The sequence below is a fragment of the Pseudonaja textilis genome, chromosome 13 (assembly GCF_049901715.1).
Source record: "Pseudonaja textilis isolate UNSWEBS1 chromosome 13, rPseTex1.2, whole genome shotgun sequence".
NCBI lineage: Eukaryota > Metazoa > Chordata > Lepidosauria > Squamata > Elapidae > Pseudonaja > Pseudonaja textilis.
This window is the reverse complement of record NC_142002.1, coordinates 16,164,808-16,274,478: the sequence shown is the minus strand read 5'-3', so window position 1 is coordinate 16,274,478 and position 109,671 is coordinate 16,164,808. Positions and strand designations below refer to the sequence as shown.

At 42.6% G+C, this 109,671-nt stretch overlaps 3 protein-coding genes across 5 annotated transcripts; 1 reads left to right on the top strand and 2 right to left on the bottom strand.

The window, feature by feature from the left end:
* Positions 1 to 1,026: 1,026 nt before the first annotated feature.
* DUOXA2 (dual oxidase maturation factor 2) lies at positions 1,027 to 12,642 on the bottom strand. Its single transcript, XM_087941483.1, has 7 exons — positions 12,592 to 12,642; positions 10,613 to 10,772; positions 8,895 to 8,952; positions 8,067 to 8,201; positions 6,274 to 6,487; positions 2,799 to 3,010; positions 1,027 to 1,922 (listed from the first exon to the last, which is right to left on the bottom strand). The coding sequence occupies exons 2-7, from the start codon at positions 10,757 to 10,759 to the stop codon at positions 1,720 to 1,722; spliced, it is 969 nt and encodes a 322-aa protein (XP_087797609.1). The 5' UTR covers positions 10,760 to 10,772; positions 12,592 to 12,642; the 3' UTR covers positions 1,027 to 1,719.
* Positions 12,643 to 20,317: 7,675 nt separating this feature from the next.
* DUOX2 (dual oxidase 2) lies at positions 20,318 to 66,513 on the top strand. Its single transcript, XM_087941480.1, has 34 exons — positions 20,318 to 20,500; positions 23,816 to 23,923; positions 24,992 to 25,075; positions 25,379 to 25,543; positions 27,473 to 27,660; positions 29,250 to 29,451; positions 30,450 to 30,616; positions 30,707 to 30,770; positions 31,725 to 31,824; positions 32,632 to 32,719; positions 33,857 to 33,959; positions 34,851 to 35,011; positions 37,558 to 37,724; positions 38,640 to 38,752; positions 41,691 to 41,828; positions 42,458 to 42,571; positions 43,814 to 44,016; positions 44,460 to 44,645; positions 45,118 to 45,343; positions 46,191 to 46,284; positions 47,092 to 47,267; positions 47,785 to 47,854; positions 49,167 to 49,262; positions 52,903 to 53,081; positions 54,527 to 54,757; positions 56,265 to 56,364; positions 56,769 to 56,818; positions 58,049 to 58,176; positions 58,469 to 58,622; positions 59,342 to 59,574; positions 59,833 to 59,991; positions 61,285 to 61,440; positions 63,729 to 63,857; positions 64,943 to 66,513. The coding sequence occupies exons 2-34, from the start codon at positions 23,848 to 23,850 to the stop codon at positions 65,063 to 65,065; spliced, it is 4,623 nt and encodes a 1,540-aa protein (XP_087797606.1). The 5' UTR covers positions 20,318 to 20,500; positions 23,816 to 23,847; the 3' UTR covers positions 65,066 to 66,513.
* Positions 66,514 to 77,425: 10,912 nt separating this feature from the next.
* Positions 77,426 to 103,345, bottom strand: SORD (sorbitol dehydrogenase). Of its 3 annotated transcripts, XM_087941468.1 has the most exons (10): positions 100,084 to 100,255; positions 99,128 to 99,173; positions 95,255 to 95,288; positions 91,098 to 91,262; positions 90,040 to 90,199; positions 86,409 to 86,527; positions 84,531 to 84,596; positions 81,169 to 81,344; positions 78,367 to 78,488; positions 77,426 to 77,822 (listed from the first exon to the last, which is right to left on the bottom strand). In XM_087941468.1, exons 4-10 carry the CDS (start codon positions 91,246 to 91,248, stop codon positions 77,657 to 77,659), a joined length of 960 nt encoding a protein of 319 aa, XP_087797594.1. In that variant the 5' UTR covers positions 91,249 to 91,262; positions 95,255 to 95,288; positions 99,128 to 99,173; positions 100,084 to 100,255; the 3' UTR covers positions 77,426 to 77,656. The 3 variants fall into 3 exon arrangements, with proteins under 3 accessions (XP_087797594.1, XP_087797595.1, XP_087797593.1); XM_087941469.1 differs by lacking the exons at positions 99,128 to 99,173; positions 100,084 to 100,255 and adding an exon at positions 102,891 to 103,345; XM_087941467.1 differs by lacking the exon at positions 99,128 to 99,173.
* Between the last annotated feature and the right edge of the window lie 6,326 nt (positions 103,346 to 109,671).

The window sequence follows — 109,671 nt, the reverse complement described above, 5'->3', positions numbered from 1 at the left end:
CCAGTCCCCTCATCATCGTAGTTGCTCTTCTCTGCACTTTTTCTAGAGTCTCAACATCTTTTTTATAGTGTGCTGACCAAAATTGGATGCAGTATTCTAGGTGTGGTTTTACTAAGGCTTTATTAAATGGTTTTGGAGACATGACATGAGTGCATGAGGCATGATTCAAACTCTCTAACCAAGAGATAAGTCAAAGATAAGTCAGTAAAGATAGCAGCCTTCATTCCCCGAACCCATAAGTCATCAAAGACATCAATCATTTCCAGAATTTTATTAATAAATAATACATCTACAGTACAATGCTGTCGGCAAAATACAACAAGAGCTACAACCAGGTCATTGATAAAATTGGCTAAGGCACCTTTACTGCTTCCTATGTGCTCCCTAGGAGAGCTGTACTCAGCCCAGAAGTACACAAAGGTAGCTACAACAACCAGGGAGGTACTTAGTTACCCCACAAGTAGCTTAAGAAACCCACTTCTGACTGAGAGCCAGGCCACTCTGCTTGGAGGCACTATAAGGACTTTTAGCAGAATGAAACAGGGACCATGGTCAAGCATGATATTCCTCCAAAGGTACATTTTGCTACGGCTTTGAGACGAATATTTAACCTTGCCCCCAACTCCAGATCTTCTATTGGTGGCTAGAATTCTTAGCCCCTAAGGAAGAGGGGGAGGACTTTCCTCCAACGTGTATGTGGTGTCCACTCCATCTGCTAAGCCAGATACCAAAAAGAAAAACCTGAAATCTAGGCTAAGGTGATTTGCGGATGTACAGGTATGACTCTTTTGTTGGGCATGAGATCAAGCCAAGCTTTGATTTCTTTCTCTTCTACATCTATGGTGCCTTCAACCAACATGAAGCCGATTGACAAAGACCTTTGGCTGGAGACAACTTTGTAGAGATGAAGTAGCTACCTTCCATTAAACCTTTCTGCTCCTTCCCCGCATGACTCTACGCCCTGTATTTGGGGAGCCTTGATGTGTGCTTGTAGAACAACAAAGCGGAGTGCTTTTTTTAAAAAAAAAATGCTTATTGATGTGTTGGTTGTGTATGCTCCAAAGCGTCTCTGAGTCAGCTGGAGTCAGGCAGTGCCTAACTCAAATAAAGTAAATATTCAGTTGGGCCCATGACATGAGAAAGGATCTCCATTCAACGGAACCAGCCCAAGTAGTCTGTTGTGTGATGCAAAGGACATGTCCGCTGGCTATAGAAGCTCCTTGGTAAGTTGGACCATAGTCTGTTGGGACAGGACACCATCTTCCAGAGCTTCTGAGTGCACCAAGCCAAGGGCAGGCTGCAGACCATACATGACACCCATATTTTCCTCCTTCTTTCGCTATCTGGGGGGCGGGAGGGGGAAGATGGTGGCTATAGAGGAACCCTAGCAAACAGAGTACCACCACTACCCGCAACGGGGTCTGCTGTGTGTACTCCCCTCCTGCTAACATTAGGACCACCTCTCTTACTGGCACCACTCTTTTCCTGGCATGGCTGGCATTGGCTCCAGACCCTTCGAGAGAAGCGTTCCATGATTCTTCTTCGGACCCAAACCATGCGTTCACGTGGTTGACTTACCAAAGCCTATGATGACACCAAGAGCCAGTTTGTAAGAGTGCATCCTTACTTGGCAGTGGCTTGCTTGGCCGGGGCATCGCAGTGTCCATGTCCCTTTTTGTGAAAGTCCCCTTTCCAGCAAGTCCCGGGCCAAGTTTAGTTTTAGGTGTTCTTGATGGTCAATTTGAAATCGGGCTGGGAAGAAAGCGTCTGGGTCTGGTGGAAGTAGGGGTTGACGTACACCTCGCCCAGGGTGCCTTCATCGTCCTCTTCATCCTCAGCCAAGTCAAAGAACGCTTTCAGAAGGTCCGGCTGGATAAAGTGCAGGGCAATCACCACTATGCCAACAAGGAAGCAGAAGAGCCCTAGAAGAGAAGGAGATGGGCAGCATGAAACAGGGGCACACATACACCCCCCAAAAAACCACCCCTCAGCTTTGCTTTCCGACACGTGTGCTGTACCCATGCACGATAACAGTCCAGGGAAAAGGTTAACTAGCATATTTGCACCACTTGCTGACTCTGGTTAAATTATAAACTGTCAACTCCTAAAATATTTCTATGGTCTTTTTAAAGTTGCCAACTGAAGGGGAATAGGGCAGCAGATTGCATTCCATAAATGTTTTCAAAGATAGTTCCTAGGTGACCGAAGTTTTTGCCGTGAAAAATTCTAACTGGGGAATATGAATTATGATACACCCAAGGGGTGGGCGGAAAACCAGGGTCAAGGGTGACAATGAATGATGTGTCTCAGAGTTGGCTACACTCAGATAGCGCTGGTATGTTTACTCTTCATAAATAATCTTGTAAGTTTTGGAAGTTTGGCTAGAGACTCATGATTTAATTGGGGGTAACTGCCAGAGCCCTGACATAAACCTTACTTAGAATCATGAGGTTGGCTTGCTTTTGGGATTAGTGAGTTGTGTGCACCCAGCCTGGTTGTGATGCAAGTAAAAAAATGAGCAGCACTTGGATCGCACCATTGTTGCAGACCCTATGACTTCCTTAACCACAACCTGTAGGGACACCCCTGATCCAGGTAGATAAGCCCACCCAGAGGAGGGGAAGACCCTCCCAAGGAGGACCGATTGTCTACTCAAGTCTACTCAAGGTGAACCTCAAGAAACAACTATGGCTGGGAGCTCCATGGATGAAATAACGACCTGCAGAGGAATGGCCAGGACTGAAATTTCTTCGCTTCCAGAAAGAAAGAAAGAAAAAAAAACCCTTTGGGATGCTCACCTGTGGCCAGAGTGAGCCAGAACGATGCCCCATAGGCCAGCTTCAGGGATGCCAGCCCAAACTGGATGGCACACCAGGCGTTCCTCCCTGTGGAGAAGGACAGGAGCGCAAAGATGAGGAAGGCTCCTGTGACAAGAAGCATGAAGCCGCCATAAACTGGGACCGGCATGGAGAAAAGCATGTTGGAGATGAGCCACGCACAGAAGGCCACCCTGCAGTTGCAAAGAAGAAAGACACAAGGGTTAGGTGGGGGGAGGGGGCAGAGGAGGTCTGGGGTTTAGGTGGGCATCTGCTGGAAATAGGGTTAGCATCGGGGAGAATTCCCTGCGCCGCTCAATTCTCGGCCAATTAAGTTTCAAATTCCCCCAACATCATCAAGGGGTGTTGAAAATGCAAGGGAGTTTATTGTTTCCTTTGGAGTTCTGTTGTGTCCCTGACCTGAGCCCAAAGCCCAAGAGGCACCAGGGAGAAGAAGGGGGTTTTCCCCACCAGCCTTGCAAAGAACCCCTCCTTTTCTTTTCTTTTCCTTTTTCTTTTTATAATTTTATTCATAAATATCTTTGAATACAGAGTTTTGTCTGAGTATACCATTTACAACAAACCAAAACTACGACTAATGCTATAATAGAGATCAACACATTCATTAATACTAATGCTAATAATGGAATAACACATAAATTAATAGCACTAATAATACTATGATAACTCCCATATAGTAAAAAATATCATCAAAATTTTTAAATAGATTTCTTTTTTTATATTTAACTCATTCATATTTTTAGTACTTATGGTTTCTATGCTCGTGGCAGAAATTAAAATCCTGCTCTGGAAGATAGATAGATAGATAGATAGATAGATAGATAGATAGATAGATAGATAGATAGATAGATAGATAGATAGAGAGAGATAGATAGATAGATAAATATAGATATATAGGTATAAATATAGATAGATAGATATAGAGGTATATAGAGATAGACAGACAGACAGACATAGAGATAGAGATAGAGATATATAGATTAGATAGACATAAATATATATAGATATGTGTGTGCGTATGTATATGTATGTGTGTATGTATATGTATGTATGTATGTATGTATATAGTAAAAAAATTATTTTATTTTTTATATACAAAAATCCATTTCATTTCAATTGTGCATCGATTAGGTACATATTTCAAATTGCTTAGTCATTATTAATAATATTCTTCTTATCCAACTTAACAACATAACAATAATCACATTCCTATATATATATATATATATATATATATATATATATATATATATATATATATATGGATCTTTGGTTGTTCGGGTTTTCTCCGCGTAAGATTCAAGTATCTAGGCAACGTTTCGATGAAGTCTCATTCATCATCTTCAGGCTTCTGTCTCCGGCTACACACTCTCACCAACGTACTTGCAGCCAATGGATTCCAAAGAAAGAAGATTACCCACCTAATCCAAAAGGAAACCCCAACCAAAATCCAAGACAGAGAACAAGAAAACGGCAAAGCCTTCCTCCCATATATAAAAGGCACTACAGACAAAATTAGCAAGATCCTCCAAAAACACAACATCAAAACAGCATTCTGCACAAACAGAAAAATATCCACCATCCTAAGAAACCCCAAAGACAAAATCGAATTAGAAAACCAAGGAGTATATGAAATCCCCTGCACTGCCTGCCCTACCACATACATTGGACAAACTAACAGAAGAATAAGTGCACGCATTGAAGAACATAAGAACTCAATCAAAAAAGAAGAAACGACCTCTTCCCTGGTCCAACACCTCAAAGCCACAGGACATGAAATTGATTTTAAAAATACCAGAACTATCGCCAAAACCGAACACTTCAACAGCAGAATAATCAGAAGCCATAGAGATAGAAAAACGCCCACACAGCATGAACAAACGAGATGACACCTCCCGCCTTCCAGCCATTTGGAAACCCGCCCTCATGAACAGGCGAGTACCTAACATGAAGAAGGACACCAGACCCACACCCATGAGAGCCACACAAGATGCCACCACCACACTTCCATGTAGAAAACAGACTCCCACCCACTCAGAAGATGAGACACGACCATGGACCAGAAGCTGCACGGCAGCTGCATCACTACCCACTTCAAACCCCTCCGAGCCATACATGAAGCAAACCGACACCCACTATGAAGATGCAGAAGGACCACGAACTCGAAGCCAAACAGCAAGATCACAACTCACCAGCTCAAATCCCCCAGCAACTAAGACTAACCTGAGCACAACCAAGCCCCCACCTGAACAGAACACGCTCCAACCAATCAGAACACGGCTAACCCCCAACCAATCAGAACACAGCCAAACCCCTACCAATGAGAACACACCCCCACCCAATCAGAACACAGCCAAGCCCCCACCCAATCAAGTCCCACCCCCACTGGCAGTTAAAAGGAGGAAGCAGCTGCAATCTCATATTACTCTGAGAAGCACAGAGCCGGAGACAGAAGCCTGAAGATGATGAATGAGACTTCATCGAAACGTTGCCTAGATACTTCGAATCTTACGCGGGAGAAAACCCGAACAACCAAAGATCCACATACAAATACCCTGAGAACCTCAGAAAACATATATATATATATATATATATATATATATATATATATATATATATATATATATATATGTATATGTATGTATATATATAATAAACAAAATCCAGTATACCTAATACATTAATTCCTCTTATTACTCTATGAATACATCTAATCCCTTTTAGTTTATTCTATTTTCTATCCATTTGTAAAACAAATCCCATACCATATGATATTCAGATTCTTTAATTTCTAGTGTCAATCTATTCACTTCTGCACATTCAGATATTTTTTTCCAATCATATTCCCTTCTATCGGTATCTTATCACTTCCAGTTTTAGGAAAGGAAAGGAAGCATTGCTGAGCATTGGGACAGGGCCTTGGTAGGACAGAGACTGGCAGTGGGGCCTGACCCCCCATGAAGCGGGACCCTCCCATCTGGGGCTTCTCGGTCAGAAAGGATCAGAAAGCTGAGGATCTTGTTTTCATTCAGGCCGGCAGAATCAGCCACTTGGCCTCAAGGAGTTCTCTGTTGTGCATTTTCCCCACTTTGACTTCCGTGGCTCCAGACCAGTGGAGGAGAAAACCCGACTGGTGTCAGATGAAGCGGAAAGAACTGGACTTGGGATTTGGGGGGTGGGGGCTTCAGCCCCAGGGAAACCCAGAGGCCCTTTAAAAACCTAATGAAGAATTTTATGGGGTGGGAAGAGGAGGCGCTCCTAACTCCAAGGGCCGTCCAACAGAGAAACCACGGATGGGCTTTGAAAGGTGGTGAGATTTCTTTCAGCTGAGGTTGGATGGTCAGAAATATCCAGGCCCCCAAACTCCTCCCTCTTTCTAGTTTCTGCCTGGATGAATCCCCTCCCCCCCTTCTTTGAGAAGCACGAGGCCCCTTACCAGAGGGTTGCAGAGGCGTAGTGGCCCGCCATGCGGTAGACATTGCTCAAGCCACAGGGACTGTGGTCAGTGAACTTCTCTGCCACGTACAGGATGGGCCTGGGTAAGCCCCGTTGCAGCCCCTTTTCGAACTCTTTGTTGTAGTCGCTCCCAAACCACCAGGAGAACTCTTCGTTGTAATTGATGGTTTCGTTGAGCTGCTCCACGGGTTTTCCTGCAAAAAAACGCAAGTTGGTGGTGAGCCTCTAAATAGGAAGAGCAGAGGTCCGAGTCTTCCGGTTTGAAGGGCTTCGGCGACAGACAGAAATCCGCAATCGTGCGTGGTTTCTGCCTGGGCTCGCCGCTGGAGTGCCCCGAGCCGGCTGGTTTCGGGGCTAAGCCACCCCCGTAGAGGTGGTGAAGAAGGGGGAGACCGCCAGCGGGGTCGAGGAGAGCCGCATCTCTCCTCCTCAGCTGGTCAAACTCCCTTTCCCAAAGGCGGTAGGAGCGGTGGTCAGAAATGGCCACCTCAAAGAAGTACTCAACCGAAGTCCACAAGTCTTAAAGCGGCCAAGTTTGGAGACCTCTGAGGAAGAGGATTGAGAACTGGGAAGGGCTAGAAATACTCCAGAGGCCCACATGTCAACTTTCTTCCCATTGTGGCTTCGGGGTGGTTTATCTCCACCAAGCTACAGTTATCAGGCTCAAATAATGGCGGAAGCTGTTGTTTCTCTAATCCCCCACAAGGACTGGATCCTCCAGCAGTGGAGCGCTTAGATATCCTGATCTCTCTTGGGACCAGAAAAAAAGATGGGCCCCTGACCGCTTTGGCTACATTTCCTTCTACTCCGTTTCAAAAGCTCTTGGTCCAAATCTCTGAAGACCCTGCTAAGCAATTGAATCAGGCTTTTGGAAAGAAGAGCAGGGAGGGAGGGAGGAAGGACAAGGGAGATAGGAGGGGAGGGAGGACAAGGGAGAGAGAAGAGATGGAAGAAAGGAAGAAAAGAAGGAAGGAAGGAAGGAAGGAAGGAAGGAAGGAAGGAAGGAAGGAAGAAAGAAAGAAAGAAAGAAAGAAAGAAAGAAAGAAAGAAAGAAAGAAAGAAAGAAAGAAAGAAAGAAAGAAAGAAAGAAAAGGGAGAGAGGAAAGATGGAGGGAAGGAAGGAAAGATAGACAAGGGAGAGAGGAGAGAAGAAAAGATAGACAAGGAAGAGAAGAGAGAAGGAAGGAGGGAAGAAAGGGAAATTCTTTTTAGCTTCCAAAGGAAGGGAGGGAGGGAGGGAGGGAGGGAGGAAGGAAGGAAGGAAGGACAATGAAGAGAGGAGAGGAGAGAGGAAGGGAGGGAGGGAGGACAAGGGGAGAGAAGAGATGGAAGAAAGGAAAGAAGGAAAGAAAGAAAGAAAGAAAGAAAGAAAGAAAGAAAGAAAGAAAGAAAGAAAGAAAGAAAGAAAGAAAGAAAAGAAAGACAAGGGGGAGAGGAGGGAGGGAAAGAAGGAAGGAAAGAGGCATAAAGGAAGAATGTTCATTCTCTTCTTCCCTCTCTATAACCCCCGCATGCTTCAGCCTCTCTGTCCCTTCTCAGACTTCAGCATCCAACAGACTTCCCACAAGAAAAGGCCAGCATTACCCCCCAACTCCCCACCCCCACCCCGGGCTTGCTTGCCCTTGCAAAGACCATAGTCCAAGGTTGTCCAACGTGAAGGTCTCCCTTCCGTCTCCCAAGATGATGGCCACTGGCCCTCGCAGCGTCCAACTTCCCCTCCCCATCTCTAACCCTGGCTCGGAGCTCCTTCTCTTGGTGGCCCTGCAAACTCACCAACCAGGGTGATGTTGACTCCCGACAAGCCAATGTGGAGCCCGATGTCCGCATGGACCATGGCGGAGCTGAACGACTTGTAGGTGGTGTTGGCTGCCACCGTTCCGCTCACCCAGTCCGAGGAGAAGTGAACAGCTGCAAGAGAGAGAAACCGCTCCGTGAATCTCCGGAAGGGAGTAGCTAAGAAGGACAGGATTCCTAAGACTAGTCTTACTCCATCTTCCCACCTCCCAAAAATTCTACTGTGGGAAGCAAATGCTTGGAACTGAGTTGTCCATCCAGAAGACTCATCCAGATCAGAATAAAAGAGTTGGAAGGGTCCTTGGAGGTCTTCTAGTCCAACCCCCTGTCTAGGCAGGAAAACCCTACACCACTTCGGACAAAGGGCTATCCAAGCTCTTCTTCTAAACCTCCAGTGGTGGAGTAATTCACAACTTCTGGAGACAAGTTGTTCCATTGATTAATTGTTCTAACAGTCAGGAAATTCCTCCTTAGTTCTAAGTTGCTTCTCTCCTTGATTAGTTTCCACCTGTTGCTTCTTGTCCTGCCTTTAAGGTGCTTTGGAGAATAGCTTGACTCCCTCTTCTTTGTGGAAGCTCCTGAGATATTGGAAGACTGCTATCATGCCACCCCTAGTCCTTCTTTTCTCTAGACTAACCAACCGTGCCCAGTTTCTTCATATGTTTGAGCCTCCAGTCCCCTAACCATCTTTGCTGTTCTTCTCCGTGCTCTTTCTAGGGTCTCAACGTCTTTTTTGTAGCATGGTGCCCAAATTAAGATCAAAATTAAGATAGATAGATAGATAAAAAGAAGGAAACCAGGACTTACCAACAATCACTCCTCCAATAAACAGGCTTGAGATGACCCGAACAAGCCAATAGAGCCTCTGTTGACAACAAGATCAGGGTTCAAAGGTCGTGAAAACTACAAAACCCATAGTCAACTCTTCGCTCGCTCATGGGGGAGTTGAAGCCAGTCACTCTTTCCCAGACCAACCTACCGCACAGGGCTGTTGTTTTGGGAGGTGGGGTGGAGTGAGAAGAGAGCCTGCGATACACATTTCTAAGCTCTCCAAGTGGGATAAAAATGCAATAAATCTAGTTTTGGAAACGCTGGCCGCAGCAAAGACAATCTCAATCTATGTTTGATCTCCCAAGATCCCACTTAGGAACGGAGTCCAACAGATCCTGGTTTGTCTATCAATATGTAACAAGAGCTTCCCTCCCTCTCTCCACTTTTCCAAAAGAGAAAAAAATTATTATTACCTTTATCGTCAGAGTACAACGTATGTATAATGAGATTGGCTGAACCTCCCTTCGTGCAACACCCCCACTTCCCAACACAACTCACAGTGAAGATAGAGGTCCCTAACCCAACCCCAATCTTATTACACTATGTGATCTAGTTGCACAATGCCCTATAAATCTATCATACTATGTTGACATGAAGTTATTTTCCTTTCAGAAGTCTGACAGCCCACGGTTAGAAACTGTTCTTCAGCCTTGTCGGTGAGGCTGACTATGCTTCTATATCTGGGAGCGCCATCATTTGAGACTTTCAAGAAGAGACTGGACTGCCATTTGTCAGAAATGGTGATGACCTATAAGGTCCCTTCCAACTCTGATTATCTGTTATCTGAGACTGGACTGCCATTTGTCAGAACTGGTGTAGGGTCTCCCGCTTGGGCGGGGAGGGTTGGACTAGATGACCTATCAGGTTCCTTCCAACTCTGATTACCTGTTATCTCCTACCCAATGGTAGGAGAGCGAAGAAGTGTTGACATCTTCCTTTTTACTTCTTCAAGCTAAGCCCTTGTTCTCCCTTTCTTCATCTACAGCCCAGTCCCTTATTTCACTCTCTCTTCATGGAATTCCTTGCGCATTTTTCTCACCCCGATCCCGCCAATTATAACTGTTGTGTCGCTTTAATCTGCTGCATTAAAGATCACTTGGGTGGGTGGGGGGCGTGGGAAAAACTTGGAAGAATTCTACATTTTATGTTAAAGCAAGCAGTGAAGTGGCTTTTTAAGAGAAAGCCAAACCCGCAAAAAGAAAGACACGTGTTTCTCTTAAAATAAACATAAAATAAAAATTCTTGCTGGAAAAACACATCCATCCATTCGCCCCCCCTTTAAATTATAGTGCAGATTGTTCTACGGAAAGCAAATTACGCTTGGCCTGTGAAGTTTCATACTTGTTTTATTTCATTTATTTACCACATTTAAAAACAGCCCCCTCTTTCTCAAATGTCCTCCTTGCCAGTTCTGTGCACACCCACCCACACCGCATTTGCAACGGCCCGTTTAATCTCTTCCTGAATTCACCCGCCTTTTGGGGTCCACTCAATGCCCTGAACCCCGCATCCAACAACCGATTGGCCACATTTGCACGACTTATATAGGCTAAACTGCCCTCCCGCTGAATCCAGGTGAACTTTTCAAGAGCTGAGCGTGCGACTCTTCGCTCCTGCGGGTCGGGCAGACTCAAACGTGGTCTCGGACGCTTCGTCCCCCGGTTCGAACCCGGCCTGGGGAATCGGTTACTCACCGCTCTGCCTCGAATTCCGGGCAGGATAAGCAAAAAGCTGAAGGCGATGACCAGAAAGACGATGATGACAATGATGAGGTCCACATCAAAGACGAAGGGCTTCTTGGACTGGGGGTAGAAGGGGTAGATGCCGTCAAACAAGGTCATGTTTGCTGCGGGTCTGGAAAAGAGACGACAAGGGGGTTAGCGAAAAGATTCTCGGTCGTGTGGATGCGAGGAAGGCCATCAGAACCCGGGCGACAGGGAGTCAGGGGTCCCGGGCAAAGGACTGGGAGGCACTCGACTTCTTGGAAGTTTCTTTTTGGGTGGGGGGTGTTAGATGAAGTCTTTCTGCGGCTGGGAAAGTCAGGGAGATAGAGGGAGGGAGGGAGGGAGGGAGAGAAGGAGGGAGGGAGGGAGGGAGGGGAAGGAAGGAAGGAAGGAAGGAAGGAAGGAAGGAAGGGAAGGAAGGAAGGAAGGAAGGAAGGAAGGAAGGAAGAAAGAAAGAAAGAAAGAAAGAAAGAAAGAAAGAAAGAAAGAAAGAAAGAAAGAAAGAAAGGAAAGGAGGGAGGGAGGGAAGGAAGGAAGGAGGAGGGAGGGAGGGAGGAAGGAAGGAAGGAAAGAGGGAGGGAAGGAAGGAAGGAAGGAAGGAAAGAAAGAAAGAAAGAAAGAAAGAAAGAAAGAAAGAAAGAAAGAAAGAAAGAAAGAAAGAAAGAAAGAAAGAAAGAAAGAAGGAGGGAGGGAAGGAAGGAAGGAAGGAGGAAGGGAGGGAGGAAGGAAGGAAGGAAAGAGGGAGGAAGGAAGGAAGGAAGGAAAGAAAAGAAAGAAAAGGGGAGGAGGAGGAAGGAAGGAAGGAAGGAAGGAAGGAAGGACAATGAAGAGGGGAGAGGAAGGGAGGAAGGACCCAACTCTCCTCCGTCTAGTCTCCAGGCGTTCCGCAGGCGCTGCTATATAGCCAAGGGAACTCTTTTCCCACCAAGCTGGCTCCCCCCACCCCGCCCCCCCGAAGCGAGAGGAGCCGAGGGAGAAGGGAATCTGAAGCGAAAAGAGCTCCACGGGACCGGCTCTCTTTCTGAATGCTTCTCCCCCACCCACCCACCACCACCACCACCACACACACACACGCGCCTGCCGATGGGAACCGTGAGGAGCTCCCCGAGATCATCGGGTGGGACCCTTCGCTACGGCTGTCCATCCGCAGCAGCCTCAGCCCAGCTGGGTTTTTTGAAAAGAAGAGATCCGGCCGGGGATCGAGGCTGCGGAGATGGTGGCTGGCAGAGGATAGAAGCACTCTTCACGTGCCCAGGGGCACGCGACTCTCTTTCTCCGTCTTTCCCCTACTTCTTTCCCCTCCTTTCTATCCTTTTCTCTTTCTCTCTCTTTTCTTTCTCTCTTTCCATCTTTATCTTTTTTCTTCCCATTTCTCTCTCTCTTTCTCCTTCTTTATCTCTTTTCATCTTTCTGTCTCTTTTCTCTCTTTTCATCTTCTATCTCTTTCTTTCCATCTCTTTTTCTTCCCATCTTCTCTTTCTCTCTCTCTCTCCTTCTTTCTCTCTTTTCATCTTTCTATCTCTTTCTCTTTCTGTCCATCTCTTTTTCTTCCCATCTCTCTCTTTCTCTCCTTTCTTTCCGTCTTTTTTCATCTTTCTGTCTCTTTCCTCTCTCTTTTCATCTTTCTATCTCTTTCTCTTTCTTTCCATCTCTTTTTCTTCCCATCTCTCTCTTTCTCTCTCCTTCTTTCTCTCTTTTCATCTTTTTTCCTCTCTCTTTTCATCTTTCCATCTCTTTTTCTTTCCATCTCTCTCTGTCTCTCCCTTTCCTTCTTTCTCTCTTTTCATCTTTCTGTCTCTTTCTTTCCATCTTTTCTCTGCCTTTCTCTCTCTGGGACTAGGTGGCCGGAGACAAGGAAAAAGTGCTCTGGTCATCAGACCCCAAAAGGTTTTGGGTTCAAGCAGCCTGACTCCAGCCTCCTCCCGGCAACGGCCAGCGGGCATCCTTACCTCGCGAGGTTTCCCCTGCGCCTTCCAAGGAGCTCGAAGCGCAATGCCGGCGCCCAGAGCCGCGCTCGGCCCTTATACAGCCGGAGCGGGGAGGGGGGGGTCGCGCGCAGGTGGCATGCAAATGAGGGAGGTCCCCGGCCACGCCCCCCCGTCCCCACCCCACAGCTGGCTCCTCGGACAGCGGCGGAGGCGGCAGTCCAGGGCGGCTGGAGCAGCGGCGGCAGTACCGCGAGCGGCAGCGGCGGGATCGCACCTGACCAGGTGAGCAGGCGGCTTTCCCGGGACGGATCTCGAGCAGACAAGCCGGGAGGGCGGCCTCCAAAGCCCCGTGTGAGGGGTGGAGGAGGTCGGGGTGGTGGTGGAGGCTTTCCTGCCAGAGGCAGCCCTGCGTTTCCACGCTGCCCACCGCCCCAAAGCTTGGTCAACCCGCGCTTGGGTTTGGTGCGCACCGGCTCCTCTCCGCCTCTTTCCCGGGAGCGCCTTCAGACGCAGAGACGCGTGTCGGGCTCTCCCTCCGGCCGGCCGGGGTCCCAGCCCTGAGGCGGGGTCCCAGACCGGTCCTGCCTGCCCTGCTTGGAGGCAGCCTCGCCTTCCCAAACCAAAGCCGGCCCCCTTGGGATTTGGCAGCGGGCTTTCGATTTCGCAGCTTCTTTGGCGTGGTGGAGGGAAGAGAAGGGCAGAAACAATCTTTTCCCGTCTCGGAGTTGAATTCGGGGCTGAACTGCGGACGGTGGGGGAGCCAAGAGCCCCATTCGGGACCCCATCTCCGTCCTCATTTCATCCTCCGCTCCCTCCAAGGTCACCTGCGGAGTCTGCATTCCCCAGCGGGAAGAAGCGAATGCATCCACCCATCCGTGGGTCTGGCGCTTGCCCTACCGTTTAAGGCAGAAAAAAATAAATAAATCCCCATTTCCCATTTCTGGGACCCGCCAGAGGTTGGACCAGGGGTGTTCCCCCCCCCCAAACTTGGCAACTTTAAGTCCAACAAAGTTGCCAAGTTTGGGGGAACCCCCCTGGTTTGGACCCTTGAGTCTTGTGGGAACTCCGCAGACCGGGATTTTGAAAAGTGCCAGGCGGGATGATCGGGCCATAAAGCGGGAATTGGCTGCCCGCGCGGCTGTTGTGTTCAACGCCTCCCAAAGTGGATCGGAGCCATTTCATTAACCACTTTGCCTTAAATCGGGACTGGCCGGGAGTTTATGGACCCAAAACAATTTGGAGTCAGCTGCAAAATAATCAAGAAACTTGTTCACCTTTTCCAGCCCAGTTGCTCTCTGTCTGTTTCCTAGCTGGGGATGATGGCTAGTGTAGTCTTGACACACCTGGAAGGCGACAGCGGCCGAAGAAAGGCTGTTTGTTGGGTAGATCAGCCTAAAAGTCTTAAATCGTGTGATTTACTCCTGCCGTGTCATTGGCAGCTAACCTGAGACTCGGCTTAACCTGTGCCAAGTAATTGCGGGTTTAATTTTGATTGTCAATTCCTTGGCTGGAGGTGATGGGAAAAAGAGTCGCTTGTCCTAGGTAGAACGACTCACCCAAACTCAGAATTACTCAGCCCTGCCTTGGCTTTCTGACTGCGGCCACAACCACCTGCAGCAGCAGGTAAGAGCGATGAAAAAAATATTAATAAAAATAAGAAATGGCAAGAAAAAGGGAGAGGCTGGAGATTCCCAAGGTCGTTTTTAAAAGACGTAGGAGCAAAATTCCCTGTTTGTGGGACATCGCCAAACTGTCAAAGTGGAGAAGCGGCTTCTTACAGGAAGTAGATTCTTTGGCATAAGAGAAGGGGGGTCCTTTTGGATTGGTGTAGATTATGTGTAGAAATATACAACTTCCCCTTCAAGAGAAGAGACCCCTGTTTGGAGGGAAATCACAGCTAGTAAATGGAAGAAGGGAAGAGGGGGTGCCCTCCCTGTTCTTTCTTCAAAGCCCCCCCAAATCTTTAGCTTTCGGCTCCAAGAAAATGCCATTCCTCCCCATTTCCCCCAACAAAACAACAAAACAACAAAGCAACCCTATTCGCTGGATTTCAGAACAGAAGCCCAAAATTTAGTGGTTGCAATACAGGTCATTCTCGACTTACAACAGTTCATTTAGTGACCAACATTACAGTGGGGCATGTGCACAGAGCTGCTAGAAGGCGAGAGCAGCTGAAACAAAAGGGGCGACTCGGGAGTAAGGCTGGGAGATGATTGCCCCTCCCATAAGGGATAAAAGTCAGGGCAAGATGATGAAACCTTTGCAGGAAGCAAAGTAGCTCCATTGGTTCCGAGTTCTCCTTGAAGCTTCGGTTGGGTTTTTTTGGTCCTTTGGTTGGTTTCTCTTCTAGTTCATTTGATTCTTCAGTTTTTGGCAGCACTTCACAGAACTGAAGGGTGGGTGCTTATCTTGGGGGACTGTTTGAGATGAATTCCAGCTGGGAATGAAAACAATTCCCAGTGCTGCAATAAAATAGGTTTTGTTTTTCAAACAAGTTTGTGAATAATTACAGTTTACGAAGCCTGGGTCAGAACAGCGTGCAAAATCAAGGGCTGAAGCCAGACTCGCTTAATGACCGGGTGACTGTCGCGTATTAACCATTGCAACGACTCACTTAACAAAGCGGCAAGAAAAATTGCAAAATGGGGCAAACTTAGCAGCATACATTTTTGGCCTCCATTGTGGTCGTAAACCCAGGGTTGCCTGTATTCTAACTTCAGACAAGCCTCCATCCCAGGCCAGGAATGTGAGAAAAAGTCCCAAGGTCTTGAATGAGGCGAGACATGTTCTTAGGACCACAACTTAAGTGTTGTACCTGATGATTCTTGACTCTTGACGAATGTATCTTTTCTTTTATGTACACTGAGAGCATCTGCACCAAGACAAATTCCTTGTGTGTCCAATCCCACTTGGCCAATAAACCTATTCTATTCTGTTCTGTTCTGTTCTGTTCTGTTCTGTTCTGTTCTACTCTACTCTATTCTATTCTATTCTATTCTTAGTGTTGTACCTTATGATTCTTGACTCTGACGAATGTATCTTTTCTTTTACGTACACTGAGAGCATTTGCGCCAAGACAAATTCCTTGTGCTTGGCCATCATACTTGGCCAATAAAGAATTCTATTCTATTCTATGCAACTGAGGGCGTTTTCAAACCAACATGACGAACAGGTGCGCCATATCTGTCTTCTGGTGCAGAAACTGGGAGAATCTTGTTGTCCCTGTGGGAGAGTTCACCTGGTTAAAAAAAAAAAAATCCAGATTGCATTAGGTACAAAATGACGTGAGGCCTCAGGCAAGACCTCTGACCCTAAGAAGTAAAATTGACAATCAGATCTGGTGACAGCCATCCAGGAATGTTCCCAATGCTGGGAAATTTCTTCCTCTGTAACAACAACAACGTAGGTTTATCTCGGCGTGATTCATACCCTGGTTTGCTTTTTGCAATTATTACTTTCAGATGTATTTATCAAACACAAACAGACTGCCGGCGTTTTTCTTCCCTGTACCGTACACTCTTTCTGGATTGCCTTGTGTATGTTCAGGGTGTGTTGTGTGTGTGTGTGTGTGTGTTTGTGCCCAGCCAGGAGAAGTGAACGCAACGTGCAAAAGAGACCTGGGGACAAAGCAGACCGAGAAATCCAAAGTCTTGCCGAGAGGCTTAGGGGAAAAGGAAGTGATTTTTAACCTGCTGTTTGATCTTGTGGATTGAGAAGCTGCAAACCTGGCATGTCGGTGCTTGTGTAGCCAAACCAATGTCATTAACCACCGGGGGAAGACTGGCAAGAGTTGTGGGTGCAGAGAAATTTAAACCACCTCATTAAAACTATTGAGAACCTGTTTGGGCTAGTTTAGTAGTTAAAGGCATCAGGTTAAAAAAAACTGGGAGGTCATGAGTTCTAGTCCTGCCTTAGGGATAATGACAGTTGGGTGGCTTTGGGCTAGTTCCTCCTTCTTGGGCCAAAAGTTGAAATGGTGTTGAGGTGGGCAAAAATGCTGGATTAGAAGCTTAGTAATGACTTAGCATGAAGCCAGATGAGTAACTACCTCTCTGTTTTAGGAAGAGAAAAAGGACCACAGGGAGACGTGATAGCACTGTCCCAATCTTTGAGGAGCTCCTACAAAAATGAGCGAGGGTCACAGCACCAGAAGGCGAGACAAGAAACAATGGGCGGAAACTAATCAAGGAGAGAAGCAACCTAGAAATAAGGAGAAATGTCCTAATTGTTAGGACCTTTCAATTGCCTCCAGAAGTTATGGGTGCTTCATCAGTGGAGACTTCTAAGAAGAGACTGGACAGTCACTTGTCTGAGGCAGGGTTTCCTGCTTGTGCAGGGGTTGGATTAGAGGACCTCTAAGGTCCCTTCCAATTCTGTTATTCTGTTATTTAAGATGGGATGGAGTAACTTGGCAGGGGGCAAAGGAGGCTGTCTGGAACTCTGGAAGGACAGTTTAGGCTGCAATATTTCTTTGCAACATTTGAGGCCGGTCTCGCATTAAGTTTGAACATGATCTCTCTCTCTCTCTCTCTCTCTCTCTCTCTCTCTCTCTCTCTTTCTTTTAACCCATTAATATACAGAAGAGAAGAGAAATAAGCACAAATAAGCACAAATAACATCCAAAACTCAATTTCCACATTTAGTTGCTAATTATTTGCTTGAGGTTTGGGAGAGAGAGAGCAAGCGGAGGCAAGTGAAAATGTGCCCAGGGCAGAAGGAGTTTGTGGTCAGTGTGATTGGCAAAAACCATCTTTCTTAGTCCAATGACAATATTGGATGGCTAAAGCAAAACAACCGAGACTTTGGTCGTAGGAGCTGGATGAAAAAAGAGAGTTGAGTTAGGAAGAAGCACACAGATTTAGAGTCTAAATTTTAGACGCTTAAACAAAAGTTATGAAAAATGCTTTTTTTCATAATTCTGAAAACTGAAAAGTCTGACTCAACTTGGTTTGAATTCTTTGAACATTTTGAGGTGGCGAGGACACACACACACACACACACAAAAAGATCAGATTTTGTAGTTCGATTTCAACCTTACGACATTAATCTTTAACTCCCCATCCCCCGATGAATCCTACGAGAGAAACGGCCAGTTCTCCGTGTGTGACGCAAGGCAAGTTTAAAGCACAGAGTTGAGAAAGAAAGAAAAAAAAAGTCTCTAGATCTTGTAAAATGATAGGATGAATCAGTGCTTTTTAAAGCAGACTTTAGGAAATTCTCAGACTCCAGTTATGGAGAAAAATCACCTTTTTGATGAGTTGACGGCAAGCAAAGTTTACCATTTTTAAAACGAGGGAATTTTCTTTTCATATCTAGATCGAGGTGGGGAGATTGCAGGTGCTTGCACCATATTTACCCCTCCCAAAAGAGAGAGAGGGAGGGAAGGAGAGAGAAGAGGGAGAGAGGGGTTTTATTAGGACTTCATTTTAGTTTTCCTTTCCTTTCCTATTTTTTTAAACGGCGGACAACCGCTCAGGCAGAGAGAATGTTTACAGACTTTAGACATTCTTGGTAGAAAATGTTTTATTTTCAAGAGCTTGTTTGCATCACAGCTCAAGTTTAAAAGATGTGGGGCAATTCAGCCGAACTGTTTGCTTGCAAAGAGGAAAACTTTCTTCTTGGACTATGTTCCACTTGCACTTAACAATGCAAAGATGCCCCTGGCTGCATCTTATCTTCTTCTGGGTCTCCCTGACTTGTTGACTTCATTCCATGAGTAAGAGAAGCTTAAGGCAAATTTGAGTTGTTCCAAGGTTAAGGAACGATTTTCTCCTTTATTCCAGCAAGAATGCAAGGCGAAACCTCAAAGGTATTAGAGTTAGGCTTTGCCAGGGTTTTCTCTTGGGAAATTAAGGAACTGAGGTTACTGGCAATAGAGAGAACACGGGAAAAGGAGAAATTGGCATCGAGATCAGCCAACGTCATCTCGGTTTAGGTTTTGGCCCATTCAAGAAGGGATGGAGAGCTCTTGAAGTCAACGGTGGGGAAAGATCCTTCAAGGGGTTTTGACTTGCCTCTTTGCCATGGTTGGAAGGCAAGAGCTGCTCACTTATTAAATCTTGTTAACCATTAGCACTGATGATGCTACTTAGTTTGTGTAATGAAAGGTCTGCAAGAAAACAGCCAAGCTCAGGAAGCATCAAGGACTCCTGATTTAGCGCTGGTTAGTATATTTCTAAATTCTGTTCCCATGACTGAAAGGTCCAGTTTCTAGCTGCACAATGGCCTGAATGCTCCCTTCATCTGCTCCCTTCCAAACAGGACAGACCACCCCTGTCCCCTAAAATATAGGTTTCATCCATTTTTCAACACTCTTCCCCGCCCCCACCCTCTACAAACCTTCCTGCCTTCTGAAATTCAGTGCAATCCCAATCCTCCAAAGATGGTCCTTCGCCAGACAGCATCCACATGAGAGATATTGGCTGCAGGTTAAGACAACGTCTTGGGCAAGAGTCTCCAGCCTTGTCAACTTTATAAGACTTGTGGATTTCAACTCCCAGAATTCCCCAGGCAGCATGTGGGAGTTGAAGTTCACAAGTCTTAAAGTTGCCAAGGCTGGAGACCCCCCCTAGACCAGTCTAGGGTAGATCCTGATCTAGGGCAGAGTTGGAAACACTTCTCAATTGAGAAACGTTCTTGGAGGAAGCCATGTTAACACCAAGGCTGTTCCAAGAAGAAGGTCTACAGTTTGCTGACTCATTTCCCCTTAACATCCTCTGGGAACATCTTTCTACCTGGAGTAGAAATACCCTGTGTGGCTTCCCAGTAGTGGAAGTAATCATGTTGGGGAGCTGTTGAGCCTCCTGAATTGTACGGGAGCCTACTCCCATATCTGGACTTGATTCGAAAGGCCGTCTTGTCTTGTCTTATTTCCCTCCCTCCACCATTTAGAGGGGTTCAGACCTTGCCTCAGTTTCCCCTTTCCGTTTTCTGGGTTCAAGGCTCCTCTCCACCACTCAGCTACCCCTCAGAGCATCTGTTTCTTGAACAATTAATCGGCGGGACATCTTGCCTCCAAGAAGTCGTGAGTGCTCCAACGGTCGAGGTTTGAAAGAAGACGTAAACATTTGTCTGGAATCCTATAAGGGTTTCCTGCTGGAGCGGAAGGTTGGACTAGAAGACCTCCAAGGTGCCCTTCCAACTCTATTATTCTGTTATTGAAGGTAAACGTCGCTCTCAGGGGCCGCCCCAAAGAAGAAGGTGTCAAGCTATTCTCCAGAGCACCTGAAGGCAGGACAAGTAACGACGGGTGGAAACTAACCGAGGAGAGAAGCCACTTAGAAACAAGGAGAAACTTCCAAACAGTTAGAACAATTGACCTGTGGAACAATTGACCTCCAGAAGCTGTGAATGCTCCAACACTGGAGGTTTTTAAGAAAAGATTGGATAACCATTGGTCGAAAGGGGTATAGGGTTTCCTTCCTATACAAGACCTCCCAAGTCCCTTTCAGCTATGTTATTCTATTCTATTCATGTCTTGGTTGTTGGGTCTCTGCAGTTGTCAAGGAACCAACTCCCCCATTGCCAAATCGGTTGGCCGATCCTGCGTGGTTTTTCCCCCTTCCTTTCTTCCCCTGCTTGCAAATATTACAGCATCCAAATACCTTTAGACTCCAGCTCCTATCTTTAGCAAACGGGGGAAACCCCTGTATATTCTCTAAACCTCCCTTCTTCCTCCTCTAGCAGAAACCAGTTTTTCCTCTTTCCCCTTCGTTTTGTCTTCCTATTTCTCCATTATTATTCTTTTTTTTTTTGCGCTCTCTACCTGTTTCTTTTTACGGGTAATCAGGTAGCTTCTGTTCCGTAATCCACTTCCATCACCATCAAAGAGGAACCCTATTTCCCCGAACGTGGTTGATACAAGGAAGATCGGTTCCGGATACAGTAGCCGCGGTGCAGGATTTCAGTGGGGTAAAGATTTCTTTTTGAGGTAAGGATGGGCTTTTCCTTGCTCGCTCCTTCCGGGCAGTGTGTCCGAGCAACGCCTTGTGAAATAATGTGACCCAACTGTTTCCCACATGTGCGGTGTATTCGTATGTGAGGTGGCAAACTGTGGCCAGAGGAAGGGGGTGTGTGAGATGATGTGGACTTGCTCACAGCAAGCTTTGTGGGTTTTAAAATGTGTCTTTAACAGATTTAACAGATAATCAGAGTTGGGAGGGACTTTGTAGGTCATCTAGTCAACCCCACCCCATCCAAGCAGGAGACCCTACACCATTTCCGACAGATGGCAGTCCAATCTCTTCTTGAAAGTCTCAAGTGATGGCGCTCCAACAAACTTCCGAGGGCAACTTCTGTTCCATGGGTTGATTGTTCTCACTGTCAGAAAGTTTCTCCTTATTTCCAGGTTGAATCTCTCCTTGTTCAGTTTCCATCCATTATTCCTTGTCTGGCCTTCAGGTGCCTTGGAAAACAGCTTGACCCCTTCCTCCTCCTCTCTGTGGCAGCCCCTCACATACTGGAAAGCTGATCTCCTGTCTCCCCTGGTCCTTCTCTTCACCAGACAAGCCAGGCCCAGTTCCTGCAACTATTCTTCATATGTTTTAGCCTCCAGTCCCCTCATCATCCTGGTTGCTCTTCTCTGCACTTTTTCTAGAGCCTCAACATCTTTTTTATAGTGTGGTGACCAAAACTAGATGCAGTGTTCTAGGTGTGGTCTTATTAAGGCTTTATAGAATGGTATCAGTACCTCACTTGATCTCAATTGTATCCCTCTGTTAATGCAATTTAGGATTGCCTTAGCTTTTTTGGCTGCTGGTCTTTGGGCCAAGCATTTTCATTTGCTGATAGGGCACAGAAAATATTCGATTTATTGAAGGAAATCCAGGTCTGGCTTTTCCACCGAAGGGTGGAAGGGGAATGGTCTCCAAGGGGCAGGGCTGGAACCAGACGTGGGTGGGGCTATGGAAAAGACGAATTAAACATAAACTCCACCACTTGCAAAAAGTCACATGCCTGGCCGTGGGTTTTACAAGACTGGGCAATGGTTCTGAATGCCTTCGACACATTCCCCCTAGTGCAAAATTAGAGGTAGCCCTTGATTATACTACAAGAATTGGGTGCAGAATTTCTGTTGCTAAGCAAGGTGGGATTTAAGCGATTAAGCGTGCTCAGTTTTATGACTTTCTTGCTACATTTAAGTGTATATAAAGATAAAGGTTCTCCTCGTACCTATATGCTAGTCGTTTCTGGCTCTAGGGGGCGCTGCTCATCTCCGTTACAAAGCCGAAGAAGAGCCAGCGCTGTCCGAAGACGTCTCCGTGGTCCTATGACTGGCAGGATTAAATGCCGAAGGCGCACGGAACGCTGTTCCCTTCCCACTAAAGGGGTCCCTATTTGCCTGCTTGCACTTTTTTTAACTTGCTTTCGAACTGCTAGGTTGGCAGAAGCTGGGACAAGTAACGGGAGCTCACTCCGTTACGCGGCGTTAGGGATCCGAACCACTGAACTGCCGACCTTTCTGATCGACAAGCTCAGCGTTTTAGCCACTCAGCCACCACTTCCCTTATTTAAGTGTATCTTAGTCATTAAATGAATCATGCAGTCGTTAAACAAATCCATCTCTCCCCTTTGACTCCTCCCATTGACTTTGCTTGTCAGAAGTCACAACTGGCGATCACCTGACCCTAACCCTCCATTTCCCTCGGACGTTGCAACCCTTGTAAATACCTGCCGGTTGCCAAACGGCCAAATTTTGATTATGTGACTGTAGGGAGGCTCGCGTTCATAAGTGTGAGGGCTGGTTGTAAGTCACCTTTTCCCCCAAGTGTTGTTGTAGCTTTGAATGGTTACTAAATGAATCATCCTAAGCTGGGGACTACCTGCCATTTGCATCACAATCCACAAATATCTCCACCGTTTCCACAATTATAGAATTGTGCTTTATGGTTTCCACAATTATAGAATATTTGTATTTATTTATTAAGCCTATACGACCACCCATCTTACAAGATTAGACTCCGATCCTCCCCCCTCCAAAATTAAGCAGGTTACAACTGTTGTCATTTGTTGCCTCCGAATTCTTCCCCCAGTTCTTCTTTCCCTGATGGGTTAACCATGTTGAACGAACCACGTTGTCAGCAACTTCTCCGTTCCCACTAAAGGCCTACAATTTGGATACGTCTCTTTATCTCCGTGAGCATTTAAAACATTCCAGATTCTTAATGATGGCATGTTGTCTTCCTGACCTCTTTTGGCAGAGAGAACAAAGAAAACCATCTCCTTCAATCGCTTTTTTAATTTATTTTTTATTTATTTATTTTTGTCAATTGTTTACAAGTTAATAGGTATAAGTAAAAACATAGTTATGAATACATGGATACATATAAGAAAAATACAAAAAATATAAAAGAAACAATAGGACAGGGACGGTAGGCACCTTGGTGCGCTTATGCACGCCCCCTACAGACCTCTTAGGAAAGGGGTGAGGTCAATAGTAGACAGTCTAAGGTTAAAGTTTTTGGGGTTTGGGGAAGAAACCACAGAGTCAGGTAGAGTCAGGTAGAGCTTTCTCCACCCCAATTTTCTAAAGTGGGTTTAAAAAGAACCACATACTCTCTAGGCCAAGGTGAACAATCAGCCAACCACTTCATCTCCACTCAAGTACCCATTGCTATTATTATTATTTTAAAGTCAACATGCTACTGCTTGTTCTTTCTACTCAATTCTTTCTAAACACTTCTGGAAAAGGTTGAACCAAACATGTGTACCTAAATATGGAGCAAAACGTTTTATGTCTACCGCGTAGAAGTGGGCCAAACTGGAAGGTGGTATGACTCACAACTCCCGTTACAAGAATTCCTAAGGATTGTAGAACGGAAGACCAACTTCATTGTTTCTTTGTGCAGCTTTGAAAGCTAGGACTTGCAAGATAAACCATATCTGAACATTTGTGGTATCTCTGATAAAAATGAGAAAACATCCTTGGATGGGGTATCAAAAGTCCATGGAGAAATGTGACCATCCCTTCCTTGGCCATTTTCCTCCTTCTAATATAGCTCTAGATTTGTAAGAGTTGGTAGCCAATTGGCAATTGGTTGCAACCATATTTTTACAACCATCGGCATGTATCATGACGCAGATCCAGGAGATGGAAAAACAAATTTTCGAATCATTTCTTTGGAAAATGGTGACCTGCTCTGGGGTGTGAGAAGGTGCAGAGTTGTGAAGTCAATGACCTGATGTCCCTTATTTTATTTAATATCAAAGTGGTCACACATGCAAATCTTTTTCTTTTTACTTTCAGGAAGACATCTAGCTTGTCCCCCATCTCAAGACATGGGGACAATTGGTAAAATCCCAGGTCTTCTTATCGGCCTTTTGTTGGCTTTGACACATTCATGGCACAATGCAGGTGAGTTCATTTTTCCACCATCTCCAGAAGGGCCAGCGCCATCATCCACCGAAGGTGTTGCTGAGAACGCTATAGGAGATGTGTGGGAGAAGTTGGACCATCACTTTAGCACAATGTTCCCACTGATGTTATCCACATTCTTTTGAAAAATCCCACACAGAATTTGGGAATAGTTGTTCTCCTCCATTTTTCTCTCAGCCTCCAATGTTAGAGGGACTGACATGGCTACCAGTCACTGAGGAAGATTAACCAGTCCAGATTGAAAACTGTATAAATTCCTTGCCACCTTCCATGCATATATATTGAAATATAGGGTCCAAATTTCATACAGAATCTGAAAAATCCATTGTTTCATTTTGTACTTACATGACAAAGTTTATAATCAACATTCCTAATATTCCCACCATTCAATTGCCAGGTTTTTTTTCTGCATCTTTTAATATATTCTTTGCTTTAGTTTCTCTTTCCACCCACTTCATCTTTTTTTTTAAAAAATGTGATTATTAAATAGTCCTAAGGATTTGAGCCTTCCCTTCTAGGGAAGGAGAGGGGAAGGCTAACAAACCTAGGATTTTTAATAATTATTATATTTTTAAAGGAAAAGGATGCTTACTTCCATCCCATAAACATTTTATTTGCCTTTTTGGAAGACCTAAACTGGAGATCAAATGACCAACTTTATCTGAATAGAAATCTCTTAACATTTGTCTGTGCATGTCTTGGCCTGGGTTCTATTTAATTAGATGGAGAATCAAATAGTATGGCACGGACAGATAGTATGGCATGGACAAGCAGGGGAGATATATAACCTTGTTAAAAATAGGCTTGCTTCTTTCAAGAGGCATTATGGTTGAATTTTGGTCATCCCCACTGAATGCAGCTGGAAAGATATTCACTTGAAGTAATGATCCAGGAGCCAAATCTAGTTTTTCAACAGAAGGAATCATTGTTAGGTTTTCAATGTTGATTCCACGGTAAGAACTGGCCCCAATTTTCAATGGAATTCAACGTTGTTCCCAACCACCTTATTTTCCAAAATGTGTTCTTCCTTGCCTGCTTTATTTCCAGGTGCCCAGGAAAACATCCACTGGGAAATTCAACGTTATGACGGCTGGTACAACAACCTCATGTATCATAGACACAACTCAGCAGGTGAGCAAGATGCAGCTGACCTTCTAAATGTCCAGCCTAGAGGAATCCTTGGGTTATTTAAGGCTGAAGTTCTCAACTTGAGTCTTATTGATCTTAGTGGGCGTTATCTTCTCCAGACAGCTGGTTCCTTGGCTAAAGTAAGATCACTTGAGCCTGGTGATTTGTGCCTTGAGTGAGAAGAAGGTCCAATGATCCATCAATTTGTTTTCTTCTCTGTCTAAAGTATTATCGAGAAACCTCTCGTGTTCCTTCTGCCATATTTTGCCCCATTCCCACCTCATGTTGACATTTCTTCGCCCATAGGTTCACGGATGTCACGTCTACTCCCTGCCAATTATGCAGATGGGGTGTTCAAGGCCCTGCAGGAACCTCATGTGCCCAATGCCCGCAGACTTAGCAACGTGGTGGCCCAAGGAGAATCAGGTCTTCCTTCTCAGAAGAACAGAACAGTGCTTGGTGTTTTCTTCGGTAAGAGGCAGTCTTGTCATGCCCCTGGTGGAGACGGACTCTGAGGGAGAGGAGGAACAGCCAACAGGGAGTGGAAGTGTGGCTCTGGAGGTTGTAGAGGAGGCTGGGGAAGGGCAGAGGCTGGCTGAGCAGTCAGAGGAGGACCCAGGCCCATCCCCTATCCATCCTAGGGCATGCAGGGAGGAGAGGATAAGGGAGAGATGTGGTCTACTTGGGAGGAGGGGGCCTTGATCCTCTTCATGGGCTTCAGCTGTGACAACTGAATAAGAGGATAGGTCTGCATATGGGCGAATGCTGGAAACAAAACATGGAAATATCTCTAGTTTATGGTTCCTCTCTGAGTTTGGCCTCCTTCCAAGTATGTGTTATCTGTGGATGTCCTCCAGCCCTTATCTTGCCTGGTTTGTGTTGCTTTTTCCCTTCTTCTTGTAACTGTTTGTGAGGGAGTTTTTTGTCTTCCGTCAAGGATATTTGGAGCTTGGAAGCAAAGTGAAGGAATAAAAGGGGCTTCACCTGTTTTCTGTGACTGTGTTTGTTTTGTATCCCACCCTGGGTCATCACAAGTCTTTTGATTCAGATGTTCCTTCATGTCTTTGATCCTTTCTGGAGCAGAAAGCATTTGCTAAGGGTGTTTCCACCCAAGTGAAACTTAAATTATGATCTTGGACCTTAGAAGAAGGTCACACGTGCTGGTGGATTTCTTGGGAATTCTTTCTGATAGAGAAAGAGGAAAGAGATAAAATCAATTCAGCCTGTGACTTTTCTCTAACTGTATTGATTCAAATTATTTTCCACCTGAAGTTCTGGAGAAATCCTTAAGGTTTAAAAAAAAAAAAGTAGCTTGAAAAGGGTCACAACTGGCATAATTTCAAGCAAATGATACACAAATATAAAAATAATTTGGTGCAACAAAATCCTGTTTGAAAAGAGGTCCTGAAGAATCCAAAGCGATGGACTACATAGGGCAGAAATACAGTGCAGAACGGAACTGAATTCTGCACCGGAAACCAGATAAAACTAAAATCTGTTCCCTCCGGATTTACCCAAAAGTCAACCGCTTCCCTCAGCATTAGTTTGCAAATCTATACAGTCTCTAAATCTATATACTGTTAGTTTCATTTCTCAATTCTGATTTTCAGACCAGAAGTGAGATGACTTTTAGACTTTGTTGTTGATACTTTTCTTCTGTTTTGGTTTCAGCCCATAGAGTCACTGTTGTGAGAGGGGAAGTTGTATACATTGTTAGATAAGCAAAGGATGCCATGGGCTGGCTCAGCACAAGAAGCTGAGCACGACAAAGCCCAGTCAAGATTAAATTAGCCAACTTTTGAATGTTTACAGACACATCCAATAGATTTCACAATAGACCTGGTTAAATTGTTGCATGTAGTAGGTATACTAGTATGTACACACACACATAAACACACACACATACACACACAAATACACACACACACACACTTATTTAGAACACTGGTCTAATATTTGTTTTCTTGATGCTTACTAAAAAAAATTGCTTTTCTGGGCTTTCCTTCCTTCCTTCCTTTTCCTTCCTTCCTTCCTTTCCTTCTTTCTTTCTCCCTTCTTTTTCCTTCCTTCCTTCCCTTCTTTCTTTCTCCCTTCCTTTTCCTTCCTTCCTTCCTTCCCTTCTTTCTTTCTCCCTTCCTTTTCCTTCCTTCCTTCCTTCCTTCCCTTCTTTCTTTCTCCCTTCCTTTTCCTTCCTTCCCTTCTTTCTTTCTCTCTCTCCCCTCCCTCCTTTCTTTCTTTCTTTCTTTCTTTCTTTCCTTCCTTCCTTCCTTCCTTCCTTCCTTCCTTCCTTCCTTCCTTCCTTCCTTCCTTCCTTCCTTCCTTCCTTCCTTTCTCTTATTGCAATTCATTTCTCCATTGCAATTCATTTCTCTAACCTTCCTGGTTTGGGGGATCTGGCAGGTTTCCACGTGTTGGCCGAGATTTCAGAAGCCAACAATCCGGGCTGCCCGGCTGAATTCCTCAACCTGGAGATCCCTCAAGGAGACCACGTCTTTGACCCCAGCAACTCTCAAAAGGTTGTCCTGCCCTTCCAGCGGATGAGTTGGGTTGCAGGAACAGGACGAAGCCCCAACAATCCCCGAGAGATGGTAAAAATGCCCTTTGATATCTGTGCCACGTCCATTCCTCCCTCTGCAGGTAGAATTCCAGCAAAAAGGACAGGAACGGAATGAGGTAGAAGCTACCTAGGAGGGCATTTCCTAGGCATTTCAGCCAAATTCTGTCCAAAAGGTGGAAAGCTCAGGATTTATTTGTTTGGATGCTTTCTCCAGAGTATATATATATATATTTAAAACTATGACTCAAGGACTACACCTACAATTAATAGAAATAGAAAAGCCAGATGAAGTTAAGGGCCTGAAAAGAGTTGAACAGTCACTATAGCAATTTTTGCAGTCTGCTATTTTCCGGATCTGCATTTCTCAACTTTGGCAGCTTTAAGATGTGTGGATTTCAACTCTCAGAACTTTTAAGTATGTTGTCATCTAACAGGAGCCATTGTAAGGAGACGTGCGAGGTGATCCTCAGCTTATTACCATTTGTTTAGTGATTGGCTGAAGTTACAATGACACTGGGGGGGGGAGGGATTTATCACTGGTCCATGCACTAACAACCATTGCACCATCCTCACCATCACTCAGTCAAATTTGGGCACTTGGAGACTGACATGTATTCATGACAGTTGCATGATTACCGTTTGCAACTTTCCCAACTGGTTTCTGACAAGCAAAGCCAACAGGGAGCCAGGATTAGCTTCATGATGACACGATTCCTTTAACAATTGCAGTGAATTGCTTAACAACGATGGAAAAAAATGCATCCTAAAATCGGCCCCAATTCACTGAACATCTTACTTACTTAGCAATGGAAATTCTAGTCCCTGTTAAAGAATGGAGTAGGTGTGTATAAGCCCAGAGATAGATATTTCAGCATCAAAGGTGCTTTTCCTTTTTAAATTGATTTTATTGGTTTTCTATTAAATATATTTCTTAGTGCTTAATAAACATCATGTTCTTTGCATATTTCATTTGCTTAACAATACAAATCATATTCTAAGTCTCCACTTCCTTTTTTTCCAACCATTAGTAAAATAAATTCCATGTTTGATAATATTCTACATTCTCCTTCTGCTTAATTTTCAATGTCAATCTATCCATTTCTGCTCAATCTAGTATCTTCTTGACTATCTCTTCATCTTGTGGTATGCCTTCATTTTTTTTTCAATATTGTGCAAAAATAATGCTCACTGCTATTAAGACCTGTAATATTAAATGCATACTTTAATGATATTAGACCTAACCAAAGGTGTTTTTTCCAAAAAGCTTCCTTGGGGTTTTGTGTTTTTTTTCTTTGAAAACCTTTGGCTTCTCATTCAGGAAGCTTCTTCAGTTCTAACCAGGTAGAACCGAAGAAGCTTCTTGGATGAGAAGCCAAAGGTTTTCAAGGGAAAAACAACAACAAAAAAGCACAGTTGCCTTTTGGAAAAGCATTTTTGGGATAACCATGACCTGGAGGATTGAGGATCTGCATAGACATGAGGTCCAAATTTACTGAGCTTGGACTACCCAGTGTGAAGTTGCTACCTTCAGACGTCTTATCAATTCATCCAATCCAAGCAGTCAGAGACTGAACAGGAGTTAACTCTTTCCATCCCATCTTCCTTTCTCTTCTCCAACAGGTAAATGGGGTGACTGGCTGGTTAGATGGAAGTGCTATCTATGGCTCCTCGCATGCCTGGAGTGATTCTCTAAGGAGTTTCTCCCAAGGAAAGCTACTTTCTGGAAAGAAACGTGGCTTTCCAAAGGAGGCGGAAGAGAACAGCTTAATGTGGAAGGCTCTCGATCCAGCTACAGGGAAGGGTGGAACCCAAGGCATCTTTGGTAAGCAGGTCTGGGGTCATCAGCTGCTTTTCAAGAGGCTAAAAGAAGAAGAGAGATGAATGGTACCTGAGAGCATTTCTTTTCAGGCCTTCATTCAGTTCTCTGTAATAATAATAATAATAATTATCATAATTATTATCATCTGGGAACATCAGGTTGAGAAGGTTCTGGAGAATGAAAAAGTCAAGAAATTGTAGGACTTCAGAATTCAGACTGACAGGCACTTGGCCCACAACATACCTGACATAACAGTAGTTGGGAAGGAAAAGGTTTGGTTCATTGACATTGCAATACCTGGTGATGCGCGAATTGAGGACACGCAGCAAGAAACAAAAAATCACAAAGTATCGGGACTTACAAATTGAAGTTGAGAGACTTTGGAAAAAAGAAATTGTGCGTTCTCCCAATGCTACCTGAACAGTTTCTAGGTCCTTGGTTAGGACTCAAGCTGTTGAGCTATCAACCAGCCCCAAAGGCTGTGAATCTCACTAAAGATTTAATAATAATAATAATAATAATAATAATAATAATAATAATAATAATAATAATAATAATAAGTAGTAGTAGTAGTAGTAGTAGTAGTAGCAGCAGCAGCAGCAGCAGCAGCAGTAGTGTGTACATTTCAGGATTCTAGAACTTTTGGAGGTCACTAACAACTCAACTATTTTGTGCTAGAGCTTTCTTAATAGAGGATGAGCACATTCTTCCATTAACTTTACTGTCTTATCCTTTCATGAAGGGAAGAAATTTGGAGGTCAGCACAAAACATAGTGATTGTTTTTCCCATTTGCATCTATGCAGAATGTTCATCATTCTTATCATGTCTTCTCTGATATCTAGCCATTACGATTTTTACAGCTCTCTTGGGTTCTTTTTAATGATCCCTTCTCCTTCTCCTTCTCCTCCTTCTCCTCTCCTTCTCCTTCTCCTTTTCCTCTCCTTCTCTTCTCTTCTCCTTCCTTCCTTCCTTCCTTCCTTCCTTCCTTCCTTCCTCCCAGACTTTGGAAATGCCAAAGGAAATGAAAACGTTTTCCTGCAAGCCATGAGTATCGTGTGGTTCCGCTATCACAACTACTGGGCAGAAGAACTGGCCAAGCAGAACACAAGCTGGTCAGATGAGGATTTATTCCAACATGCACGCAAGAGAGTAATTGCAATTTACCAGGTAGGTGGAAGTCTGGAAGAGACAGAAAAAACAGGGAATCATATTCATTTCCTTTGACACTGTTTCATTATCTTCTCATTGTTCTCCTAGAATATTGTGTTTTATGAGTGGCTGCCAAACATTTTGGAGAAGACAAGCATGAAACGTTATGAAGGTGAGCGACATCAACAGAACAGAATAGACGTCAAATGGAAAAGGACAAAAGATTTTCAGTGGCTGCCTACTGGAGAAGGAAGATAAGGGGAGTTCTTGTGGGTCTAAAGATCTGCCTTAGCCACATTTCTCTCGATTTTATAATTTTATGTAGAGAAGGCTGGAATCCATTATCATTTTCCAGCCTATCTGTACTGGCATTCCCTTTAGAGAGGAATGCTAAATTGCATTTGCGTTCTAAGTTCTTCCATTTAAAACTCAAAAGATCACAGGGAATTTCAAGGCCCTCCCTTCTCTACATCATCTCAGCTTCAGTAAAATCCAGTAAAAAAAACCCACATAGCATATTGGACATCAATACAATCGAGAGAGTCCAGGGATACTTCACGAGAAGGGTTCTCCGCTCCTCTTCTAGCAACAGAATAACTTGTACCACCAGACTTGAAATTTTAGGCTTAGATAACTTAGAACTACACTGGCTTCCATCCAACTTAAGCATAGTACATAACATTATCCATTGCGATGTCCGTCAATGACTACTTCAACTTCGATCACAACAATACCCAAGCACACAATAGATACAAACTCAAAGTCAACCGCACCAAATTCGATTGCAGGAAATACGACTTCAGCAACAGAGGGGTCGATGTCTGGAATACTCTACCTGACTCTGTGGCTTCTTCCCCAAACCCCAAAAACTTTAACCTTAGACTGTCTACTGTTGACCTGACCCCATTCCTAAGAGGTCTGAAGGGGCGTGCATAAGCGCACCAATGTGCCTACCATCCCTGTCCTAATGTTTCCTTTTATTCTTATCCATTTCATGTATTAATAATCATGTTTATACTTATAATTGTTATCTAATACATGCACAACAAATAAAAAATAAATAAATAAATAGAATCCTTCTGTGAAATACCTCTTGTCATCTGTTGCATTACTCTCTGTGTTGTAGGTTACAAGCAGCATGTCGATTCTCGGATCTCTCCAGAATTCCTTGTGGCTTCTGCACTCTTCCTTGGCACTAAAGTCCCACCTGGGGTCTATATGAGGAAAAAAAAAAAAGCAGGGTTTAAAAAAAATAACGAAGCCAGTATTAAATACGCCTAGAATTGCAGTATTGAAGAGAAAGGGAGGGAGGGAGGGAAGGAAGGAAGGAAGGAGGGAGGGAAGGAGAGGAAGGAGGGAGGGAGGAAGGAGGGAGGGAGGGAAGGAGGGAGGAAGGAAGGAGAGAAGGAGGGAGAGAGGGAGGGAAAGAAGGAAGGGAGGAAGGAAGGGAGGAAGGAGGGAGGGAGGGAGGGAGGGAAGGAAGGAAGGAAGGAGGGAAGGAAGGAAGGAAGGAAGGAAGGAAGGAAGGAAGGAAGGAAGGAAGGAAGGAATCCAGACAAACTGTGTCTAGCATAGCAGCTCAAGATAGAAGATCTGTTGGTTGCAGGGCAGAGAACGGCAAGACCATGAAAGCTCCAAGTCAGCTATTTTTTTCTCTCCAGCAAATAATATGGCTGGGTTCACACAATGAGGTATCCAACGTGGTTTGTTTAGTTCTCACTTAAAGTATTGTGGGAATCCGACCATTTGAATTCACAACGTGTCAAACCAGCAAACTATGGATTATTCAGCCAAACTTGGTGAACCAATGTAAGCTAAGAACTCAACCGGATCAATAAATATCCCAGCTGCATCTTGGAAAATCCAAGTGTGGGGTGGCATGTCAATAGGCTGCCTTTACAAATGGAGCAACATCTGCCCAGTTGTCTCTTCCCTTTTTGCTTTCATTTGCCAACAGGGGTTCCATGCATTCTACTGGTCCACCGCAGAGAACCCTAATCTCATTTATTTTTTAAATATATTCTTTTTAGGAATTCAAATTGTTCTTTCCGAAACGTGACTGATGTAGATGGACATTCCTCTCCAGCCCTCCGCCTATGCAACAACTACTGGAGTCGGCAGGTAGGGAGCGTCAGAGCAACTAAACATATATTTCTAGTTGAAGGCACTGGGGAGATGGGGATTGCAAGAAAATGTCTTGAGGGTGTGGCTTCATGGTGAAATAGCAGGTGTGGGCTCCTGGAGGCTCACAGAGCCCCTAGCTAGGACTCTACGGGGCTCGGAGAGCCCCCAATACCCTCAGAAAGACAAGCAGCAAGGGAAAGCTCTCAATAGGCTTAACTGAACTTCTGGGCATTCAGCCAAGAGCATTTCACACCTCGTAAAAGTGTTGCAAGCTAGATAAACAACCCATTCAGCGCTTGCTAGGGACAGCCATTGAGAAAATCCGATAACATAGCCACTAGCCGCCAAGGGGATTAATTCCCAAATAATAAGAATCACGCAACTCACCAGAAGCTCCACTAAGACTCCAAGATCCCTCTCACAGTCACTGCTATTAAGCCTGGTTTCACCCAGTCTTTTATTTATATATTAAATGCACGAATTAATAAACAAGTTTTTGGTATATATCCTTTTTTAGGTAATTAGGGCAAAGAAGCAATGTTGAGTTGGCCACACCCACCCAGTCACATGACCACCTAGCCCCGATCACATGACCACCCGATCACATGACCACCTAGCCATGTCCACCCAGCCAGTCATTAGGGCAGAGAGCCCTTGCTAAAAAATTTGAAGCTCACCCCTGTGAAATAGTCATGTTGTGTGAAAAAATATATAATTCTATATATATATAGAATTATTATTATTATTATTATTATTATTATTATTATTATTATTATTATTTTATAGAATCTATATATATATAGAACTATTATTATTCTTATATATATAATATATAAGTGTAGTCAGGTAGAGCACTTGGGTTGCATGCCACAATCCCATGTTTCAATCTTCGGCATCTCCAGGTAGATCTGAGTAGATCATCTGCCCAAAGTCTCGGACAGCCTTCATCAATGTAGAAAGTATTAGAATAGGTTATTAAATGTCCTCCTTCATTGCAAGACACCTTGTATCTATAAGTAAGCTGGTGATTTTACAAAACTAGGGACTGGATTGGATTTAGTGCCTCTTTGAACTGAGCAGGTAAACTTTGCAATCACCTTGTAGCTCATGCTAAAAGTTTTCTGTCTTGGTCAGAATCCTAACCTCCAGACAGCTGAAGACGTAAATGATCTTCTTCTGGGAATGAGTTCTCAAATCGCCGAGAAGGAAGACAACGTTGTGGTCGAAGATCTCCGAGGTAGATCTTTTCATCCATTTATTGGCTCTCTCTTTTGATGGCTCTCCCCAGAATTGCAGGTTTCATTCCTTTGGCAAAGCTAAGGGTGGGGAAAGGTACTGTAGCCTTAATTTTGGGGGGTGATCTTTCTTTGCTTCCTGCTTTGGTGGGGGGAGGGATTTTCAGTTAATTGTTGCTCTTAAGCAAGGGTGGGATTCAAATTTCTTAACAACCGGTTCTGTGGTCATGGGCTAATTTGTGGGCATGGCTTAGTGGTCATGTGACTGGGTGGGCATGGCTTGCTGACTGGGTGTGGCTTGGTGGTCACGTGACTGGCTGGGTGTGGCTTGTATGTAAATATTGTAAATAAATATTTGTTTTTTTATTTAAGAAAAGAGCAACTTTTACCCCAAAAACAGGCAAAGCAGGCAGGCAGATTGAGTTGCTCACAGAATCACAGATTCACTTAGAGATCTATCTATCTGCAATCTGCTACCCGAGTCTCCACCGAAAAACAGAAGCTTCAGTCCTAAGGAAGGTTCAGTTCTGCTTTTAGATTAGTTAAAAATCAAGAAATCCTAAGATTTCCTGCTTTCTAGCTAATCTAAATCTCCCGACACAGCAGAACAGCTGAATGGTTGGGGGAGGGGAAGGAAAAACAGCAACTTAGCAGTCAGGTTTGATGGCGCGCATGCCAGGTAAGGAGTGAGTGGGTGGGGAGGGGTGGGGCCAGCCAGTAGTGCATTTTGCCGGTTCTCCAAACTGGGTAAAATCATAGCAACCAGTTCTATTGAACTGGTCTGACCAGGTAAAATCTCACCCCTGCCCTTATATGTCATGATTCCTTTGTTGCTTATGTGAACATCCTTTCGTTTTGCTCCATTACGGATGTTCTGTCTTGTTCTTCTTAAGATTACTGGTATGGGACAGTGAAGTTCTCCCGAATGGATTTCGTGGCGAGTTGGATCCAGCGAGGAAGAGATATCGGACTATCTACCTATAACAAAGTCAGAGAGTTCTTTGGACTTCCGCCTGCTAAGAAATGGACGGATATTAACCAGAAGAATCAAACGGTACTGTGTCATGGGAGCTAAAATGGACCTGAGATGGGGTGGAAGGCAGACCGGAAGCAAGCAGAATCTTGTCCGTTGGTAGCAAGTTTACTATAACTTCCCTTTAAAGCTTAAACAAATGTGGAAGCTCAAAAGGAGAAGCCTTATTTTACAAATGAGAACAATGAGACTGAGCTCTGTGTAGCATCTGCCACTCCACGTAGGAAAAAATAAATGCCTATTGTGCTACTGCATGTTGATCGTTAAACCAATTGTGGGAAGACGGTGATGCACAATTGATATATCATCACAGAAGAGAATATTTGTTGGGTTGAGCTGTACGGTCCTTGATGCTCTCTGAAATATTTTCTTGAATATTTGAATACCCACCTAGGTAATGTCATAGCACTGATGATATTACCTAGTTGGGTAATGAAATGTCTGGCAGAAATCTGCCAAGCTCAGAGAGCAGCAAGAACCCCCACAATGGACATATGAAAAACTTTGACCTAACACCACATATATCTTGATCCTTTTTCATCCCTCTTCAGTTTCGCTCAGTCTCCTCCTATTTTGAGCTCAGGCAGATGCATCTATAACTCTTGAACTGATGAAACTCTTCCAATTGATACAGACTTCAGGAGAAAAGAGTTCTCACTCTTATTTAGAATGGAATAGAATGGAATGGAATGGAATGGAATGGAATGGAATAGAATAGAATAGAATAGAATAGAATAGAATAGAATAGAATAGAATAGAATAGAATAGAATAGAATAGAATAGAATAGAATAGAATAGAATTCTTTATTGGCCAAGTGTGCTTGGACACACAAGGAATTTGTCTTTGGTGCAAATGCTCTCAGTGTACATCAAAGGAAAAGATACATTCGTCAAGAGTCAAGAATCATCAGGTACAACACTTATGTTAGTCATAGGGTACAATAAGAGTAGAATAGAATAGAAAATAGAATAGAATCTAATTGAAAATAGAATTAGAATTGGAATTGGAAATAGAATTAGAATAGAATAAGAATAGAATAGAATAGAATAGAATAGAATAGAATAGAATAGAATAGAATAGAATAGAATAGAATAGAATAGAATAGAATAGAATAGAATACTTTTTTGGCCAGGTGTGGTTGGGCACACAAGGAATTTGTCTTGGTGCAAATGCTCTCAGTGTACATAAAAGAAAAGATACATTCATCAAGAGTCAAGAATCATCAGGTACAACACTTAATGATAGTCATAGGGTACAATAAGGATAGAATAGAATAGAAAATGGAATGGAATAGAATAGAATAGAATAGAATAGAATAGAATAGAATAGAATAGAATAGAATAGAATAGAATAGAATTCTTTATTGGCCAAGTGTGTTTGGACACACAAGGAATTTGTCTTTGGTGCAAATGCTCTCAGTGTACACAAAAGAAAAGATACATTCATCAAGAGTCACGAGGTACAACATTTAATCATAGTCATCGGGTACAATAAGCAATCAAATCATACTAGGAAACAGTCCATATAAATCGTAAGGATGCAAGCGACCAAGTTCAGTCATACAATCACAAGAGGGAGGAGATGGGTGATAAGGAATGATGAAATTAATAGTGATAGTAGTGCAGAGTTTGTAAATAGTTGAACAGTGTTGAGGGAATTATTTACCAGAGTGATGGCGTTCAGGGAAAAAAACTGTCCTTGTGTCTAGTTGTTCTGGTGTGCAGGGGTCTTTAAGAGTCGTTTTGAGGGCAGGAGTTGAAACAATTTATGTCCAGGATGTGAGGGGTCTGTAGATATTTTCACAGCCCTCTTTTTGACTCGTGCAGTGGACAGGTCCTCGAATGAAGGCAGGTTGGTAGTAATTGTTTTTTCTGCAGTCCTAATTATCCTCTGAAGTCTGTGTCCGTCTTGTTGGGTTGCAGAGCCAAACCAGACAGTTATAGAGGTGCAGTTGACAGACTCAATCATTCCTCTGTACACATAATTATATTTTTTTTAAAATTCTCAGTAGTTAGAAAATAGGAGCTAATGCAGGTTGCTTCTCTTTGCTGTCTTCTGTTGATAGGGATGGAAGGTTTGTTCCAGTTCAAACGGCAAAAGCAGTGGGGATAATTTGAACCAGATCAAAGCTCTGGAATCTACTATTTAGCAATAGCAATTGCATTTAGATGTATATACCTCCCCAGGCCATTTTACTGCACGCTCTGATTGCACCAGTGCCAACATTATTTGCGTATTGCCCCAATCATCTGGGCCTTCGTTTTACCAGCCTTTAAAGGATGGAAGGCTGAGTCAACCTTGAGCTGGTCAGGATCGAACTCCAAGCTGTGGGCAAAGTTTGCCGGCAACTTTGCACTTTAACCACTGCACCACCATGGCTCCCATTCACTCTTGAAAAATGCATTTACTACCTAACTGTACTTATTTTATTCTGGCCGCAAGGCCCTCTTCCCATTTTATACCTGGCACCAAACCAAAAAAAGGGGACAAAAATCTCCCCATTTCTTTTAACTATTCAAGCCCACCTTCATTCAGCCTTCAAACCCAATGGTCTCTTTGCTCCTAGATCCTTGAATCGACTAAGGAACTCTATGGTGACAGGCTTGAAAGCCTGGAGCTGCTTCTTGGAGGGATGTTGGAAGAGAATGAGGCCCTTTTCCGAGCCATCCTTGAGGACCAGTTTGTCCGCCTACGAGATGGAGACCGATTCTGGTTTGAAAACCCCAAGAATGGGTAAGTCATCCCATCAGAACATCATTTAATTCCATCTTTCCGATTCTATCCTTCCGTTTCTTTTCTCTGATACAGTGAGATGTATGGTTCTCTTTGCCTTCTTTTTATTCTCACGACGACTTGACAAGGCAGGTGGGGCTGAGAAATTGTGACTGTTGCCAAACCCACACCAAATATTTCATAGTTGAGACCCAACAGAAAGCTCACCAGGGGTGATGGAAATCCAGTAGATCTAGAAGAGAGAAGGTTGGCAGACATTGGGATAAACAAGTCAAGGTGGTACTTGGATCCTTCTCACCATCTAAAGTTGGGGTGTTCCTCCAGAAATAGAAAACAACTTGCCTTGAAGTCCTGAAAGGAAGAATTCTCATCCCATCTGTTAAAAAAGAAACCAAATACAGGGTCTTTGATAGAAGATATTTGTAGCTCAAGGTTGAATTCTGAGGTCCTTGGTGCTGTCTGAGCTTGCTTGTATACTTGATTGTTGGTCTTAGTTAAGTTAACCTTGAAGTTAATCTATGCTGTTCTGAGTGTCGATTACTGATGGAGAGGGGCTGGAGTCTTTTTGTTCTCTTTGGGGCTGGTTGATTGTCTCTTTTGCATAGTCTACACATGTTGTTAATGTCCATGTGTCTATTGATGGCTGATTTTTCAGAGTGCTAGGCTTCTAAAAATTCCCTGACATTTTTGGATATGGCTTGTTCTGGGAGGGTCACATTTTTCCCAATTGAAACTAGGGTTAAGTCTATCTGTATGTTGTAAAATTAAAGAATTTCCTTCATGTCTTCTGATGGCCAGTTTGAATGAGGTTTTGAACTTCCCAGTTCTAAGAAGGCATTCGAATCCCAACCTTACGACTGTATTTATGCTTAATGCATTCAAGATCCCACTGACTCTTGTTTATCCCTTTTGTAGACTATTCACTTCCGAGGAGATTGTGGCCATTAAAAACACGACCTTCAGTCATGTTCTTGATGCTGTCATGAACACAACAAATATCCAAAAAGATGTGTTCACCTGGAAAAATGGTGAGTAATGGCTCATATTTTTGGGAGGTGAATGGGATGAGACCCCCAATCAAGGCAAAACACCATAATCACTGGCACCCATTTCCATCCCTGATTAAAATGCCATCACAAACAAGTTCTACCCTTGCATGCTTCCATTGCAGTGTTGCCCATAAGTATCCAAGGAACGGAGCTTCTATTATGAAGCATAATTATGTTTCATTCTCCCACTTCCCCCTTGCTATCATCGCTGTGCGTGCCTATGAACAAATCCATGGTTTTTTAACCCATATTAGAAATATTACAAATCTTTCAACAAAGAGAAAGGAGGCAGGCTGTATCTCAAGAGGTGAATAACCCCTGGTACATGCAGAAAATTCTGGATTCATGATCGAAAGAGGGGATAGGGGTGGAAGGAATGAACCTAAGAGCGTTGGACAAAGCACCAAACAATTGTTTAGGATTACACATAAATAAGAACATTGTTTTTCTTTTTTTTAAAAAAAAATTTTTAACAATAAAACAACATAGACATACCACATAAAATATAAAAATATCATCCTTCTTCATAAATTTACAAACAGTGCATCGGTTGGTTTACCACTTTTTTTTGTGCATCCATTTCCTAGTCACTAGTATAATTATATTACATAATAGCTCATATTATCAATCAATAATTGTATAACCTAATATCATCACTAAAAACATCATTTATCTATAATTTTGTTAATTCATATTTTAACGAGATAACTATAGTTTACTTAGTTTATTTTGCAATAAATCATAAGATCATACCAAATCTATCTTGATAATGTTTTATAAAGATAATATCAAAAAAAAAAGGGGGAAAAATTTTTTTATGCTAAATCTGAATATTCTATTATTATGTTTTATTATCTAACCATTGATAAAAAAGATCCCAAACTTCATAAAATTGTTTATCTTCTTGTTCTCTAATTTCAAATGTCAATTTACTCATTTCAGCACAATCCAATATTTTCTTAAAAGAACATTGTTTTTCATTAGACAGAACTTCACAGTATGAAGCTGGATTTATTTGTTTATTTTTCAATATTGGCATCTCCTAGTCTTTTGAATGCAGGGAGTTGCATAAATTGGAGGCTCACAGCCTGTCTGGAGCGATAGTCCCTGGTTCCCGAATGGCAGGTGATTTATACCTGTCTGCAATGCACATTAAAGAGAAGTGGGGCGTCCATCCCATGGTTGCACCTGCCATTTTTGAAGCCAGGGACTGTCACTGTTTTAGATAGAGAATATATGGACCACGTGAGTTTTGTGTAGCATCCGGGTTAACATGCGGCCTTGTCCTGCCTTGCAAGTTTGACCTGTAAACATTTTTATAACATTCCTCTAGGTCTTGGTGCAAGAACTTTTTTATTAGCTCTGGTGTTGAATGCCTGAATCTCCCCAGTTTGTTATTACAGCTTGGAGAAATGTCCAGAGTTACGACATACCATCCTCATATCCAAAGCTTGTTAATCCAGCTCACCATATCTGCTTATTGCAGACGGGGGTGTCAGCCTTGGAAACCATTTTTTGCTTGGAAGCTTCAGGGCTGCCACATTTAGCGCCTGGGAGTGACTAGAGGGGGGATTTCATAGAGAGGGAAGATTAGATCAACAACATTCTTTCTTGGAAAGTCAAGGACAAGTCACCCTGCACTTGGAGAGGAGTGCCTGGAGGGATGTCTCCAGTTAGGACAAAGATTTGATTGGGCCACGTGATGGGATGGTGGGTGCAGGGATGGATCTTTGAATTTCTCTTTGGGGAAGGGAAAACCCCGAACTTTCAGATTCGGGTTTTCCCAGATGTGCTAAAATGACAACTCTCATAAAATGGAACTTTGAGGAAATGCTTGTCTTGGAGTTTATTGGTTTGGAGTTGTTTAGTTGGACCATGCTGACAAGGGGAATTAGAAGCAATAAATTCACCTATGCTCATGTGGGCATTGTAGCATTTGGATGGAGCTCTGGTCCAATTTTTATTTTACCCCGATGGGCAGAGAAAGCGAACCAAACTGTTTTTACAAGAGGTGGATCTGTCTTCAAACCACAGCAGAGAAGGAAAATACAAGTAGACTTACGATCAGCATTGAGCCCAGAAATACGGTCGTAACTCATGATGTTCATTAAGCAGGTTCCCACATGACCGCTCCCAATTTTACAACCTTTATTGCAGTGGTCATTAAGTAAATGCTCCGGTTGTTAAACGAGTCCATTTTTCCCCAATGGGCCTTTTCTGTCAGAAAATGGACATAAATGCCAGAAAGCAGGGAAAAGTGCAGAAAATTAAGATGCCATGACCACACTGTCAGGGCTCCAACATGCACCCCCATTCAAATCACAAGTCTCTAGCCAAATTTCTCAGAGTAAAAAAGATTGATTTATTAGGAATTGACATGTCAGCATTTCCTGGTTGCAGTCGACTCTGATACATCATTCATTTCACCCTTGACCCTGGTCTTCCCCCCACCCCCTGGATGTATATTCTCCAATGAGACACATCTATAGCCAAGAGTCATCAATCATGCTCTGCAGTAATAATCTTGCGCACCAACAGCTTTGGCTGCCAAGTGATTATCTGAGGCATTTAAGGAATGCACTGCTTTCCCCCACTCCAACTAAAAAGACCAAAGGAGTATTTTTTTTTTAGTTGACACACAAGATACTCAGCGAAGGCCATAAATACGAGCTTGTTGCTAGGCACCTAAAACATGATCACATGACTGCAAAGGGGTGTGGCCATCGGAACTTTGAAAACAGGCTGTAAGTAGCCCTGGGGAGGTCCATCGTAATTTTGAACAGTGGCTAAGCAACCAGTTATAAAGCACGGGCCACTGTATCTGTGTTGAGTGTCTTAAGAAACTTTGGTGGAGGGAGGAACAAAAAGAATGAAATGGAATAGAGTTCAGAGTCTCATTGCATTCTCCACCCATCAGGTGATCCATGCCTCCAACCCAGGCAGATGAACTTGGAGGGCCTTCCTCTGTGCAAACAGATGACCGTCATAGATTACTTCCAAGGAAGTCCTGCCGGTTTTGGAATCCTCATCGCTGCCCTGTGCTGCTTGCCTTTAGGTTTGTATTCCATCCAGGTTTGAAGTTTTCCTTTATACTCCAGCATAGAGTTCAACTGTTGAAATGTCCTGGGGGTGGTGGTGTAGAAAACTGGAATAAAGCATCTCTATAAGTACTGTCCGACGTTTGTGTTTGCTCACTTCCTCCCCACCCAAAAATAATCAGTCGTTCAACCTTGGTGGGACAAAAATTGGAGATCTGTGGTTTATTAGGCGATGCAGCCTGCATCTTTCCAACAATGCTTAAATGCTGCCTCTGAACAAAGTAAAGACTGAGAGACTGAGTGTATGGACCTGCAATCTTGGGATCTCCTTAATTTTAGCTCCTTTGGGTTCCACTATGCCCTCTGACTTTTAAGACGATCAGTAGAAGGCTGTGGCGCCAGAGGTGATTGAGATATGCAGGTAGCAGGACCATTGTCCATGGTGGTGAAGAAAACCATGATTTGTTATCTCAATAGCTTTGAAGGACATCAACTTGAAGAAAAGTAGCATGAAGTTATCAATGTGATGAGCTAAGAGGAAGAATTTGTTGGTTTGTAACTATCCTCAATGCTCAAGATTGGTATTTGTGAACAACTCCAGCTGTTGTAACATCAGCTAATGCTTTTCATGCTGGTTTTTCTGCAGTGAGTCTCTTCATTGCCTGGATTGTTGCTTTTTTCCGGAGGAGGTCTTTCCGTAAGTTGCAGAAGAGGCAAAATCCCACCACTCATCCAGACGTATCTGCTGAAGGAACCCAAGGTGAGGAGCAATTCTGTCCGAGCGTCCACTACGCAAAGATTCCATTCAAACACAGTATGAATCAAATGGAGAATTCCTGAAGAATTGTTATCCTGGTTGCTAATCAAAAACAATTGCGCACTCTTGTGTTGTATTCATTGGGGTTATACTATTGGGTTTACATTCCTGGAGATGGGAGAGTGATGGAGAAAAGCAACGAAAACTTGGACATGGGTTATATTGGTGTAAATGGATGCATGAACGATAACAGCCTAGGTGTCTTCAAAAAGGATAAAAGAGTCTTTGAGGAAGGGAACCTTGAGTGTTTGAAAATGCAAGGCTAATATAAAGTCTGTTCTATGTTATAATATGTTGAGACTCTAGAAAAACTGCAGAGAAGAGCAACCAGAATGACTAGGGAACTGGAGATTAAAACATATGGTGAACCGTTTGCAGGAACTGGGCATGGCTAGTCTAGTGAAGAGAAGGATCAGGGGAGTCATGACAGCAGTCTTCCAATATTTGAGGGACTGCCACAGAGAGGAAGGGGGTCAAACTATTTTCCAAGGCACCTGAAGGCCAGACAAGGAATAATGGATGGAAATTGAACAAGGAGAGATTCAACCTGGAAACAAGGAGGAATTTTCTGACAGTGAGAACAATCAACCCATGGAACAGAAGTTGTGGGGGCTTCATCACTGGAGGCTTTCAAGAAGAGACTGGACTGTCATTTGTCAGAAATGGTGTAGGGTCTCCTGCTTGGGCTGGGTGAAGGGCGGGCGGGGTTGGACTAGATAACCTACAATAGAATAGAATAGAATTCTTTATCGGCCAAGTGTGATGGGACACACAAGGAATGTCTTGGTGTAAATGCTCTCAGTGTACATAAAAGAAAAAATAAATTCGTCAGAGTCAAGAATCATAAGGTTCAACACTTAATGATAGTCACAGGTTACAATAAGCAATAAAATCATACTAAGAAATAGTCAATAAAAATTGTAAGAATTCAAGCAACAAAGTTACAGTCATACAGTCACAAGTGGGAAGGATGGGTGATCAGGAGTCATGAGAAGATTAAAAGTAATAGTAGTGCAGACTTTGTAAATAGTTGGACAGTGTTGAGGGAATGATTTGTTTAGTAGAGTGATGGCGTTAGGGGAAAAAAACTGTCCTTGTGTCTAGTTGTTCTGGTGTGCAGTTGGAAGGTCCCTTCCAACTCCATTAATTGGTAATCAGTAACGTAGGAGTTTTCTCCCCGCCCAGCACTTGAATGGCACGGCTTCAAGATAGATACTTCCCTTGTCTACATCCAACTGAAGGAAGACAAAGTGATCAAAGTGCTTGATTGCAAGTTGGCTGTGGTTCGCAACATAACCCTCAGAAGCCAGCAGAAAGTGGAGACCATCATGTCCAACAACCGAGGCAACAAGACCATACTTCTGAAGATTCCTAAAGAATATGACCTGGTATGTACCAGGGAGGATGACAATCAACTTTGTATGTTCTCGTTTATATACTGGAAAGGTTCCCCTCTTGCCTTTCTGTCTTCTTTTCAACCCCAGGAACCTTAGGACTAACTAAAGTAGCAACCAGGATTATTTCCATAAATCCTATAATATTATGCCAATTGTTTAATAGCAATAGGTATATGGCGGAAAAGCTATCCATGGTCTATGTCGCCATGGAGAAGATCCTATTGTAAATAACTAGGCCATTGATGAAATCGCAAACCTCTAAAGTATTCTGAATATATTAAGCAATGCCTTGAAAATTAAAATATGAAAGAGTGGCATAGAACAAGGGGGACTTTTAGGTGCTGGAGTTACATTATGAACAAGAGAGCATTTTCAGTTGTCTAAAGATTCTCACCCTCGACTGTGAAGCTCTCTCATCTCGCTGTTGTTCTCAGGTGTTGCAATTTAAGGTAGAAGCAGAATGCAGGGACTTCCTCGGACATCTGAAAACCTACTTGGAGAGGAATGAATTGACGCTCCAAGTGTTCATGATGAGCGAACAGCAGCTGCTGAAAAAGGCAGTAACCAAGGAGCAGAGAAAAGAAATCCTGGAAATTTTTTTCCGGCATTCATTTGCTCAGGTAAGTGGGGAGCTCTTGCTTCTTCTCCTTCTCCTCTCCTTTTCCTCCTCTTCCTCTTCCTCTTCCTCCTCCTCCTCTTCTACTTTCTCCCCCTCTACCTCTTCCTACATCTCTTTCCCCTTCCCCTATTTAACTTGTACCATTTAAATGGTTGTTTCTTTCTCTCACTTGTTGGAAAACATTGTATTTCTTTTCTATTGATTTCTGGTCTATTAGAACATTGAATACGTATGTTGCTGAACAAGAAATAACACCATCTACACAATGTTGCCTAACTGAATGATTTTATTACCAATTAAAATGACTAAAATCTAAAACCTCCTCTTGTCACTTCATGTTACATCATCACTACATGGTAGGACAGCAAGTGCAAGAACTATCCGAGTTTTGTTTAGAGTGCCTTGTCTTTCTGGTGGAAAGTGAGTGGACTTCCTTCCTGGTGGGAATGTGATTGGTGGTCTTACTCTTTTAGGTTCTAAACATTGACAGATTAGATGCTGGAGAACTCAATTTGGAAACATCTCAGAAAGCCAAGGAAGCCTTAAAGTGTGAACTGAGCCGGGCCGAGTTCGCGGATGCTCTGGGTCTCAAATCCCAATCCGTATTTGTGGAGTCCATGTTCTCACTCGCCGACAAAGACGGGAATGGATATCTCTCCTTTCGGGAATTCCTGGACATCTTGGTGGTCTTTATGAAAGGTGAAATTTGAAATTACTCAACTGCAAGGGGTGGGAAAAACTAACCACAGTCAAGACCTCAAGAGTTTGGCCCCAAACTATTTGGGTTAGAATACACTTTACTAAATCAAGTTGATTTGAAGCTGCATTTTTTTTGTAACCAGTTAAGCTTAGTGCTTAGTGTTACATCAGATTTCTATTCTATTCTATTCTATACTATTCTATTCTATTCTATTTTTTTATGATTCAGTGTCTTGGGTGACCTAAGAAGATTGATTGAGTCAATAATGCAACAAGTCAAGCATGTTGTGTGTAGGCAACCCTAATATTTGATACCCAACGGAATTATGAATACCCAATGGAATATTATACCCATTTATCCATCCATCGATGATGAAGGGGATGGAAGATGATAGAGGTCTTCCCCTTCAGTTCCAGGAGCAAGTAGATGGAGTTGGTGAAAGGAGGCAGGATCCTTTGCCCTCTTCCTGGAAAACCTAAGGATTGCAAGAAGATGCCACTATTATAGCAGAGACCTGTAGTAGAGTCTTAATCTTGACCCATTGGAAGTGTGAGAATTGTGTTAAACTTTCAGCCAACACGATGAGCTTTAGAGTAGTGAGATTTTTGGGGGTATCTATCAGCACAATCCATGAACTTTTGAGTTGCTATAATATCATCTGTTCTATTTTATTTATTTTAAGTATTCCTTGAATACTCGACACACTGATCATCTCAGAACTAAGTGTTTCCTTCCTTTCTGATTGTCAGCAAAAATCAAGAAATGGGCTTTAAGGATCTTTCCAAATATTGGGGGCTGAGTTGTGCTGATGAGTCATGTTTTGTGTTCTCTCTCTCTCTCAACCAGGAACCCCCCAGGAGAAGTCCAAGCTGATGTTTGCCATGTACGATATTGACGGAAATGGCTTTCTTTCGAAAGGAGAATTTTTTCGGATGCTGAGGTATCTTCTGCCGGTTTGCTGGCTTTGGTTATTGTAAGAAATTCTTGGTGGAGAGATGCTAGAATTTCCATTTGCTAGAATGCTAACTTGTACCTCTGGTTGGTTCCTCACCTGAAATTCAGCTTGTGTACATCTGGGGGAACGTTGACACCAACAATAAAGCACAACCTCACAATGCACAGCCCAGCTGTCAGCCCTGAAGTTGAGCTGATCAAAGCCATCTTGACAACTTCCGTGTTGCCACACTGGAGCTGAGGGATAGGGAGGGAGGATTTGAGATAGCTGGGATTGTGTAGCCAAAACACAATACTTTCTCTTGGGAACCAAGGACATTCTCACACCTGGTCAGAGGAAGGAGGAGCAATGTCACTAGGCAACCAGATTGTGATTGGACCATCTGATTGTTTTGAGAAAGTGACAAACTTTTAATTAGGTGAAAGTCGCAAGAACCTTCAGAGTTGGTTTTCACCAGATCTGTGCCAATATATTTCCAACAAAGCTATTCTTTGAGGAATCTACCTGCCTCAGAGTTTTGCTTCATTATGGGTCTATTACCAACATTTTGGAAGAGGTGAAGCTCCATGGAAAATAATTCCCTAGATTTGCAGAGTAGGACTGGTCTTATTGTAGACCAAGCTCAGCCAGTGTCTCCATCCAACCCACAGTTTTTGTAAGTTAATCTGAGTCGTGAGTTAAACTGATGTGCTATCAACCACCTTCTTCGATTCAAGCAAGCCTTTGCCATAGCCTCTTCAGTTACCCAGTTTTGAGACTTATTAGCTCAAAATTTCTTATTTCCTCCTCTAGATCCTTCATTGAGATCTCTAACAACTGTCTCTCCCGGGATCAGACCGAACAGGTTATTGAATCCTTGTTCAAAGAAGCAGGATTTCAGGATAAGGAAGAGCTCACTTGGGAGGATTTTCACTACATGTTGAGGGATCATGACAATGCACTCCAGCGCACTCAACTTTGCATTAAAGGTCAGCAGAATCCAGAACATAAAGTTCACACAAAGCCTTCTGGTTGGGTAAGAGTTAGGAAGCCATACTTCTGGCTCAAGATCTTCAGGAAGTAGAGATTCTCATTCTTATTATATTGTGCCACCTTTTCTTCTGGGTCAATATATGAAATGGAACGGAATGAGGAAGTGGATCCCCAGGAGGGAAGGGTGTATTCCGGATAAATAAGAGGCAACTCAGCCCAGATATCACATATAAAAGAAAGAGGGTGGACATGGCTTCTCCCTAATAGTTGTCAAAGTATATTGTAGGTGCAAATAGTAGAGTCTTCACACCAGCAACATTCCGTCTCTAGGTGTGAACCCTTAAAAGAACTCAACTTGGAAGACTCTTCATGCTTTATTCATGGTTTTGGACCTGACACTACAGGAAAGAAACCAACAGAATGCCCATAACGTCAACTATTATCCTTCTTTTTCATTCTCTACTAAGTCCTTGGTGGTCACCTATTGAACTTTCTTTTCTACCTTCCTCCCAGGCGTTCCTGAGAAACTCAAACAAAATGTAATCAATCGTGTGTCCTTCATTAACAAGGATCAAGATAACAAGTAAGCCATCTCCCAGTTACTCACTTTCTCATGCAGCCTGCCTAAACCTGCATGTGGATTTCAGATGTGACCCAGATCCCACTTTGCCCTCAACCACAAATCACAGTTTCTTTGCAAAGATTTGTGGCATGTTTACAGTTCCCATACTCTGCCCAATCCTTGTGAACCCCAAGTAGCCAGTAATGCAAAGGAAATAAATATTCATACAATGGGGATCAATATGTATTATTAATGAACATAGAAAACCGTGAGGGCTAAATGAAAGTTTCATTTTTGAAACTTGGATATTGTCCTGCTTGCAAAAAAAAAAAATAGATAACAAGCTGAATTGCACCAACTGGAGGCTGTAAAAATGGCATTAGAAGAAGCTTAAGTGTAAAAAGGTTTAAATATCATAGTAGTTCACTAAGACTTTAAACATTAAGGGAGCTTAGAAGTTCCCATGTGATAACCTGAAAGTTTTTCCGCTTTTTCAACAAATCCATCAAGTTCTTCTGCATTTTAATTGTGAAAGGCATCCAATTCTGAAAACCTCATGAAGAACCTCTTGTGAAGTCTTACAATTGTTACTTCCACAGACAGAAACAAGAGATCAGAAGGGATGCTTTAATAGCCATATCTTCTCTTCTGGGGGGGTTTCTTTTTTTCCTAGAGAATAACATTTAAACTTAGGGAAATCTACTTTCAGCCAGCTCTATCACTGGGTTGAAAAAAATAGGTGGTTCAGGTAGATGATTGTGACATGCAAAGACAGGATTTAGAAATTCTCCATTTGTCTTGCCAGAGAAGAGAAGAAGTGCCTCCGATGCCAAAATATCTTGCCTGGGCTTGGATATTCTACTTGGTGGATATGTGCCATAATCTTTAGATGGCTTGATGTAACTTGAAATTGCGCCGTAATTCAAAACAATTTGCAGTAAATCAGATTTTAATAGGATACACACAGTCCCAAATGCAAGATGCTACAATGAGATTAAAATGAATGATGTGTCATTTAGGACTGGCCCCGCCTTTAAAATAACCCAGATAGAGTTTGGGTGGGGGAAAAAAATCATTCCCTATTCCCTAGGTTGTTTTGTCTTTTTTCCTGCTGGAATGTAGACAGCAAAGTCAAATTGGTGCTCCACCAATTTAAAAAGCAATCCCAGAGAAAATGTAAAGCTAAAATGTGTGGGAAAAAAAGGATTGGCTGGCATTTTTCGTGGTGATTTTAAAGTTAAAAAGTATGATCAAACCGTCAGGGCACCTTGCTTGCTTCCAGCATCCTAGACCGAGTATCCTCTTTAAAAGCTGATGATCTGCTCCCTTACAGTTTTCTCCTAACCCGAAAGAATCCCCTGATCCTGGATTCAGACTGGCTACCTGGCGAAGGAATAGGACAGGACTTACGGAAAAGGCAAGGGAAAAAGTAAGTAGGTGATGAAAGGTGTAATGGACCAAAGAAAGTCATTCTAAAGTGGGACAATGAACTGCCCATCTTAACCCTACCACCTTCTCCAAACGCAAGAGACATTGATGAGAGACCAAAGAAGGGTTGGAGGCTCCGAGGAACTAGTGAATCTTGTTGGGCACACAAAAATAGAAACGAAATAATACCTGTGTAGAGTTTAGATTGGGATGGCGCCATTTTTTAAGCAGAAGCCATGCTGGATCAGAGCCAAGACATTTATGCTAATTGACGATAGATATTTCTGAGAAACTCAAGGGCAGGTCACAGGTAATCCCGTTTTTTTGGCCAATTCATCTCTGTTCCTGTAAAAGTATCTGTCAATCCTGAAGTGAACCTGGCTGAGGCCATCTTTACGGCTTCAGGGTTGCCGCTGGATGGGAGGAGGGGGGAAGGAAAAAAGATAACTGAGGGGGGGGGGGTTGTAGCCAAAACAAAACGTTTCCTGTGAGAACCAAGGACATTTCAACCAGTGGCGAGGAGGAGGAGGAGGAGGAGGAGGAGGAGGAGGAGGAGGAGGAGGAGGAGGAGGAGGAGGAGGAGCAGGAGGAGGAGGAGGAGGAGGAATGTAACCAAGCAACGAGTCAACACTTCTATCGGACAATGTAATGGATGACTTGTGGGAAAGGAGGAGCTTTCCCTTTAAACTGGTGAAAGCTGCAGGAACTTTCAGAGTTGGTTTTCATCCGTTGTGCCAATAAGATGTATCCAATAAATTGGTCTTTGGGGAATCTACCTCCCTCAGAGTTCTGCTTTCTAGGGGGTACATTACTTAGAATGCTGACAACATCTATATAACTAGATTTTTATTTTATTTATTTAGTTGAATGTGTCAAGCATGTCTGAGAAAACAAGTATAAGTATGAACATAACGTATAAACATATAAGTATAAACGGGTATAAGTAGATACATAATAAATGAGTATGAATAAATGGGAACAGGAGAACAGGGATGGTAGGCACGCTGGTGCATTTATGCACGCTCCCTTACAGACATCTTAGGAATGGAGTGAGGTCCATGATAGACAGTTAGTCCATGAAGGTTAAAGCTTTGGGGGTTTGAGGATGTAACAACAGAGTCAGGTAGTGAGTTCCAGGCGTTGACCATGCTGTTGCTGAAGTCGTATTTACCACAATCAAGTTTGGAGCGGTTTACTTTGAGTTTGTATCTGTTGTTTGTCCATGTGTTATTGTGGTTGAAGTTGAAGTAGTCATTGACAGGTAGGACGTTGTAGCAGGCAATTTTGTGTACTAAGCTTAGGTCAGACCATTAGATGAGCAGTTACGTAGGACGAATAGTATTCATTAGGAGTTCATCATATTTGTGAAGATCTGTGGTCATCACCTTCTCTTCCTGCAAGTTATTCATCACCATAGCAGACATTGTTTAAGTGGGGTCTTGTCTCTACCCACCCACCCTCAGTATGACTCTGGTGCTCCTCAACTAAATATCCACCACATTGTGTCCAAACGTCCATCAAGAGCTTACACTGGCCCAATGTCTGATTTTATTTTTAACATAGACCATCCTGTCCTTGAATGGATGGATGGATTGGACGTTAACATTTGAAACTACTGTAAGGCCATGTATTTGCCATACGCTAAATAAATAAATACCATAGTAGAATCAGACACTTCAGAAGGAAACTGAGCTAGAAGCTACAAGAAATTCAGAAGTCTGGAGAACTTCAAAATTTCTCTCTATTGCCTAGTTAATCTCCATAATCCAACTCCAGTGTACACATTCAAAATGTAAACAACTGTCAGTTCCATAAAAGTGTAAACACCCTTCAACTAGCTATCTTTGCAGTTTACTCTTGTATGATTTTATGGATTGATTGATTATTAAATGTCTACGCCACCCATCTCACTATCAAGTGACCCTGGGTGCCAATGATGGCAATTATCAGCATCCACCTCACCCAACCTTCATTATTTCCAATGTATGCATTATAAATAGCCCATTCTGTTGTTGGCTTGTTTATATGTGGTTAGTTTCTAGGCAACATAGCAAGAACAAGCTCTCAAACAAATCCAAGCATCACTGCTGTCTTTATAGCAGCAAAGACCAATAGCAATGCCATTGGCATGAGAGCAGTGGAGATGCAGGCTTCCAGGATGACTTCAGGAGGCTTAAACACCTCTGGATATTCCACCCCAAATTAAGAACCAGTGTAGAATACTAGGGTAGAAGCAATGGGGTTGGCTTTTCCAGACCAACTCAAGTTGCTATGAGGAAAGAAATTATCAATGTATAACAGAAAAACAGAGTTGGGAGGGACTTTGAAGGTCATCTAGTCCAATCCCCTGCCCACGCAGGAGATGCTATACTATTCCAGTCCAGTGGCTGTCCAGTTTCTTCTTAAAAGCTCCCCATGATGAAGCACCCACATCTCCTAGAGGCCAATCGTTCCATTGATGAACTGCTCAATTTGTCGGGAAATTTCTTCTTAGTTCTAGTTGGCTTCTCTCCTTGATGAGTTCCCACCCATGGCTTCTTGTCCACGCCCTCTTCCAACAAATCAAACACAATCCAAAGGGAATAGAAACCTTGTAATGCTTCTGCAAAATGATGAACTGTGATAAGCACAAGCCTTGCCAAACTGTGCGAGACTTGCCAAAAGATAACAGACAAGAAATAATTTGCAATACAAGAATCTTCAAATGCAAATTCAGCATACTGGAATGTCCACGAGGCTGGAGTTTCAAAACGTCTTTGCCTTCTGCAAAGAACTTTTGTTTCACAGCTGGCTTTTATCTTCTTGAAGGAGGACACATTACCTTGCAGCTTTACTCCCGAGTCACCCATGCTGTTGTAGCTGCTCTTTCCTATGAGCAATCCTGCGCTTAGGTGCCCTTGGCACAGGCTCCTCGGGAACCTCCTCCTCATTGCTGCCAGCCCCCACAATCTCTGAAGGCAGCAGTCCACTCCCTAATGGTCCTGGCCCCTCATCTGAGTCCTCGCTCTCCTCAGCCGTCCACACCTGCTGCCAGCTAACCACAACACCTGCCTTCAGGTGCTTTGGAGAATAGGTTGACTCCCCACTTCTTTGTGGCAGCCACTTAGATATTGGAACACTGCTTTCGCGTCACCCCAGTCCTTCTTTTCATTAAACTAGACACACCCAATTCCTGCTATCGTTCTTCATATATCAGGAAAGCCTTTATGGGAGGAAAATGAAACCAAGTTGGCAAATCCTTAGGTTTTGTGTGTGCTTTAAAATGCTCTTGTTCCCTTGTAAAGGTACCTCTGGGGGATATTTTAAGATCAGGAGGCTGGTTGCAGAGATCTAACAAAAAACAAAGTAGATCCCCATTTACCTAAAGCTGGCTCACTCACTGAAACATTGTGGATTCTGTTTTAGGATGTTGTAGAGCAGGGGTCTCCAACCTTGGCAACTTTAAGACTCGTGGACTTCAACTCCCAGAATTCCTCAGCCAGCAGCTGGCTGAGGAATTCTGGGAGTTGAAGTCCACGAGTCTTAAAGTTGCCAAGGTTGGAGACCCCTGTTGTAGAGCAGATTTTTCTTTTCGTGGTCTTCAGATCAAAATTTGCCCTGCCAGTCAAGATGTTCCTGAGCTATGATTTCCCATTTTCCAGATTGGTCTTCCCAGAACCTCATCTCTACACGGAGGCGCGGAGGGAGCGGTACCAGAGGAACAAAATCCACCAGAAGATCCAGCAGTTCAAGAGGTTCATTGAGAACTTCCGGCGCCACATTATCTGCGTGGTGATATTCTCGGCCATCTCCGCCGGCGTCTTTGTAGAAAGGGCATACTGTGAGTTACCAGCCTACTTAGCACCACCGAACCGGCTGCTCAGCTCAAGAGTTGAGGCGGCTAATTTGATTCAGAACTCCGCATCCTCGTGCCATGAGGCAGGAGAGATGCCCGTCTCCATGCAGCCACCACTAAGCATACCACGTACGTATCTCCTTGCAGCCCAGACTAACGCAGGTGTAAAGCAAGACACTCCCGCTGCAAGTAGAGCTGCATTAATGGTTAACAAGGGAGGTTTGTTGGCAAACTTCCTGGTATGGCTTTTATAGTGGCTGTTTTAGTGGCTCAGATCTGCAGGAGATGGTTCATAACATTCCTGGCTGCGGTTGAACCATTGAAGACCTGAGTATTCTCCTTGCAATCTTACCATAACCTAACCCCACCCACCCGCACCCATTGGACACATAGGTAGAGATCTGGAGAGGAGCTCCAAATCTGTACACATCACTATGTGCTCCCTTATCCCTTGGATCTCTTTGATGTTGCATTGCCATGCCTCGTATGGGGCATGCAAGCACGTTTATCATCTGAGCATGTTGGAGATGAAATGCACTTACGGAAAGGCAGGTGTATCTTGAGGCTTCAGACCTGTGGTGGACTTCCTCCAAAGTTTTTCCCAAGGGCTCCCAGAGTTTCTCCCAAAGTATCTTTTGGATGGTCATTTTTATTGGATAGATGGTGGTGAACATGGAGGAATCCTACGAATGGTGCCTCCTCCATTTAATTTCCCAATCCTCACATTGAAACAGAAGTAGCGTTGAATCCAGTTGGGTTGTAACCTGCTCCCACTCAGTTTATTCCGAGTCTACCCTCCTTTTGGGGGCACGACTTGATCTGCAGAAGGCCACCACCAGATCTCAGCCAGGGGTGGGATTCTACCAGTTCTCACCTATTAGCTAGAACCGGATGTTAACATTCTAAGCAGTTTGGAGAACCGGTTGTTAGAAGAAATTACTGGTCTAATCCTGTAAGGAAGGCAGGAAGGAAACATTTTGGAGTTGCTTACAGAAACTGCCTCTCCGTTAACCCTTATTACATTCTTGGCAGGACTAGACTTCCTGTCTCTGGAACATCTCTGGAGTTTTTTTCCCCTCCTTTGCTGGTACTTTGCTTGTGTGGAGTGACCATTCAAAGTTACAATGGCACTGAACAAAGTGATTTATGACCATTTTTCACACTTACGACTGCTGCAGCATCCCCACAGTCATGAGAGGAGATGTGTGCCTCGATGTGAGCGAATTGAGTTGGCCATGCCCAGCCAATAACTTGACAACCAAGCCATGTTCATCCAGTCACATGACCACCAAGCCATGCTCACCACCTAAACCACGCCCACAGAACCGGTTGTTTAAAAGTTTGAATCCCACCCCTGGTCGTTTTGGGTAGAGTAGCCCAAAATGAAGGGTTTCGTCACAATCTCAGCACTCAATCCGTTTGCTTTGCAGATTATGGATTTGCATCACCGCCCACCGGAATTGCCGACACGACCTTTGTGGGCATCTTGATCTCTCGGGGGGCTGGTGCCAGCATCTCCTTCATGTACTCCTTCATCTTACTCACCATGTGCCGGAACCTCATCACCTTCCTGCGAGAAACATTCTTCAATCGCTACATCCCGTTTGATTCTGCTGTGGATTTCCACCGATGGATCGCCACCGCAGCCTTGGTCTTCTCAGGTAGACCCGAACAGACAGAAACCGGTCGCATCTTTGACTAGGCGAACGTTGAGATCCTTTGAAACGGTTTGTGGCACAAGCAGGCAATTACAGATAACAGATCATCAGAGTTAGAAAGGGACCTTGTAGGTCATCTGCCCATGCAGGAGACCCTACACCATTTCTGGCAGATGGGAGTCCAGTCTCTTCTTGAAAGTCTCATGTGATGATGCTCCCATAACTTCCGAAGGCAACTTCTGTTCGATTGTTCTGCCAGAAAATTTCTCCTTATTTCTTATAGGTTGAATCTCTATTTGATCAGTTTCCAGCCATTGTTCCTTGTCTGGCCTTCAGGTGCCTTGGAAAACAACTTGACCCCCTCCTCTCTGTAGCAGCCCCTGAGATATTGGAAGACTGCTATCATGTCTCCCCTGGTCCTTCTCTTCCTTAGACTAGCCAGGCCCAGTTCCTGCAACTGTTCATCGTATGTTTTAGCCTCCAGTCCCTTAATTATCCTGGTTGCTCTTCTCTGCACTTTTTCTAGAGTCTCAACATCTTTTTTATAGTGTGGTGACCAAAACTGGATGCAGTACTCTAGCTGTGGCCTTACTAAGGCTTTATAGAGTGGTATTAGTACCTCCCTTGATCTCGATTGTATCCCTCGGTTAATGCAATTTAGGATTGCCTTAGCTTTTTTGGCTGTTGCTACACACAGCTGGTCAGCGTGTTGGAGACAAAACTTTTTTAAAAACCCAAATCATCTCCGATTTCTCACTGCTGCAACTGCATGAATTTTGGCAATGCACAACCCAGAAAATGTGCAAGGAAAATAATTTAACAGATTGAATAGATTAACAGAGTTGGAAGGGGCCTTGTAGGTCATCTAGTCCAACCCCCCCACCCCCCCCAAGCAGGAGACCCTACACCATTTCTGACAGATGGCAGTCCAATCTCTTCTTGAAAGCCTCCGGTGATGAAGTTCCCCCAACTTCCGAAGGCAACTTCTGTTCCATGGGTTGATCGTCCTCACTGTCAGAAAATTTCTCCTTATTTCCAGGTTGAATCTCCTCTGGATTAGTTTCAACCTTGCCTGGCCTTGACAACAGTAGTGGAAATCAACTCCAGAAAAATCTGGTTTTTCAACTTAGGGGGTTTTCTAGCAATCCGGACCAAAAAGAAACTGCCAAACACTTCCTCTTGCCAATCAAGGTTGATCAATCTAATAAAACCTGACATCAAGGAAATTACAAATGTAACACAAACACCAAAAATAGGCGTGGAATATTTGTATTTTTATAACTCTTGAACTTTGCCCAGTTCAAAGGTGGATGTTTACAGCTTGGGTTCTCACCACTACGTCACACTGCTATTTATGTGTTCACTGTTTGGTGACATTGTTTTTTTATAGCCCTATATTGCCCATAGTTCTATGACAGGAAATGGTTATACTGTCGTTATAAGAGATTCGAAATTGCAATTAAACCTGGTGACACGGATACCTAACCTCATTGTCTTGTGTTTCCTGCAGTTTTGCATACTTTGGGCCATGTTGTGAATGTCTACATCTTTTCGGTGACCCCACTCAGCATTTTGTCGTGTCTTTTCTCACACGTATTTATGAATGATGGGTGAGTAGAGAGTTTTCCCTTTACGAACGTAAGAATGCAAAGAACTACCTCTTAGCCTCCAGGTGTCTGGAGAAAGAATGGAAACTAGAGAAAGAACTCTTAATTTAGAGGGAACTCCATGTAGTTTGAAAGTAGTGTAGCAATTGTACAGGCAGCGGTGGGTTGGACAAACGGAGCCACTTTATATTACTCAGAAACCCAGCATCCAACCAACTATGGCTTAACACAGGAGTCTCCAAACTCAGCAACTTTAAACCTTGTGGACTTCAACTCACAGAATTCCCCAGCTAGCAGAAATCCACAAGTCTTAAAGTTGCCATGTTTGGAGATGCCCTGGCTTAGCACAATGTATGAACCAGGTTACACTGTGGGTTGTTTTACTGAGAATTGTTTTTTCTTTACAGATCACAATTTCCTCCCAAATACTACTGGTGGTTTTTTGAGACAGTACCAGGTAAAATTCAAATATCAAAGGCTTTGGGTGATCTGACTGCAGTTAACATTTGGGGGGGGCTGAGTAGATGACGACCTGGGAAATAATACAAGTGGCCAGATGGGAATCATTCATGTGGTCTGAACTCTGAAGGTGATGGGGGGAGAAACTGCGTGCTTGGTTTGTTGGTTTAATGCAAGGGTCTTGAAACTTGGCAAGTTTAAGACATGTGGACTTCAGCTCCCAGAATTCCTGAGCTAACATGACTGGAGGAGGAATTCTGGGAGTTGGGTGTCCACAAGTCTTAAAGCTGTCAAGTTGAAGAGGCCTGGTGTAGGGTCTCTGACTTGGGCAGGGGGGTTGGACTAGAACAGGGGTCTCCAACCGTGGCAACTTTAAGACATGTGGACTTCAACTCCCAGAATTCCTGAGCTAACATAGCTGGAGGAGGAATTCTGGGAGCTGGATGTCCACAAGTCTTAAAGCTGTCAAGTTGAAGACACCTGGTCTGGTGTGGTGTCCATCTTGGTGCTTGCTGATCTCCAAACAAGGAAGTGTTTTGGTCTTTTTCTTTCCTTTTTAGCTTTTTTGGACTGTCCTTTTTGAACCATCAATGCCTCTCTTTTGGAAGCTCTATAATATAAACAGAAAGCAAACGTAACATTGAAGATGTTACCTAGTTGTGTAATAAAATGTCTGAAAGAAAACAGTCATGCTCAGAGGAGACCAGGAACCCAAAAGTTCAAGTCTAAGCTACCGATATTCTCTTTTATTTGGCACTACTTGGACCAAGAGTCTTCAAACCTGGCAAATTTTAAGGCTTGTGGATTTCAACTCCCAGAATTCCTGAGTGGAACATGACTGGAGAAGGAATTCTGGGAGTTGAAGTCCACAAGTCTTAAAGCTGTCAAGTTTAAAGACCCCTGGTTTAGTGCATTTAGAGTTTACATTAGCCTTTGAGTGCACCCTCAGCTCGGTTCTAAAGAAGTGACTTTGGGTAGAATGGAACGTTGGAACTTCAAGCATTGGCATCTATTAAAAGCTGTGTTTGTGTCATAATGATGACCTCAGTATCAGGACATTGTGGCCCAAATGACGCAAAGTATTTTGTGCTCTGCTGTGTCATCACTTGACCCATATCGAAAGCTTCAGGTTGTCCACCTCTGAAGTAGAAGGAAAATAAGGCAAGACAACATCGTGTGTTCCTATACGTCAATTGACATTCCCTTGTTTTCTCCTGGTCTTCTGCAGGCATGACTGGAGTGCTATTACTGGTCATCCTTGCGATCATGTATGTATTTGCCACTCATTATTTCCGACGAATCAGCTTTCAAGGATTCTGGATCACCCATCATCTCTATGTGGTTCTCTACATTCTGGTAAGTGACAGTTAAAGCCTATGATAATTCAGAAATACAAATCGTCCATAGATGGAGGATGGTGCATACCATTCATATATACCAGGCAACTCCTAATTTGGCAACTTTAAGACTTGTGGAGTTCAAGTCCCAGGACTCCTCAGCAGGCCAGCAAAATTGAAGCAAATTTATGGGATCCTGAGGACTTCCAAACTATCTTTAGATACTTTCACTCTTTATGAGTCTATCAGAGAATAATTTCCTCCTTTCCGTTCATTATCATGGATTAAAATGATGTGTAATCTATTTCCAGGTGATCATTCATGGCAGCTACGCTCTGATCCAGCAGCCTCGCTTTCATATTTACTTCATTATCCCAGCGCTCATCTATGTAGCAGATAAACTTATCAGCCTTAGCAGAAAAAAGGTGGAAATCAGCGTCATTAAGGCTGAGCTGCTCCCTTCAGGTAATGTTTCTGTCCTGCATCCTCCTTCCTCCTCAACTCTACATGAAAGAGAGCATCTTCTACCCAGGAGTGGGATTCTACCAGTTCGCACCTATTCACTAGAACCGGTGGTTAACATTCTAAGCAGTTCGGAGAAACGGTTGTTAGAAGAAATTACTGGCCTAATCCTGTAAGGAAGGCAGGAAGGAAACATTCTGGTGTTGCTGACAGAAACTGTCTCTCCGTTAACCCTTATTACATTCTTGGCAGGACTAGACTTCCTGTCTCTGGAACTTCTCTGGAGTTTTTTTCCCCTCTTTTCTTCTACTTTGCTTGTGTGGTGTATGGGTATTTCTCTTTAAGACCAGGGATGGGTTCTAACCCTTTAAGAGGTGTTTATATAAAGGCAGTCATTAGATGATATCCTCTCTCCTTGTGTCCGGTATTTATTGCAGAGTTCTCGACATAGAGAAGAAGTTTGATTGCTTGTAAGGTATTTTTCCTACCATGTATATGTCTGTATATAACTGTTGTATATAAACAAATGTCTAAGTCTCTGTGTGTTGTGTTTTGCTCCTGGGTTGTCTCATAACAGAAGTCACACTGCAAATGCTCTCACACTCTCTAGTTTAGGTCTGCCTTATGTGTAACTTGCTTGTACCCGGATCGTTGTAGCTAGCATTGTTGACTTGACCTTTCATAGCAAATACTTAGGAATTCTTTTTTTTTTCTTGATTCAGGGGTCACCAACCTGCAATTCCAGAGACCCCAAGACTTTGACTACAGGTCTGGACAATGGGTACGGATTGCATGTTTGTCTCTGGGGACCAATGAGTACCATCCTTTCACTCTGACATCTGCTCCCCATGAAGACCTGCTAAGCCTACACATCCGAGCAGCTGGACCTTGGACAACTCGCCTGCGGGAACTCTACTCGCAAGAAAGCATTGCGGAAATTGGCAAATATCCCAAGGTAAAACTAGGTTTTCTTTTGCCTTGCTTTTCTCCTAGTGTCGATTTTAGTAGAGGATACACGGCCAACAAATATGGCTGATCAACATGAACCAAAACTTTTCTGGTTCCAACACAACTAACATTACTCTTCTTCCAACCTCCCCCTCCTGTAAATAGTTTGTAAAATAATATAGAATCCAATCCTTGCTGTACTCAACCCTCTGAACTCCATTGTCCAAGCCAACAAACTTCATTCTTTACCCCCATTTCTTTGTAGCTCTATCTTGATGGCCCATTTGGAGAGGGACACCAGGAATGGAACAAATTTGAAGTGTCAGTCCTAGTGGGCGGTGGTATTGGAGTGACCCCCTTTGCCTCCATCCTTAAAGACCTTGTCTTCAAGTCTTCTGTTGGCTCCAGGATCCTATGTAAGAAGGTGAGACTGAACAAACAGAGGTGTGGTTGGCCTGCTGTACGCCACTCACCTGCGATGGTGTCAGTGTCAATGTTTGTAAGCTGCATTAACAGAGGGATACAATCAAGATCAAGGGAGATACTAATACCACTCTATAAAGCCTTAGTAAGACCACACCTAGAATTACTGCATCCAGTGTTGGTCACCACACTATAAAAAAGATGTTGAGACTCTAGAAAGAGTACAGAGAAGAGCAACCAGGATGATTAGGGGACTGGAGACTAAAACATATGAAGAACGGTTGCAGGAACTGGGCCTGGTTAGTCTAGGGAAGAGAAGGACCAGGGGAGACATGAGAACAGTCTTCTAATATTTGAGGGGCTGCTGCAGAGAGGAAGGGCTCAAGCTATTTTCTAAAGTGCCTGTAGGCCAGACAAGGAATAATGGATGGAAACTGAACAAGGAGAGATTCAACCTGGAAATAAGGAGAAACTTTCTGACAGTGAGAACAATCAACCAATGGAACAGAAGTTGCCTTCTATGGGAGCTTCATCACTTGAGACTTTCAAGAAAAGATTGGACTGCCATTTGTCTGAAATGGTGTAAGGTTCACTGCTTGGGTGGAGCGTTGGACTAGATGACCTACAAAGTCCCTTCCAACTCTGATTGCCTGTTATCAGTTTGTGTCAACATTGGGTGGTAGGACTTTTTTAAATGAGGAATTGCATTACTTAAAGCAAATAGTGGAGTTGTAGACTTTGCTATATATACATTTCCTGACACTTACAGTTGGCTCATACAGCTGAATTAAAATTTACTTATGTTGTATTTCCACTTTTTGATAATTCTTCAGTTTCGGGGGGCGGGGGAATACAAAAGAGCAAACCCTGGAATGGTGTCTCTCAAATCTTGGCAACTTTAAGAAGGCTGGACATCAACTCCTAGAATTCCCCAATCAGCATGGTTGGCTTGGGAATTCTGGGAGTTGAAGTCCACCCATCTAAAAGCTGCCAAACACCTGCATTAGAGGAAAGAGCACAACCTAAAATAAGGTTTAATCATGTTAAACTAACCTGCAGAACTTATATTGGAGACAATTGTTTACAAACATAGACAATTTGGGCAAAAGGATATACACTGAGGGATATATTAGGCATGTTGTACATGGAAATGAGTATACATTTTCATGGAATTTTTTATTTTTTTTTGAAAATAGAATTCACATTTTGATACAAAACATGGGCAGAACAATTCCACTATTGATAAATTATGGGCATTATAAGCAGCTTTCGGCCTTTTTCTTGTTCTTCCCAGATCTACTTCATTTGGGTCACCCGGACACAGCGGCAGTTTGAGTGGGTGGCCGACATTATCCGGGAAGTGGAGGAGAACGATCAACGTGACCTGGTCTCCGTCCACATCTACATCACCCAACTGGCCGAGAAGTTCGACCTGCGCACCACCATGCTAGTAAGTCTCTCCCCTCCACCATGCAATTTACTTGGGGTTCTATATCTAGGTGCCTTCAAGAAATAAAAAGTCAGAAAGTCAAGTTCTCATTTTTTTAATAAAGTTTTATTTGGGTTTTCACACACAAAATACAAGTAAAACATCTTTTTTGAAAATAGCATGGTCCCGGGTTGAACTTCTTTATACAGACACAAAACTCAATTTCATGCTCCTTTTTGTATTCTATTCCCTATCTTATACTATTTTACATTTTCTATATAGTTTTTCCCCTCTTTTGATTTTCTCAATTTTATTTTGATTATCTCATCTCAATTCAAATCATTATATTTATACTTTTGTCTGTTCTGTTATCATATTATCTTTTCTCATTAAACAAATTTTCTCCTGTAGTTACTAATTGGAGTATAACACCTTTATATCTTTTAATTACATCCATTCAACTCTTATTTAAACTTCAATATATACCTTAAGTTTATGACCTTCATTATTACACATAATACATAACTTCCAATCGAATTCTGCTTGGCACATTCTTATAACACACACTATATTCTTTAAAAAAAAAGATTGTAAATATATGTAACTGTAAACCCTCATTCCATTCCAGTTCTATCATTAATAATCATTAAAATCTTAACATCTTTAACACTTCTTTTCAATTAAATATCATACTTCCTTAAAAACACATTAAATCTCCATAATTAATTTTTCCCTTATTTCTCTTCACATATGTTTTATAAATCATTAAATATACCTTTTGTTACATTTATTTATTGACAAGCATTCCACTGAATTATGATAGCTATTTTATCAGACATTTTAATCATACATAGTTTCATATTTTCTAAAATTATTTCTGCTTCTAATATAACCATACTATCTTATGTACCTTTGCAGAATCCCTTTTTCCATTATGTTTTCACCCATTATCTCTAAATAGGCCCTGTTTCTCTATATTTTGCTTCTGTCCTTTATCACTTCTTTTCCTTTCTTTCTTCCCTCTCATCTTCTCCCTTCCCCTTTGCATTTCCCTCTTCTGTTGCTTTCTGATTTTATACTTATTTTTCACTCTATTTTTTTTGAGTTGTTTTTCCCAATCTTAACTTTCCATTCTCTTTCCCACCTTTCCTTTTTTCCCCCATCTAAGATTACTTGTTCATAAAAGGTGGCTTCTTCTTTGTCACAATCTTCTTGTTCTGCAGGCATTTCTTGTTGTTTCTCATAATTCCAAATCTCCATTTCTAAAAACTGAAATATGAAGCCAAAAGAACCTCTCCCTTCTTGTGCATCTTCTTTGTACTTCTTAAGTTCCATTTTCAGTTATTCTAAAAGTGGAGCCATTTTAAATAGTTTTAAACAACCACCCAATTGATTTTAGTCATTCAAAACAATAATCAAGAATCCAGAAATCATCAAGTAATCCAGATAGTCCCGGGTTATATCTTATAATCCTATGTAGCTTCTTCTCTGGTAATATCACACTACTAACTAGAGCATACAAAACATTTGCTAGACCAATACTTGAATACAGCTCATCAGTCAGAACCCATATCATGTATCTGATATTAACAAAATTGAGAAAGTCCAGAAATATTTCACAAGAGTTCTCTACTCCTCTACTCATTGCAGAATACCTTATGCCACCAGACTTGAAACTCTAGACCTACAAAACCTAGAACTACAACGCCTTCGGTCTGATCTAAGTATAGTACATAAAATTATATATTGCAATGTCCTATCTGTCAATGAACACTTCAGCTTCAATCGTAACAATACACAGGCACATAATAGATACAAAATTAAGGTTAACCGCTCCAAACTTGATTGCAGGAAATATAACTTCAGCAACCGAGTGGTCAATGTCTGAAATACTCTACCTGACTCTGTGGTTTCTTCCCCAACCCCCAAAAACTTTAACCTTAGACTGTCTACTATTGACCTCACCCCTTTCTTAAGAGGTCTGTAGGGAGCATGCATAAGAGCACCAATGTGCCTACTGTCCCTGTCTTATTGTTTATTTTTATTTTTCTTATATGTATCCATCTCATATATTCAAAACTATGTTCATACTTATACCTGTTATCTGGTAAGCAATTGACAAATCAATAAAATAAAATAAAATAAAATAAAATAATAAAATAAAATAATAAAATAAAATAGGTTAGCCACCACTGGCCTAGTTCCACATTGAGAATCAATAACTTCATGGTGACCGGATTAGTGGTTGGTCCGGCAATAGAACAGAGGCCCGACTGCTCTGTTCTAATGATTGGTTGATCTCTTTCCAGTACATCTGTGAACGTCACTTCCAGAAGGTCCTCAATCGAAGCTTGTTCACCGGCCTGCGTTCCATCACCCACTTTGGACGGCCACCATTTGTGCCCTTTTTCTGCTCCTTGCAAGAGGTCCACCCAGAGGTCAGTAAATATTTAATTTTTTTATTTAAAAAAGAGCAACTTTTACCCCAAAACAGACAAAGCAGGCAGGCAGATTGAGTTGCTCACAGAATCACAGATTCACTTAGACATCTATCTTTCTGCAATCTGCTACCTGAGTCTCCACCGAAAAATAGAAACTTCAGTCCTAAGGAAGGTTCAGTTCTGCTTTTAGATTAGTTAAAAATCAAGAAAGCCTAAGATGTCCTGCTTTCTAGCTAATCTAAATCTCCCGGCACAGCAGAACAGCTGATGGTCAGGGGAACAAAAAAGGAAAAATAGCAACTTAGCTGGCAAGTTTGATGGCGCACATACCAAGTAAAGAGTGAGTGAGTTGGGAGGGGCGGGACAGGGCAGGGCCAGCCAGTGGTACAATTTGCCAGTTCTCCAAACTGGGTAGAATCATAACAACTGGTTCTATAGAACTGGTCCGACCAGGTAGAATCCCACCCCTGGATCTCGCCCATGGGGCCACCCTGGAAACAGCAAGGGACTGGCCCACAGTGCCTCTGCCAGAGAAAAGGGAGTTCAGGAAGGCTACCCGTGGCCCTCCAAAACTCTGTTTTCGCTGGCAGATGGTTGCAGGAGGCCGTTGCGGCTAAAAACGGAGCTTGGGAGCCCGCTTTCACTGATAAAGCACTCGAGCCACCACAGGTGCCCCCGAAAAGAGTGATGTCGAGCTGGCCACACCTACCCTGGCCACGCCCACCCCCAGACCCCTCCCTCAGGTCAAACACAACCCTGATGTGGCCCTCAATGAAATCAAGTTTGACACCCCTGCTCTACTCGATCACTGTTTTTTCAAACTTGGCAACTTTAATATAAGTGGACTTCATCTCCCAGAATTCCCCATCCATCACATTGGCCGAGGGATTCTGGTGCTTCAACATGATGGCTGAGGAATTCTGGGAGCTGAAGTCCACTTATATTAAAGTTGTGCCAAATTTGAAAAACACTGGTCTGGATGTCAACGCAGGGGGAAAATTTTAATTATTTCCCTCACTTATTTTATTTTGCATCTCTGTGATTCTGACCCCCCCTTTTTTTTTTTTCCTTTTTGTTTTCAGGTACGGAAAATTGGTGTTTTCAGCTGTGGCCCACCTGGCATGACCAAGAACGTGGAGAAGGCATGTCAGAAAATCAACAAGCGGGATCAAGCTCACTTTATACATCACTATGAGAATTTTTAGTTATTCTCTTTCGAAGACTCGGTTGTGCTTTGCAAGTGTATAGTTAGAGGTCACTGCTGGCTACGTTCCTTCCTTTCTCTCAACGGGGAAAGGAGGAAGAAACTGCCTTATTTTCAACAAAGTCTTGGATGATATCTTTTAGATGTTCACAAAGCCATACATTTTGTCTTGTCCAGAACTTTAATTCGGGTCTCACAGTTGACAATTATAATCAAGAGCCCATGCTTGGATTATTCTGCTGGAAGAATAATCTGAACCACTACAAAACAGAGTGATATGATATTATTAACACTAAGGCAGCCCTTTTGTTACAAGTGCAGACTGGTTCAGAATTAACAGGTGACTAAACAGCCTAGATTACACCTTTGTTACACTCCCTGTCAATTATTTATTCAACAATCCTTAATTCACTCCAACAATTATAGTCCCTAAATTGGACAGAGATGAGTTATTCTTCCCTTAACCCAATTTAACCTCGCTGTTTATCATGGTAAGCTTCAACAGTGTCTTGTACCTTGAGTTCAAGTAACATGTGTGGACCTGTTGGATTTAACTCAGATTTTACAGGTGACATTGGCCACAGAGAAGTAGCCATGATAGATAATTATAAACATAGAGTGGAAAATCTTATATAGAAGCTAGATCAAATAAACGATACCCAGCATGCTGGCTGGGGAATTCTAGGAGTTGCGATCCACATATCTTAAAAGTCTATGGAGATTCTCAGTCATCCAGGTCACAATTGTCCCAAGAGGCAAATGGACTTTCTTTGTTTTTCTTTGAAGACAATTTGCTTCTTATCCAAGGAGCTTCTTCAGTTCTTCTGAAGAAGAAACTTCTTAGATGAGAAGTGGAACATCTTCAAGTAAAAACAAAGAAAGTCCAGTTGCCTCTTGAAAAAAACACCTTTGGCACATCTTAGTGTTTGAGGTTGAAAAACATTACTCCAGGTGATTGTTTCTTCAAGTCTACAGATTCCCACTCACATACCAACCAAGTTTAACCCTGCTTAGATCAAACGATACAGTAGATCTAATTTTTCTCTTTCTCTCTCTTCTACCTTTCCGAAAGGTTCTTTTTGTAAAAGGAGGGAAAAAAAAATGAGGAAGTTGCATGCGTTGTATCGCCACCCTATAAAACGCTGAGGATGCAGTAGGGGTTTATATACACTGAAGTTTAATGCAGACACCCACTCAGAAAACGTAGCTACTAATACAGATTAGAACTTGACCGCTGTCATGCTATATCGCTGAAGGTGGTAGAAATTAAAACATCAGAGAATCCTTTATGGAGCAAACTCTTCGTGGAGCAAGTTCTTGGTGGGTTTTTCTAAACCTTGGTTGATTCCCTTAAGATTTGTTTCGCTCACTTTGGTTTAGCTGACAGAGCGCATTAATTGTATGTATGTTTGTATGCAGGGCTTATATTAAAGATTTGTTTCGACTGAAGCGTATCTTCTCTTGAATCCATTTTTGTTAGTTTAACAAAGGATTCCAGGAGTCTCCATTCATTTTGTACAATCTACTAGCCATTTTGGGGTTTTTTTTTTCAACTGTTGGGAATGAATGAGATTCTCCCCAGTGTTTGAATTTCACCCACTCTACTGGTGTTCCAAAGAATCATGAAGATCCGGTTCTTTGTCCAGCCCTTGGCAAGTATGCTGGTCAAGGAACTCTGGGAAGTCCTGCCAAGACTGAGAAATGCTGGACTATACTGAAGATTAAAAGTTTCCAGGGGGAAAATGATATATCTATATACTGAATATAAAAGTGAAATTATCACTCACGCATCATCACATAATCTTCAGAACTGTAAAGCCTACAGACTTGAAATCTGGCACGTATGTTCCTCTTGGCTTCTAGGGGCTCACTAAGAAAGGATTTTTCAAAATGACCATCAGAGCATTTAGTATTTCCTGTATTAATATTATTAACACGCTCTGATGCTAAGGATTTCTACTCCCACTCCCCACCTGAAAAGAAATCCGTGCTAAATGCAAAACACAACCAGAGGAGAGGAGTTTCGGTTTTAGTTTCACAGCACCAAGCAGCTTTAGTGCAGAACAGTTGAGCTAAGCCACGCCAAGGCTCCTTGCTCACACAGCAAATACTGTTTCAGTTTCCAAACAGCCCTCAATTACTGAACTCCTCAGCTCTCTCCTCAAATGTCATGCAAAGATACACATGTTTAAATTAGTTATGAGAACCTGTCTGCTGTAGAGGTTAAAGGCCTGGACTAGAAATACTCCTCTCCTGTCTCCATGCATCTGGGCTGGAAAAAACCAGGCCATCTTACCACTCATCTATTCTACCCAAGAGCAAGGAAATAGTAAACATTCTCCAACATTCTTCCTTTGAAACCCCTTGCAAGACCTGCCTCAGCGTGAGCCTCTAAGAAAGAAGATCCTTAACTGTGTTTGTTGAGAAAGGTATAATTTACTAGAGGTGAAATACAGTGGTGCAAAGCCAGAACTGAAATCCACTGGCCAAAATCCCCAGGTCTAACTTCCTTTTCCTTGGGTACCTCCTTATTCTGTCCCCCCTCGACCCAATGTCCAATCAAATTCAAAGAAGATGTTTTAGGAACAGCGGCTTCAACTATAGGTCGGTATGCAGCTGTATTCCCTTCCCAGGTGGTCAACTTTGAACCCACATCTCAGGGAGATGCAAAGAAAAGTTTTTCTTGTTTTCCTTCAATCCTCCCTTCTCCCATCTAGTCTGCCTAGAGTTCATGGCAGTCCGGCATTGGGCCATAGCAAAAGACAAGTGTGAAGTGGCAGCTGACACTTCTGGAGTTTTGGTCAATCCACCGCCCCTGAAACTGGTCCCCTCCTTGGCAATCACTCCTGTGGGCTCTTGCTGAACTCTTTCAGCTGATGCCCACTTAGATGACTCTGAACAAAGTCACTTCATAAGCCTGGAGGCTCTTTGCAAGAAGGCAAAGCTATCATTATTGTCTAGTCTGGACAAAGACGGGCCCTTGGTGCAGAGCAACTCACGGTTGAGCTGTTCCTACGGGGCTCTGCAGAAAGACACCGAATCAGCTCCCAGTAATCCTTTCAAATCTACAAGGTTAGACTAAGGACTGAGAAGGGGAGGTTGGGTGGTTTCACGCACAAGATTTGTGACTTGACTTGTCATCCAAAGATGGGACAGGAAGATCCTTTCCACTGTTATTTATAGCCAAAAAAAAAAAAGGAAGCTCCGTAAGCATAGCGCCACATGGGAAAGTGAAGCGTGGAGTCACAACTGAAAGAAATCCAGCAATCCTGTTTTTCACTTTGGAAAATAGGGAAGTTCTTACAAGCTGGTGGCATAGGACTAGATCTGGATTCATACTCAGTTGTCTGGGTCTCTTGTAAAGAGGCCTGATCTGGGGTGAAGATGAGACTTGGAAAATTTGGGAGAATTTGGGGAAGTATCTTTCAACAATATCCAGAAAGCAGATTATTGAAACTTTTTAAAGTTCCTCCTCTGGTCACAGTTTCTTCATAAAGCCAAATATGTCCTTCCTGTATTTAAGTTAAATGTAGATCTATATTTGCACTGTGGCCATATGAATGAACTCTTACCAATGTCATGCAAAACCTTTTTAGCCTGTGACGTTTTCCTACAACCCAACGTAAGTCAACTTGAGTCATAGATAAGAGGTTTGTAATGGTAGGTGGGACAGATATTGCTCCCAAACCAGAAAGAAATCTTAATGTTTGGGTGAAATATCTGATGCCAGGAGGATGGATAGGATGGGTGGGTGGGTGGACGATTGGATGGATGGACGATAGATGGATGCATGGATATGATGGTTGGATGGGTGAATATGATGATTGGATGGATGGATATGAGGGATGGATGGATGGATGGATGGATGGATGGAGATGATGTTGGATGAATTGGATAGATATGATGGTTGGATGGGTGAATATGATGATTGGATGGATGGATATTATAGATGGACTGACGGATAGATAGATGGATGGATGGATGATGGATGGATGGAGATGATGATTGGAATAATGGATATGATGGTTGCACAGGTGAACATGATGATTGGATGGATAGATTGGATGGATGGATGATAGATGGATGCATGGATATGATGGTTGGATGGGTGAATATGATGATTGGATGGATGGATATGATGGATGGATGGATGGATATGATGATTGGATGATTGAATGGATGGATGCATAGATGGATATGATGATTGGATGGATGGATATGATGGATGAATGGTGAATATGATGATTGGGTCAATGGATGGATATGATGGATGGATGGATGGAGATGATGTTGGATGAATTGGATAGATATGATGGTTGGACGGTGAATATGATGATTGGATGGATGGATATGATGGATGGACTGACGGATGGATAGATGGATGGATGGATAATGGATGGATGGATGGATGGATGGAGATGATGATTGGAATAATTGGATAGATATGATGGTTGCACAGGTGAACATGATGATTGGATGGATAGATTGGATGGATGGATGGAAAAGAAACAGAGATAATTTATATTTTGCCTTTCTCTGGCAAAGGCAGCTAAGAACAAAATACATACCAGAAGCAGATAAAAGGAACTGATTAAGTCATCATTCATCCACATGAAAGCAACTTAGAAGGCCAACCCAACTGCCTCCTGAGGGGCCCATTGGGCAGCTGCACCAGCTCAAGCCTGATGTAGATACTCAAGTAGGTGACACATAAATGATTTGGGGTTGCAGGCTGTCCTACTCCATATCATCATCACCCAACATGCCTTTGAGGACCTGTTTAGCATTCCCTCCCAACTCGTTTTTTCTCTTTTTTTTCCACTGGCATGAACTACTATCAGTAGCAGCTGCTGGTGTTCAACATTCTTCAACTGAGTTGGAAACGTTATGATAGGATATGAATGCATGTGAAGTCAAAGCCAATTGAAAAGAGTTGGTCTTCTTCTGTGATGTTACTATTTACTACAAGGAAGACTGGAGTTATTTGCATATAGAGAGTTGCTATTAATAGTCTGACTGCCCTTTCTGCATAAATCATGGGTTCAGTGACATTTATTGAGAGGATATCGATTCCTACTTATCAGAGAGAAAACAATTAATAGGGCTGGGTTTATTTATTTTGTCTCAAGCAAAACACTTATAATGAACTGCCCGAGTATACACCCAAATTTGCGTACGTGTTTGGCAAACCTCACTATGTGAGACGTAGAGATAAACTCTCTTACGGGTGTTTTCTTTCTGCAGAAAAGTGAATCATTGTGTTTCTTCTTTTAAAAGGTTGTTTTGCTTTTACGACAGGAGTCTCCAACCTTGGCAACTTTAAGCCGGGTGGACTTTAGCTTTGCTGGCTGGGGAATTCTGGGAGTTGAAGTCCGCCAGGCTTAAAGTTCCCAAGGTTGGAGGCCCCCATTTTAGAAGGTTGGAAGTATTTGAAGCAATATTGGGAGGACGATATGGAAAGACCAGCATCCAGCCAGCCTATTTTGCCTCAGAAGATGCTAACCACAATTGCTGGTTAAACATCAGGAGATCTTGTGGATCCAGGAGATCACTAAAGCCTGAATTCCAACACTGTCCAACATTGGGAAGAGTGTTTGTGAGGTTCTCAAAATATCAAAAGTGGGTTTCTTGCTAAGCAAGACACTTGTTAAGTTAGTTTTGCTCCATTTTATGACCTTTCCTGCACCATTGATAAGTGAATCTCCAAAGCTGATACCTTGGGAACATGGTTGTTAAGTGAATCTGGCTTCTCCATGAAGTTTGCTGGTCCAAGGGTCACAAAAGGGGATCACAGACATGATCCCAGGACACTGCAACTGTCATAACTACATGCCAGTTACCAAGCAACTGAATAGAATAGAATAGAATAGAATAGAATAGAATAGAATAGAATAGAATAGAATAGAATAGAATAGAATAGAATAGAATTCTTTGTTGGCCAAGTGTGATTGGACACACAATTTGTCTTGGTGAAAATGCTCTCAGTGTACATAAAAGAAAAGATTCATTCAAAGATTCAAGAGTCAAGAATCATCAGGTTCAACACGTAACGATAGTCATAGGTTACAAGCAATAAAATCATACTAGGAAACAATAAATTAATTGTAAAGATACAAGCAACAAAGTTACAGTCATGCAGTCACAAGTGGGAGGAAATGGATGATAAGGAGTGATGAAAAGATTAACAGTAATAGTAGTGCAGACTTAGTAAATAGTTGAACAGTGTTGAGGGAATTATTTGTTTAGCAGAGTGATGGCTTTTGGGAAAAAACTGTTCTTGTGTCTAGTTGTTCTGGTGTGCAGGGCTCTATAGGATCGTTTTGAGGGAAGGAATTGAAACGGTTTATGTCCAGGATGTGAGGGATCTGTAAATATTTTCACAGCCCTCTTTTTGACTCATGCAGTATACAGGTCCTCAATGGAAGGCAGGTTGGTAGCCATTGTTTTTTCCTGCAGTCCTAATTATTCTCTGGAGTCTGTGTCTCTCCTGTTGGGTTGCAGAACCAAACCAGACAGTGATAGAGGTGCAGATGATAGACTCAATAATTCCTCTGTCGAACTGGACCAGCAGCTCCTTGGGCAGTTTGAGCTTCCTGAGTTGGCGCAGAAAGAACATTCTTTGTTGTGCTTTTTTGAGGATGTTTTTGATGTTAGGTGTCCATTTTAGGTCATGTGATATAGTAGGACCTAGAAATTTGAAGGTCTCTACCGTTGATACTGTGTTGTCTAGTATTGTAAGAGGTGGTAGTATGGGAGGGTTTCTTCTAAAGTCTACCACCATTTCTACAGTTTTGAGTGTGTTCAGTTCCAGATTGTTCCGGTTACACCACGAGGCAAGTTGTATAACCTTTACAATTTTTGATTACATGACCAGGGGGATGTTGCAACAGTCGTAAGTGTGAAAAATTGGTTCTAAGTCACTTTTTCAGTGCTGTTGTAACTTTGGTCACTAAACCAACATGGTTGTAAGTCGAGGATTCCATGTCCACAGAAGGTTGGATTGAGACTTGAATTGTGCTTGCATCAATTGCTGTCTATGTTGTTGCACACCTCATACCTCAATCTCGCGGCAGAAAAGTCTTGCACATTCCCCCCCAAAATTATTCCTGTTCCATAACACAAACGGAAGATATCAGCTGATTCTGACAGGTTCTGGAGAACCGGTAGCAGAAATTTTGAGTAGTTTGGAGAATCGGCAAATCCCACCTCTGACTGGCCCCGCCAACCCCATCTCTTCTCTGCCTCCCATTGAGTCCCAGCTGATCGGCTGGGTCTTCTTTGGTTGCCCTGCCAAGGGAGAACGGAGCAGGAAAGCAGGCTAGTGGGATGGGGAGGGAATGGGATTTTGCAGTATCCTTCCCCTGCCACGTCCACCAAGCCACACCACGTCCACCAAGCCACCAAGCCACGCCCACAGATCTGGTAGTAAAAAAATTTGAATCCCACCACTGGATCTAAACACCTTTTGTGGGTTCCAGCCCTTGCGGGAAGGAACACACCCCTCTAAGGCAGAGGTCTCCAACCTTGTCAACTTTAAGACTTGTGGACTTCAATTCCCAGAATTCTCCAGCCACCAATTCTGGGAATTGAAGTCCACAAGTCTTAAAGTTGCCAAGGTTGGAGACCTCTGCTCTAAGGCAAATCACAACAGTAGTAAAGGAAACCTTTATTCATTTGTGAAATCGTTTATTCACAGCCAGAAAATCTAGGCTCTGGTTCTCCCCAGGCCTGGAAGCTTCCTGATGACCTCAGGCCAGTCTTTCCTTGGAAATTAGAAGCTCTTGGGGGAACACCCATTATGTCATGCTAAGTTGCAAGCGGATTGCACCATTCTGCAAAACTTGGAATTTCCCGTTTGCAATTTTTGAAAGCCCTTTTTTCATCTTACGCTTTGAGGAAAGTCAAACAAGGAAACTGGTGGCTTTACAAGAAATTGTCAAAGTCCAACACTGAAATAAGTAACTCTAATGAAATGCAGGGGAAGATCCCTGCAAGACTTAGCAGTGGAATAAAACAGCCCCCAAGGGCACCCAAGTTATCTTGTTGGGCTAGATTTTTCAACAAGTGCAATAAGCACGGAAGCAATGCCTTGAACCCAACCTCCTAATTTCCTTTCAGAGCCAGGATTCTGCCCACAACTATAAAAAACAACGTTGACCATGCAAATGTAGCCAAGATTCTAGTGTTTCCTTAGAACAGAGTTTCCCCATTTTGACCCCCTTGAAGAGGTGTGAAATTGGCATTAAAAGTCCACCCATCTTCACTAAAGAAGGTAGGGTTTTGCCAAGATTCTAAGTATTTCTTTACAAGAGTGGTTCCTCTAAGTTGTGTGAAATTGGCATGAAAGTCCACCTATTAAGAGCTGTGGTTCGAATGCTGCATTGCAGGCTATTTCTGCTGACTGCCGGCTGCCAGACGTTCAGCAGTTCAATTCTGACAGGCTCGAGGTTGATTTCGATCCTTCTGAGCTGGGTAAAATGAGGACCCAGATTGTTGAGGGCAAGAGGCTGACTCTGTAAACTGCTTAGAGAGGGCTGGAAAGCACTGAGAAGCGGCGTATAAGCCTAAGTGCTATTGCTATCTTCCTTCCTTCCTTCTTTCTCAGTGGTTAGAGTGCAATATTACAGGCTAACTCTGCCCACTGCGATGAGTTCCATTCTCACCGGCTCAAGGTTGACTCAACCTTCCATCCTTCCAAGGTCAGTAAAATGAGGACCCAGATTGTTGGGGGCAGATATGCTGATTCTGTAAACTGCTTAGAGAGGGCTGGAAAGCACTGTGAGCGGCATATAAGTCTAAGCACTATTGCTATTGGCCTTCCTTCCTTCCTTCCTTCCTTCCTTCCTTTCCTCCGTCCCAGTGGTTAGAATGCAATATTGCAGGCTAATTCTGCCCACTGCCGTGAGTTCAATTCTCACTGGTTCAAGGTTGACTTGGCCTTCCATCCTTCCGAAGTCAGAAAAATGAGGACCCAGATTTTGTGGGGGCAAGAGGTTGACTCTGTAAACGGCTTAGAGTGGGCTGTAAAGTACCGTGAAGTGGGATATAAGTGCTATTGCTAACTTCATTCGTGAATGTAGGGTTTGCCAAGAATCTTAGCATTTCCTTAGAAGTGTTTCCCAATCTTGGCCACTTGAAGATGTGTGAAGTTGACATCAAAGTTCACCCACCGTCAAATGGCCAAGATCAGGAAGCGCTGCCTTACATATTCAAAGCCAGGCAGAGGCCCAGCCTAGAAGATAATTCTGACCACAGATTTAAGGCTTTAAAAATGACTAAATCAAGCAGCTTAACTATATACAAGAACTGAAGTACTAATCAACGCAGGTCCGGAATGGGGGTGTTGCCAACCTGCAGATTATGTGGCCTAGCTGGAATGGTGTCATTGGGCAGGTTTCAAGGTCTCTATCCCTGTTACAGGTACCACTGAAAAGGATGATGTGATGCAGACATGTCTCTTCTGCTTCCCCCACCACCCCCCAGCAGAAATCCTGTGCCTTGATTGGGGTTTTAGAACCCTCAATTATTCACTGTATTGCTGATAAAACTCTTCCTCTTCTACTAAATAAATGTGCAGGGTCCAAAAATATATAAATATACTTTACATGAGTCTAGTTCAGGGGTCTTCAAACTTGACAGCTTTTAAGACTGGTGGACTTCCAACTCCCAGAATTCCTCCTTCAATCATGTTAGCTCAGGAATTCTGGGAGTTGAAGTCCACCAGTCTTAAATGTGCCAAGTTTGAAGGCCCTTGGATTAGTTTAATTAAAAGAAGGACTAGGGGTAACATGATAGTAGTGTTCCACCAGCTAAGGAGTTGCCACTGCTTAGAAGGGGTCAATCTATCCTTCAAAGCACCTGAAGGCAGGACAAGAAGCAATGGATGGAAACTAGTCAAGGAGAGAAGCAACCTAGAACCAGGGGTGGGATTCAAATTTAACAACCGGCTTAGTTGGTGGGGTGTGACTTGGTGGTCATGTGACTGGGTGGTCATGGCTTGGTGGTCATGTTATTGGCTGGGCGTGGCCAACTCAATATCACTCACATCGAGGCACGTATCTCCTCGCCTGGCCTCTCATGACTGTGGGGATGCTGCAACAGTCGTAAGTGTGAAAAATGGTCATAAGTCACTTTTTTCAGTGCCATTGTAACTTTGAATGGTCATTCCACATGAGCAAAGTACCAGCAAAGGAGGGGGAAAAAATCTCCAGAGAAGTTCCTGAGACAGGAAGTCTAATCCTGCCAAGTATGTAATAAGGGTTAACAGAGAGGCAGTATCTGTAAGCAACACCAGAATGTTTCCTTCCTGCCTTCCTTACAGGATTAGGCCAGTAAAAAATTCTTCTAATAGCCAGTTCTCCAAACTGCTTAGAATGTTAGGAACTGGTTCTAGCGCATAGGGGCAAACTGGTAGAATCCCACCCTTGACCTGGAACTAAGAAGAAATTTCCTGACAGTGAGAACAATTAAACAGTGGAAGGACTTGTCCCCAGAAATTGTGGGTCCTCCAACACTGGAGGTTTTGAAAAACAGATTGTATAACCATTTGTCTGAAATGATATAGGGTTTCCTGCCTAAGCAGGGGATTAGACTAGAAGACTTCCAAGTCCCTTCCAACTCTTGTTATTCTTTTATTCTTGTTAAGGGATTTATAAATTGGAATCTTGTGACCGAATAAATACACAGCAATGTGTATTTTATAGAAGCCTGGTTATCAGGAGGGGAAAAAACCTTGGAAATACCGAAGCGTTGCCTTTAAAGGTTTAGATTAGAACACCTCCTTATTTGCAAACATTGCTGAAAATGTGGTTATTGCAAGCAGGACCATCCCACCGTATACAGAGGCGAACAGTGCCTCAAATGGCAGAGACCAGAATGGGAATAAACTGGTAGGGGAAAAAAAGCATTTTATTTCCTTGAATTCTCAAACACCTTAGCATCAGCTTGCAGAGCAACCAACCCGTGAAAGAGTTTGAGCCATTTCAACAGACTTAACAAAAGCGACTTTCTCCTTTTATTTGCTCAGGCAACATAATTTTTAACTAGGAAGAGCAAACTTGATGTACCAGGGCCTCACGAGTGAAAGTTCTCCCTGGGGTTATCATATTAGCCTCCTAGGGAAAGATCCAGGAGGTGAGTCGGTGCCAATGGTCCAACAGGAACGTTGTCCTTCCAAATTAAAGTTCTCCACCTGGACCACTTGTTTACATGCCACAAGGAGATGTGGCTTCGTGCCTTTGTGCCACATCCCACAAGGGCTTTACAAGGAAGTAGCTCTTGTTCTAACAGTAAGGGGTAAAGTCATCCCTGTGGTTTACAACACCAGGATGTTCTGGTAGAATAATTTGCTGAAGAACGGAGTACCAGGGCAACCAGGATGCTCTTTCCACACACATGCACAAATATACATCCATAAAGCAGTTAGAAGAGGTATAGTAATGCCATTGTTCAAGGAACTAGTGGTAGCTAATGGTATGATGGTTCACCAGGAGATACAGAGGTACAATGGAAGGTTTCTAGCATCCCTTACCATTGTATGAGAAAAGGAAGGAAGGATAGATTAAACAGGGAGCAGAGAAAGGATTAGGGAGGAGAGGGAAGGAAGGGAGAGAGGGAGGGAGGGAGAGGGAGTGAAGGAACAATTGGGGGAGAGGGGAGGAAGGGAGGGAGAAAGGAAGTATTAAAGGGGGAACAAAGGAAGGATTGGGGAGAGGGAAGGGAGGGAAGAGTGAAGGAGAGGATTGGGGGAGAGGGAAGGGAGGGAGGGAGGAGTGAAGGAACAATTGGGGGAGAGGGAGGGAGGGAGGGAGGAAGGAAGGAAGAAAGGAAGGAAGAAAGGAAGGAAGGAAGGAAGGAAGGAAGGAAGGAAGGAAGGAAGGAAGGAAGGAAGGAAGGAAGGAAGGAAGGAAGGAAGATAGATTTCTTCAGATGGAATGGAGAATTGATAGCCCTACTTTCTGTGCCATTCATTCACACTTTAGAAAATCTTACAAGATTATAGTCCAAAACTCCCAGCAGATGTTTATAGGTAGGTACCTATGTCTCCATGTAAATTGGGTCTAGACTGAACTTCATACTAACCCCTGCAGGAATTTCTGAACTGATAGGAAGGGTGTGTCGTAGCTTCAAAGTCTGCAAGCAGCGGATCAGAACGATCACGAAGGACTCTTTTCTCAAATTCTGAATGGATCCTGATGGACCAAACACATCCACGTTTGCCAAATGAGCACGCTAAGGTGGAACCTTAAGTCCTCACACCTGACCTAGGAAGCCCTGCCCTCCCCTTTTTTGGACCCAGAGAGCTGTGAAAATCAAACACGGAGACCTCCTTTGACAGTTGTACGCAGGTTCCAGTGACACATTTCACTTGTAATGACAGCGGCCATTTATTCATCCAAATTCAAGGTCTCCTTTTAGGTTGAAGTACATCAAATTTCCAAATAATTTTGCATCAGGTTTGTTTCCTTGACAAGACTGCACCTTATCAATCCATGCAAGGCTCCGATTCACCTTGTTTGTATTTTCTTCTCTGTGGACTTTCTTTCTTTAACAGGAAACTAGAATGGGACGCCATGGCTTGGCTTGGCTTTTTTTAGGGATTCTGATCCTTTGGGTCACATTTCAGCATAATTTTTATCCCGATCCCTTTCTTGGTTGCCTCAAATGCTTCCTCTGCCTTTTCCAAGGGAAAACGGTGGGTCACCAGGGGCTGCACGTTGATTTTTTTCGATGCAAGCATGGCGATCGCCATGGGCCACCTGCGAAGAAAGCAAACGACAAAAGGGGGAATTGATTTTGAATGCAGGGGTGGGATTGGACTGACTGGGTGGGGAGGGGCAGGCGGAGAGGGGCGGGACCAGCCAGGGGAACGATTTGCCAGTTCTCCGAGCTGCACAGAATCTTAACAACCAGTTCTATAGAACCGGTTCGAACCAGTAAAATCCCACCCATTTGAACGGCTGGATTGTGGCAAGGATTATTCTTAGAAAGAGATTTCCAAGACCCACCAAGAATAGAGGTGATGTGACCTTCTAAATACAAATATACAGGTACAACCATTCATTTAGTGACTGTTCAAAGTTACAATGGCACCGAAAAAAGTGAGTTATGACCGTTTTTCACACTTACAACCATTGCCATATCCCCATGATCACGTGAACAAAATTCAGTCCCTTGGCAAGTGACTCATATTCACAGTTCTTGATTCAGTGTCCAAGATCAATAAAACATCATTCTCCCTGCCCCCAGGTATGAGGAAAATAAGTCTCTATTTGCTCCTCTAGATCCATGAGTAATACTTACGTATTGCAGTATCTAAATATCCCACGGATGTCCACCTCACGCATCGCTGCATTCACAATGGGCAAGGTGACCATTTCTGGGCCCAGACCCACCAAAACTAGAGTCCCACCAGAACGGGTTGCCTGAGAAGAAATAAGGAGATCCAAGTTCATGTAGAAGAAAAGAGAAGAGAAGTAGAAATAGGAGTAGGAATAGGAGGAGAAGGAGAAGGAGGAGAAGGAGAAGGAGAAGGAGAAGGAGAAGGAGAAGGAGAAGGAGAAGGAGAAGAGAAGAGAAGAGAAGAGAAGAGAAGAGAAGAGAAGAGAAGAGAAGAGAAATGGAACGGAACGGAACAGAACAGAACAGAACAAAACAGAACAGAACAGAACAGAATAGAATAGAATGAGAAGTAAAAGAGAAATAGAAGAGAAGAGAAACAGAAAAGAAATAGAAAGAAGAGAAGAGAAGAGAAGAGAAGAGAAGAGAAGAGAAAGAAGAAAGAAGAGAAGAGAAAGAAATGGAATGGAATGGAATGGAATGAATAGAATAGAATAGAATAGAATAGAATAGAATAGAATAGAATAGAATAGAATAGAATAGAATGAGAAGTAGAAGAGAAGAGAAGTAGAAGAGAAACAGAAGAGAAAAGAAATAGAAAGAAGAGAAGAGAAGAGAAGGAGAAGGAGAAGGAGAAGAAGGAGAAAGAGAAAGAGAAAGAGAAAGAGAAAGAGGAATAGAATAGAATAGAATAGAATAGAATAGAATAGAATAGAATAGAATAGAATAGAATAGAATAGAATAGAATAGAAATTATTTATTGGCCAAGTGTGATTGGACACACGAGGGATTTGTCTTGGAGCAACTTCTCCAGAAGTCAACACGCCTATCTTTCCATCTACCATCACAGAATAACAGAGTTGGAAGGGACTTTGGAGGTCTTCCAATCCAACCCCCTGCTCAGGCCGGAGACCTGATGTACCATTTCAGACAAATGGTTGTCCAATCTCTTCTTAAAAACATGGAGTGTTGGAGGCACCCACAAGTTTTGGAGGCAAGTCATCCACTGTTTAATTCTTCTAACTGTCAAGAAATTTCACCTTAGTTCTCCTTGGACCTCTCCTTGATTAGTTGCTTCTTGTCATGCTTTTAGATGCCTTGGAGAATAGCTTGACTCCTTCTTTTTGTGGCAGCTCCTTAAATATTGGAATACTGCTATCATGTCACCCCTAGTCCTTGTTTTCATTAAACTAGGCATACATTTCATTAAACTAGACCTAATAGCAAAAATTGAGATGGGGTAAAGAAATTAAAGAAGATGCCATTTCCTCCAGAACACCCATCAATTCCAGGATTGTCACCACGATTGCTATTTCAGGCCAGAGTTTTTCCTGTCCCTTTTGGAGAAAGTAGGATAGAACCTAGAACCCCAGATATTCAAATCTTGTGCTCAGATACTAGGATAAAATCCTTCCTGGCAAGTGTGGGAGCAAAGCAGATCCACGAAAAGTCTAAAAAGTATCACCCAGCAATAACAAACCACCATGGCGTCAAACATCAGGACATCAAACCTCCTGAAGTTCCAGAATTAGCCACACTGATATCAAACATCACCTCATCACATCAAACTGACATCAGGTATGAAGGACACGTCACTTGTGTGATGATGCCATCGTGTCACAGGGTCATCACTTTTTCACCTTGTTTCCCCTGTGAACGTTATGGCGTCCCATGAGGGCTTGAAGGCCAACAGCAACAATGTCAACGGACCCACCCAAAAAGGGAACTCTGTGATTTGAAAGGCCACCACTGAGAAGGTTCATCTATCAAGCCTCCCAGAGGTGGGATTCAACAATCCCAGCAACCGGTTCGCTGCCAGGTGGTCGATTGAAATACCAGTTCGGCGAACCAGCTGTAACTTTAACATCCGGTTCACTTGAACCAGTCCGAACTAGTAGAATCCTACACCTGAAGCCTCCCAAGTTGGAAGCTACCATAGAAGTCTCCAATGTGGGTTTCAGATTCTCCAATCTACAGGAAGTCTACAAAGGAGTTGTACTAGTGAGAAAACAGGAGGAAGGAGGAGTATTAGGTAGGTGTGACGTCTTGAGTTAGGCATGAAAAAATGTATTTGCGCATCTATCATAGGATGTTGGCCATTTTAACAATCCAGGTTTCCCATTCTCTAGAATTTTCCTCATTCTCTCCTCCTCAACTGCCCGCAACAGAGAGACTGAACTTCATTCTTGATGCCTTTACGTGTCATGTTCCTGGTGGAGACGGACTCTGAGGGAGAGGAGGAACAGCCAACAGGGAGTGGAAGTGTGGCACCGGATGTTGTGGAGGAGGCTGGGGAAGGGCAGAGGCCAGCTGAGCAGTCAGAGGAGGACCCGGGCCCATCCCCTCTCCATCCTAGGGCACGCAGGGAGGAGAGGATCAGGGAGAGACGTGGTCTACTTGGGAGGAGAAGGCCTTGATCCTCTTCATGGGCTGCAGCTGTGACAACTGAATAAGAGGACGGACATGCATACGGGCGAATGCTGGAAACAAAGCATGGAAATATCTCTAGTTTATGGTTCCTCTCTGAGTTTGGGGTCCTTCCCACTGTGTGTTATCTGTAGACATCCTTCAGCCCTTATCTTGCCTGGTTTGTGTTGCTTTTTTTCCTTCTTCGTGTAACTGTGTGGGCGTTGTTTTGTCTTCTGTCAAAGATATTCGGAGCTTGGAAGCAAAGTGAAGCAATAAAAGGGGCTTCACCTGTTTTCTGTGACTGTGTTTGTTTTGTATCCCACCCTGGGTCATCACATTAAGCTATGAAACACTCACGTAGATTCCAGTCTGGATGCAGGATTCGGCCCCAGTGCATTCCAAGGTAATGTCAGGCATACAACCCAACAAGCTTTCCACCATCCTGGCTAGCACCTCAGGGCTCTGCCCCTTGACCTGGATGGTGGAATCCGCTCCGATTTCTTTGGCTTTCTCAAGTCGTGGAGCAGACAAATCTATAGGCAAAGAAAGCAAAAATCCATAGCAATCATTAAAAAAATAACCATTTAATTATTATCTGAGAGGGGTGGCGTCTCTTGGTATGACCAAATCAAAGAGTGTTGTGGTTCGCTGGCAACAGGTGCAGATGCCTGAGGTCTCAGAGAGCGAGGAGGACTCAGGTGAGGGGCCTGCGTGTGAGGCAGGGATGGGGCCAGGACTATCGGAGAGTAGGGTGCTGCCTTCGGAGATTATGGAGTCTGGCAGCAGTGAAGAAGAGGTCCCCGAGGAGCCTGTGCCCAGGGCACATGCGCGCAGGGCTGCTCAAAGGAAAGAGCAGCTGTAGCAGCACGGGCACCTCGGGAGTAAGGCTGCAAGGTAATGGCCCCTCCCTTAAGGGATAAAAGCCAGCCTGAGAGACCAGGATTCTTTGCAGGAAGCAAAGAAGTTCTTGCACTTCAAGCCTTGTGGACGTTCGAACTATCCTGGTTTGTTATTGAAGACTTTTTGTTTGGAATATTTCTTGGCAACTTAATCTAGTGTTCTTGGCAGCCTTGCACAACCTTGGCCAGGCTCGTTCTTATCAGAGACAATTAGTTTTAATAGCCTTTTAAGCATGAAGCAACAGAATTCACAGAGAGGCATTAAAAATTTTTGCTTTTATCTCTGTTTGGAGTTTATTTACTTGGAACAAGGTTTGGGTCAGAACAGGGGTGGGATTCAACCGGTGTTACGACCAATTCAGTGACTCCGTTTTGCACAGCTGGAGAATTCTGGGAGTTGAAGTCCACAAGTCTTAAAGTTGCCAAGTTTGGAGACCTCTGCCTTAAGTCGACAGAACCTGATCTACATAAACAACTTTTGAATGATCCTGGCATATTAGAATTAATTTAGAGCGACTTTTGGCAGCAGCTCCTCTGTTAGTCTTTAAGGCGCTGCAAATTCTCAAGAAATTTCATCAGCTGAAAGAACAGAATCTATTGTTCCTACCTTGGATATATTTGAGCATTGAACCAACGTCAGAGAGCGACTGCATTTCTTGCATTCCAAGATATTGTGTTTACGCTCATGTTCCTACAAACACTTACGTGAGGACCAAGCAAAGCCATGGACAAATAAGATTTTTACCCAGGGCCGCACAATGTCAAAGCAAATATTTCATTGACATGGGAAGGTCAGGCTCCAGAATTAAGCAGAAGTAAAACAAAAGTCAAATTCGGTTTCATTTATATTTAGATTGAATTAAAAGCAAGTCCTGTATCTTAAACACGGTCGACATGATTATTATCCTCATTTGTTCAATTGCTATAACCTTCTATTCCATTAAAAATTATGGTTTGGGTGCTGGTTTTGATAACTCAGGACTCAAAGTTTCAGGGAATCACTTCAGCCAAAACCTCAACTCTGCAGAAGTCCGTAAGCTAGGATAAGTTGGATATGTACTGTAGCAGAATTTTAGGGATCATCTTTAAAGAGTTTACTCAAAAGCACTTTCCCAAGGTAAATAGAACTCTCAGCTCTGCCATGAAAACGTTCAGAAGACCAAAAAAATACTGAGAAGGTGGGAGAAGGCTAGTAGAATTCAGGAAAATTCAATCCTAGATTGCATTAACAGGGATACAATCAAGATCAAGTGAGGTACTAATACCACTCTATAAAGCCTTAGTAAGACCACACCTAGAATACTGCACCCAGTTTTGGTCACCACATTATAAAAAATATGTTGAGACTCTAGAAAAAGTACAGAGAGCAACTAGGATGATTAGGGGACTGGAGACTCAAACATAGGAAGAATAGTTGCAGGAACTGGGCTTGGCTAGTCTAGTGAAGAGAAGGATCAGGGTAGAAATGATAGCAGTCTTCCAATATTTGAGGGGCTGCCACAGAGAGGAGGAAGGGGTCAAGCTATTTTCTAAAGCGTTTGTAGGCCAGACAAGGAATAATGGATGGAAACTGAACAAGGCGAGATTTAAACTGGAAATAAGGAGAAACTTTCTGACAGTGAGAACAATCAACCAATGGAACAGAAGTTGCCCTCGGAAGTTGTTGGAGCACCATCACTTGAGACTTTCAAGAAGGGACAGGACTGCCATTTGTCAGAAATGGTGTAGGATCTCCCGCTTGGGTGGTGGGTTGGACTAGATGACCTACAAGGTCCCTTCCAACTCTGATTATCTGTTATCTTAAAAGCAAAATAAAGTAACTCCCCATGCTGGCTGGGGAATTCTGAGGGTTGAAGTCCACCCATCCTAAACTTGCCAAATTGTAAACGTTGCTGTATCTTGTATAGCAGTACCAAAATGTTGCTTTCCCACAATCACCGGGAAGTGGGCTTATGATGGAGAATCGATGAAGTGCCTCCTAGAGAACAACGTTCAAAGCCTCCCACTATATAGATAACCTCTAAACCCAAAGCAAGATCAGCAGAGTTTATATTTGGATGAGAAGTCCATCAAGAAAAATGGAAAGAATGAAGACAACCCTGCAGAAAGCGGAATAATAAGGAAAATATTAATCTGTGCAGAGATGGAGAGACTAACTCTAGAAATTAAGGATAAGGGTGAGACAGAGTACTATGAAGTCTGGACTAAAATGGATCAATGACTAGAGTCGAGGGGGGGAAAAAAAATAAATTGCTGACGCTTTATAGGAATGAAAGTAGAAGTTTTGTAAATTAAAGAAAATGAAATATAATGGACAAATATGATATGATATGAATATATGAATATATAGATATAGATATAGATATAGATATAGATATTTGTTTTCTTAAGTTTTCACGGGTACTTACATGTATGGTATTCAGCTTTGTTCGGGTATTTTCCCACGTCATTGTAGTTGTGCTTTTAAAGTTGTAGCAACGTTTCGGCAGAATCTCATCTGCCATCATCAGGCTTCTTCTACCCGAACAAAGCTGAATATCATACATATAAAGATATATATCACCAAAAGTCATGCCAGACTTATATTGAACGGTTGTTCTTCAAGATCGATGCAAAAGACATCAATAAGATTTAGAAGAAGAAAAAACTTGGTGCTTGCTAGATTTGCCTCTCGTCTTGAATGATATTTCTTCCTTTGTCCAATTTAATAGCTCTGCATTTACCCAGATAACACTATTCCTGTATCTCGTGTAAACTTGGAAAGCCGAATTGCAAATATACACACAAAAGTAAGACATCCAGATTGTAAATTGATCTTACCGCTAATCACCACTTGCGCTGCTCCCATCGCCTTAGCGATAAGCAAAGTCACAAGCCCTATAGGTCCTAAGAAGACAGAGGGATGGGGGAACATCAGAACGAAGTCTGGTTATTCGTTGCACAGAGTTTATTTCATTCATTCATTCATTCATTCATTCATTCATTTGATTTGTCAATCGCTTACAAGATAATTGGTATAAGTATAAACATGAGTAAGAATACAGGAAATAGGTGCAAATAAATGGGGACAATAGGACAGGGACGGTAGGCACCATGGTGCACTTATGCACACGCCCCTTACATACCTCTTAGGAACGGGGTGAGGTCCATAGAGGTTAGTTTAAGGTTAAAGGAGTGGGGGTTAGAGGATGTAACAACAGAGTCAGGTAGTGCATTCCAGGCATTGACCACTCTGTTGCTGAAGTTGTACTTTCTGCAATAGAGTTTGAAGCAGTTTACACTGGGTTTGCATCTGTTGTGTGCTCTTGTATTGTTGTGGTTGAAGCTGAAGTAGTCACTGACTGGTAGGACATTGTAGCAGATAATTTTGTGTACTGCGCTTAAGTCCAAACGTAGATGGCGTAGTTCAAGGTTGTCCAATCCCAAAATCTCAAGCCTGGTGATATGGGTGTTCTGTTGCGAGCGGAGGAGTGTAGTACACTTCTCATGAAATACCTCTAGACTCACTCAATTGTATTAATGTCCGATTATACAGTGCAGGTTCCAGACTGATGGGCTGTATTTGAGTGTTGGTCTAGCAAAAGTTTTGTATGCTCTAGTTAGCAATTCAATATTTCCGGAGGAGAAGCTTCGTAAGATTAGGTTAACAACTCTTAATGCCTTTTTGGCAATGGGTCATTTGATATAGAAGGAACAGATCAGACATCCAGCCCTTGCTTATCAATGCAATGGAGCAAGTGGCCAGTTTTAAGTTTCTGGGTGTTACCCTAAAAGAGGACCTGACCTGGGGTGCCCACATTGCAGCCCTGGTCAAAAGGGCCCAGCAGAGATTATACTACCTGAAACTTCTCAGGAAACAAGAACTGAATGAAAAACTGCTGGTGACCTTATACCGCTGCACCATAGAGAGCATTTTAAACTACTGCACCACCGTATGGTTTGCCAATTGCACAGTGGCAGATAGGAAAGCACTCCAGAGGGTTAACGTATTGTCCAGAAGATCACTGGTTGCCCTCTCCCCTCTTTGGAAGAGCTTTATAGCTCCCGCTGCCTTAAGAAAGTTCAAAACATTCTCAAAGATCCATCTCATCCTGGGAATCCTTTTTTTGAACTATTATCGTCTGGCAGACGGTACAGAACATTAAAAACAAGGACAAATAGGCTGAAAAACAGCTTCTATCCCAGGGCACTAGCTCTTTTGAATTCTACTATATAGTGCAGTGTTGGTGTTGTGTTGCGGGTTTTCGGTTCCATGTGTGGAGTGTGAAGGATGTGTGTTTGTGTTTATTTTCATGGTCATCATGTGCCCTGAAGGTGGTGTTTGATTTCGTTGTACAAGGTGCAATGAAAAGAAAGTAAACTAAACTAAATGAGAACTCCAAGGTCCTTGACATAGTCAACAGGCACTTCTAAGGAATGTCTTCCATTTTTAAAGGACAAAACGACATTATAAAAAGAGCACTAGTGGAAAACAATAAAAGCACCACAGTAAAGATGGTCTTTGCTTTATTTATTTTTTAAAAAAAGCAATGACAGAATCTTTTTGGAAGAGAAACGTGGATGCCACATCCAAAGTGGCCTCCAATTCAGATATGGAGATGATGGAAGCGATTTTTGTGACTGGGAAGAAGCATCCTTTGGGACTAATATAATACATCCATTTTAGAAAAATCAAAGAAATGTCGAAGTCTTCCATACCAGCACCACAAATGAAGACTTTGCTCCCCAGTGTCACCTCAGCTCTTCTACAGGCATGAATTGCAACTGAAAGCGGTTCAACAAGAGCTCCTTCCTCAAAGGTGACGTTGTCTGGAAGTCTGCAAGAAGACCAAAGAACTTCCATAAGTGTGTGTGAAGTAGAAACCAGAGTCTCCACATCTCCAAACGTCTAAACCATAAACATTAAAAACCTAAGAACAATGATTTAACACAAATTAAGCACAAACTCAAGATGCTAAAGTAAGTTGTTACCTAGCTAGTTAATTGTCATTCCTTGAAATTCTCATCTGGACCTACCATTAAGTGACAAGGGATAATTGGGGAATAAATTCCTTGGCACGTCTAAGCAGTTGGGCGTTCCAACACAGCTGCAAAGAACAGATGAGGAAAGGTTGATCCATTTATTTCAGGGGTCTCCAAACCTGGAAACTTCAACTCCCAGAATTCCCCAGCTGGCAAAGGAATTCTGGGAGTTGAAGTCCACCAGTCTTAAAGTTGCCAAATTTGGAGAACCCTGATCTGGATGATTGATAAAAATGTTGAATAATATTGACTACAAAACATGTTGGGCCCTCCGTGTTTGTGTGTGTGAAATATATATTCTATTTTAGGCTCCTTTGGAAGGAGAACTCCTGGTTTATTTTATTCTTTCTGTGCTACCCACCACTGTTTCCTCTTTTAACTTTTCATCTTCGTATTCTAATTTTAATTGTTTTTAGTGCTTTTTAACTTTTTATTATATTGTAAGTCACATAGAGTCGCAGTATTAAAATTCTGACACAGAAATTTACAATATCATATCATGTAATAATATGAGCCAGCAATGTGCAGCAGCAGCCAAAAAAGCTAATATAATTCTGGGTATTGTATAAACAGAGACATAGAATCAAGATCACGCAAAGTATTTGTGCCGCTTTACAAAACCCTAGTAAGACCACACCTGGAATACTGCAACCAATTTTGATCACCGTACTACTTAAAACATGTTGAGACTTTGGAAAACGTTCAGAGAACAGCGACTAAGATGATTAAAGATCCAGAAACTGAAATTTATGAAGAACAGTTGCAGGATTTGGGTCTAGCTAGTCTAAATAAAAGAAGAATTATAGGTGACATGAGAGCAGTATTTCAGAACTTGAGAGGCTGCCACAAAGAAGAGGTGGTCAAATTATTCTCCAAAGCCCCAAAGGGCAGGACAAGAAACAAGGAATAGAAACTCATCAAGGAGAGAAAAAACTTGGAATTAAGAAGAAACTTCATAACAGTGAGGACAATCAACCACTGGAATGGCTTGACTTCAGAGGTTATGGGTGCTCCGTCACTGGAGTTTTTAAGAAGAGACTGGACAGCTATTTGTCTGAAATGGTGTTGGGTTTCCTGCTTCAGCAGGGGGCTGGACTAGAAGACCTCCAAGATCCCTTCCAGCTCTATTCTATATTTTTTTTTCTAGGTAAGCATGTCAAAGACCATTAGGTGACAGTCCTTCATCCCGTAACTGATTAGCAGTAAGTAGAGGTTTCATAACCTCCTCTGAAAAGGGATGAATTTCAGGCCAATCCTTTAATCCTTCTAGAACTGACATATACAATTACTTCTTCAAAACTCTCCACCACAAGTGATTCTGCAAACAAATGGTGTGGAGTAAGACTGTTACTTCCTTTATTTCAAAGCTGTAGTTAATCTTGCTGGCATTATCGCGCTTTTAGATCAGCCAGTCCCAACTGCCTGCGGGTGTTGCTGTTGTATGCACATGAGTTCTGCTATTTTAAGAGGAGTCTTAATCTTTTGTTCAGGCACCAGTGTCTGAAAACAGTTCCTTGGAAAACAGTAACAGAGCCTTGCTGACAACTCCCAGTCTCCTAACTACAAATGGTCAAAGTCCTCTTTGCTTGTCTCAGGACTTTGGAGCCCAGAAAATAAAACTGTCTAGACAATCTGGGAGGAGGAAAAATTCATTGAATTACTGAAATATGCAAAGAGTTCAAAAACTATTCCAAATTCAAAACATATTCAAAAGTTATTACAACTTTCCAATCATTTTTAAGAACTGCGGAGGAAAAGGATTAATGGTGGAAAGGGAATGTGTAATAATATTCTCTCGTTTTGCCTCTCGCAGGATTATAAAAATGCATTTTTGAGGAGGAATCTCTTTGAGGGGTTTTGGATGCTCTTTGAGTTTGCTTGTTTTCTTCCAGACGTTTCATTACCCAAGTAGGTAACATCATCAGTCCGATGATGTTACCAAGTTAGGGTAATGAAACATCTGCAAGAAAACAAGCAACCTCAGAGAGCACCTTCATTTCAACCCAGAGCTACAAATTTTCTCCTTTATAGGAGTTTCTTTGTTTCTTCATTACCTAATCTCTCTGTTACATCTGAAACTTATCCATACATATTGTCCCAAGTATCAGAGCAGAAAATTGAATTAGCTCTACTGGTTGATTGGTTGTGGTCAGAATTACTTCTGTGAACTCAAAACACTCCTTAAATGAATGAATGTTGTTTTGTAATTGTAATTGTTTAATCACTGTGCCCTGCCCAGGGTCATTGCTGTGGGATGTAGCAGCCATATAAATCATTTCAATCAATAAATATTGGTCATCGTTTTTAAGTTCTCCATCCTCTGCAGAACTAAACAAGCATTTTACTTCCCGTGTTAGTTAATCCCTAAATTTTACAGGCTGCTGGTTTTGAACACTTTAGAAATATGTGTAAAAACTGCTATCTTGTGATTAAATTGTTTTTTTTCCTCCTTCCAGACCACTGAAATGATGGGGGGAGGAAACAACACTGATTTGAGCAGAAAATTGGAATTGTGCTATGTCTATCCATTAGGGAAAGGAAAGGCTGTGATCAAAAAAATATTTGCTTTGCTTGTAAAGATCTCAGATTCAGCCTCAGACTATGGGCTAATTCTTTGGTTCTGAATGTTAAAGATTCCCAGTTTATGTACGGCTGTGTTGTGATTTAGGATGATTTAAGGTTTCAATCTCAACTATGCGGTTGAGATTCTGTCCGTTTGTAACCCAAATTTAACCCGTTCAGGGAGACTGCACGCTGCTCAAAATCGATTAAACCCAGGGAAAACCCTACATCAGTGCCTCCGATTGGTTAGCTTCGTGATCTGGTTTTCCCCAAAACACAGAACTACACCGCCTTCGGTCCGATCTAAGTATAGTATATAAAATCATATATTGCAATGTCCTACCTGTCAATGAATACTTCAGCTTCAACCATAACAACACAAGAGCAAACAATAGATACAAACTCAAGGTTAATCGCACCAAACTTGATTGCAGGAAATACGACTTCAGCAACAGAGTGGTCAATGTCTGGAATACTCTACCTGACTCTGTGGTTCTTTTCCCCAAACCCCAAAAACTTTAACCTTAGACTGTCTACTATTGACCTCACCACTTTCCTAAAGGTCTGTAGGGGGCGCATATAAGCACACCAATGTGCCTATTGTCCCTGTCCTATTGTTTCTTTTATATATATTTTAATTTTTCTTATATGTATCCATGTATTCATAACTATGTTTTTACTTATACCTATTATCTTGTAAGCAATTGACAAATAAAAAAATAAATAAAAATAAATCGCAACTAACTTGTAGCAAAAGTTGGCATCGTGTTTGTAATATCGGCACAGGTTCCCATCGTCAGGAGGGGTTGCACAGAAGAAAAGGGTCGGAGAGAGGTTGTAACGTCCAATCTTGCAGAACTCGTCAATTTCTCGAGGAACACCAGGCTCAATAGCTACTCGATCACCTAAAGAGGCCACAAGGTTGCAAGAAGGAGAGAAAGCAGGGGGGGGGAAAATGACCCACTGAAGTGATTTGTCTATCTAGGAGACCCATTCACACCATTGAATTCTAAACAGATACTCCAAATTATTACGTATTAATATATCATTTATCACCTGAACGCTGATGAAACTTAAGAACCCTAAAGCATTTCTGGTAATCATTAGAGCAGTCCAGTCATATTACGGACAGTCAAGCTTAGGTAAGGATCAAATGACAAGAATTGTCAACTCAGAAGAGAAGGAAATATAGCTTAGAAACTTCTGGATTTGCTGTTCCCCTAGGCCCCACAAGATCGTGTAATCCTAGCATTAACTTTCCCTCAGTTCCAACCTGACAAGGCACATCTTCGAAAATCTCTATTCTTCTTCTGTGAAGATGAGTCACATTTCACAGAAAGGATATTAGGAGACAGATAGAAGATAGATGGACCTGTTGCTACATTAAGGGAAAAAAGGGTGGATCTAAAGGCAGTATATAAACATTTCTACAACTGGTGGTTGTCCAACTTTTTTTAAAGTCAAAGACCATATAATATTTTGTGGGATGGTTTGTAAGTTCAGGGACAGAGGGCGGGATTGTAGAGAAAGGGACATGAAAGAGTCCAGTACAGCCACCACCACAGAAAATAAATAAACAAATCTGCCCCAAAATAAAACCATTGTTTTTCTCGATTCCACTATTTTTTACAGCTGATTTTAATCCTAAAGCCCAACAATCCAATTGTATTTACTCCAAATCGGTAGCAATTGAAAAGGCAGCTGGAAGACCCTACCTCCAACTGTTTGTACATGCTGTTCAATCCTTACTCCTCAGATACTAAGAGGAAAGATGGAGGGGACTTGGGAACAGGTTCAGCTCACCTTTCTTTAACTTGGTTACTGAAGAGCCCACTTTCACAACAGTTCCCGAAGCTTCGTGGCCCAGCACCATTGGAGACTTCACCACGAAGTTTCCAATTCGTCCATGTTGCCAGTAGTGGACGTCAGACCCACAGATTCCCACGGAGTGCATTTTCAAAAGCACTTCTGTTATGAAAGAGATAAATCAGAGAGTAAAATCACCTTTGAGAACCCTTACTACTTACAATGCAAAGAGGGGCAGATTTTAGAAGAAACAGAAATGTGGTTAATTAGTTCATCTAATGAGGGAGGGAGTCAAACTATTCTCCAAAGCACTTGAGAAGAAGCAATGGGTGGAAGGTTGGAAACTCATCAAGGAGAGAAGCAACTTAGAACTAAGGAGAAATTTCATGACAGTGAGAACCATTAATCAGGGGAGTAGCTTGCCTTCAGAAGTTGTGGTTTTTAAGAAGATGTTGGATAACCCTTTGTCTGAAGTGGTGTAGGGTTTCCTGCCTAAGCACGGGGTTGGACTAGAAGACCTCCAAGGTGCCTTCCAACTCTGTTATTCTATTCTATTTGATTCTATTCTATTTGATTCGATTCAATACAATTTTTTTAATATGTTTTTATTGAGTTTCTAATTTTCAACATAAAGCATCATAGTTTCAACAACATCCTTGACATCTATACACGTTCTTATCATAAACATCTTAACACATTGTATTTATATTTATCTAATATTAATTAATAACTTTAACTATTATCGTTATTCCTATATTCTTACATAATTTACAAATTTACATTTTACATTCTTGAGGTTTCTTACAGTTAAGTTTCTTGTCTTATTTTTTAGTTCTGCTTGCTAACCAATCACACCATTTATTCCAGATTATGTAATAATCAGTCATCTCTTTCTTTCAAATTCAACGTTAACATATTCATTTCGGCACTTTCTGTTGCTTTTTGTAATATCAGTTCTTCTTTAGGAATATTGGGGGGGTTTCCCATACCTCTGCAAAGGCTATTCTGGCAGTTGTTGTGATATGTAACAATAAATATTTTATTTCTTTTGGTATCCTACCTTTAATAATTCCTAAAAGGAAGGTTTCCGGTCTGAGCAGGCCATGTAGATGATGCAGCCTTGTGTTCCCGCACAGCCTGGATTAATTGCTTTGGGTGGGGCGTGCTCTGGGGGTGACATTTCTCTGTGGACCACCAAAATTTTCTCACAGACCACCAGTGGTCCCCGGCCCACTGGTTGGCAACCACTGATCCAAATAACAGAATAATATACTTGGAAGGGACCTTGGAGGTCTTCTAGTCCAACCCCCCGCACAAGCAGGAAATCCTCTACCATTTCAGACAAATGGTTGTCCAATCTCTTCTTAAAAACCTCCAGTGATGGAGCATTTACAACTTCTGGGAGCAAATTGTTCCACTGGTTAATTGTTCTAACAGTCAGGAAATCTCTCCTTAGTTCTAGGTTGCTTCTCTCCTTGATTAGTTTCCATCCGTTGTTTCTTGTCCTGCCTTCTGGTGCTTTGGATAATAAGTTGACGTCTTCTTCTTTGTGGCAACCCATGAGATATCAGGACGCTGCTATCATGTCCCCTCTAGTCCTTCTTTTTATTAAATCTCAAGAGTCAATTGAAAGAATGATCTAGATCCGATCCAGTTCTAAGAAAATAGCAAAAGGGTGACATATTTACAAAGCTATAAGAATATTTCTACAGAAATCGTTCCCCAGTTCTGCAGGAGATCATCAGAACATTACAGAGATACAATTATCAGACACAACCAAATACATGGCCTAGATATATTTCTTTTACTCATATTGCCTATCAAATCATGCCCTAAAATCCACCTGTGTCCTATAAATTCCAGAACTGATAACTCAAACCCTGGGGCAACTCCGATTTACCAGACACTGATTCATGGTGAGCACAAAGACATAATCAAGGAAATTGCCCATCATGTACAAGAGTCACATCAGAACATGGTTTTGCAATATCTGTACCCAGGACTAATAATTTCAGGCCATACTTGGTGAGCTCACACCAATGTAAGCTGCTGGACTCCTCCAGGCAAATGGTTTCCTAGCTGAACCTTAAATCCGGTCATTTGGTGTCCAGAGCTTGGGCAATTTTTATCATAATGATAAAAGAAACAAATATGTAGAGCTAACAGATAACATAATCAGAGTTGGAAGGGACCTTGCAGGTTATCTAGTCCAACTCCCCACCCAAGCAGTATTTCTGACAGATGGCAGTCCAATCTCTTGCGCTCCCACAACTTCTGAGGGCAACTTCTGTTCTACTGGCTGATTTTTGTCACTGTCAGAAAGTTTCTCCCTATTTCCAGGTTGAATCTCTCCTTGTTCAGTTTCCATCCATCATTCCTTGTCTGACCTACAGGTGCATAAGAAAATAGCTTGACCCCTTCCTCCTCTCTGGGGCAGCCCCTCAAATATTGGAAGACTGCTATCATGTCTCCCCTGGTCCTTCTCTTCACTAGACTAGCCAGGCCCAGTTCCTGCAACTGTTCATCATACGTTTTAGTCTCCAGTCCCCTAATCCTCCTGGTTGCTCTTCTCTGCACTTTTGCTAGATGTCTCAACATCTTTTTTGTAATGTGATGAACAAAACTGGATGCAGTACTCTAGGTGTGGTCTTACTAAGGCTTTATAGAGTGGTATTAGTACTTCCCTTGATCCTGATTGTATCCCTCTGTTAATATAACTTAGGACTGCATTAGCTTTTTTGGTGGCTGCTGCACACTGCTGACTCCTATTTAGCTGGTTGTCCACTGAGACTCCAAGATCCCTCTCCCAGTTACTGCTATTAAGCCTGGTTTCACCCAGTCTACATGTGTACTTTTGGTTTTTCTTGCCTAAGTGTAGGACTTCACTTTTCTCTACATTGAATTTCATTTTGTTAGATAAAGCCCAGTGTTCTAGTCTAAGATCCATCTGGATCTTGAGCCTATCTTCTTGGGTGTTAGCTATTCCTGCCAGCTTAGTATCATCTGCAAATTTGGTAAATTCTCCTTCTATTCCCTCATCTAAGTCGTTAATGAAGGTACCCCACTGCTTACTTCCCTCCATGTAGACTTAGACCCATTAAGGACTACTCATTGAGTACGGTTTGCCAGATAGTTGCGAGTCCATCTAGTGGTGGTGGTGCTATCTAGTCCACTTTTTTCTACTTTTACTAAGAAGTAGGTTGTGGTCTACTTTGTCGAATGCCTTGCTGAAATCTAAGTTTAAGACATAAGGTGACCCTGATGGACATATGGAGGTGTTGGCAAAAGGGACTGGAGCATTTTTTTTAAAGTCCAGAACATCCAGGTAACATCTGGAAGCAGCTCAGACAAACATCTCCCTAATGGACTGGATTAGAAAAAGAGGAAGGAATTGCAATATTTTGTTGTTAAAGAAAAGCTACATTCTTCTTCTTCTTCTTCTTCTTCTTCTTCTTCTTCTTCTTCTTCTTCTTCTTCTTCTTCTTCTTCTTCTTCTTCTTCTTCTTATTCTTATTCTTCTTCTTCTTCCTCCTCCTCCTCCTCCTCCTCCTCCTCCTCCTCTCTTCCTCTTCCACTTTGAATGTCAAAGGAAATACAAAGTTCTGGTTTTGGTGCTTCTGGCTGCCTCAACCAGAATTGATGCTGCCGTAAGACTGCATTTCATGTAGTCCCTTCCTCTTCTTCTGAGTCTGTCTCCTGTTCTTTGGCCTCCTCTTTTTGTATGTGCTTTGTTTGCATGGTATAGAATCTCAAGACATTAATACCAAGAAAGAAGAATATTTGTAGCTTGGGGTTGAAGTGAGGGGTCCTTGGCTGGGTTGTTTTCTTGCAGACAATTCATTGCTAGCACTGATAATGTTACCCAGTTTGCTTAACGAAATATCTGCAAAAAAAAAAACAACCCACCTTGGGGAAGCCCTCAAATGTTTCCTATTTTTACATGTCACTGAACAATATTTCCACAGCAGAATGCCTAATAAATAAAACAAGGTGAAGATAAAATCTAGCAAATAAATGAGACCGGTTTAGTAACAATTGTTCCCTGGAACACGACTTTCACCATCCAAACCTGTTCATCACCTACCTTCCTTCAACATGTCTGTTGACTTGAGAATGAAGTGATGAAATTCCAAAAAGTGAATATCCCAACTTACCATTAGGACCAGGTTCCGGAACTGGTCGGTTTTCCTGAAAGAAAGAAAGAAAGAAAGGGGAAAAAAAAAAGAAATTTAAGGAAGGTTCAGTTTTACACGAAACCTTAATGCTGCTCATACCAAAATTAAATCAGCTAGTCTGCCCTGGAAATTCCTTGACAATTCAAGGATCCACGGTTACGAAGAATTTGCTTTTCGTTCTACAATTGCACAAGCTTCTTTCCAGGATCACACCTGGAGGAACGACCGTAGTTAAAAAGTATAAACCGTACGCACTAATTTGGACACTTCGGTTAAGATTTGAATTGAATAATTCGATATGATACACAGAAGGGGAGTTCTAGTTCGGACGTAAAAGGGCTTCTTTTCCCACTATTTCCTCTTTCATATTAAAAAATTAAAAAGCACCAGGATAATTGCTGGTGTGCAGAAAGGTTAGATTACAAAGGCAATCCCCATTAAGGATTTATGCATGTGCAATTACAAAGAGAAAGAGAGAGGGAGAGAGGGAAAGAGGGGGGGAGGAGAGGGAGCGAGAGAGAGACTGGTGACATGGTTAAGGGAGATTGTGAGTTCCAGTCCTGCCTTAGAAGAAGCCAGCTGGATGGCCTTGGGCCAATCATTTTCTCTCAGCCCTAGGAAAAAAGCAATGGCAAACTACTTAAATTAAATTAAATTACTGTCAAGAAGACTGCAGGGTCTTGTCTAGGAAGTATTGAGAATTGGACATGATTGAATTGCGGGGGGAAATAAATGCAAATAGGACAGAATAATAGATTGAATTGGAAGGGACCCTGAAGGTCTTCTAGCCCAACCCACTGCTCAGGCAGGGAACCCCATATCATTTCAATCAAATGGTAATCCAACATCTTTTAAAAAACTTCCAGTGTTGGAGCATTTACAACTTCTAGTGGCAAGTCGTTCCATTGATTAATTGTTCCAACTGCCAGGAAATTCCTCCTTCGTTCTAGGTTGCTTCTCTCCTTGATTAGTTTCCACCCGTTGCTTCTTGTCCTGCCCTCAGGTGCTTTGGAGAATAGCTTGACTCCCTCTACTTTGGGGCAGCCCCTGAGATATTGGAAGACTGCTATCAGGTCCCCCCTTAATCCTTCTTTCACTTCTTTTCATAAGACAGAACCTGCAGTCTTATTTCATGTCCGACTCTTCCCTTGCTGGCCAACGACTTAAAATTCAAATTTTTATTCTCCACCAAGAATAGGGGTGAACCATTTGCATTGGTTTCTTTTCTTTCTCTTTTTTTTTTTAGGGTTTGCAGCTTTTTAGAATGAGGAGTGAATCCTTGGAAAAACTCTAAATAATTTACAAGTGTGAGGGAAGAGGATTTTTTTTTTAAAAAAAAGTCCAAACAAAGATGGAAAAAGATTTCAGCCATTTTTCAAGCCATTTTCGATGGTGCATCACTTTCTAAAGAAAAGAAATACTGGACAGAAACAGGGCCAAGTAATATCTTTGCCTAATTCAATGAAGAATGAAAATAGAATATAATAGAATATAGAATATAGAATAGAATAGAATAGAATAGAATAGAATAGAATAGAATAGAATGGAATGGAATGGAATGGAATGGAATGGAATGGAATGGAATGGAGTGGAGTGGAGTGGAGTGGAGTGGAGTGGAGTGGAGTGGAGTGGAGTGGAATAGAATAGAATAGGAGAATGGAATGGAATGGACTGGAATGGAATAGAATAGAATAGAAGAGGAGAATGGAATGGAATAGGATAGAATAGAATAGAATAGAATAGAATAGAATAGAATAGAATAGAATAGAATGAGAATAGAATAGAATAGAATAGAATAGAAGAGGAGAATGGAATGGAATGGAATAGAATAGAATAGAATAGAATAGAATAGAATAGAATAGAACAGAACAGAACAGAATTCTTTATTGGCCATGTGTGATTGAACACACAAGGAATTTGTCTTTGGTGAAAATGTTCTCAGTGTACATAAAGAAAAAATAAAGTATATTTGTCAAGAATCATAAGGTACAACACTTAATCGTAGTCAGAGGGTACAATAAACAATCGAATCATACTAGGAAACAGTCAATATAGATATTAAGAATACAGGTGACAAAGTTACAGTCCTACAATCACAAGTGGGAGGGGATGGGTGATAAGGAGTGATGAGAAGATTAACAGTAATAGTAATGCAGACTTTGTAAATAGTTGGGCAAAATTAGATTGAAGGCCCAATATACGTGTCCAAGGATAATGTTGTAGGATCCAATCTGGGTTGGTCAACAGGACCAGAGGTTTTGTCTTCTGAGGTTTTGGACTCATTCTGGAGCCCATCTTCATGGAACTTCTCCCTAAGTTGGAAGAAGGTTAGAGATAAGTTCCTTGAGGACAAGGGCTCCAGCCCAAGTGTGAAAGCTCAGAAGCAGAGGTGGGATTCAGCAGGTTCTGACCGGTTCTGGAGAACCACTAGCGGAAATTTTGAGTGGTTCAGAGAACCGTCAAATCCCACCTCTGACTGGCCCCACCCCCATCTATTCTCCGCCTCCGGAATCCCAGCTGATTGGCTGGGTCTTCTTTTGTTGCCCTGCCCAGGGTAATGGAGCTGGAAAGCAGGTTAGTGGGGTGGGGAGGGAATGGGGATTTTACAGTATCTTTCCCTGCAATGCCCCCCAAGCCACACCCACCAAGCCACACCATGCCCACCAAGCCACGCCCACAGAACCAGTAGTAAAAAAAAATTGAATCCCACCACTGCAACCTCTAAGCATCATTTAGAAACAGATTATATTTTAAATCCTCCGAGAAAATAAAGCCTGATAAAGATAATAACTTTGCACTAACTGGGGAAAGGTGAAAGGATATATCTGTAGAGTTGTAATTGCAGGAATGTTCCAATCTCGGATGGCCAACCTCAGATAAAGAATGTTTCCAAGCAAATACAACTCAGGCAAACAAAGTCACTAATCTAAAGGAGGATTAGAGAGAGGAAGTAAACCTATGTTAGACTTTAACTAGAGATAATTAATTGTATGGATTACTGTGCTAAACAGTAACGAAAGTTAAGCAGTAACCAAAGTTAACCAGTGATGGAGGATAACTAAAAATGTGTATAAATGCAAAACTAGACTCCAATAAAGATCATCATGATTCAGTTGTTCATGATCAAAGAACTCTGCCTAGTCATTACAACATATATCTTAAACGGTTGTGGTCATAAAATACTTAAGTGTGTTTAATGATTAGCTTGTGAGTCTTGATTCTGAAATCAGGTAAATGTCACAAGATGAGAAGATCTCAACCACCAAACCATTTAACAGTGGCAAATTCCCCATTTTATTATATTGTTTTGCTTCTTCTTAAAAATGATAATTCTATGGGGAATTTTTTCACCGCACTGCCAAAAAGTTCCTTGGTCTTTTCATTAAGGTCTGGATGCAAAATTCCAATTCTGATTCCTCCCTGGTTTTAAAAGCAAAAATTTATGAACACTGTTTTCTTTTTGGCAAACATTTGCTTTTTGTAAACCAGACCCGGACAGGATGCATTCTTTAAATGAAGCCAACGTGTCAATTGTTGACTTTTCATATGATGTCAAATGGCCACCTTGGTGGAGCAACGGCTTCATAGGGCAACCTCAGATGAGAAACCATGTTTAAACCAACTGTGGCTTAGCAATATGTAGGAACCAGACCACTGCCATAAAATTATTAATAATGGGCCTTTCCCCCCCATACTGATTCATTTGCTAAAACACACACACACACACACACACACACACACACACACACACACACACACACACAGACAGACAGAGGAACATCTAATCTGCTGAAGGACAGGGGGCGTTCAGTAAGAGCATTCTGCAAACGAGTGGACAGGTAAAGGGAAAACCTGCAGAGGGGAAAAATTATCCTTCTTGGCTATTATTTTAAAGTGCCTTTTAATAGGATAGGATAGGATAGGATAGGATAGGATAGGATAAGGTAGGGTAGGGTAGGGTAGGGTAGGGTAGGGTAGGGAAGGGAAGGGGAGGGGAGGGGAGGGGAGGGAAGGGAAGGGAAGAGGAGAGAAGGGAAGGGAAGGGAAGAGAGAAGGGAAGGGAAGGGAAGAGAAGAGAAGAGAAGAGAAGAGAAGGGAAGAGGAGGGAAGGGAAGGGGAGAGGAAGGGAGGGAGGGGAGGGAGAGAAGGGAAGGGAAGAGGAGAGGAGGGAGGGAGGAGAGGAGAGGAGAAGAGAAGAGATGAGAAGAGAAGGGAAGGAGGGAGGAGGGGAGAAAGAGAAATGAAGGAAGGAAGGAAGAAAGAAAGAAAGAAAGAAAGAAAGAAAGAAAGAAAGAAAGAAAGAAAGAAAGAAAGAAAGAAAGAAAGAAAGAAAGAAAGAAAGAAAGAAAGAAAATGCCATTGACAATCAGTCGGTCAATTTCAAGTAACCCTCGCTTTTCCGGGCTCTCTCGCGTGACACGAGGCTCTCCTAACCCCAGATATCCGACCCTCCCCTTTTGCTAAGTCCTGGCTGGGCCAGGGGTGACTTCGCCAGAGACCCCCAAGGAGCCCCCCGCCCCCCCGCCCAGCTGCTCGGCGCCCACATCCGCGGGAATCGGGTCGGGGGGAGTGGGGGGTCTGCCCGCCCCTCCCCCGGCAGCCAGCGCACCCACCGCCTCTCCTCCGGGCCAACTGGGGCTGCCCAAAGCCCACCCCGCCCCCCGCCCCGGCCGCCCATTGGCACGCCGGCTCTCGGCCGCGTCATTCCCGGGAAGGACGGGAGAGAGAGAGAGACGGGCAGCTTCGGCAAGCAGGCGCCCGCCGGCCGATCCCTGCAGCCGGGCCCGGGAGAGACCGAGCCGCCCTACCAGGCGCAGCTCGCCGGCTGCCCGCACCACCACGGCCAAGTTGGCCTCGCCCTCCGCCGCCATCGCCCCGTCCGAGCTCCCGGCCAGCTCACGCGCGGCGCTCCGGCTGCTCGCCCGCCCTCCGCAGGGGGACTTTATCCGGCCGGCCGAGGCTGCGATCCGCACGGGGGGGTGGGGAGGAGGAAGAGGAGAGGAGGAGGAGGGGTCGGACTCTGCCCTGGCAGGGTCCCAAGGCGGGGGGCGGGGAGGGGCGGGGGAAGCTGTAAGCCCTCCCGGGGAGAGCAAAGACCTCCTCCCAAGGCTGGGAGGGGAGGGGGGTCAGCAAAAGCCGGGCGGGGGAGAGAAGGAGGGGGGAGGAAGACGATGTAGGGGAGGGGGAGGAAAATGAAAAGGAGGAGGAGGAAGAGGAGGAAGATGAAGAGGAGGAGGAGGAAGAGGAGGAAGATGAAAAGGAGGAGGGGAGAAGATGATGGAGAGGGGGAAGGGAAGACGATGAAGAGGAGGAGGAGGAAGGTGAAGAGGAGGAGGAGGGGAAGGCAAGAGGGGGAAGGCGAAGAAGAGGAGGAGGTGAGGGGGAAGGGAAGAGGATGGAAGAAGAGGAGGAGGAGGAAGACGGAAAGGAGGAGGAGAGGGGAAGATGATGAAGAGGAGGAGGAGGAGGAAGATGAAAAGGAGGAGATGAGGGGAAGGAGTGGGAAGAAGAAGATAGTGAAGATAATGAAAAGGAGAAGGAGGAAGAGGAGGACAAGGAAGAGGAGGAGGAGGGGGAAGAAGAGGATGAAGGGGAGGGGAAGACAATGAAGAAGAAGAGGAGGAGGAGGAGGAGGGGGAAGAAGATGAAGAGGAGGAGGAGGAAGATGGAAAGCAGGAGGAGGAGGAGAGGAGGAGGAGATGGGCCATGCATTCTCTGGCAATGATTGATCAATCCCTTGTTTGCATGGCTCTCTCCCTCCTCCCCCCTTCCCCACTCCATGCCAGTTTAAGACTGGTTCTGGGAATTTATTCTTCACCCCCCAAAACAGCCCTGGGAGGTCAGACAGCTTCCAGAGGTACCAGGGATCCCTGTGTGTTCTCTCCTGAAGTCCATGGCACCAACCGTCGCTGGCCGTGTTGGCCAAATTCTGTGTCCAGGCAGAGGACGTTGAGGGGTGGATTGGAACTGCCTTACATCTAAACCAGGGGTCTCCCACCTTGGCAACTTTAAGACTTGTGGACTTCAACTCCCAGAATTCCTCATCCAGCAAAGCAAAGCATGCTGAGGAGGAATTCTGGGAGCTGAAGTCCACAAGTCTTAAAGTTGCCAAGGTGGGAGACCCCTGGTCTAAACTCCTGCATGTGGAGTCGAAGTGTTCACACAACATACTGAAGTCATTTGGCTTTGGGTTAGTTGAACCTTGCTGTGGTGGCGTGGGAACGATGGCCGAGGGATGGATCTGTCAAATGCAGTCATCAAACCATCCGTAATCAAATGGCGGCTTAATCTAGTGTGAAAACCAGACGGTTGTGCACCAAGGCCTCAAATAGTGAAGCTCTGTGGCCTTTCTATCACCAATTTCTCCTAATTTCAGAAGGCCAAGGGGGCACACCCCCCCCATCCATCGGCCCACCCCCCACCCTAAGCCTGTCCTGCAAGCTGCTACTGCTAACCATCAATGCTGACCCTCAGTGTCGATGTCAATCAAATTCCCTCCCCTAATTTCTAATTTGAATGGACCTGTTAAGTATTGTTGAACAGGTGGAAAATGGCCGTCAATGCTCCAGTTGCCTTAGTTACAGTGGTGGGATTCAAAAAAATTTTTACTACCAGTTCTGTGGCTGTGGCTTGGTGGATGTGGCATGGCTTGGTGGGCGTGGCAGGGGAAGGATACTGCAAAATCCCATTCCCTCCCCACCCCACTAACCTGCTTTCCAGCTCCGTTCTCCTGTGCAGGGCAACCAAAGAAGACCCAGCCGATCAGGTGGGACTCAATGGGAGGCAGAGAATAGATGGGGTTGGCGGGGCCAATCAAAGGTGGGATTTGCAGGTTCTCCGAACTACTCAAAATTTCCACTACTGGTTCTCCAGAACCGGTCAGAACCTGCTGGATACCACCTCTGCCTAGTTAGCTTCAATTCTTCAGTTGCCCCCATCCCAAAAAAAAAATTAAAAAAAGGAAACTTGGGTTGACCTGAGCATCTTCCATGTTCACATAATCCTGTGTGAATCCTGGCCAAATTCTAATCAAATCTTTCAATGAATCCTGCCAGTTTCTTTTGCCGTTGCATAACTGTTCAGTCATGCTGGGATTAGTGACTCTCTTTTCATATAAATTTTGAGGAAAAGATTTACATCTTTTACCTGAAAAGGTTTCCATCATTGTCTGAGCAACCGTCAAATGCCAAAGCTAATGATATATGTGTGCCTATGTATGTCTCTCTTTGTGTATGTACACTGCATAATAGGTACAATTTGTACGCAATTTGCACGGTGGAATTTCAGGCATGGCTTCACATTTGAAAATGGAACCTATTTCTTCAGCATTCCTTTTTTTTATTTATAGTGATTTATTAAGCGTTGCAATTAAATAGGTTGAGCAAAAGAGCTATGTCCTTGTTGCCCAGACTCTCAAACCTCCAGAGATTGCTGTCTTGTGGTCTCCTAACAGAAACAACTGTATGGAGTACTTGTGGGCAACCCCAAGTCGTTTCCTTGTCCAGAAAGGAATTTTGGACAATAACAGAATTACAGAATTCGAAGGGACCTTGGAGATCATCTAGCCCAACTCTTCCTCCCTCCCACAAGCAGGAAACCCTTCACCATTTCTGACCGGTGGCCAGTCCAGTCTGTTCTTGAAAGCTTCCAGTGATGGAGAGATGGTCTACTCACTGGTTCTTCATTCCACCACAATAATCAGCTCTTCTTTTTGGAAGCTTCAGTTTGTCATTTCTTCTCTGGAAGTCGTTTTGCTTCAATCTTACCATCATGTTTGGACATTTTATTATTATAAAGTCTTCGTAATTGCTCTGCATTTGGCTAACGTTGCTTCATCAGTTATTAGTTTAGCGTTGAGTAATCGGTCAACTTTTACCTAATTCTTTTTCTTCTGCATACAAATGCACAGCATTTATACCTTGCTTAGTCACCTTCTATAAAGGCCTGCTTGCTTCATTCTTCTATTGTCTGTGCAGGTGGCAAGAGAATAAATTCCTTATTTGGAGCAATCCTAAGTTACTATTCATCTTTTCAGAATGCTTGTCTTGTTCTTTTATGGAGCTGGACGTCACCCTTGTGAATAAAATTTGCATGCTTATTTCTATCATTGGAAGAGGACGTTTTCTTTTCAATATTTCCTGTAATGTTTAATCATTTATATATTGGCCACTCTGCGTTGAAAATCTTAAGAGCGGTTTATTATTAACCACAAATTAGGATATCTTAGTTGATCTTCAGCTCCTGGAATAAAAAAACAGACCTTATTCTCCAATCACCCAATATGCCAAAAGTTTCAAGTCAACATTTCTTCCAGGCAAGGAAAAAAAAATTGTTTTGGAAGATGGATGGATTAATAAAAGATTACAAGATTAAAGAGGTTGTGTTGGTGTCTTTCCTTAAATTTGAAAGGAGAGTGTAGAGGTAGTGTGGGAAGAATTATCCTTCTGGGTTCAGTTCCAAGTGGGGGAAAAAGACACTGGAAACATGGAAGCTAATTTGGAAAGATGGTTTAGGACCACGTGGCTTGGAGCTCCAAAGTGAAAAGGATGATCCCATGCCTCAAGGTGAGAAGAGAAGGTCAAAAAGGGCTGAGATGCTGAGAGTGCCTGGGTTTTATAACCTTTGTTGGGATTTAAATTGGAGCTCGTATTCTGATTGGTTGTCAGACTCCCATGGGGCCATGCAGGGGCAACTCTGTAGTTCCAGGCTAGAATAGAATAGAATAGAATAGAATAGAATAGAATAGAATAGAATAGAATAGAATAGAATAGAATAGAATAGAATAGAATGGGGAATGGAATAGAATAAATTTAGAACAGAATAAATTTAAAATAGAATAGAATAGAAATTAGAATAGAATGGAATAGAATTTAGAATAGAATAGAATAGATTTAGAAGAGAATAGAAGAGAAGAGAATAGAATAGAATTAGAATAGAATAGAATAGAATTTAGAATAAAATAGAATAGAATAGAATAGAATAGAATAGAATTCTTTATTGGCCAAGTGTGATTGGACACACAAGGAATATGTCTTTGGTGCATAGGCTCTCAGTGTACATAATGAAAAAAATATATATTCATCAAGAATCATAAGGTACAACATTTAGTGATAGTCATAGGTTACTAATAAGCAATCAAATCATACTAGGGCACAAATAAAACAATATGAATTGTAAAAATACAAGCAACACAGTTATAAGTGGGAAGAGAGAGGTAATAGGAAGGACGAGAAGAAGAATAGTAACACAGTCTTACTAAATAGTTTGACAGTGTTCGGGGAATTAGTTGTTTAGCAGAGTGATGGCATTCAAGAAAAAAACTTTCCTTGTGTCTAGTTGTTCTGGTGTGCAGAGCCCCATAGCATCGTTTTGAGGGTAGAAGTTGAAACAATTTATGTCCAGGATGTGAGGGGTCTGTAGATATTTTCACAGCCCTCTTTTTGATACTAAATATACTCTTTTTCATAAACAAATAAGCCCTAATTTGCAATTACTGTAGAGTTTATTAGAACCAAACCATAGAGATATTTAATCATAGAATAACAGAGTTGGAAAGGACCTTGGAGGTCATCTAGTCCAACCCCCTGCTCAAGCAGGAGCAAATATTAGCCTCTACCTGGGATTGAACTCACAATCACTCCTGGTTGCGAGGAGGGTGCCACCACACCTAGACAATAAGTTGTAGTTAAAATTGGAAGAGAAAGCTGGCATTTGGCACTCCGCTAGACACAGGGGAAGATTTAAGCCCAGGGTTTTTCATCTCAGCAAACAATGGTTTGTTTCACAAAATGTTGGAAAGAACCACCGAATTCTGCCCAAAATGAGGCAGCTTTCCAAAATAAATACGGGCAGCTTTAACCTTTCTTTACAGAAACCACCACCACCAAAAAAAAAAAAAAAAGGAAATAAGGCAGGACATTAAAAATAAGGATTATTAAATGTTGGATCAAATCTTGGAATGATAACAGGGTGGGCGAAAACCCAGGCTGTTCAATCATTCCATAAAGATGAGAAGGGACAGCAGATTAAAGAAGAGACTTAGGCAACACCAAAAGCTTTCATAATTTAGGTAAACGGATATGGAGAAATACAAGTTACTACATTTATCTGGAGCAAAAGTTGCAAAAATTTTATGGAGTCAAATCAAACAGGGGAAGCACCAGGTAGCTTCCATTGGACAGAAGCAGGGAGAGGTGGATTGGGGGTGTAAAAAATTCCCAGGTGGAAGATCCACCTCTTTTGTAGAGATGCCCTTGCCAAAAAAAAAAAAAAAATAGAAATAAAATTTTCAGTGCTGTATTATAACAAGTGCCTCAAAGGGAGTTTGGTTGTGGCGGCAGAATTTTTTTTTTCTCTCTTGTGATTCTTTTATAGGATATTCTTTTAATCCCATGATGGTGAGCCGCTCAGAGTTCTAGTTCTAACATGGGTGGATGTAAAAAATAATCTAAACAAATAAATAAAACACATGGTATGTTCTAAGCCCTAGGAAAATTTTTCTAATGTTCAGTTCTATGACATAATAAACATATTTTCTAGCTGCATTCTTTTTCTCCTCCCTCTTCCCACATGAAATAAAATTTATCTATTTATCTATACATATACATCTCTCTCTATGATGGCAGATGAGATTCTGCCGAAACGTTGCTACAACTTTAAAAGCACAACTACAATGACATGGGAAAATACCCGAACGAAGCTGAATGCCATACATGTAAGTACCCACGGAAACTTAAGAAAACATCTATCTATTTATCTATACATCCACCCCTATCTATCTATCCGTCCATCTATATCCATCCATCTTTCTCTCTTTCTACATACCTATCTCTATTTCTATCTATCCATACATATTTCTCTCACTTTTTATCTATCTATCCGTTCATCTCTCTATCACTCGCTTGCTCTATCATCCATCCATCCATCCATCCATCCATCCATAGCTAGCTATTCTATCTACATTATCTTTCTATCTATCCATCTCTCTACCTATCTACTTATCTACATATCTACCTAGATATAAAACTTCATCACAAACTTTAAAAATAGGAGCGCCTGAAAATCTGGGTGCAAAATCATAGCTTAATTGTTTTCTTTTAATCGGCATAAAAAGAGGCTAAAACTGAACTGTGAGGATAAGATTTTTCCAGAATCCTCTGTAGAAAAAGACCTGGTTGCTTCCTCGTGAATCAGCCTTGGGAACCAACAATTTAGGATTTTAACCGTTGGTTGACTAATTGGGGAGATTAACCAGATTAAGCTATAACTGTACATTCAGTTTTTCCTCCTAATTACTGGGTGGGTTTACAAAAAGTTTGAAAGGCCCAGTTTTACACCGTTTAAGCAGATTTAACCCACAAGTTTAAGAGAAGTTAACTCTTCATGAGATTGGAGGTGGGAATCAAATAAGTTTCACAACTGTGTAAGCTTAGAGGACTAAAGAAAGAAAAGGCTAAAAGTTGGTGGTTTATTTGATGGGACTATATTTGATGAAAAATAAATGATGGTTTTCCTTCCAGAATGAGTTCAAAGCTGAGGCAACATCTATTTGCTGAGGGTGTATCTATTTTTTTAAACCCACGGCTTGGTTCTTCCAAATTATTTGTTTTATGGCTCTTCAAGTGTTGTCTGAACTCTTTAGTAAAGGACTCCAAAGTGTTCAGGCCTTTTCATATCAAAGCCCCAAAATGATCCCAGCCAAATTTAACAGATTCCTTTCTTTTGAGAGTGAAATGAACAAATAATCCTGTTGGATATGTCAAGAGTATTTGTTCAACGGCAGTGTTGATTTTAACCTTTGAAATCTAATTTGGCACCAGTACCCTGGAAGGGTGGTTTTCGTTATTTGTTTTAAAGGGGACTCAGATAAGCAGTTGTGAAGGATACCCAGGTGAGAGAATTACCGTCTCTGTGTACATAGATGCAGGTAAACAGGCCCAGTTAGATCTTGTACAGACAGCAAATTAGAGCCATACAGGTAAACCTCAACTTAAAATCCATTTACAATCCATTTTATTGATGGCTAGAGGAAAAAATATGAAAGCTAGAAATAGCTAATAGATGAGTGAAATATAGAAATATAGGTTTATAGAATTAAACATGTCAAGACGAGGAGTGTTATAGTAATAGAGATATTATGTATATTAATAAAATAAGAGTAGAGAATTAATACCAAAGTAAGGAACGTGGATGTAAATTTTAATTGTTATTGCACAAGGCATTTGTACCCAGACGACACACTGTTAAGTGGAAGATGAATTGTATGTACTTTAAATAAATAAATAAAAAAACCCTTCCAATCCTTTGTTTAGTGACTGTTCAAAGTTACCATGGTACTGAAAAATCTGATTTATGACCAGTTGTCATGACTGTTGTGGCATCCTTGGTGGCGCAGTGGTTAAAATGCAGTACTGCAGGCTACTTCTGCTGACTGCTGGCTGCCTGCAATTTGGCAGTTCGAATCTCACCAGGCTCAAGGTTGACTCTGCCTTCCATCCTTCCGAGGTGGGTAAAAGGAGGACCCAGATTGTTGGAGGCAAGAGGCTGACTCTGTAAAACCGCTTAAAGAGGGCTGTAAAGCACTGTGAAGCGGCATATAAGTCTAAGTGCTATTGCTAGTGCTAACCGTGGCAAGAAAGCTTTTAAAAAGGAGCAAAACTCAACTCCTGTCTCGCTTAGCAACAGAATAGTTGGGCTCAATTGTGATCATAAGGTGTTTTTTTTAATAAAGTTTTTTTATTTTTTAAAAGACAAACACTAACAAACACAAACATAAAACATCAACATAAAACCATCTTCCAAAATACAGTGTGTCGGTTGGTACATTTCTTTTGTGCAATGTCAATGGTCTTCCCTTCCAAACATACATTCATATTACATAAGTCAATGATACATATTATATTATGTTATATTGTGTTATTATTGTATCGTTATTAGACCCAACTAAAAATGTATATATTTCTTACCAAGCAAGTGTCTATTTTAACAAACCTGGGATCATACAATTCATTTCCTTATATTCAACTATATAACATAATTGCATCATATTATCTTACATATTATACTATTCCTTTCCATAACATAGTTTACTTCTCTATTTTCATTTGTGATCATAAGTTGAAGGCTATTTGTGTTAATGTTCTATCCAGGGACACTGAGGGCCATTCAAAATGCATTAGAAAAGTTTTTTGGAGAGAGGGAGGGAGAGCGAGGTGAGAAATATATTAAGTGAGTCGTTAAAACTGACAGGCATCCATGCTTAACTCCAATGATTTACATAGCTAGTTATCTATTTACTCATGGCTTCCCTGATCTTTATTTCTAAATCTGAGACTCTCCTGCTAATACTAATCATAGCCAATGGACCACAAAGCCACTGGATCAACACAAGTTCACAATTAGTCACCTATTACCCATCAAATAGGAGAAGGTTTGGGGGAAGGGATTGACCAACTCAGAAATTCAAACCCCATTTCCAATCCCCCTTCCTTCACTTCTTTCAAGAAAGCACCAGGAGAATCTTTAGCACGCAAGAGAGAAAATTATATTTTTTTAAAAAGACACCATGCAAACACTTTGGAAGTTTCCAGGAAATTTAGATCTGCTGTTAAGGACTGCCTTTTGCCAGCACTGTGTGGCATAACCTTTAGGGCATATCACGGCAGTGGTGGGATTCAATTTTTTTTTTTTACTTCTGGTTCTATGGGCGTGGCTTGATGGGTGTGGCAGGGGAAGGAGACTATAAAATCTCCAATCAGAGGTGGGATTTGCCGGTTCTCCGAACTACTCAAAATTTCCGCTACTGGTTCTCCAGAACTGGTCAGAACCTGTTGAATCTCATCTCTGCATCACGGCACGCCGTTTGTGAAAGAGAAGAGACAATTAAGGTCATTGCAAAATGCCACACAACGTTGTCAGATGTTTCAGAAGTCCTGAAAGAAGATGGAAGGAGGAAAAATAGTGGTGGAGTGGGTGGAAGAGCTGGGATTTAAGGAAAACATGTGGTCAAATGGAACAGGGCTGTGTCTATCTCTTGCTTTGACTGCATCTAACAGAATAACAGAGTTGGAAGGGACCTTGGAGGTCTTCTAGTCCAACCCACTGCTCAGGCAGGAAGCCCTCTACCATTTCAGACAAATGGTTGTCCAGTCTCTTCTTCAAAACCTCAAGTTTTGGAGCACCCACAAATTTTAGAGGCAAGTCACTCCACTGATTAATAGTTCTAACTGTCAGGAAATTTCTCCTTAGTTCTCCTTAGATCTCTCCTTGATTAGTTTCCATCCGTTGCTTCTTGACATGCCTTTAGGTGTTTTGGAGAATAGATTGACACCCCCACCCCTTCCTTGGGGAAGACCCTCAAATATTGGAAGTCTGCTATCATGTCACCCCAGCTCTTT

Bases quoted from the DNA above. Each gene is read 5' to 3' on its own strand.
- SORD (XM_087941467.1), bottom strand. From the start codon at position 100,146: ATGGCGGCGGAGGGCGAGGCCAACTTGGCCGTGGTGGTGCGGGCAGCC. The intron at 81,345-84,530 runs GTAAGATCAATT...CTTTGCCTATAG, and splicing joins AGCGCAAGTGGTGATTAGCG to ATTTGTCTGCTCCACGACTT. The intron at 78,489-81,168 runs GTGAGTGTTTCA...ATTTCTTCTCAG, and splicing joins GCATCCAGACTGGAATCTAC to GCAACCCGTTCTGGTGGGAC.
- DUOX2 (XM_087941480.1), top strand. From the start codon at position 23,848: ATGGGGACAATTGGTAAAATCCCAGGTCTTCTTATCGGCCTTTTGTTG. The intron at 30,617-30,706 runs GTAGGTGGAAGT...TTGTTCTCCTAG, and splicing joins GAGTAATTGCAATTTACCAG to AATATTGTGTTTTATGAGTG. The intron at 49,263-52,902 runs GTAAGTAGGTGA...CCCATTTTCCAG, and splicing joins CGGAAAAGGCAAGGGAAAAA to ATTGGTCTTCCCAGAACCTC.
- DUOXA2 (XM_087941483.1), bottom strand. From the start codon at position 10,759: ATGACCTTGTTTGACGGCATCTACCCCTTCTACCCCCAGTCCAAGAAG. The intron at 8,953-10,612 runs GTGAGTAACCGA...TGTTGTCAACAG, and splicing joins CCGGAATTCGAGGCAGAGCG to AGGCTCTATTGGCTTGTTCG. The intron at 3,011-6,273 runs GTAAGGGGCCTC...TTGCAACTGCAG, and splicing joins TACGCCTCTGCAACCCTCTG to GGTGGCCTTCTGTGCGTGGC.